This window comes from Ptychodera flava, chromosome 4, assembly GCF_041260155.1.
Source record: "Ptychodera flava strain L36383 chromosome 4, AS_Pfla_20210202, whole genome shotgun sequence".
Lineage (NCBI taxonomy): Eukaryota > Metazoa > Hemichordata > Enteropneusta > Ptychoderidae > Ptychodera > Ptychodera flava.
Genome location: NC_091931.1, coordinates 30,692,526 through 30,816,585, shown reverse-complemented (window position 1 = coordinate 30,816,585; position 124,060 = coordinate 30,692,526). Strand labels below are relative to the sequence as shown.

General features: G+C 37.6%; 8 protein-coding genes and 3 non-coding genes across 13 annotated transcripts in view; 10 read left to right on the top strand and 1 right to left on the bottom strand.

Annotated features, from left to right (window-relative positions):
* Window positions 1-4,412: 4,412 nt before the first annotated feature.
* Window positions 4,413-10,945, top strand: LOC139131464 (UDP-glucuronosyltransferase 2B15-like). Its single transcript, XM_070697517.1, has 4 exons — window positions 4,413-5,570; window positions 7,872-8,091; window positions 8,979-9,198; window positions 9,449-10,945. Exons 1-4 carry the CDS (start codon window positions 4,683-4,685, stop codon window positions 9,714-9,716), a joined length of 1,596 nt encoding a protein of 531 aa, XP_070553618.1. The 5' UTR covers window positions 4,413-4,682; the 3' UTR covers window positions 9,717-10,945.
* A 7,193-nt stretch (window positions 10,946-18,138) lies between these two features.
* Window positions 18,139-28,083, top strand: LOC139132231 (UDP-glucuronosyltransferase 2A3-like). Its single transcript, XM_070698620.1, has 3 exons — window positions 18,139-18,307; window positions 25,254-25,473; window positions 25,723-28,083. The coding sequence occupies exons 1-3, from the start codon at window positions 18,139-18,141 to the stop codon at window positions 25,988-25,990; spliced, it is 657 nt and encodes a 218-aa protein (XP_070554721.1). The 3' UTR covers window positions 25,991-28,083.
* A 2,109-nt stretch (window positions 28,084-30,192) lies between these two features.
* On the bottom strand, window positions 30,193-36,159 carry LOC139131463 (protein FAM47E-like). The gene is made up of 8 exons (XM_070697516.1): window positions 35,805-36,159; window positions 34,798-34,954; window positions 34,216-34,434; window positions 33,537-33,718; window positions 32,509-32,869; window positions 32,059-32,154; window positions 31,208-31,354; window positions 30,193-30,717 (listed from the first exon to the last, which is right to left on the bottom strand). Exons 1-8 carry the CDS (start codon window positions 35,873-35,875, stop codon window positions 30,595-30,597), a joined length of 1,356 nt encoding a protein of 451 aa, XP_070553617.1. The 5' UTR covers window positions 35,876-36,159; the 3' UTR covers window positions 30,193-30,594.
* A 25-nt stretch (window positions 36,160-36,184) lies between these two features.
* On the top strand, window positions 36,185-59,027 carry LOC139131461 (structure-specific endonuclease subunit SLX4-like). 2 transcript variants are annotated; one of them, XM_070697515.1, is made up of 22 exons: window positions 36,185-36,278; window positions 37,367-37,499; window positions 39,201-40,011; window positions 40,263-41,281; window positions 41,600-41,748; window positions 43,878-43,931; window positions 44,145-44,255; window positions 45,212-45,299; window positions 46,080-46,160; window positions 46,512-46,649; window positions 47,369-47,527; window positions 48,099-48,239; window positions 49,665-49,825; window positions 50,420-52,100; window positions 52,555-52,951; window positions 53,072-53,259; window positions 54,084-54,171; window positions 54,438-54,594; window positions 54,983-55,061; window positions 55,509-55,592; window positions 56,134-56,223; window positions 56,661-59,027. In XM_070697515.1, exons 3-22 carry the CDS (start codon window positions 39,429-39,431, stop codon window positions 56,748-56,750), a joined length of 5,538 nt encoding a protein of 1,845 aa, XP_070553616.1. In that variant the 5' UTR covers window positions 36,185-36,278; window positions 37,367-37,499; window positions 39,201-39,428; the 3' UTR covers window positions 56,751-59,027. The 2 variants fall into 2 exon arrangements, with proteins under 2 accessions (XP_070553616.1, XP_070553615.1); XM_070697514.1 differs by having other exon boundaries at window positions 37,364-37,499.
* Window positions 59,028-60,218: 1,191 nt separating this feature from the next.
* Window positions 60,219-68,603, top strand: LOC139131460 (sialin-like). 2 transcript variants are annotated; one of them, XM_070697512.1, is made up of 10 exons: window positions 60,219-60,688; window positions 61,149-61,352; window positions 61,926-62,159; window positions 62,455-62,542; window positions 62,874-62,960; window positions 63,158-63,288; window positions 63,912-64,061; window positions 64,463-64,595; window positions 66,631-66,875; window positions 67,304-68,603. In XM_070697512.1, exons 1-10 carry the CDS (start codon window positions 60,590-60,592, stop codon window positions 67,517-67,519), a joined length of 1,587 nt encoding a protein of 528 aa, XP_070553613.1. In that variant the 5' UTR covers window positions 60,219-60,589; the 3' UTR covers window positions 67,520-68,603. The 2 variants fall into 2 exon arrangements, with proteins under 2 accessions (XP_070553613.1, XP_070553614.1); XM_070697513.1 differs by lacking the exon at window positions 62,874-62,960 and having other exon boundaries at window positions 60,455-60,688.
* Trnas-uga (transfer RNA serine (anticodon UGA)) lies at window positions 65,434-65,515 on the top strand. Its single transcript has one exon. It is a non-coding gene; the product is annotated as a tRNA-Ser (tRNA).
* Window positions 68,604-70,175: 1,572 nt separating the features above from the next.
* On the top strand, window positions 70,176-82,207 carry LOC139132230 (sialin-like). Its single transcript, XM_070698619.1, has 11 exons — window positions 70,176-72,575; window positions 73,645-73,833; window positions 74,213-74,446; window positions 76,300-76,387; window positions 76,787-76,873; window positions 77,383-77,513; window positions 78,056-78,205; window positions 78,437-78,560; window positions 79,407-79,648; window positions 81,182-81,254; window positions 82,062-82,207. The coding sequence occupies exons 1-11, from the start codon at window positions 72,555-72,557 to the stop codon at window positions 82,205-82,207; spliced, it is 1,485 nt and encodes a 494-aa protein (XP_070554720.1). The 5' UTR covers window positions 70,176-72,554.
* Trnas-cga (transfer RNA serine (anticodon CGA)) lies at window positions 71,086-71,167 on the top strand. Its single transcript has one exon. It is a non-coding gene; the product is annotated as a tRNA-Ser (tRNA).
* Window positions 71,438-71,519, top strand: Trnas-uga (transfer RNA serine (anticodon UGA)). The gene has a single exon. It is a non-coding gene; the product is annotated as a tRNA-Ser (tRNA).
* LOC139131459 (sialin-like) lies at window positions 79,412-95,265 on the top strand. Its single transcript, XM_070697511.1, has 11 exons — window positions 79,412-79,648; window positions 81,995-85,530; window positions 88,991-89,179; window positions 89,885-90,118; window positions 90,428-90,515; window positions 91,487-91,573; window positions 91,689-91,819; window positions 92,336-92,485; window positions 92,793-92,925; window positions 93,694-93,935; window positions 94,437-95,265. Exons 2-11 carry the CDS (start codon window positions 85,510-85,512, stop codon window positions 94,647-94,649), a joined length of 1,488 nt encoding a protein of 495 aa, XP_070553612.1. The 5' UTR covers window positions 79,412-79,648; window positions 81,995-85,509; the 3' UTR covers window positions 94,650-95,265.
* A 20,940-nt stretch (window positions 95,266-116,205) lies between these two features.
* The window catches only part of LOC139131458 (histamine H2 receptor-like), a 20,356-nt gene continuing 12,501 nt past the window's right edge, over window positions 116,206-124,060 (top strand). Inside the window, exon 1 of the mRNA XM_070697508.1 lies at window positions 116,206-116,243. The gene's annotated coding sequence lies outside the window, so the exon portion shown is untranslated. The remainder of the gene's footprint in view (window positions 116,244-124,060) is intronic.

Genomic DNA, 124,060 nt, shown 5'->3' with positions numbered 1-124,060 from the left:
ATCACATTGAAATTTCCTGCAAATCTTTGATTGTTTCTTAGGATTCAACAAGATCATATCATGGACCCCGCTCTCAATTGTTCTCATCCAACTTTTACCAATAATTAATGACACGTATAACGTTATTTCCCATCTCCTTCTCGTGCGATCTTAAACCAACGTTCACACGTCTTGGCCACGTGAGGGACACTTCGAGATAAAATCTCTACAAGGGAGGGCGTTACAGTACACAATGTGTGTTCGAAGTTTCAATGTTTGGGACTGGTCAGTTTCTTCGGCCTGGGGGGGGGGGGGAGTGGATTATTTTTGCCGACGTCAAAAAGTGGCTGACCCCTCCCCTATTCCAATTTTCGAAAACAGGGTGATCCCCCCAGCGTGCGACAAAGGTAAAACAAAAGGTGGAATATCAATTCAATAATTCCATATATATATATATATATATATATATATATATATATATATATATATATATATATATATATATATATATATATATTATACTTTTTGGGGTATATTTTAAACATTCAGTCATGTGTGTTTTGCAAAACAGACTTTCAATTTACAGACATCAAGATATTTCTGACATATATCTCTATATATTAAAGTACTGCGCCTGAATGGCACCCCGAAATTAAACACCCAGATATCTCTGATATAAGTTTCGCACTTGGAGGGGGCTCTGAAAAATATGTCTTATTATTATTAAAGTTACGCCACCCGAATGGCGCGCAAAAAAATGAAACTGAATGATGAAATATGTGGCTGGCACGATGCATTTTAGGCAAGTATGAGTCCGTGTTAATATTCAAAAACACACTTAACCTCCTGTTTGGCATTTCAAAAACATGGTGTCCCCCTATCACCAAAGTCAAAAACAGGGTGACCCCCACGAATCCACCCCAGGCCGAAGAAACTGACCAGTCCCTTAATAGCCTTAAAATAAAACTTTTGAAGGTGTTTGTCTATGACATGTCTTAGCCTATACCTTATACATTGGGGTCCATGTAAAGGAAGAACATAATACCGAGAGAAATTAGTTTACTCCATGGTGGCGTTTCAAATAATACATGCAGTGCACTATTTTCATTAGAAGTTCCAATGTTAACAGCTTTCAAATAAACATTTGGGTAGTGCTTACCAATTGGATTTGGCTTAGCCTCCAACCTATACACGGGCCAACACTGTGCAAAACATACGATAGTAGACTCAAATTTCATCTACTCTATGTTGGCTATGTCTTACTAATAAAGTAAGGCATTTCAGTTATATTTACCATAATGTATTTGAAGTTTTTAATATCAACAGTCTCATACCAGATACTTGAAAACCAATAAAGCTAATTGGTGCAGGCTCATTACCAATTCAACACAAGATATATGATGTTCTTAAAGGTATACTGTCACCTGTTCCAATTTTGCCACAGTTACCATGGAAAGAGAAAATCTTAACCAATCACAGATTTTAAGCGGGTGGCCGCTTTTTAAAAACAGCGCCCTCACATGGGCATTTTGAATACCAAGGAACGTCCCTTTGACCATATATGGGAATATTTAGATTACAGGTGACTGTATACCTTTAATGTTCATGTCAATACATGTATATATAATGTACAGTAAGGGGTCAATATACTGATAGCGATGGAAATATACATGGCCAGACTGGTTGCTAAGAGTATGGCACTAACAGTGAGCATCATCACCTTAACAGAGGATTGGCTGTGCGTGTGAGGCAGTCGCAACTGTGACACGTGAAAAAAGGTAACCTTATCCATGATATTGGTTAGTCTTCTGATATTTGGCATTTTCTGACCGTTTTTAAACATCTTTCAATAAGTCGAACAACATCAGCAACTGCTCGTTTGCAACAATATTAGAACAAGTGTAAAAAGGGTCAAAAGATAGAATAAAGTCGGATATGTTAAGTATGATTATCATGATTACACACACACACACACACACACACACACACACACACACCACACACACACACACACACAACACACACACCACACACACACATATATATATATATATATATATATATATATATATATATTATATATATATATATATATATATATACACACACACAAAAAGCCATCAGTACTTTAAAGAACAGGAAAGCCCTGGGTATGGATAAAATAACAAATGAAATGATAAAAGCAAGTAGACATGTATTAATTAAACAAATCAAAACTCTATTCAACATAATCTTAGCTAGCGGTCACTTTCCTGATGCATGGAATACAGGCATTATTGTACCGATATATAAAAAAGGAGACAAAAATGACCCGAGAAATTACAGAGGGATAACATTGCTAAGTACAATTAGTAAACTTTTTACTTCAGTTCTAAAACAAAGACTAATTACTCATATTAAAAATGAAAACCTTATAATTAGGGAACAAATTGGCTTTATGCCAGAGTTTAGTACATGTGATCATATACTAAAACAATTACTAATTTAATAATAAAACAATTACTTACAAAGTATCTGAGTAAGGGGAAATATATTTTGGCTGTTTCATAGACTTTCAGAAAGCCTTTGATTGAATTGGCATGTGGAGCTTCTACACAAATTAATAAAGTATGGTATCACAGGGAAATTTTATAACATCATAAAGTCAATTTATTTAAATTCGAAGGGTTGCATTAGGGTGAAAGAGGGACTCACTGAACAGTTTCCCATGGAGAGAGGAATAAGGCAAGGTGATGGCTTAAGCCCACTGCTTTTTAACCTATACATTAATGACATAAAAGATTCGCTTAATTGTGTCACCAATGACCCACCAACTTTATTACGGAGTACTTTATCATGTCTACTTTATGCCGATGACTTACTTCTACTATCTGGGACATCTACGGGGCTATGGAATGCTATAAATTCAGTAGGGCATTATTGTGAAAAATGGCATTTAGGCATAAACATTCTCAAATCAAAAATCATGGTTTTCAACAAATCGGGGAAAATTTTCAACAAATTTAAATTTACTATACATGGTAATGAGTTGGAAAATGTGTCAACATATACTTACCTTGGCATAAAGTTAAATATTACAGGAAAACTAAACAGAGCACAAATTGATTTGAAAAACAGAGCTATGAAGGCATGTTTTAAATTGAGACAGTTACTCTTTGCAGAATCAAATATTCCAATTAAGGTCCATTTACAAATGTTTGATGCCATGATAAAACCTATTCTGCTATACTGTACAGAAGTATGGACTGCGGACATGTGCACAAATGCAAAAACCATACTCACAAACTTAACAAACACAATTGAAAAGTTGCTCATTAAATTTTGCAAGCACATACTTAAAGTGAATAACAAAGCATCCAACATAGCATGTTTAATGGAACTGGGTAGATATCCTCTAATTGTTTCAAGCATGACACAAATGGTCAAATATTGGTAAAAATAAGTAAGAAAGCAGATACAACACTGACTCGTGAGGCATATGATCTGGGTTGTCAACTGGACAATGCACATACAGATAATTGGGTGTCAGGAATTAAACAATCGTTGCTGCTCATAAATATTTGAGATGCCATGAATATAAAAATAGAAAATGACAAACAGTTTAAAAACGATTTCCAATGTAAAAGGTAAACAGCTATTTGAAAAATGTGCATTTGAATTGATTCATGATGATACCAGACAAGGGCACCATAAAAATAAACTTCGCACATACAGAGAGTTGAAAAAAGATTTCTCTCTCGAAAGCTACCTTCATGTCATAAAAAAACCCAGATCACAGATCAGCCCTGTGTAAGTTACGCATTAGTGCACACATACTACACATAGAAACAGGTAGATATAGAAACCTTGATGTCATAGACAGAGCATGCCCAATTTGCCAAAACAAACAAGTAGAAGATGAGATACATTTTCTTTTTCATTGCAAAGGCTACACAGACATTAGACATGATTTTTTCAGTAAACTAAACATTTGTAAAAACGCATTCAGAGGCACACAAGACCTTATAAGCATCTTTTCAAGGACAGATAAAGCATCACTATGTGAATTGGGAAAATACATACATACATGTTTTAAACTCAGACAAGACAAAATGAAAAAACAAAGTAAACTATTCATTGTTGTTTTTGCAAAACCTTTATTGTACTTTATGATCAAGATCCCAACTGGGATACGATTTCAATAAAGGCTTACTTTACTTTTTACTATATATATATATATATATATATATATTATATATATATATATATATATATATATATATAATATATATATATATATATGTATATATGTATATATGTATGTATAGAGGGTTCAGCAAAGGTTCGACAACATAGTTTACTGGACAATGGACTCGACCTTATGACCTTATTAGGGCTCAGCTGTCAGTGAACAGCGCCGCTAATTTTGCTAAGGTGAACTTTGAAACTGAATTGTTTATCGCTCTGCCTTTTGGACCGCGGCCTGCACACTTTGGGCAGTACTAGTCCATGCTCACAGGGTAACCGCTGCACCGTTACCTTACCCTGACCTATCCGTCGCTCTGCCATCGGGCAAAACACGCTTGTTCACTCTTACAGTCGTCTGAACGGCGACGGCGTGATTTTCTTTTCAGCTGTGAACTGTGACCTCGAACGTGACTTTAGGCTCACGGCGTACTCATACCACAAAGACCTTCCGTACGTATTCCACAAGATTAATCATCATGATGGTCTCCATTTTGCAACGACGTTCGGCGCCTTTAAGCAGCGTACTAATGCGCACAGTGGTTTGCATCATGTGTTTCCAAGTGTCGTCAAGTAGTAAAATCTTGATTCTGCCTGGGGTACCAGTCGGAAGTCACTACTTGTTCATGGCCAAGATCGGCAAACTACTGACCGAACGAGGACACAACATCACAATGGTCACCAATGAAGGTTTCAATGCCTTACACGGCAAGAGGCTTGAGCAGGATAAGTCAGTCTTCTCCTTTGAGGAATACCAGAGCATCTTCAATAGTGACTTTATACAATCGTACTTACGTGCTTCAAGAGGCGTCTTTGACGGTAGCGTAGATTTCTGGGATATATTTGCTAACATCAAGCAACTGTCAGTTGATTGCGAAATGCTACTTGAGGACAATGACCTTTTCTTGAGATTAGACGAATCTAATTACGATCTCATTGTGGCCAATTCCTTCCACCTTTGCCATGCATTGGTTGTGCACAAACTCAATATTCCATTCATCTCTGTCTCGACCCAAAGAATCATCCCAATGCTGGATGGTTCTTTCCATGGAATTCCTTCTTACCCATCCTATGTTACAGCATTGATGTCAGGACTGATGGACAAAATGACCTTCGTTCAGCGCTTGAGAAACTTTGGACATTACCTCTTATCGTACTTTGTATTTAACCACGTTATGCTGAAACCATACAAAAGTTTGAAGGACACGCACAACATACGGCCGGACGCAAGTCTACACGAACTGCTCGGGAGTTCAGAGATGGCATTTTTCTGCTTTGATTTTGCATTTGAGTTTCCACGCCCGTCCATGCCTCATGCAGTACACATCGGGGGACTGCTCGCAGGACCAGCGTCGCCATTAACTAAGGTCTGAAAGACATAGCAATTTGCAGTGTTTATTGCAAATATATTTTGTTTTACATTTACTGCTGTTAATATGGTGTTATTTTTGCCCTTCTGAGTGCTTGCAAAATTTTAAAGCAAGTTGAGAAAATCTACAACCAAAGTGATTGATGTATACCGATGATACAACAACAGCGATGTCTGGTACAACACCATTGTCAAATTTTCGCTTCCATGGTAGACTGGGACCCATCTCTTGGCTTTTCTCGGCAGCAGTGACTGCATGGCTGGCCTAGCTGTGGCCATCACGTTCACTCATCGATCTACAGAATAGCCTACCACACCACAAACACGACAGTCTACTGAATTTTATTCCTTCAATTTACTCTGTGTTGATATTACATGTATATGCCCACAGACTTGAAGCAAGTCTCCTTTCATGGCTGTATGACTTTCTACTAAAGTTGCTTTAGAGTGTGTATACAGTATAGTAGATATATCCAAAACGAGTCCTCGAGTCACGTAGGGGTGGGATTGGGTGGGAACTCGCAAATTTGAAACATGCAAATGCTATGACCATCGACAAAATTTGCAAAAACTATCAATTTTCATTGTATTTTTTTAGCTCCGCTGTCAGCGACGCGGAGCTTATCAAATAGGTTGATTTTCCGTCGTCGTCCGTCGTCGTCCGTCGTCCGTCGTCGTCGTCGTCGTCCGTCAACAATTGCCTTCTCCTCTGAAACTGCAAGTCCAATTGCTTTGAAATTTTATATGCAGTTCACTTGGGGTGACCACACTTAAGTTTGTTCAAATCGTGGTGAAATTTGCATATTTGTATTTTTGGGGCAATTTTTGGTGTTTTTGGTAAAAAATCTTCTTCTCTGAAACCGCTTGTCCGATTGCTTTGAAATTTGACATGCAGTTCACTTAGGGTGACTTCAGTCAGATTTGTTCAAATCGTGGTGAAATTTGCATATTTGTATTTTTAAGGCAATTTTTGTCATTTTTGGTAAAAAAATCTTTAAAAATCTTCTTCTTCAAAACTACCAGTCAGATAGCTTTGATATTTGGTACATATGTCCCTAGGGATGATCTATTTCAGATTTGTTCAAATTGTGCAGAAATATGCAAATTTGCATTTTTAAGGCAATTTTTTTTTGCCATTTTTGGCCAAAAAATGTATTTCTCAAAAAGTACTGGTCTAATAGTTTTGAAATTTGGTATACACGTTTCTATAGATGAACTGAGTAATATATATTGAATTTCTGATGAAATCTGAAATTTTGTATTTTTGGGGCAATTTTTGCCATTTTTGGTCAAAAAATGCGTATTTCCAAACTATTTATCTGATAGCTTTCAAATTTGGTATACAGGTTCCTACAGATAAAGTACATGATATTTATTGGAATTGTGATGAAATCTGCAATTTTGTATTTTTGGGGCAATTTTTGCCAATTTTGGTCAAAAAATGTGTATTTCCAAAACTACTCGTCTGATAGCTTTGCAATTTGGTATACAGGTTTTTACAGATCACCTTAATGATATTTGTTGAAATTATGATGAAATCTGCAATTTTGTAATTTTGGGGCAATTTTTGCCATTTTTGGTCAAAAAATGTGTTTCTCAAAAATTACAGGTCTGATAGCTTTGAAATTTGGTATACAGGTTTCTACAGATGAGCTAAGTAATATATATTGAATTTCTGATGAAATCTGTAATTTTGTATTTTTGGGGCAATTTTTGCCATTTTTGGTCAAAAAATGTATTTCCAAAACTACTCATCCGATAGCTTTGAAATTTGGTATACAGGTTTCTATAGATGAACTAAATGATATTTATTAAAAAATAATGATGAAATCTGCAATTTGAATTTTTGGGGCAATTTTTTCCCATTTTTGGTCAAAAAATGTGTTTCTCAAAAAAGTACTGGTCTAACAGCTTTGAAATTTGGTACACAGGTTTCTATAGATGAAGTTATGAACTAAATTTGATCTCTTGAAATAAGATGAAATCTGCAATTTCATTTTTTGGGGTAATTGTTGCCATTTATGGTCAGAAAATTTTATTCTCAAAAAACTACTCATCAGATAGCTTTGGTTGACATGTTCTTAGGGATGATCGGATGTCATATATTCAAAGTATGATGAAATCTTCAATTGTGTATTTTTGCAGCTTATTTTAGCCACTTTTTTTCTGGCCTCTGCATTGAGCTATCAAAGATTTCCACCTTCTTCATCAACATGTGTAAAAAATAGTTATTCTTTACATAAACACAGCGGAGCTATATCGGCCGCTAGGTCGCTTGTTTTTATAAAACGGCCTGTAGGATTGGGAAGAGTTTATTGGGTCAGCGGAGAACGGAGTTGTAGTGTTCTCGTTTGGATCGCATGCTAATATAGCGCTCAACCCTGGGAAAGCCGAACTATTTGTGAGAGCGTTTGCGAGACTTCCACAGAAAGTCATCATGCGGTACGACGGTCCTCCGCCACCAGGCGTCGGAGACAATACTAAACTTGCCAAATGGATTCCACAGAATGATCTTCTGGGTAGGTAAACACAATCTCTAAATCACTTACATTTTTCTAGAGAGCCTTTTATATAATCCTACCTGTTAAGGTAGTTCGCGCCTCGACAGTGAAAGACTTAAACTTTTGCTCAAACTTTCCTTTAGGAATCTTTCAACCATTCTCTTTCTAAATCAAGAATAAAAATCGGGGGTCATCGTGCAAATTTTGGCACTAGGGAAACAAATAACTCAAGATTTGCCAATATTTAAAATTCAAAATGGCTGCCATCACTGCGTTAACTGTATGGAGAAAAATAAAATTTTCGAATTTCGAGAAATATAAACCGGTGAAAAGTTTTCTTACAACAAGAGCTTTAAAATGAACCCCCACAAGTGCTATACCAGAAAAGAAATGTAAAACTTTGAGAGTCCAAATTTGTGTCCCCGACGCGCGTTCTACTTTAAAGTTGTGCTCCAATGGTCAACAGACCACGAGTAAATGTTAGAAAAATTCTCAGTTTTTTAAACAAGCAGCAACACTTGAAAAATCCAATTAAATATGTGTAAAGAAGTTGTTTAATTCATGTTTTAAGTAGGCCTAATCGAAAATTGACTTTCGTAAATTTGCACACTATGACTGAACGCGATAGCTTTCATAGCAGTGAACTGTCGCATGGAAGAGTTCAAACACGAGAAATACGTCACAACGTAATTGTTTCTCAATAGTGCTCTCTTCCTAGCTACAGATTAAATTCGTTCAGATTAGCATAATAAAGTATCAAAGACTGTAAAGTGATATCACAAGCGTAGTTTCAGTGATCCAAATGTTATGATAACAATCAAGGTCTTTACAGCCCCCTCCCCATCTTCAGTTGCATTCGAGTTAATGTCTAATTAGGCCTATATCTAAACCAACCGCACTTTCAGGTCACCCTAAAACGAAAGCCTTCGTCGCTCATGGGGGCATGAACAGTGTTTACGAGGCCATTTACCACGGCATACCGGTCGTAGGAGTACCTTTATTTGCGGACAACTCCGACAATTTCGCCAGACTGGTCGATCGGGGAATGGCATTGACAGTAGACATCGTGACCCTAACGGAGGATCAGTTATATAAAGCTGTCACGACTGTGGTACATGACAAAAGGTAGTTCCCATTTCATCCTTTCATTGTCTTTGTAAGTTATTGAATAGATAATGTACTAGAGAAAGAACCAGGCTACATTGCATAAATTATGTCAGGTTTCCGAGTGCATTCATTTAATAAATCTAAGCCACAAAAAGTATGTAATTCGGCGTAAATATTTTCATACAATGCTTGCTGTCAAATTTTAGTCACGATGTTGCTATTTATTCCAATGTCATGAAAATACTGTATCACTTCTTCTTTGTTTCAGTTTTAAGGAGAATGCTATGAGATTATCACGAATCCACCGAAACCAACCGATGACTGCCGGTGAGAGCGCTGTCTATTGGACTGAGTATGTGCTGAGACATGGTGGTCAACATCTTCGACCGGCGTCGTTTGATTTGAACATTTTCCAATACTTCCTCGTCGATGTTTTTGCGTTTTGTTTAGTTGTTTGCGGGATTGTTGTTTACATTGCTGCGAAAATATGTAAGCTGTGTTGTCATGTGTGTAGGAGAAAAGAGAAAATACAGTAAAAATCGGACGTGAAATGCCTCGAAGTAGACCTTACACCTTTTCCCGGCCAGTGATGAGTAGACGCACATACATATTCAAACACTCCAATGAGTCTTCTCTTTTTGTTGATCTATTGTGTTATCTACACGATACGTGTGTGCTGCTCAAAAAAGTAAATGAACATATATAGGCATCTGTACAACTTTGATGATCTTCCCTGTATAAGGAAATTAGAGAAGGTACTTCCTGACGACGACACTCACCTCACACACAAACACACAGATTGACCATAGTGTGACGTAGCCATATAAATGCTTAGAATTTAACCTTTGAATTTGACTGTAACGACCCACAGTAACCCTGCACGTTATCTCCCGTGTTCGTTTTCGTGACCTTTATTGTTTCAACTCCTGAAGTTATTATCAATGCCTGGACGACCTTTACCCCTGTTTGACATTCTACAAGAGCGATTTGACTTTCCGATTGTTCTTAGTTAATTATAGACCCATGACTTTGCAGTTTCTGAAACTCAATATAAACTGTGCATTTTGACTTGTTAGACGGACATTACCGACGACGCCCCGAGACGACGTTCAACCGTGACCCTGACGACTAGTGTAGGTCATAGAAGTTTACCGTGTAACTCGTGTTACTCAGCTGAATAAAGTACTACGACTTAGAGTATTTCTGTGTACCGTTGCCGTCTCTTATACGTCTACTGCCCGACGTTCCCTGCCACAGAGTGTACGTATCCGATAATAGCTACATCACAACCACGCTAAGTGACAATAGCGTGGGCACCATAGTACCCTATAAATCATCCAGGTGCTGAAAACAACGCCAACAGACTGCAGTTGACATTACATTCTTGACATAGCTCTACTTTCTACCTGACGTTTTACAAGTTGCTCTCTTTTGAACCGACTTTGCTAACTTTTCTATAAGCTTACCCTATGTTGATTGATTTGAGTTGTGAGCTGCCAAACACATGCAACAGGTTCGTTTGCAATACATGTCTGGGCCATACATTAATATAGAGCAATATCAGAGAAAAGAAATTAAAAGCAATTAAAAACTCACTTTTTGCCTGATACAGTTTTGTACGTACAGAGTAGGAAAAACCCAAAATAAATATTATTGCTGATTTGAAATAGTATGATGCCTAATTATTGTAAAACTATACATCTTGGATGCTGTGTTGATATGTAAAAATAACAGGTCAAATAAAATAGAAAAGTATATTTACTCCAAACGCTGACATGATCATTTCCTAGGAAAAATCTTTCGTTAAAGTTAACAGGGTTGATATTGTGTAGTTTTATATAATTATTCTACAGTAGACTCTGATGCACAAGGACACATGCATGAGAAGCACACTGTATTACATGACTATCACTGACAAAAAATAAAGAAAAGCCACAGGGTAACTTTTTACTTTCCTTTATTAATCAAAAATATCATACAAACAAGGATATTGTGTACATTGAGCTGCTGAGTACCTTGCACATGTGTGCATCATCTGTGTCACATGTGCGTTGTGTTTCCTGAGTCTCGACCAAATATGGAAAACAGGGAAAACGGCACGGCCTATGCGTGTGTAACTCCTCACCGATATCACCGAGTGTGACTAGCTGTTCTTGAGACCTTTGATATTGAAGTGACATTGAATCTGGCTGGTAGGTTTCCGAATCTGCAGTAGAGTTTGTACATGCAGCTGGCAATTACAATTGGCGGCTAAAATACTGGACCGTTATGTACCGGATGCAATAAAACAATATATTATCTTCCTCAATTCTGCCAAAGGAGAGCAGAGCCGACATAATTTGTTGTGCCATAAAAAGGGTGATAAATGTGTGGTTTATCACAGACGACGTTTAATTTGGTGCACCCGTTCTGATAAGGAAACCATTGTATCTCCTTTTGATGCTGGTTCAAAGAGTAACGATACATCCTGGTACAACTAGTAATGTATTAACTAAGAGTTAATTCTTTATCGTGCAACTATACATTTAATTTGCTTGATCAAAGAGCAATTAGGTAGGGCAACGGATTCGGAAAGGCGTGCCCGGCCTTTCTGACTGAAACTGCATATGTAATGACTCTTATGAATCCTCTTGTAAAAGTTTTGAGGAGTTTCTTTCGAGCGTGTCTTCATTCGCCGGGGGACAACAGGTTAGCTGTTAAGTATATCTCAACTATAGCAGAAGAGTTAAAACGCGCAACCCGTTGATAATCAACCCTTCAAAAAAGTAGACCATTCTATAAAAAGTAACCTTTGAACTAAGTTATGAGCTGGCACAGTCACTATCCTCAATTGAAACAGACAAAAAAACTTAGTCTTGTGGCAACAGTTAATCTGGTTCTTTGAGGTTTTGATTTGGCGCTCTCCGTAAAATTGCTCACAGCATTCCAGTTCACGTTTTGTAGCATATTTTAACACTTTGAAGGTAAGGCACGGTACAAGTTATGGATCTTAAAGGTTATCGAAGTTGATGAAATGTTTCGTTGTTGGATTTATATCATGAAATTTTGCCCCTTGATCTAGATAGAGTCTACGAGTGTAAGGCTGTGTTCTGCAACAAATACGACATAAGTAACTTTTGATGATTTAAAAAAAATGAAGGTGATCTGCAATTTGTTGCAATACAAATGGGCGCTGTAAAGCATAAAGTGCAGAATATCAATTATATTATTGGCGACGTCGACAGAACGAGTTAATTTGTAACCTTTTTAACATTGCAACTAAATACAGGATGTGAAATCCATATTCAAAACCACATAGAGTGCAACAGTTGATCGTTTTTCATAGATACATGATAATCTTGAACCTTACAATAACTTTCTTTCTAGAAAATAAAAGGTTTGGAGAAATTCTATGAGACCTAAAAAAATAAATTTATTGTCTTGGTTTTTTTACAGACACTGGTATGCATTCCTCACAGATGTCTCTGTCTGCCCACAGCTCTTACGAAAACTATGAAAGAAATCAAGAGACCGTAGGTGAGACGATAGTTGAAATTCAATTATTACTCCTGTTACGTATGATTGTCATGGCTGTAAAATAATCCGTGACAAATCGCGGCGAACCTGTTTACTACAATGAAATTTCAATAAAGGAACGTATAAGGATTTTTGTTGATTTTTCCGGTAAGCTTAACCATTTTCATTATCATTTTATCCTTTCAAAGGCGGACTATCGCTCTGTCCAATTTATCAGGCTGATGTAATTTACAAGGCCTAGAGAAAATGTTGCCTACTTCCTATTTTCACTTTGCTGCAGACATGCACAATGATAAAAAGAGTCCGAAAGTGCTTCTGCAGATGACAGCCAAAATGCTCTATCCGATTCATTTATCAGGCTAACGTGAAAGGAAAATAGAAAATGCAGTCCATTTCCTATTTTCAATTTTAGTGCAGACATGTGCAATGTCATGCAATGCCGCATACGCAGACATACCCAGACATATCAGAGTCAGATAAAATAACAATAACTACATTGTAACAAAAATGTACCAAAATTATTCTGCGAATGGAACAGACTTTGGCGTAAGATACGCTGACCATTGTTTAAAATGGCACATGCTGGCATAAGCTTGAAAACGAGAGAAGACAGATCCATCGTCCGCTCGCACGGCTCGTTAGCCAGACAGGAGTCTTCCACTAACCACGGGAAGCATCCAGCTGCCCGGAGCGGAGACCTTGGCAAGCGAAGATGAGACAGATCAAACATGTCATCTCCTATTCTAAGTCGAACGACTGGCGCATGTCATCTTTGCCCCTCCATGGCCCATCACAACTAAATTTGGTACGGGCATGGCATGACACGCAACAGTTATTTCGAAATGAAAATTTGATATCAAAAATTGAAAATAGAAATTTGGGTATATTTACATAATATGTAATAGATTGCAGCCTATTAGAAAAATCAACAAAAATGTAATTCCACATTCCCTTATTGAAATATCATTGTAGTAAACCGGTTAGCCGAGATTTGTCATTGATTACAATAATCTACATCATAGTCATAAGTTTCATAGTGACAAACTCTATATGACAAACACAAACAACAAAGAACAGACACACAACAAGTACCGGTACACACAACAAATCCGTAGCAGGATAATATATAGACCTCCGGTAAAGACAACGTACCGAGAAATATGTCAGGTGTTTCGAAAATAGTAAGTGCATTCTGCCCCACATGTGGCACCCGCCATTTATCAATCTGTAAGTAAAAAGGAAGTGATCGCAATACATCTACAGACAAATGTCGCCGATGCCATCAGTGATCATTTATTTCAGTGATACATCATACTTATCTACATCTATCTTAGAGACATTAGATAGGTGCCTTTTTCTTGAGTAACCCTAAGCTTGCAAGAGCGATAGCATTGTCTCTTCACAAAATCTCCACATGAATTACATGCACTAGCATAACGAATAAGCTTTGAAAAGTATATTAAAAATAGACAATAGAAATAGGAGTATATCGCAATTTTCAGTATATTTCAACATGATACAAGAAAAAGCAAACAAAATCTCTCTTTTCAAATTCCTCAGTTTACTTAACCTCTTTGCGGGAAATAGGTTGGCCGCGATTTGTCACGGACTTTGCTGGCTCCTCGCTGTACTCATAAAAGGTTGCTAAGGAGTGATGGCAACCATATAACTTCTTGATATTATCCTGAACTTCACAAAAGGGGTTGTGGTAGACTTTCAGAATGAACTATAAATACTGCAATATTAAAATGTCGACACAGAATTCCGTAATTTTAAAGACGTTTACATTAAAGTTTGGTACGACGGAACAGTATTTATGTTTTGTTAATCACACTTTTACCCAAACTCTTCGCTCGCTGTGTTAAAGCAAGGAGACAATGTTTCAATGTAAATTTCGAAGACCCCCTATCGTCTTGGGCAAAAGAGAAAATCGACATAAAAAACTTACGCAATAAAGTGGATCAGAATCCCACATTTTTCCTCTGACAAACACCTGCTGGTCTCCCCCTCCCGACGTTTCCTTTCGGTTCGTATCAAAGTTTCGATTTCCCCCCCCATGACAATTCTGACCGTTGGACCTGTCTGGCAGTCAGATGTCTGTAAGTGGGTCACAGCCTCTGATGCTGCATTCTCTACCCTTTCACGTTCGTACTTTGGCATAAAATTAGAGAGGTTTAGTTACACGTAATTATGCACAGTCCGGTCGTGATTCTATCCACGGCGATAACCGCTGTTTTATACATTGGAAACGTGCCAGAGAGTTTTGAAAATTTTCAAATTGAATAGAATACTCAATACCTTCACTCCTCATTCAGTTGACGCATCCGTATTTACTTCGTTCTTTTTCTTTTTCAACTGTTCAACCGCTACTTCATATACGTGGGGCGATTTCGGAAACATGTCCTTCTGTTGTACTCGTACCAGCGTCGTCTTCTGTATACTATCATATTTTTTACACCACTTCTTTGTCTTTCGCCCAGCATAACGATTTATTATTACTCTGATAAAGTTTGTGCGAGTGCTTCATGAACTCTACAGCCTGTGGAGGTATCGCCGTCAGAAAAATTGTAACGATAGCCCGGCTATTGAACCACCCTTTTAAGGTGGGGATTTTTGCTGAGCGGTTTTGACTATGATGTCTTCGCTAGGTGACTGGGGCCGTACGTTGTGATTTCGAATCCGATCGAAAATCTGATGAATTTCTTACAGTTTTCGCTTCAGTATCTATCAAAATTATAGCCTTAGCGATAGCGCTCCAAGTGGGGAATATAACAGGGTAGGCTGCTAGCAGAATGTTCATCGCTTTCATTGAGTAGTGCATCAAGCACGAGTCTCTCATTCAAATAGCTAATGCCTTATATATATAATTTGGTAAAGGTTGACATTGTTTGTGACTTCAATGTTATTTTTTCGTTCCCGGAAATATGTTAAAAACAGAAATATTATATTTATATTTTGTATAGCTGCATGGTGCAGTGATGACCCCTTTCCTTCATTGTCACAGAAGAGCCAGCACTTGTTAATACTATGTTCTTCAATAAGTTCAAAACTGTATTTCAGATCCTCTGGACGATGCAGCCAGCAAATGCGAGGACATGTACATGTACAATGTACAAGAAAGTACTGTCTCGCATACAGCCATTATCATGGTGGGAAAACTCCTTACAGCTTGATGATGTGTACACCGAACTTGAACTTGAAACCCGGAAGGGGAGTCGTTACTTTGAAAGAAATGAACTTTTCAATGCAAACATAGACTGCGATAACCCTAGACGTATACTTTTAGAAGGAGACCCGGGCTATGGAAAATCAACGTTTTGTTTAAAGCTTGCTTATGACTGGGCAAGAGACAGAGTTGAAACTTTTCGAGATTACAAACTGGTTTTTCTTTTGAATCTACGGCAATGTCAGGGTAAGCTAGAAGATTTTATTTTCCAAACATTACTACCAAATGACTGCCAAATAGATAGGGATAGTTTGATGGAGTTTGTGAGGAGAAACCAAGACAAAATAGTGTTGTTGTTAGATGGATGGGACGAGATGATATGGTCAGCAAACGATGATATCGGAAAGTTACTTGGGGGTCGAATTTTGCGGCACTGTAAAGTGCTGTTAACATCGAGAAAAGTTCATGCTGATGACAATAATGAAAAGGCTGCTACCTTTCGCGAAACTCGTGCACACTTTGATAGGCTTTTATCCATTCGCGGCTTCTCACCATCTTCGCTGAAAGACTTCATCCACAGGCATTTCGTTGCAACTGAACAGACGCAAGAAAATGCAGGGAAACTTATCCAACAAATTGAAATGTCTCAAAATAAACAAACAATCTTATCATTAATGGCATGTCCTATGAACGCCCTTCTCATCTGTGATGTCTGGACAGAGTCTGGTAGTATGCTGACAAAAATCATACCACTGTATGACAGAATATTACAATAATTTTTGATTGTGAAAAAGTACCGCGAAAGAAATGACGAACGTCAAATCACAACTGAGGACGTTGATAGGCAATTTATATTTCTTGGTAAACTCGCCGTCGATGTCTTACTTGGTAAAACGGTAAAAATTGACAAATCCGATCTTTATTTACAAGAAAACGAAGACATTCTGAGAATGGGATTTCTAACCAGATATCTGGATAGCAGACTACTGTCCTCGGATCCAAGAGCTTCGTTTGTAATCCACCACAAGACCTTTCAGGAATTCTTTGCCGCGAAGTACATAGCCTCTCTAAGCGAGACAGAACCTGAAAAAGTAGAGACGTTGGCGAAAAGTTTTTCTGTCCGTATGACGATCCAAGAGTGTCTGGCACTATTTCGATTTCTTGCAGGACAATTGAATCAAAAGTCCTATTTAATATTCAACTACTTTCAGTTTAATAATCTGGCTTTCGTATCGCAATGTCTCATGGAAACAGACGCCACTGAGAATCTGATAATTTCTGCAGTCAAGTTCATCAAGTGGAACAGGCGTATTACCGTTTCACTTGATGCAAAGCAGACTCTTATGAAGGATATAAGCGAAAGGCTATTGGCGATCTTACCTTTCAAGCCATTTGATTTTGATTTATCTTTGCAAGCTCAGCGGGGTGAATGTCTTGCCAATTTTAAGATTCTTTTGCAAATTTTGAAATCAAAAGAAATACCCCTTGACCTTGAAATTAATTTTAACAACACCTTTTTCTTTGGCAACTTTACTGACAGTGCACTCGAACCCACAAGGTGTACCCATAATGGGGAGAAAAATACCGGTCAAACATTGTCGGCAGCAAAAATGGATACTAACAGTTCAGAATGTGTCTCCACTATGAGATCGGAAGATGTTGCTCATATTTTTTCTTTAATTGACGAATGCGGTGTTGATAAAATAATTACAAGTTTAAGTATTACATGCTGCTTCGTAGAAGCATCAGTACTTCAGAACCTTCTTCGCGACCGGAAAAAAATAGGATCGCTTGAAATATTTGCCGTTCATGCGTATGATGTATGTCTGCCTGCGTTTATAAGCTGTTTTTGGCGAGAAAGTGTAGGAAATAATACGGTTGTTCATTTCTTATTTTCGAAGAATTTCGGTGTTCGCATAAGCAGCACTTACGATCCAGTCCAATATGAAGAAAGCCAATGCAAATTCAGATTTTATGATTCCGATATCAAGCCATACGAAGACTCCCTGGTGCAGTATGTAAAGCTCTCCGACATAGAAATGTATGTCGAAATCAGCCGCTGCAATATGACTCAATGCGATTACATTGATTTCTGTAAAGAGCTTAAGAATAGTAAAATAGTGAACCTACGTATGATTGATCCCATAGGAGATGATAATGACTACATAAGTTTGAATCGATTTCAAGAATTTGTGGATATTACTTGCAACATCAAACATTTAGATTCGCTATCTATTTCTGGATGGAGATTCCCAGGGAAACATGACCACTCTAACATGTGGGAAGCTGCATGGAAAAAGCTGTTCACAAAGCTTAAAACGGTTAGTGTGGGCAAGTGCGTACCCTCAGATCGTAGTACCCTTGATGTCGAGCCCCATCCAATGATCAAGGGGCTATGTTTGGCAAAGGCAGACTCCATCAGACTGCGAAAAGTGACATTAACAGGTAATACTTTGAACAATGGCGAGATATCAGAATTAGCTGAGGCAAAATTGATATACGATGATTTCGGAAACTTTGATCTTGACTTGAATAAATGTAGAGTCAGTACAGTAAGCGGTCATATTTTGAAAGCTCATTTCAGCAGACAGTTCATGGACATTGTCGATTAGACAATTAAGAGTATTATGAAGTAAGGTTCAACGAAAACGTGATCGTTGACAAGATGCTGCTGCTCTGATCATCATATTATTATAAAAAGGAGAGAAGATTATGTGATATAAATTCTACTAGAAATACTTATAGTCAGTATTATGGCTAAATCTCACGATAATGTTTTTACTTTTTTGCATTGTGGTATTCTCAAGCATGTCTTAAACTTATATGTGTATTTTACTTTGTCCGTTTGATATTTGTTTTTGGCAAAGTTTGGAAACCTATGACCATGACTAAGATTTTCAGATTGTAGATCGGTATCTTTGCTTCAGAATTGAACTGATGTAAATCTACAAGTTTTAAATGGATATTCTTATTTGATACATGTATTGGCAACGTTCACAGGAGGTAATGTGTACACGATATTGACGAAATAAAAGTGTGTATTGTTTCTTTACTTTACAGTGTGCCGCCTTTTCACATTTCAAAATTTGGGATGTTTGTTAAGACCTCAAAATGTCCCTGACCTCAAAGGTGTCCCCGTGTTCTCGGTTGAATTTGATTTCCTGCACTCTAATGAAATGTTACACCTTTGAGGTCTTAAAAGATGTTCTACGGATCTGCCTTTGTTTGATATACTGTCACTAATGGGCATCTATGTTCGATCACTAATCACCATACAATGCCAACCCTATCGTCCAGATGTATATGCCTGTCTTTGAGTCTCTGTATGTGTCTGTGAGCTTTGTGTTCGGAAAATTTAAATACAATTCGTTTATCTCTAAATCAATAGGCCAGGAAGAATAAATAAATTGTTCATCGGAATCGCCGCTTCTGCTGTAGCCAGTTTTGATTTTGTTTTTGTTTGAAATTGCGACAAATAAATACTTCCGCATATCAATTATTTCAGTATTGTAGGTGAATGCATCTCGCGTTTTCTTGTCTGCGGGATTCGAATGAGATTTCTGTATGGAGTTCGAGCGGGGCGACAATCAACAAGTTGGATATAGTTTCAGTAGTTTACGTGGTACATGCAAGTCTACTTTCACCAGTAATATCCAACCGTCCTTTCGCTCGGGTCGTAAATTCGACTAGAGTCTCTCACTATCTGATTTCAGGGAGCATCAAGCTACCCGGATAAGAGACCTTGCCAACCGAATATGGTAATATCGGTTATGTGCAGGTAATATCCCTGTTTCGTTTACATTAGTGAATCATGTGTATAAATTTGACCACCATGCAGTATTCGACGTGACGGCCGCCAACTAGTTCTAAAGACAATATTGCGTTAGTCCGGATGATACGTTCTGGGATTGTCCAACAAGTCACTGCCATGAAAGGTACATCGGTTTGAACGAAATGTCCATTGAAAGCATATTATCTCGATGGTTTGAGGTCTCCGTCTGTAGCCAATTCATCATGAAGTTTGTCATCTTCAACGTGTTTTATCTTGCGAAAGGCATTCGCCGGTTAATTTGACAAATGAAAAGGCGCAAATGTTAGACCCCAACTTGAGGACCTTGAACAGACAATACTTCAATTGTTTACTTTTTATGACATTTTGTTTTGCATTTTGTTTTCTCCTTGAAGCATGTGGACAAGATCAGAATTTCTTCTGCCAACACTGCCTGTATACGCATTTGCCTTTATATATGCTGGATGGGTTTATGTTGACACTGATGTGGGTTATATAATTTCGTTCAATTGTTCGACTTTTTTGTCTAACTAAAATTTTTCACAACCCAGGCATAAGATTTAGCCATTTTAACCGGCAATAAATCTGTAGCGGGCTAGAGCACTCTATAACGTGCGCGACTCTATTGCTACAAAGTACAATTTTGGCCCCGACTAGCTACAACGAAGAGATGTTAAGATATATATATATATATATATATATATATATATATATATATATATATATATATAATATATATATATATATATATATATATATCTGTGCTCAAGTTCAGAGGTTGCCATAAAGCCATTATGGTGATAACCGGGAGGGCACATTGTATACATTTTGTGTGTATATATAAATATATATATATGTATAGGATAAAGCCCGAGTACGAGGGCTCTTCTGGTATATAAAGTCCAACCCAACGATAAAATGTCGAGGACGCAGGCCGAGACATTTTATCGTAGGGTTGGACTTTATATAGCAGAAGAGCCCGAGTACAAGTGTTTTATCTGACTTAAAAACTATCGCCCCTAACTGATATATTTTCGTTTTCAATGTGTTTACGTCAACCATCCCCTTTGTCAATGTAACATGTTTAGGATATGAATTAAAACTTTATTTGTGAAATAGCCTTCCAATGTGATGGAACATCCTATAAATGCCCTAGGGCACATTATATAAATGCCCTAGGGCACAGAAGATTTTGTGGTGCAGCTGGTTTCCGCTGTGTTACCAAATTTGAATATTAAAACGTACCAGATGTCTACAGAATATGACATGTTCACTTTGATTGGACAGTACTTTACTACGGCGCTGTCATTCGTTTCTGGAATTTGGTGACCAGGGCTTTACGAGTAAATAAAACACTCTGAATTGAGGACTCTGATTGGTCAATCAACAGCAGATAGTTTTTAAATATATATATATATATATATATATATATATATATATATATATATATATATATATATATATATATATATATATATATATATATATATATATACAGGGTTCAGCAAAGGTTCGAGCAGCTCATGGGCACCTGTATAATCGTGGCATGAACGTATCCAATGGCCATCCACTGCACGGACCATTGACCGTGCATCGCCAGCAAACTACGGTTTTGGACGTCACGAGAGCATTTTTTCGCAGCCTGTGAGCGGTTGAGTGATTTGGGTAGGCTGCAAAGATCGGAATCGAAGTTAATTTCGGCCGAAAACGGAAAAGTAGTTTTTCGTGCTCCGTCCACATTGGATCCGCATGCTGCCGGTTTTGTCCATGGCAATCAGCAGAGCTGTGGTGGGAGGCCGTATAACGCCGGGAACACACGGCATCGTACGCATGGCTAGGCCACAACATACTTCCGAAAGAGATCAATCGTAAAACATCGTACTGCAGGTCAACATACACATCACCCATACATAGGCCTACAGGTACACAGATCAACAAACAAACAGGGAGAGGCAATCTGCTTGAAACCATGAAGTAGTCCGTTTGTGTCTGAACTCATCTGAGGCTCGTGTTCAGTAACAGTTGGTCAAGTATTTTGCCCAGTAGTAAGAATCGTTATTCAGTGTTGACGGCATAATCGATCCGATGGACACAACAAATGTTTGATCGTTTGCACCTTTGCGCGTCCCCTCGTGATTGGCAGCTGTTTGAATGCTTTCATCTATTGCTCTTTGGACGTTTCTAACACAGCATCGAAGCAGTTTTGGCATAAAAAATCAACTTAAAATGGAAAAGATGAGAGAATTTCGCCAACAAGGTGATGCCACAAGTATTCACAAAACGTAATATGTTGGAACAGTGCTTTAATTTACCCAATGGTTGTTGAAAGCTCCAAATTTTCGGGAGCATTCGTTGACGCTGTTACCATGTGCCACTCATGTTGGATTATGAATGCCCAGGGAGATAGGGGGTATTTATAGGCTCCCCTGCCTTTAATATCGAACAGTATTCAAAGAAACGGTCCTACTAATTACTGCCGTCCCTGCCCATCATTCTTCTAGCCTGCCCGTCACGAAATTGGCCTTTTCAATACAGTAATAGGTCGATATCTTAATATTCCACAACATTTACTTGTGATATAAACTTATAAAATCATAGTCCAGGGCCCCCAAACCGCCGATCGATTTACGACCCGATAGTTATGCTGCTGACGCTGATATTCACCGGTGGTTGCCTGTGTGTGCGTACATGGACAATCTGCATAGCCCTTGAATGTGGTCTCGGTTTTGATCAAACTTACAATTGATGAGTATAAATCAAAACTGATAAATGATTTATGTTTTCACATGGATTCACAAAAAGTTTCGCCCCGGTGTTCATTTTTGGCCCTTGAATTCCATCTACCCACCCTTTGCAGAGTAGTAAGCTTATGGGGCAAGTAAACATGGATGCGCCGGTGCGATTCAACGATCAACCTGTATATCGGATCGAAAGTCAACAATTTTAAGGCTCGGACTATGATTTTCAAGTTTATATAAAAAGTATAAGGCGCAGGGTATTATATATTGACTGATTACTGTAGCTATGATGGGCTACATTCAGGACGGGCAGCTACGGGCAGTAATTAGTAGGCAAAACAGGTGGTTTCACCGTGGGCAGAACTCGGTGCAATGATACTGAACATTAATAGTAAGCCTGTCACCTTGAAGGTAATGCTGTAGGTGAAACAAGGACTTCAACCGCACGATGATACAAACAACACCACAAGTGAAACGTACACATAGAAATACAAGCGTTCCTACGTTGTGCCCACCCGGGCCACGCGATTAAAATATGACTGATACTGCTGGATAGTGTTAATTGCGTCGGTAAACAGTCAAATAATAGTTTAATTGACTACCTGGGGTGATTGCAGGTCGTGTCCAACGACGCATATGCAAAGCAGGCCAAAAGACAAAAGCCCCAAAAGATATTGACAGCTGGCCAGGGGTCACCATGAATACGTAACGACGCTTCACTACGCAGAAACTGCGTAGTCAAGCCCTTCTTAACCGGTCAAATCCTCTTGGCATTTTCCCTCATTATATAATCCTACCTGTTTAAATTTGTGCTCTAATGGTCAACAGACCACGAGCAAATCCTCAGTTTTTTAAACAAGCAGCAACACTTAAAAAATCCAATTAAATATGTGTAAAGAAGTTGTTTAATTCATGTTTTAATTATTCGAAAATTTACTTTCGTGAATTTGCACCGTTGTGACACTATGACTGAACGCGTACTAGCATGTGCAGTATAGCTTTCATAGCAGTGAACTGTCGCATGATAAGAGTTCAAACACGAGAAATACGTCACAACGTAATTGTTTCTTCCTGGCAACAGATTAAATTCCTTCAGATTAGCATAATAAAATATCAAAGGCTGTAAGTGATACATGTAATTCAAAATATTAAGTTTATGATATATATGGGGGCCCGTTCTGGTCAAAATTATGTTTTATTAATAGTATGTTAGAATTAATTTTATGTAGACCGGAATTAATTTACTAGCACCTCGAATTAATTGTATGTTTCTTTTAATTAATTTTTATATGCTATAATTAATTTTGTGTAGTCATGCCGAATTAATTTTATTTGTTCCAATTAATTATTTCTGCTTATCTTTGCTGTAATTAATTTTATGTAGTCTAGAATTAATTTTGCTAACATTTCAAATTATTTATGTTTTTTATGTGCCGGAATTAATTTTATGTAGTCTTGATTTAATATATTAATTCCTTCAATTGATTTTTGGTTCAAAATGTTTTCATGTGCTGCAATTAATTTAATGTGTGCTAGAATTAATTTCTCGAAGCTTGATTACTGTCAAATGTCCCTAATTACAAATATGTCGTTCAGCAGTTTCACCTCTATCTGAAGATATATACAGATAGACACAGGCGCTGTCGCTACGCGAAGCTGTGTACACAAGAGGGAGAAAACAGGCCGGCTTCGCGTAGCGACAGTTTAAGCGCCTGTGTCTATCTGTATATGTATATACAGATAGAGGTGAAACTGCCGAATGCTATATTTGTAATTAGGGACATTTGACAGTAATCAAGCTTCGAGACATTTCCTGGTGGTCATTGTTAAGTTCTTTATTGGTTTTCATATTCGTAGATATCTGTTCGGCAGATTTCATTTTCGAATGCTGCGTACGCTTAAGGTACACACTACACTACACTACAGTACACGATGATTGGCAAAGCCGATAGAAAGGGTGAACGTTCGCATCTGACTTAAACACAAAATTGGTCGGCTTCGCTCTATGGGCAATCACATACACGATCCCTCAGACAGGAGACACTACAAAAGTTTTTGTGATCAGTTTATTGATTTCCATTTTCACAGATCACGGTTTGAGCGCCTGAATAATACCACTCCGGTCGGGAGCCACCATATTTATTTAAGAAAGCGTGCGCAAAGGACTGTGGGATCGGCCAAAAATAATTCGAGCAAACAAATATAATTAATTCGAGCAAACACATATAATTAATTCGAGTGAACACATATAATTAATTCGCTCAAATACATAATTGATTCAAGCGAACACACATAATTACTTCGACCAAACACAAAATTAATTCAAGACACTTGTAGAAATTAATTCTAGCACACATTCCCCTAATTGCAGCACGTGAAAACATTTTGAACCAAAAATCAATTGAAGGAATTATTAAATCAAGACTACATAAAAATAATTCCGGCACATAAAAAACATATAAATAATTTGAAATGTTAGCAAAATTAATTCTAGACTACATAAAATTAATTACAGCAAAGATAAGCAGAAATAATTAATTGGAACAAATAAAATTAATTCGGCACGACTACACAAAATTAATTAAAGCATATAAAAATTAATTAAAAGAAACATACAATTAATTCGAGGTGCTAGTAAATTAATTCCAGTCTACATAAAATTAATTCTAACATACTAAAATTAATAAAACATAATTTTGACCAGAATGGGCCCCTATAGATATACATGTATCACATAACTGAGGAGAACCATAGTTTCAGTGATTAGATCCAAATGTTATGATCAAGACGTTTACAGCCCCCTCCCCTCTTCAATTACTTTCGAGTTTATGTCTAATTATATCTAAACCAACCTCACTTTCAGGTCACCCTAAAACGAAAGCCTTCGTCGCTCATGGGGGCATGAACAGTGTTTACGAGGCCATTTACCACGGCATACCGGTCGTAGGAGTACCTTTACTTGGGGACCACTCCGACAATTTCGCCAGACTGGTTGATCGCGGAATGGCATTGACAGTTGACATCGTGACCCTAACGGAGGAGCAGTTATATAAAGCTGTAACGACTGTGGTACATGACAAAAGGTAGTTCCCATTTCATCCTTTCATTGTCTTTGTAGTTATTGAATAGATAATGTACTAGAGAAAGAACCAGGCTACATTGCATAAATTATGTCAGGTTTCCGCGTGTATTCATTTAATAAATCTAAGCCCACAAAAGTATCAAATACGGCGTAAATATTTTCATACAATTTGCTGTCTTATTTTACAGTCATGGTGTTGCTATTTATTCCAATGTCATGAAAATACTGTATCACTTTTTCTTTGTTTCAGTTTTAAGGAGAATGCTATGAGATTATCACGAATCCACCGAAACCAACCGATGACTGCCGGTGAGAGCGTTGTCTATTGGACTGAGTATGTGCTGAGACATGGTGGTCAACATTTCCGACCGGCGTCATTTGATTTGAATGTTTTCCAGTACTTCCTCGTCGATGTTATTGCGTTTTGTTTAGTCGTTTGCGGGATAGTTGTTTACATTGCTGCGAAAATGTGTAAGCTGTGTTGTCATGTTTGTAGGAGAAAAGAGAAAATACAGTAAAAATAGGACGTGGAATGCCTCAAAGTAAACCCGGGAGAAGTAAACCTTACATAGTTTTTAGCTCCTATAGCCATATGTATATATGGCAATGGAAGCTATTCTTATAGGCTAGGGAACTGTCTGTATCTATGTATGTCTGTATGTCTGTATGTCTGTATGTCTGTATGTCTGTATGTCTGTCCGTCAACATCAAAAACTCCAAAACCGCTGCACATTTCATCTTGATATTTGGTGTGTACATGGATGATGGGCTGTAGATGAGATTTTGTTCAAATGAAGTTGTCATTGCCAAAAATATGCAAATTAAGTGAAAAAATGTAAAAACAGTCAAAATTGAAAAAACTCAATAACCACTGAGCAGATTACATGAAAAATTAGCATGTAAGTACTTTGGGCTGACCTGAAATGATTGTGCACATCTTGGGTCAGTATCTTGGACTTGCTATTTTTCATGAATTTTTTTGTAATTTTCTCCCATTTTTGGTCAAAAAATCTTCTCTGAAACCACAAGTCTGATTGATTTGAAACTTGGTATAGAAGTGCATAGGAGTGACCTTTCCCAAATTTGGCCAAATCGTCGTGAAATTTGCATATTTTTAGTTTACACGTCCATAGACTCCCATGTATAAGGCAGATCTCCATAGACTCCCATGTATAAGGCCACGAAAAATAAAAATTTAGTTTCTCATCGTATTCATATTGAAAAAAGGATGCAGTGACACAGTTTTAGTCCCCACGGATGAAGTCCAGTGGGCTTATAGATTGGGTCATGTCCGTCTGTTCATCCATCCGTGAGTCCATCCGTTCACGCAGATATCTCGGATATTTTGACAAAATGTCATGTGACCTCGATATTCATATTTGTCCATAACTCAGTAACCACAAGTGCTAACACCCTTCATATATGGTATGATGGGACACCTTATGACGCCACATATTAAACCTCATTAATTATGTGCATATCTAATTTTGAGCGAGCCAATAGAGCTAGAGGTCTGATTATTGGTATATAGGGATAACTTAGCAATACAATTTTTTTGACAAAATGTCACATGACCTCGGTGACCTTTGACCTCAAATATACATATTTGTCCATAACTCAGTAACCACAAGTGCTACACCCTTCATATTTGGTATGATGGGACACCTTATGACACCACATACTGTACCTCATTAATTATGCACATATCTCATTCTGGGCAAGCCAATAGAGCTGGATGTCTGATTTTTGATATATAGGGATAACTATAGGAGAGAAATTTTTTGACCAAATGTCACGTGACCTCGATGACCTTTTACCTAAAATATATGTTTATGTCAATAAATAAAATAAGTAACCACAAGTGCTATGTCCTTTGTATTTAGTAGGATGGGAGACCTTATGACAACACATGCTTTATCTCATTAATTATACACACATCTAATTCTGGGCAAGCGAATGGAGCTAGAGGTCTGATTTTTTGGCATATAGGGATTAATTAGCAATATATTTTTTTTTTCAAAATGTCATGTGACCTCGATGACCTTTGACCTTGATTATACATATATATGCATATCTCAGTAACCACAAGTTCTATACCCTCCAATTTTGATAGGATATTAGACCTTAAGATGTCACATCTTGTACCTCATTTATTATGCGCATATGTATTTCTTGGTTGGCCAATACTGCTAGAGGTCTGATCTTTTTTCCCGATTTAGAACCACAACTTAGACATGCCTCATGTGTTTCAAATTGGGAACAACAACCTATGTGCCCATAGATCTCAACATATACACTCCAGTGATACTTCTTAATGACCACATTTCCTGCCCCATCAAGACTAATACTCCTATTACAAGTGGGGACTATGTCATTGTCAATGACTTGTTGAGTTAATGGTTGTATCACAGTATTCGATATTTCTAATTCTGTATTTTTTCCATTTTACATTCTGAATAAATACATTAAACATATTTCACTGTCTCCAGTACATTACATTTAAGTATTTTCACTTCATGCACTTTATCCCTTTCACACATGTTCAAATATCTGACCAGAGAACAAACACTAAATAGTCCAGGATGGGAGCTACAGTGTCATTGACGCTATTTTTTCGGGTCTGTGATGAGTAGACGCACACACATTCAAACACTCCGATGAGTCCGCTCTTTTTATCGATCTATTGTGTTATCTACACGACACATATGTGCTGCACAAAACAGTAAATGAACATATATAGGCAACTTTCCAACTTGGATGATATTCTTTCCCTGTATTAAGGAAATTAGAATGAAAAAATACACCCGAATACATACCACACACACACACACACACACATGCAGATTTGACCAAAACATTGGCACCACAGTCCCTATAAATCATCCAGGTGCTAAAAACAAGGCCGACAGACTGCTGATGACATTACATTTTTGGCATCGCTTTACTTTCTACCTGACGTTTCTCCTTTGAACCTCCTTTGCTAACTTTTCTATAGCCCATGCTTATTGATTTGAATTGAGCTGCCAAACACTTGCAAAAGGTTCCTTTGCCATACATGACTGGGGCTTACAGATACAGTATTGCACAACTAATGTTGGAAGGAAAACAACACATATATGCAGTTATGTGGAAATTGAACCTTTGCCACATGTTTGCAACTTCATTGAAAGTGTTATGATCAACATAGCGAATAATATTCACCACAGATTAATTCTAATCCAAGTATATATCCCCAATCAGGAAAGTTCATTAAAATATGCAAATAAGGAATTGACTGAAATGTTCTCATTAAATATGCAAATTAGGAATTGGCTGAAGTAAAAATGTTAAATGACTTTTAATAATATCGTATCATAGTATTTTTAATGTACAAAGCAATTTGTCAGCTTTGGTCTCGTCAAGACATATAAATATCCTTAATTAGGAAAGTTCATTAAATTTGCAAATAAGGAATTGGCTAAAGTAAAAATGCTTAATGACTTTCAATGTTGTATGATAGTATGTACATAGCAAGTTTCATCAAATTTGGTCTAGTAAATAAAGATAAATATCCCTAATTAGGATAGTTCATTAAATATGCAAATTAGGAATTGGCTGAAGTAAAAAAGTTTAATGACTTTAAATAATGTTGTTTTATAGTATCTTCAAAATATGTAGCAAGATTCATCAACTTCGGTCGAGTCAATTCAGATATATATCCCCAATTAGTGAAGTTCATGAAATATGTAAATAAGGAATTGGCTGAAGTAAAACTGCTTAATGATTTTCAATAATGTTATATCATAGTATCTTCAATGTACATATTGAGTTTCATCAACTTTGGTCAGGTCAATTCAGATATATATATATCTAATTAGGAAAGTTTGTTAAATATGCAAATAAGGAAGTGGCTGAAGTATAGATGTTTAATGACTTTCAACAATGTTATATCATAGTATCTTTAATGTACATAGCAAGTTTCATCATTTTTGGTCAAGTTGATTCAAATAAATATCCCTAACTTCAAAAGTTCATTAAATATGCAAATTAAGAGTTTAATGAAGTAAAAATGCTTTAATGACTTTCAATAATATTAAATCATAGTATCTTCAATATACATACCAAGTTTTGTCAATTTTGATCAAGTCATATCAGATATATTTCCCTGATAAGGAAAGTTCATTAAATATGCAAATTATCCATTACTGTTTATGTCACCACTTAATATCTTTCACAGCTGGTATATCTTGGTGTGATCAACATTTGTAGCAAATCTCATCAAATTGTGTGCAGTCGTTGTCAATATATATGTTTTTTCTAAAATCATTAATTATGCAAATGAGCAAAAAGTGAGCAAGCCAAACCCACCAAAAACTAATCAGCTCTTGCCATTTGCAAACTTAATCTATGTACCAGATTTGATTCTGTTCAGATGAGCTGTTTTTGAGATATCAAGCACACAGACAGACAGACGGACAGACACACAGACAGACAGACACAGACAGACAGACATCGCTGCAACATATGCTCACGTGTGTCAACACGTGATGTCTGGGATGCTGCATTAATACGAAAAATAACTTGTCAACTAAAAAGGGTAAATTTACTCCAAATGCTGATGTGATCATTACTTAGAAAACCCTATCGTAAGTTTAGAGGATTGATATTTTTGAGTTTTATGTAATGATTGTACAGTAGACTCTGATGCATAAGGTTGATAAAATAAAGAAAGGCCACAACATAACTTTTTACTTTACTTTATTAATTACAAATATCATACAAACAAGGATATTATGTACACTGAGCTGCTGAGTACCTAACACATGTATGCATCGTCTGTGTCACATGTGTGTCACATGATACACTGTATACCACTGAATCACCTTCACACAGGTAAGTGCATGTATCATACACTGTACAAGCAGTTGATAAATTTTCCTCTATTCTGGACGCTGAATGTACATCTGACATCCAACATGCATCATATACCTTTTCAGTCATGTTTATGTACAAAACTGTAGGAGTGACTTGCAAGGATCATTGAATCTCACTTTTCACGTCTTGCTATAAAGACAGCGCACTCTTTTATGAAGAGGATTTTCATGACTTGAATGTCTGCTGGGAGGGACAGCTTGGACGGAGATCATGACTGCTTTTCCCTTTCCTGTTTTGCTTTGAGTTTTTCCGCCTTCCTTGCTTCTTCCTCAGCTGCTGCCGCTGCCTCAGCTTCTGCCTTTTCCTGAAAATCTGCCACCCTGTTTAGGAACTGTTGGTGAAAGAAATGCAGAATGACAGAAGATATGACTTAAGACTCTGTTTAGCTAGTACGCACCTCAAGCATCAAAACTGAAAGACTTAAACTTTGGCACAAGAGAAACAAATTACCTAACATTTACCGATATTTGAAATTCAGCACGGCCGCTGTCCCCATGTTAACTTGATGGGGAAAAATATAATTTTCCATTTTCCAAAAACTAAGATGGTGAAAATGTTTCTTACTCCAAGAGCTTTAAAATGAGCCCCAACAATCAGTAGACCAGAAAAGTACGACTACTGAACAAATTTTACAGTCCAAATATCTGTCTCCAGGGACATTCTACCTTAACAGAGCACTGAGATGTTAAAATTGACAGCTGTTAAGAAATGTGAGATGAGGTAGAAACTGTAAATAACAGATAACCTGGTCCAGCAGGGAACACAGTGTTACATCTGATGTTATCTGAATATATTTCCAAGAATTTTCAAAACATACTGACCTCTGGCATTCTGTTGTTTTTCTTCTCTATGAAGTCTTTGAAGGCCTTTGCACCGTGTAACGGTGCTAGTTGTTCATCCATGGCAAAACTCTTCTTTTTGGATTCCGACATCTCCTTGTCCTTCAGCTCTTTTGGATCTTGCAGTGGCTGATCACCAAAATAGAAAGAAAGAAAAAGAAAGAAAAAGATGTAATGGTCTTCTTTACATATTATGTGAGATTTTGACAAAATCTCTTCACCTGCAACTCACGTAATTTTCACCACTTTGATAAGTATAGATCAAAGCTAACTTTTGATGATTTTTTGTCACTATTTTTGTTTTGTATGTCAATTGCAAGCTCTTGTTCTACTACTCAAGCCATGATGAAACTTCTCCTATTTAGTTTATTGATACAGTGTCTATATTTGTACACTAAACTGCACTCTTATTGTTTACATTTGAATTCTAGTCAGGACCGGAATTCATTTGTCAACAATAACACTGCATTTTACACATGTACAGGCTGAGTTGACAAGCTGTATACTCTGTATCTCAACGTGCTTTGGAGAGAAGAACAAGAAACTTTAGTTGACATTAAGAACAACAGTGAAATATCATCAAAAGTTGCAGCTACTGGCCCTTTAAATTCTTATGTGAAGTGAATAAATTGCATACTGATTCTAAGTTTCATGTGGTTTTTCAGCATAGACATAAGTTTGACATTGTCAAAGAATTACAATTTTTCACTTAAGTAATTGAAGCGTTCATTCATCATTCATATCATAGAACATTACATCAATTTACAGTATTTGTACTTGCAGAAAGTCAACATGTTCAAATATGCTTCGTAGTGTTAAAGAAAAACACTTACCTCATCGGCCGGCCTGAGTTTCCAGGTCTTTGGATTCAAATACCAAGCTCCATATTTAGTTTTTATCCAGCTAGGAATGTAGCCACTGCTAACTGCCTGCTCAGAAAAATGTTTTAAATGAAATTAGTTAAAACTATTGTAATTTCCATAAAATTAATTGATACTGTAGCCAAGACTTCACATCTTAATCAATACAAATTGTTGTCATTATTTGTAAAGAGGCCTGCCAAGCCTTACAGGTTTTATAAAATCAAGCTACCTTGCCGGTCAAATTTCTGTCTTTGAATTAGCTAATCATCTTTGCAAGTGTTTGACTAAAGAGTGTGTAGCATGTTTTTTTTATCTAGATCAAATAATTGACATCACAAAACAAATATGCATTTGTATAATACAATTAAAGACATAAATACAGAGGGTACTGCTGAAAAGTATCTACAAATTTCTTCCTACCTGACTCTTTTGATCATCTCCCCTCGTTGTGTGTGCTGAGCTCTGCGGCGTGACCTGGGCCGACATTCTCAGTTCTGGTGGTACATTGGTCAGCTCAACCACGTGTATAGGCACTGACAGAGCTGGTTTGGTTTCATATCCACTGGCAAACAAACTGTGTATTGTGGCCTCTTCAACATTGTTGCTCTCCCCTCCTAAACTCTCGACCCAGTTGCAGAACTCCTTTGTCACGTTCTTGATGTGTTCATCCTGTGTAGGTGAATCACTCCTCTTCTTGCCGTGTTTCTTGTCGTCTTTCTGTGTCTCTTCTTTCTTCGGCAGCCACATGTATGGGTTTCTTGTAGACCCAATGTCAGTAGTCCTGTACAGCAAAGTAAAGAACATGCTCTATCTTTAAATAATCTGCTTAAATCACAATGTCACGACACAGAGAAGTAACCATGACATAACCATACAATAAAATAAATATAACCAGGCCTGTAATTGGTTTGACACTAACATTTTAAAAAAGGTGCACAAGTAAAATATATTGAAAAGAGTTACAAAATCTGCGAAAAATGACAGCAATGATGGAGATTGACGTAATATTTTCATAGGTCATATTTCTCTTTGACCTGTGGTAAACATATTTCATCCTCATTCTATTCTGCCAAATTCATATGTCACCATCAGGTCAAGTTTGTCAAACCCAGTGAGGCATACTATGTCTTATACGTTGTATTTTCATTAAGATTCAACTGTTTGAGGGTCCCTGAAATAATTGACACTCTAAACAATTTTCCTGTCTCAACACGCAGGAATATACCATGTCAACTATTTAAAATATGTGTAGGTTTTATCTCAATACTGCTTTTTAAAGACTTGGTAGATGGGGCAGTGACAGGCCTGGTAGGATATGGCATATACATACTGGTATGTTTATTCTAAATCAATGAGAGTTTCTCAGTACAGGTACAGTATACTGTTAACAACATGTGCATGCATTTTTCTAAGGTAAAGTAGTATCATTCCATGGTTTGTTGACTTACTCTAGCATTTGCTCTGATGACTCTGTTTCCTCCTTGTCATGTGAGGAATCTTGTGTCTGCTGTTTTGGGGAAGTGGCGGCATCTTCAGGGAAAGAATCCTCCAACTCATCAAAGTCTTCGTCATCCGCTTCACTGCCAAGGTTCATTTCGGGATCAAGAATGTCCACAACGTCTTCGAAGACCTTGGAGAAAAATGAAGCGATGATAAAGAGTTAATCAAATGCAAGTCTGTAGTTGATATGATTTAAGAGTCTTGTGTCACATACATATCAAAAAACAAACAAACAAACAAACAAAGAACAATTTAAGGAATAAATACTGATAATCTCTGAGGAACGGTAAGTCAATCATATTTACAGATGATTGATAGAGGAAGTCAAAATAGAATGCAACAATTAGTCATTCATCAGTTAAAAACAATGTCAATGCACAAAACACAGAAACTAATAACCATGTCAATCCATGGACAGAAACTGAGAAATCAACCATGACATTGACACTATAAAGTTACACATGGAGTTGAGAGTGTTTTGTCAGCATTTACACTTATGGCGCAGGGGAAGATTAGTGAGTGCTAATGAATAGGGATTTTTCTAGAAACCACGAACTTCACCCTTTTCTGAAACGGGAAATCTACAGAAATTTACTTTTTGGAAATGCTATCATTACTCCAACTTACATCCGGTGGCATACATTCTTCAAGATGTGGGTACAAAGCGAGGGGATGCTGCGTCAACCCGTATTCCATTTCATCTATGTGATCCCTCCTCATCTGGTGTAATGGTAATGACTTGGAGAAAACTACTTGTTCTTTTGTAAATCTATGCCTATTGACAGTCTGTTTGGGATTTCGTTTGTCTGAGTCTCCCGTCACGTTGGGCTCTGGACCTTTGGTTCCCTGTAAGAAGAAGCAACAGATAATATGAAATATGTTTTGAATAGTATTGTACATGTATCTCACAAACGTACAGGAAGCATATGTTCCACAATCACAAAAAATGTCCAAATTATGTTGGACGTATAGTTGAAATGATACTTTTCATTATGTTTACTTCTTCCTTTCAGTATCTCATGTGATATGCAAACAATTATATTTCACCCTGTTGTCACCGACAGTGTCATGGTCAAGTTGTCTGAACCTTTTTCTAGTTCAACATGAATTGTTGAATATCGTGGTAACAATGTGAATGTGTTGTGTTAGCAGTGGATGAAAATTTCTACATCATAAATTTGTGATTAAAATCACTGTTTCAGTTCTTACCTTGATGAATATGGTTCCTTCTACTTGGGGAGGTAGTCCGTCTCTGAAGTCATCCAAACCTGTTTTCAAAAATGTCCATTGTGACCCTATAACAGTTTTCGATGCATCTGTCGGATTTCTTGATTTTATGTATTTTGTTTGAAGTCTTTCTTTATACCTGAAAAAATCAATCAAAAATATGAATGCGTAAAAAGCAGGTGTACATCTCTAATACTGTGAATATTGAGGTAGAATAATTTCCTCCTTGGAATTTTTGATTTAGGGTCATTCAGTTCCCTTATTTTACCAACCATTCCAGCTTTTATGAAAAATTAGTACAGTCACACCTGTTTATTTGTATATCATTCATAGACAACAACATGAATGTTACTTTGATACCAGACAATGGGAAAGCATCTTCTGCTTCAACTTCAAGGTGTCAGTGGTACACGCGTGTTAACGCCGAATTTGGTAACTTAAATAAATAGAGGTAGAAGTCTCCCTTGTATCTGTATGCTTATATTTACAACTTACACGCGCCAGCTTACGATTGTATATTATAAATCACTCGTGGAGGTTCTAAGGCTCATACATTAATAGACGAAGGGTGAATATTAGCTCCTGTACAGCAGTTCCGTTTTACCCAGGATCGTGGATTGGACCATTAACGTCGAAATGATTGGACCGTCTGCTTTTGCCGTCCGACCTTACACCTCGGCAAAACCTCATGCTTCTAATCCTAGAGTCTTTCTTTCTACCTCCATGATCTAGGTGTCTTTTAGCTGCAAAATTGTAGCGCTACGGTGATCGCCGACCGCCTCACCGTAGCGCTACAATTTTGCAGCTAGGTGTCTTTTGGTAGCTCCATGGTGTGAGCGTGTGATCGTGAGTCGTTGAAACTCTGACACGGATTACCTCAGTTTAATGCCAAATGTACGAAGACCAATGAAGTCCACGAGTCTTAATTTTGACTTGACATTCAGCATATTTACAATTAACTTATATGCAGGAAAAATCAGTATACTTACCAGGGCTGGTTTCTAATTTTCTTGTCTGTTTTTGTCTGCACCAGGAGTAGATCATACTTGTTCTCCGCCATGTTGGGCAAGTTTGACAACAACCTATTTACAACTAGAGGTTCATTCTGTAAATCTTTCGCGCATTAAAAGAGTACCAAAATCAAAACGAAATAAGACATACACATGACCCATTAGTGGTATCCGTTGTCCATATTTAATTATATTTTTTGTGCTCTAAAATTGAACCTCAGTATTTAGTAAAGGAAGATTGCGTTATTATCGAAATGTATTTTTTTTGCGAAATAATATTTTGTAAGTCCTGTCCGTTATTAGGCTGTTGCCAAGGCTCGGTGACGTAAACATTGTTCTCCATTTTCAGTCGCCTGTGGCGCCATAATACTGAAGTTCAAAGTGCAAAGGTCGTAATTCATATATTACTCAGGCCAGAGGAGCGTGACGTCGCGTCGAGCAAGTACTATGCAGGTGAGTGCATGTTTATCTACTCTCTACACAATAAATACGGCCAAAACAACCCATCATCCGTGTGTTTTAAGGAGCTTGAACCCTATAATTGTCAAAAAGTGCTGAAAGTTTTCCTGAGCTCGGAGAGATATGAACTAATGACAAGTTGAAATCAGTTTCGCTTAGTGTTGTGTAAACTTTGTCACGCAGCGCTGATCTGACGTCCGACGCTCATTAAATTATGGCATGCTGCCACTACAGACATAATTCAGGTCCGTTGTTTCAAACCAAAACATAACGACCGTTACCATTATATCATGCATATTGTGGCAATCGTTGTATCGAGCAATGGCGAACACCTCGAGTAGGATGGTCATCAAATCATACAATAACACGATATCGAGAAATACTTCCGTATACAACTCTGCGAGTCATCCAACAGCAAAAGCGTGGTCCGAGGCCATTATACACCCCTTGTGACAGGTATAATAAAAGTCTTGTTGGGCTTTTCCAGTAAATAGTCTTCTTGCTAAGGTTACGGGAAATTACTAAGATAAACGGTCCATGAGTAGTCCTTATGAGTCATAATGATCATAAGGTCATCGGACCATATGTCACAACAAAGGTTTCACTATATATATATATATATATATATATATATATATATATATATATATATATATATATATATATATATATATATATATATTATATATATATATACACAATCAAAGTATACAGGTGTCTTTGTATATATATATATATATATATATATATATATATATATATATATATAAATACATATACCATCAAAGTATACAGGTGTCTTTGTGGGAATATATATATGATTCCAAGGTATGCCATGAATTACAAATTCACAAAAACAATGTACATCATGTCTAAATAGATGATAACCATAAACTAAACATTATATGCTCCTATTGTGAAGTGGTATATGGTGAAAAGTTTCGTTTTACAACCATTCAACCATTTACTGTCCAAATATTTTGACCAGTTATGCCATTGTTTACTTATCCGGTACCATTATAACAAAGTCCTGTCCTATTAATGTGTAAAGTACACTAGTATGCCTATTTTTGTTTCAGAAGAAATACATGTAAGCACTGCCCCATGTACATGTACATTAGCAAGCATGTCTCTGGTATCGAAGATTAAACGTTGGAGGTTTCCCATTGTATTTGGAACCATTCTTGGAAGTTTTGTTGCAGCATTCAATTACAGGTAAAGCCCGAGTACGAGGGCTCTTCTGGTATATAAAGTCCAACCCAATGATAAAATGTCGAGGCCGCAGGCCGAGACATTTTATCGTAGGTTGGACTTTATATACAAGAAGAGCCCGAGTATGAGGGTTTTATCTGACTTAAAAACTATCGCCCCTAACTGATATATTTTCGTTTCAATGTGTCTACGTCAACCGTCCCCTTGTCAATGTAACGTGTTTAGGATATGAATTAAAACTTTTATTTGTGAAATAGCCTTCCAATGTAATGGAACATCCTATAAATGCCCTAGGGCACATTATATAAATGCCCTAGGGCACAGCAGATTTTGTGTTGCAGCTGGTTTTCGCTGTGTTACCAAATTTGAATATTAAAACGTACCAGATGTCTACAGAATATGACATGTTCACTTTTGATTGGACAGTACTTTGCTACAGCGCTGTCATTCGTTTCTGGAATTTGGTGACAAGGCTTTATGAGTAGATAAAACACCCTGAATTGAGCACTCTGATTGGTCAATCAACAGTAGATGGTTTTTTGCAGCATTCAATTACAGGTAAGGCCCTTCTGAAAACAATGCATTGTGTACACGTATTGAGATAGTGACATTTAACCCTTATTATGCCATTGCCAAGTTAATACATGTATGTCACCATCAGGTCAAGGTGGTTAGGACTAGTGAGTTATAACATTTGCCATAGGTGTATGTTGCTTTTTAACAATTTTTTTTTTAAAGCCCATGAAAACATAGATACTGTAGACGTCATGATTTTTACAGACCCAAGCTGCTGTAACATACATGTATACATGTATGTACCAAGCAAAGCGGTTGAAATATGTACATGTGTGGTGTTGGCTCAATACCGCTTTTCATTGACTCAGTACAGGGGGAATTGATACTGTCTGGCAGGAGAAGGGTTAACTTAAGTTTGTACTGCTTTATTCCAAGTATGCCATATGCTTAAAAGCTTACAATATAGATTAGTTTGTTCTTATTTGCTTCCAGATGTGACATCAATACATGCTATACGCTACCATTTTTATCTTATCATCGACATCTCAACTTTTTTTCCAAAATATTTTGATGCTTTCATTTTGTACACACTTTGTCATGATTTTGTTCACATCATGAGAACATGATCTGAGGCCATATGAGTTTTGCACTATCTGTACATATACTGATATATGTGTCTATTTATCTATATGATAAAAGATGCCAGATTTTTAAGATAAAAGATCACAAACAGTGTTGCAACCAGGAATTTTATACTAGGGGACACTCTGTGCCCCTATCGTTTATTTTTGGGGACATTTTGCACATTTTTGAGACAACACTCATCAGTTGTTTAATCAAATTTTGTATTATATTTTAATAAATTAGTTTCACAAAACAAAATTCAAGCTTTCGGGACCACCAAAACGAAGGTAAACGTCAGCATCAGATATTACTTACAGATTACAGAAAACCTTGTACACAGTCGACTCATGTGTGCGCCCTAACTGACCCGCAGTATGCGACAATGCGGGACAGTGGGTTTGATTTTTGGGACTTTGTCGCAAGGGCGCGTCCTGGCTGCAACACTGCACAAAGCATTTACGTCTTCTGGTTCTGCTGGCAAGTATGATGGACTGTTTAATGTAATCAGACAGCCACCTATGGCAGCCAAAGTTTTGATTATTATCACAAATAACTGTTTTTCAGACACTACTTTTGGCCGGAAGTTGAGGAGATCCGTTATCAGCAAGCTGTGGAATTCAGAGAAAAGAAACAGGAATTCAAGGAGAGTATGCAAAAAGCCAATGAAGAGAGAAGGAGAAAACTAGAGGCGAAGAAATCCGAAGCTTAGCAAAGACCATGTGATATAGACCAAAGTAGACATAGCAGTTGCCATTGAAACATTATTTTATATGCAAAACTTTTATAGACATCATGAATCGGGAGACAATGAGAGCACACATTGTGCTCAACAAACTTCCCATGATTATTAGTCCTGAGAAATCCTATACTTTAAAAGATGTAGAGAGCTTTAGGAGGCAGGGGAAAATTCCTGGTGGTGATTGTTGTAAACTTAATGTAGGTAGTAGCCCTGGGGAGCAAAGTCGGGAATCCAGAAAAAGTACCCCTAGTTCTGCAGAGATCTGTGCTAAGAGAGTGCTCAAGAGAGCCAAAAAGTCCAATCGGCAAATTCAGCTGGGGACATTTTTGAGTCCCGGAGATCAGGAGGACTTCAAAGATGATACCACAAAGAGGAGGAGGGGCCGTCCCAAAAAGTTGCAAACCAAGGCTAGTAAGTTAAGGCAGCGGAAGAATACTGAGGAAAAAAAGGAGAATGGACAGTTAGATGCCAGCAGAGTTCTAAATGAGATAAGCCTTACCTGCCCAACCTGTGGAGCAAAGTTTGAGAGTGCTAAAGACAAGCAAACCCATGTGGTAACTTGTTTGAAGGACAACTTCTCTGTACAGTTTGGCAAAATAAAAGGTCTGCCTGCAGCAAAAACAAACTTCGGTAAAGGTGAGTCTTGTCATTTTCACTTGTTTGCACCAAATGTTCAAATGTTTGTCCATAGCTTTAGCTTGTGCATACATGTATTTTGGAGGGTTTTCAATGCATTTGAGTACAGTGATATGGGAAATCATAAGTGTATGACTCTGTTTTGCGAGTTGATATGTTGCCAAAGGGAAGTGCACATCATGAACACGTTTCTTAACATTCCATCACAAATTTGTTATTACCTACCTTTACATGCCTTTCTCATGTGGCAGGACGTGGCTTTCCAACAGATGAGCAAAAGCAGCAGGAAAGTGACGAAGAATTTGCACGCCGGATTCTCGAAGAGGAGAAGCTGCAACAAGAGATTCAGGAGAAGCAAGACGCTGAGCTTGCTAGATTGCTTCAAGAAGTCAGTAGTGGATCTGGTCCTTCAGCTGACAGGAAATCACAAGACGCTGGTAGTCCTCAGGAATGTGTAAAGCGTGGCCCTGGGCGACCTCGAAAAACACCAGAAAAGGACAAAGGAGTTTCAGTGCGTGATGGAAAAGTAACGAAAAGATGTGGAGGACCATCAAAGACACCTTTAAAGGACAGAAGAGTTTCCACAGATGATGAAAAAGCGGCAGAAAAATACGTCTGTCAGTTTTGCCAGAAAGATCTAAGTTACATGACAACGGATAGGAAGGCACAGCACATGAACAGATGTCTTGACATGATCAATCCAAGTATAGATCTGGTTAAGATCACCAGTGGCAGTAGTCCCAGGGAAACTCAAAATGCCTCTGACAGACAGATTACCCAGGCCGTGCCGACATTGACATCATCATCTTCGCCTAAGCCAGCAACATCAGCTGATGGGAAACCACAACACGTGAACAAGTGCATGAATGTGGGTGTCGGCAGTACAGAAGAAACTACCAACTGTGAACAAGAGATTGCCGCAACAAGTCATCCAACTACCAAAGATGAACAACAGATTGCTGCAACAAGTCATCCAAAGAACACCAAAGATGAGACCACAAGCCAAACACTGCCCTCAACATCAGCAGAGCACATAACTTGTCAGTTTTGCAACAGAGATCTCACACACATGATCATGGAGAGAAGAGAACTGCATGTGAATAGGTGCATTGACTTAAACCTTGCTGGTGGAGCCAGCGTTATCACTGCTGTCTGCAGTGATGTCACTGAGCTTCCAGCTCCAGATACTAGCACCGCAATTACCGCAACTACCATAGATCAGAGTGCTGTGTTTTGCCCTGTATGCAAAAGGAACATCAAACTACTCAAGGTAACCTTGTCTGTTTGTAGCGTTATCCTTACATGTACATGTGGATCTGCAGTGCGTCTGAATTTATTACTTTCATGTAGCTTGCCATCGTTTTGACCTCAGAGGTAATCTTGTTCAAAAATCGGAAGCTGGCTGAACAGAGTGTTTCTCAAATCAGTCAGATTTTACTCTTGTACATGCCATATGTCAATGTCCTACGTAAAATTGTATGAAAAGCACATGAAGCCTTCGTCCTTTAGCATACATTCTGCTCTGATACTGCAAGGGCTCTAATACACACGTTAATGCCTTGATTGACAGTCCTTTGTTGACGATTAGATTCCACAGATACATATCAAGAAATGTGCCTTGAAGAACAAGGTTTCAACGATTGAGCTGATGAAGATGATGAAGGAACAGAAAGCAGCTATGCCGGAGATAGTAACAGCTCACCCTGGGACTGCTGACGTGAAAGCAGCAATACAGCCGTAAGTTGTGTTTGGTTTTTAGCTACTATAGACTATAGTCTATAGAAGCTATTGGGATGGGTATCCGTCCGGCGTCCGTCGTCAGTCTGTATGTATGTATGTATGTATGTATGTATGTATGTATGTATGTATGTATGTATGTCCGTTTGTGAGGCGTCCGTCCACTCAAATATCTTGAGAACCACAGTACTTACTGGTTTGATATTTGTTGTGTAGATGAAAAATATGATTTTGAGAAACTAGTTTTTTTAATTTTTTGATATTGTTGAAAATACTCAAATTAATGCCAAAAAAGGCGTTTTTGGTAAAAAATCTTCTTCTTCATAACTGCTGGTCAGACAGCTCTGTTATTTGGTAGACAGGTCCCTAGGGATAGCCCAACTTAGATTTGTTAAAATTGTGATGAAATATGCAAATATGTATTTTTAAGGAATTTTTTTGTCATTTTTGGTCAAAATTTGACTTACATTTTGTGTAATTTTTGTACTGTATAAACCCTATCAATTCACCCAGAAAAAAATAAGTAATATGATTTTAAATAATTGAATTAATTAGGAAATCATCAAAGCCAAAATAATTTTAGTGTGGAATTATCAGAAAGTTCAACTTTTTTTGACAGTTCATAGTGAAATGCTTACCATCTTGGAGGATTAAAACATGTAAAGGCAACTTTCCTGAATCCTAACTTTGACATATTCTGAACCGTCATTTATTGTGCCCTGTATGTTATCTAAAAGATATTGCTCATAATAGTGTCATGATAGGGTGGTCAAATAAATAGAGATAGAGAAAGTTCTAATTTCCATTTATGGTTGACTTGGTAAGGATAAAATAAAATTACTTTTTGAGGAAAAAATAGAGTGGTCAATTAAAAGAGTGGTCAAAGTGATAGGGTTTTTATGGTAAAGCTGGACTGTAAGATTCCTCATGTGCTATTTATAGCAATTATGCAATCTGTGTAAACAGTGCAATGAAAGTGTTACATGATGCTTTTGATGACCTTGAACTTCTTAAGTTTCAAACATTTGTCTCTTCAGTGTGCTTTCTCTGAGTATGTACAGTCTCAACTTATTCCACAGAACTTACTTACAATGTTAATTTGAAAGTTAAAATGTGCTTGGTTAATAGGATGGAAATACTGATAAAGATAACCAGCTTACGATTCTTTATAACCTGACAGATATGCTGTTTATTTATGATGAAAATCTTGATTTAAGCAAGTCTTGTTTACTTTAATTAGAATGTAATTAACTCTCGTTTATTAGCTACTATAGACTAATATAGTCTATAATAGCTATTGGGATGGGTATCTGTCCGGCGTGCACTGTCAGTATGTATGTATGTATGTATGTATGTTTGTACCGGTATGTATGTATGTCCGTTTGTGAGGCGTCCGTTCACTCAAATATCTTGAGAACTGCAGTACTTACTGATTTGATATTTGTTGTGTGGATAAAATATATGATTTTGAGAAACCCTTTTTAATAATTTTTGATATTGTTGAAAATATGCAAATTAGCACCAAAAAAGGTGTTTTTGGTAAAAAATCTTCTTCATAACCACTGGTCAGACAGCTTTGTTATTTGGTATACAGGTCCCTAGGGATAACCCAACTTAGATTTGTTAAAATTGTGATGAAATATGCAAATCTGTATTTTCACGGAATTTTTTTTTCCATTTTTGGTCAGGCCATCCTGAAATGAGCTATCAAAGATATCCACCTTCTTCATCAATACATGTGTCACAAAAGGCTATTCTCTACATAACACAGCAGAGCTCTGTCAACTGTTGAGTCGCTTGTTTTTTTAAAACCGCTGGTCAGACAGCTTTAATATTTGGTTTACAGGTCCCTAGGGTGACCTTAGTGAGATAATTTCATACAGTCAGGAAATACTTAATTTTGTATCCATGTCTATAGTAGGTTCAGGGACTTTGGCCCTATGTTTCATCACTCAGTTCATATGGTTGATACAAACTTGAACACTCACATATCTTTCCATGCAGTTTACAATTACATGTAACAGATACATGTAGTAAGGACACAGTTATGGCAATTCAGTCCATCAAAAAAGACATCAGACAGCATGTGTACCGTTAACATTCATCTGTTTATTCTGTTTCCATTGCAGCCAACAACCTGAACAGAAACCAAAGAAGGCTAGAAAACTTAAGCCCCCAGGGAGGTGAGTTTCTTTCATAGCGTAGTACCTTGGCACTCAGTCATGTTTATGCTCTGACAACCATTCATAAACACTGGTATTGAACATGGATGAAGGATTTAGATATTGTGTATTAAAATTATAGTAACAGGGCAGGAGGTATGTTATGCCAAGTAATATGGCTGTGTTAGAATTACTATGCAGTTTCTCTCATTATTTCAATAATATTTTCCCCAGTTTGCACGCTGAGCAAATGGCACTGGCGAAGGCAATGTCACTGTCAGTGAAGGACCAAGAAGAAGAACATGTGACTAGACCTAAGAGAGGAAGGCGAGGTGCTAAAAACAGGTAGGTCTGAGTAGATCATATCAGCTGATCATGAATAGCATGGCAAACTAATGCTGATGGTATGTTTACATTTATTACATGCCTCATACATGTATATCTCACATCGAAGGATTCGATGGTAACTCGTCGATGACGTCGCAGACTGCATAGTCATCATTGGACTGAAAGTGAACTGGAATTATTTTCAACTTGACAAATTTTTGATGTAAAAATGTTGAAAGTTCATGTTTTGCATAGGAGATCCAGTTTTTGGAAAATTTCGCCGAAAAAAATCGATGAAACGCATAACAGTGGTTTAAATATATCATTGTGCCATTTGATGAAGAAAATCATTCTATTTTTAACAGTTTTTCGCCTAAGATTGAAATAAAGCATTTGATTATAATTTGCCAATAAACCTAAATATTTTGAGTGAAAACTGTGTAAGAGAAGCATGTAATAAAAACATTATAGCCCAAACAAGGGACTATGTACCCTCAGGGCAGGAGACAATTTGCCCTCCTTGCGTCGGACAAATGGTCACCTACCCTCGCGCACATAGTTCCATGTTTGGGCAATAATATATAATATCATCAGATCTAGAGATAATCACTCTCCTGCCAAAGTTGCCAGAGCAAATGTAATGGCAACTGAAATACTTGGACCAAACCCAGCACACATTTATACTTGTTCAGTGTAAACCATCTGATTTCAGATTAAAGGCCAAATTCAGCTGAATATACCTACCAAGTACATTGACAGATGCTTGGATATTTACGTGTCAGTAAAGAAAACTGAAAAAAATAAGTATCAGCACTGTCACTATCAGCCTACTGATTCCTGTGATTTGAAATGTTGGTGCCGGCATTACCAGACTGTGTGCCATTACTTCAATCTCACTTTGCTCAGTGAAATCTTTGTTTCCCTTTGTGAAATGTTATCGTTGGCATAGTAAAAAAGTGTTCTTTCAATCTTAGGGGTCAAGCAGTGCCAATACTCTTGCAGAAAAGTCAGGAAGAGGTCCAGACAAGCTTAGCAGCAAGGTTGTCTGATATTGTATCAGAGGTAAGTTTGCTGTTAATGTACCTAACATCTATCAGGCTATCTGAACATTTTCAGCCATGGCCTCTGTATTTGTCTCACCGGGGTGCCCCGTCAAGCTATTTGAAAACAGTGATTCATCTTGAAAAATGAGCATAGCACTTTAAGCTTTATTACGACTTTACACTGACAAGTTCATGTATATCCTGAATGTCTGTATATCAACATAGGTGCAGATCATTGTGGCTAGAACTCACTTATTCTGATGGGTCAAAATGCCATGTGCTATCAGCTTAATATAATAAAACCATCACTCTGAAATCTGTGAAATGCCAGTAACTGTAACTTGTGCAATCTGCTTTAATGAAAAATGTCATGTCAACAGGACCTTTTGTCCTTTTGTCCTGTGATGTACAATAGATTAATTTGAATGGACCACAGTACAAATAAAACCACATGCACAAAGGCACACAGAAATATGTTTTTTTCCATAAGGTTTTGTTCATGTTGGTTTGTTTGTAATGCTATCATGTGATGTCCTAGGCATACTGAGTCTGTAGAACACATTGCATCCTTTTTATTCTGGAATAGAGCTGTTGAATCCTTGCCTTGTATTAAATTCAGCCATCAACAATGACAGTGCTGACTAGCTTTTTTAAGACAGTGCTGATCAGTGAAACACTGGGCTTTTCACATGTACTAGGTAGAAACCATCATTCATTGGAAAAAAACACTGAAGAAAGTTGTAGTTATTTGGAATTCAATTTCAAAATTGCTACATTTGCATGTTTTATTTACCAACAGAGTGCATTTGAAACTCATAACGTTTCCAGTACTCCACCGATGAAAGTCAGCAACTTGAAGAGAAAGAGCAGAGGACAGAAGGTAAATGCTGCAGTTTGTGAATTAATCTGAAGTACTCCTATGAGAACCTCAGCCATAGATGTAAAGACATTGAAAGGACTTTCAGCAGTGGCTCAGAAATCCATTTGTGTCGCGAATGGAACTTTTTAGCAAGACCACTCTTCCCTTATTGGCAGTGTTGTATTATGTATTCAAAAAAATCTTCCATAAATTTTATACAGAAGTATCAGCATCAACATCAATTCGTCTCTTGGTTGGTAGTTTTTTCTCGATACATATAGAGAAGCGATTCCCAGCTGTAAGACTTTGTGTCAGTTATCGTAAATGGGTGAAGCAGTGGTGCAAAATGAAAGTTCTTTTTTCTGGTTTCAGAACACTGGACAACTGTGGTCCCTGACCGGAAAGAATGACCCCATCAGAAGTAAACATGAAGAGTTTTATGTTCAAGACCTGCAACCAGTGATATCACTTCCAAGGTTGGATCCAGCCAAATTTAAGACACCAGTTAAGGTAAAGTTGATATACATGTATGTACATTTATTTTTCTAAGTAATTGGTAAATAAAAATTGATTTCAAAAGGCATACCATCATGGTCTATAGCAATATTACTTTTCAGTCTATCAATTTACAGCAATACAAAGTGCAACAGTTGCTTCAATACTTGAAAAAATATAGTCAAGATTTGGTGGAAATTATAAATGTTGGTTTACTTTGTCTGCTGATAACCACTTGTTGATAGCTGGCCATTTATAAAGAAAGATATGTATTCTCTATAAATCTATAACATTCAAAGTCCATTGACAAATGGCAAATACCCTTGTGTATTTAGAATTCTTGTCAAAAAAGTGATAGTGATAATCATGTTATGAATGAAAGATAAATCTTCCCAGGTACTCGTTTTAATGATATATTTAATATTGAATTGAACATATGGCTGTTTGTTTGACGCTGTGCCCCAAATGGCAGATGACCTTTAACCCCAACGACCATTCAGTAACATGATCATGGTCTTCAAAGAAATCTATGGTACTGTGAAATGACAGTTTTGCATTAAAACACCATCATAAACGTGTAATTTGCAAATGGAAAATGATACTATTTATACTCAAATATGTTGCTTTTATCAGTATGTTTTAATTGGTACATGTACCTCCAAACCAGCCCCAGACACCAAGTCTACATTCAATTGCACTGCTATTAGTCATTTGGTCTTTCATGTTATTTATAGGATGTTGTAGATGATTTCAGCACACAAGCACTGGGTAAAACCTGCCAGATATTGGCTGATCTAGCTGATGAAAATACCAGCAGCATCTCTCCATCTCAATCTAAAGCATCTGATACCAGTATTCAACAAACCAAGGCCACATCAACAAGCCAGTCACATGTAAGCATGAATGATCATATCTATATCTTCAAGTTTTCCTCCTGTCCTGTGAAAACGTTTCCATTTGGACTTTCATCAGCTTCAACTGGAATCAACATAACTATATTGCCTTTTGAACATAAAAAAATAAGAATATTTAAGGGTAAAAAACAGTTTACAGTCTTTAACTTGCTTTTACCAGTGGCTATGGAGTGTCTTCAATTCTGATAAATATGTGCTGTGATATTATTATCAATTCTCATTGTATAAAATTTAAACTGTGTTCAATTTTGATTTGAACCTGTACATGTCCAAAGCTACAGCAAGACACCTACACTTACACAAGTGTGCAAAACTTAACAAAGATTCTGAGATTAAATCTGGTGTTTCAATAGATCTCAAAGGAACATTCTATGTTTTTCCTATCATCAAAATGGTATGTGTTGTTCTTGAGTGATGCACACTTCTGCCTTGTAATATCCTATCATCCTTATATTCATAGTCATACATACACAGTTTGTCCCCACTATATTGATATTCCATGTAAGGTTTTCCATACCTTATGTCAACATCGTATCTTTTTTTACCACAGCATCAACAGGAGCTGGTGAGAGATTTATCCAACATGATCAACAATAGCAAGTACAGTGATGTCATCATTCATGTCAGTGAAGACCAGATCATCCATGGACATTCGTTCATGCTGGGGTCTCGATGCCCACATCTCGCCAAGGTAGCACAGAATATCACTGCAGATACTGATAGTATACGAAAACATGTTTGTCTCAGTCAACAGACCAACTTTTATCGTATATCGTTGGAATCATGATTTTCAGGATCTGGGCATGTAATTCAACGTGATAGTAATTGTAGGAAAAAGACTGCACATTGTACTTACAGCAGTGGTCTTAAAAGGCCAGAAGCTGTAACTTTTGATGATTTTTTTCACTATTATTGTTTTTTAGCTCATATTTGGTATGTATATAAATACCAAAAAGAGCTTATATGGTGAGTCGGTGGCGTCTGTATGTCTGTCTGTATGTATGTACATGTATTTTAATATCAACTAAAGTTTCTTGTTCTGCTCTCCAAGGCATGTTGAGATTCAGAGTATCCAGCTTGTCAACTCAGCCTGTACATGTGTACACCTCATTCAATTTGCTATTGTTGATAAGTGAATTCTTGTCCAGACTTGAATTCATATGTAATCAAAAACATTGCGTTTTTACATGTACTTGTATAGACGCTGTGTTGACAAGTTTAAAAGTAAGTGTTCAACATGTTTTGAGGGTCTGGAGTAGAATACAAAAATTGTGAAAATATTGTGAAAAGTTACTGCTACTGGCCCTTTGTACTTTGTGGTTTGCAAGATATCCTGATGAAGCAGATCATGCTTACATTAATTCTGCATAACAGTGATTTCTTGTTTGTTTGTCGACCAAATTTCAGTTTTTTGTTCTCAAATGCATGTGAATATACTGTACGCTGATGTTTTCAAATTTTATTGGTTATAATTCTGTTATTTCCTTTAACTGCTTCTTGCCAGCTTTGGCCAGACAGCCTCAAAAGTAATTGTGTCAATATAGTAAATACAGAATGGTGGATTTTTTTGTACTGACCTTTTTTCATTGTTATGCATAGTTTTTAAAATGTTAAAACCCTTTGAGCGCCAAAGTCAATTTTTGTCATCTTTATAAAATATACCCTAGTCAACTTTTTTTGCCAAAGTTTGATAAAAACCTGTAGCAAATGAAATGTGATGTCCATTGGGTCCAAAATCATCACATTTATTTATAGAGAAATTCATAAAAATTGGTAAAATGTTGTGCTAAAATTTTGGCGGACAAAATTACAGCACTCAAAGGGTTAAACAAATGAGCGTAATAGTTGGCATCTGTATTGACACACTTTATATGACAACTAATTTAATAAAGCAACACTGACTGTTTGCAGTAATTTTGGGGTTGTGTTTGCGTTCAAAAAAGATGCTGGTTTCACCGATGGAAGAATTGCTGTTCCACATAATTGACAAAGCAAACCACAGTTTATGTACCTCTAACCCATTGCATGTAAAGGTAAGTTTGCCATATGGCAATGCATGTACACATGTGTTCTTTCTCAGTGTTTTCCTGATCAAAATCTATCACATATCTTTCAGATGATTGATGAAATCAGAGGTCAAACCAAAAAGCAAAAAATCGACTTACAGTGGGGTGATATTCCGTTGGATGTTGCCATGTGTGTTCTGAAGTTTCTGTACTCTGCGGAAATTGATGTACCTGAAGCTTGCCTGCAGCCAGTAATGCAATTGGCAGAGAGGTAAGTCTCAATGAGGACAAAATTTATACATCTCTGAAAATTTCATTGCATGTTGCTTTTTTACTTTGATGATGTGTTGAATGAATGCACAGCATTGTTCTCTTTAAGGTAGCATGCACGCCCAAATTGAAAAAGTTAAATTTTTGCTTAATCTTTCAGTAAAGGAACTTTCAACCGTTCCTCTCCAAAATTGAGAATAACAATCATGGGTCTCTGTGCAAATTTCAGTACCAGAGAAATTTTACTGATGTGCGAAATTCAAAATGGCCACTATCAGTGTATTTCTGCTATACCCTGTCTTAATTCCATTTGCCATTCGGGATGAAATTTGTGAAATAAGAAAGAACAATACTATGAAGATTTTATTTTAATAAACTCCTAAGAGCTTTGATATGAGTCATTCCAACAGCAGACTAGCAAAATATTGTAAATATGTGAGAGTTTTGACATCTTTCTTTAAGGCACATTGACCCTTACATGTAAATCATCAGGTGTGATTCCATAATGCTACCAGTTAGGCAGTGTGACAGATAATGAGAGATTGTTGCGCATGGAATTACATTATTGACTTGAATCTTTGTGTTTTCTCATCAGATTCGAAATCCAAGCTCTGCAAGCAAGATGTTCTGAGATGTTGGACGCGCAAGGAACCATGGGCGGATGGGATCATGCTGAAGAGAAGGACAAATCAACGGAAGACAAAGAATTTGTCGAGAAAGACGTGGACGAGTTGTTGAACTCACTGTGGGGGGATGAGAACAGCTCCAGAGAAGGTTCCAGAAACGGCACATCAAGCAGTGAAAAGGACGATGAAAAATTTGAGAAAGAACTAGACACTGTGTATGAATATATGAGCACACAGCGGATAGTCAGCAGAAAGTCCAACGGTAAAGCAACAGCAAAGAGCCAGAAGGTTAGGGGTCGGAGAAGAAAAAGTCCAAGGTCAAAAGGTCCAAGGTCAAAGAATGGCGAGGTTGGAAGTACTCAAGATGAGAAGAAATCCAGGAGTAGAGAATCTCTGAAAGGATCAGGGACTGAAAGTTCAACTGATGTTTGTAGCAGTCCTGAGGTGCAAAAAGAGGAAAAGAGCTTGAAGAAAAATGGACAGACAGGAACGAGGAGGGAAGATTCAAGTGATGAAAGAAGGACAGGTTCACCTTCATCAGTGGCACCAGTAAGTGAGCATAGTTCTGCTGCTGTTTCAGACCCTGAGAGTGACTCAGGCTCGAAAGCAAAGCCGGATCAACCCATCTTGTTTGAAACTCCGGTTTCAAGAAATCAAGTGTCTTTGAAGAAGAGCTCATCGTCTGTGACCCCTGACCTGTTCGGTGGTGATGAGTCCAGTGAGGTGGGAAGTGTCATGCGAGACAACTCTGAAATCCGTGGAAATACTCTCACTGTCACTGCGATCACTCCAGATGTTTGTGCTGATGGTGCACCGGCGTTAAAGAAGAGAAGATGTGATGATATGTCTGCTGAAGTAGTCTTCAATATGCCAGACAGTGTGCAAGAGTTGCCTCACAAGATTTCAATGCATCAGAGAAGGGAAATATCTCCACCGGGCAAGCCTGTGTGGCCCTCTGAAGATGACGGGAGTTCCCCCGCTAAAGGTGAGGAAGATCCTGCCACCTGCTTTCCCTCATCGCCAGAAGATGTGGAAATGGAAGACCTGGAAAATAACAATGGAAATGGGAATGAGGCTGCTGGCGATGCTGAACAGGATGCTGAGCCTGAAACTGAACAGACTGAGGTCAAAGGTGATGGAGAACAAATCATCATCAGCAGTGATTCAGAGGAAGACAAAACTCAGTCTAAGGAAACATTTGAACCAGACTCGCCAATATTTGGTGACACTCTGACAAGCCGCGCCATTCATCACACCAGTGCAGAGCTACATTCCCCCTACAGTAGATCCACTGACAGGTCTCCGTCTCCAAGTCCATCTCCCAAATTTGGAGCCTCTCAGCCAGTGTCGTCCACTGCAAGGAGTGGTCTTGGTGGTCCAGTGATAGTGCTTGAAGACTGCATACTTGGCAACGCGCCGATGGAGAAGGAAGCCAGCAGCGGAGACGAGAAGGAGAGCAGTGATGAGCTCAAGGGAGGAGAGAATGAAGATGTGGCTGATGATGGAGTTCAGAAGACGACTGAAGGAGAGACTGCTGTGCTAGACATGACAAACCAAAGTGATGCAGTTATGCCAGATGACAGTTTGACGGATTTCATGGATGATGGTGGATATAACATGGACATGTTTGTCGTCCAGGATGTCAGTTTGGTAAGCTGTTTTCTTTTAATTTCAAACTAGTTCACAAATTTTACTTGCACTATTACTCACAAGCACAAAAAACAGCTGATCTCTAGAATTTATTGTTTGGAAGAAAACTCAAGTATGACTTGTCAAACATATAGGAAGACAAGCATGTGCAAGTTAATGTTTGTATTTTTGTAGAGTGGTAATGAAAACGATCAACTTAGGCTAATTAACTACGGAGGGAAAGTTCTGTAAAAGCGTTTGTGTAGCTAACACTGTCAGGTCAAACGAAAGGTTGTCTTCATTTTCTTTACACCAGTTAAATAAGAAGTGCCCATATTACCAAATTTATGTGACTGTATGCTTTATTATTTTGTCCCTAAAGCAGTATCAAAAGTTCACCCAGACTTACACAAGCACACATCCACCAGGCACTGTCATTAACAATACCAATGTGGTGATATTTTTTCGACTACAGCGCAACGAGGTCCTTCTTGACCATGTACCTGATGCTGAAGCCCTTGAAGTCAAGCAGAATGAAAACATAGTAGTCCTTGAATCTGACTCTGAAGTTTTGGAAGACAAGCAGAATGAAGGTGCCCCTATGATCCATGAATCTGATTCTGAAAATACAGTAGAAGAGGAGAAAGATGTGGCCTGTGCTGAAGCTGACATTGACAGTGAAGTCAGAATTGATAACAGTACTTCTAGTGAGGGGAATGAAGTCACTCAAGGTCATTACACTGAAGAAGATAATTTCATTCAAGGTCATGACAGCTGTGAAGACAAAGAGGTCACCCAAGGTCATAACAGTAGTTTGTTTGCACTTGATCTGGACAGTAGTCTGATAATGTGGACTGGAAATCCTGTTCTAGGTAAATTATCAAATGTTCGATGTTTCATCCCTTGTTCCATCATTTATGCTTACAACTTTCCAGGTACATTAATTTTCAGAGCTGAAAGACCTAAAACTTTTGTTTTTCTAACACAAACAGATGAAATGCAAAATGACAGTTTGTCAACTTCTGAGATACAGCTGGGCATGGCCGAAATGACCACCCCTAAAACAACTACTGCCAGCACAAGCAACTCATCAGCCACTCCGATTGCAGCCCAGGGAATACTGGACAGCCCCATAACTCCCATGCCTGATTATCAAGACATGACAACTCCAGCTCTCAAGGTATGCTAGATTCATCAAAGATATTTATGTTTACAGGATTGCGGGGGATATTGTGACCCTAGAATGCTAATAGAGATTATTGATGTGGATGGAGGTAGCATTTTAGAAGAAAATTATAATATAAACAATTGAAATTAATGGTGATGTTGTGTCATGTTAGACTTCTTGGGACTGTACCTTCGTGTTTCTGTGTGTTTGAATACAAGTCACCTCTCTGAAGCTTTGTGATTTGGAGGGAAAGATTCTGTGAAAATGTCCCAAAAGGACATTGTCAGCCACGAAAGTGAGTACTGCTTCCACATGGCTAGTAATGGCAAGGTGCAAACAGGAACTTCAATGATGCAATGAGAGTTTTACTAACTGAGCTTTTTGTTTTGAACCCACATGTAGCATATAGCACATGTTTTATATTTGTCATTCTGTGAACATCTCAGGAGAGTGGTATGACTCACAATGCGTTAGATAATTAGTACTGCCCTAGGATCTATTCATAAAGATCTCCTGCTGAAAACACCTACAAGATACATCATGCACCTGTTTTGCAACTTATGCAAGATCTGCCAGATTTTAAGGATAGACTACAGGGATCTTTTTCCTCGATACTATTGAGGACTTTGATAAACTTCCCCTGGACACTGTTACATCTGAATCACTTTGCATATTTGCATGTAAATCTAAGCTTGCAAAAGATTTGGACTGAAACTGTAAATCCGTTCACTGGCAAAATCATATGCGTATTGAAACATGTTAGTTTTGGAAAAAGAAGACACTTTAACTCCTTATTTACTGAATTAGGATGATATCTTTATGTTTATGTTTTCCAGGGAGAGCTCAACAAATTTGGTGTCCGGCCAGTGCCCAGGAAGAAAGCCGTGACATTGTTGAAAAATATATACGGTTACACTCATCAAGGTATTGTGTGCTTTATGAATCATTGGAAGTTTAGAGTGACTCTGCTAATTATCAGAAAATAACAGACAAAGCATTATCAATGAAACTCAACATGACTCGTGAGATATAAGAAATGGTTTGGTTGTCTCTCACAGCCATACAGAAGCAGGCATAATGATTGTCTAAGTTCATAAATAATTGGCTCATTTCACGTGTTTTGTCTTCCGTGACTTTTTCTGATCTTGGATATTCTGTGACATGTCCATTTCTCTTCAACTATTTCTCAGATAAGTTGGATAAGTTGAAGTCCAAGACTTCATCGGGCGACACTGCAACCAGAGGAGATGTTGAAACCTTTGAAGATCCAAGCGAAGATGCCCCGTCGCAGCAAATCATCACAGAGGACTCCGAAGTCTCAACTGATAGAAATACATCTGAAAACAGGTACATATCATAACATGCACTTGTCTCTAATACCTTGCCATTCTTCATATGTATTCCAAAGTAGCGCTTGATTTAACTTTCAAGTCCATCTGTAAACCCTGATATTTTAAACACAGAACTTGAACCAAAAATGTTCATCCAGCTTCTCAACCTGTTCACCCCTAATTCCCTGTATGTGAGTTCACAGTCAATGTTTATAATAATAGATTCAGGCCAAACTATGTTGGTGAAAGGGTAATTCAACTTGCAGTGGTGCACTTCATATCAGTAAGGTGGCTAAGACTAAGGACATGGCTTAGACTCAAGGCATCCATATTCAGTATATACAACGTACAGAGAAATTCAAATGATAGATAATTTTTCTTTTTTTGTAAATTTTAATGTGTAGTGACTCAGAGGCTGAAGACTTTGGTGAGAGTATTTTACATGGTGGTGCAGATGACGAAGTTTTGACTGCATCTCAACAGGTAGGCTGTGACGTCTCTCGTAAATTTTTACAGCTGTGCTTTGAAATCTGTGCTACATACCTCGTGTACATGTATTACATACTGTCAGTTGTCTTTTGATGCGTTTTGAATCAGTGCAGTGCTGTGCTTCCAAGCTGAATCCCTGATTGAAATCTATGCTATTGTGGACTTTAAAGTCTGCAGTCTGTTTCTGTGATGTGCTGTGCTTTGAAATTAGGAAATTAAGAAGGGGGCTTTTATCTAACAGTGAACATACAGCCTCAGTCTATATTTGATTGTAGCTGCCTTGACCTGTTCCCCCCATTCCCTGTGAAATAGGTCCACAATCTAACAAAGAATGTTGGCTAAAATTGTGGTTGTGAAATGGTTAAGGTTAATGTAGTAAAGAAAATGAAAAGAAGCCATATCGCTTTTACACCATGAGGACTGAATGTTTTGCCATTTCAGACATCTGATGAAGATAAAGAATTGCAGATCAAGAATTTTATGAAACGCAATGAGAAGTGGCACCATAGAATACTGCAGTATGAAGTGAGTTTACCTGGTATCTGTGGTACTTTGTTATTGTCCCAGCTCTCATCCATGGATATGTGTGTTCTGGCTCTCATCCATGGATATGTGTGTTTCCTGGTTCCCATCCATGGATATGTGTGTCCTGGCTCTCATCCATGGATATGTGTGTCCTGGCTCCCATCCATGGATATGTGTGTGTGTCCAGGTTCCCATCCATGGATATGTGTGTTTTCTAATAAAAACAAAATTACGACTGTCTTAACTTCATTTACTTCTCAAGGTTCGTAGTCAGTTCATACTAGCAGCATATTTGGAAAGTTTTGTTCAGTTTGAGAGAGCAAATCTCTGTTGCCGAGAGAAATTCGATAGAATTTAATACTCTAGTCTATATCAGCCAAGAGGAAGAGAATTCAACTGTACTGTGGGTGTCTGCTTGTTCCCTCAGAATTTATTGTTTTGCTTCAGAATTTATTGTTTTGCATATTCCAAATTAAAATAAGTATTTTTACCTGTTTTTGGGGGAGAATCAAAATGTAATGTTTCCTCCATTTCAATCTAGCCATTTGACCTCTCCGAGTTGACCTTTGAACTGAAAGAAGCTGGCATTTCCTGCAGTCAAGCCAAGTTAATGAACATCCTAGATGAACAGGTAATGTCATATGCCATTCTCTTAAGATTACGCTCGCTCACGTGAATTTCTGTCATGGGATAATTCTACATTTCTGTTGACAGGAAGTTAACTCAATTATTGATGTGTCAAACCACTTCGTAGTATCTTTATCATTCCATATTTTGGGACAAGTATTCTTTTCCATTGCCAAAATCCTCTCTCAAATAATACGCTGTCATTATAAGAATGTACTGCAGTAAAAAGTTGTATTCAGTGATCCGCATGTCAGGCGATATTACTTGTTATGTGTGTAGCAACAATTTCGAAGAGCAAACAACTTTCAGAGACGTGGGGGTTGATTTTATTTTGACCGGGTTTGAGAAGGAGTGATACATGTAGGTGGGACAAAAATGGGCCATGAAACTTTTGCATTTATTACACATGCTCATTTGTTTTTTGTTTTTTCACATCCATAGTGCATAACATTCAGAATTCAACAAGGAAACAAGGGAAGACACAAGAAAGCCAGGAAGAAGAAAGTGAAAAATGTAGAAGATGAAATCTAGCCTGTGATTTGCACCCTGAAGATGCTTCAGTGATTTACTATTACTCCAGAGAGGTTTTAAACAGAAACGGGTTGTAGTGTAGTATCAGCAAGGAGAGTTAAGTCAGTGTGGTTTAGGACAAGTAGTGTAGGTGGCACTTGAAGTGTCGTGATTGTTCAATGTCCCTTAACCCTTTGAGTGCTGTAATTTTTCCCGCCAAAATTTCAGCGCGACATTTTACCAATTTTTATGAATTTATCTGTAATTTTTTTGATAATTTTGGATCAAATGGACATCACATTTCATTTGCTACAGTTTTTCCCCAAAATTTTGGCAAAAATCTGAAAAAAATCTGACTGGGGCACATTTTATAATGGTGACAAAAATTGACTATTGCGCTCAAAGGGTTAAAAGTGTGTGAAATTTCAGTCCATAGACGGTGTGTTTCAATAAGATTTACCATACTCCAGAGTGAGCAGTGATCACCTGTATGCAAAAAAATAACTGTTGTAGTGTAGGCTCAACAAACAGAATGGATTTAATGTTTACATAGGAGAGATTTGTAGTGAAGATTAAATTTGAAGTCCTGTGATTTGTTAAATGTCTATACCGATTGTGTAAATTTCACTGTGTAGAGGATATGTTGAGTACCCTAAAAATGCACCACATGCTCTGCATTTTATGTACAGTGCAGTGCTTCGTAAAATGTCTTGTACATATGTATTCCGTTAGACAGGTGTTGACAACAGAATTAAGCACAACATATTTGTACATCTGTTTTTTGTCAAACAGGAATGAAATGTCTTGATCAGATTTTTCCTCTAGTGAAACCTGCAAACAAAGTGAAATATAAAAAAGACAAGTTCTTGTGTGTCAGTTTAGCATTATCACTAGCATCTGTTCTATGCATTGATGGAATACAGTTCTTACATCTTAGCCTGTACAATAAATATATAAATATTTGTATTTTTTGAACAGAAATTGTAAACATGAAAATGTGTCAATTTTGAAATTTCAATTTATTTTCCTGGTGCCATGAAATTGAATCCCAGATGGTGTGAGTAATTGTTTCCAAAGTTAAGTGGATTTTTAAGCAATTTTTCTGTAGAGTGGAATTTGTCTTGTGGGGCCATGGATGATAAACAAGAAATACAAATGAAAGTCACTGCGTTAATTGTGCAAGTTTGCACCATACGCTGCAGTTACGACATGAATACTGTGTATTCATGATACTTAATCACCTTAATGATCCTGTTTTGAAAGTTTTGTTTGCCATAAAGCTGTCAGATGTTTAAACGTCTACCAATTGAATTTCAAAAGCATCCTGTTTGAGAGAAGCTCAACTCAGTTGACTCTTCAGACAGTTTTAGGTTAAACGCAATGACTTTCATTGGCTATATGTGTATTTTCATAGGGCTGTGTGCAAATGATGTTACTGTTCTACCATGAATATGCAAAAAATAAGTATTCATCCAAAAACGTTTAGAGTACATTTATGGAAATTACACATGCCAAGAAGGACGAGAATAGAACTTACATGTAGCTTAACAGGCAGCTGCCAATGTGACAATGAACACTTCTACAAGTTCAAACAACATGTAACACTGACAAAATGTGTCCAAATTTCTAGCAGTAGTGTCTGATGTTGCACTGGTGCAGCTACATTCAGCAGCAAAACCTGCAACCGCGAACAGACCTAGTATTCACGGTCCCGACACAAGACGTTTTTTTTTTCCCTTTCTTTGAGTGACGAATATATTTTCATATCATGAAACTGCACTGGTGTAGGTTTTTATCCATAGTAATAGGTATTTAGGTTTTGGTCTACTATGTGTGAATAGTGTAACTCTTCATGAGCTTACGAGAATAAAATAACAAACCTTATTTATGTTAAAGGGCCAGCCAGTAGCTGAAACTTTTGATAATTTTTTCACGTTTTTGTTTTGAATGTCAATAGCAAGTTCATATTCCACTCCCACAAGCATGTTGAAACTCCCACTATTTAGCTTGTCAACAGAGAAGAGAATCTATAGGTGTAAAATGCACTGATGTTGTTTACAATGGAATTCTAGTCCAAACCAGAATTCACTTGTAGACAATAACAGTACAGGCTACACATGTACAGACTTAATGTGACATGCTTAGTACCGTGTATCTTAACATGCTTTTGGCAGTTGAACTGTAGTTTACGCTGAAAAGAAAATTTGTGAAAAAAATCATCAAAAGTTACACATACTGGCCCCATAACATCTAACCTAGTCTGGTTTAATTGAATAAAACATTCAATAGTAAACAGGATTTTGTGTGGCTTTGTTTTTATTACATAATAATTTGGGAAAATAAATGAGGTCATGTCTCACGATAAGGAGTCAGAAAAATAAAGCATTCAATAGTAAACAGATGTTTTTTGTTGCATTATATGTTATTAATTGATCTCCGCACCAAGTCTGTCAATAAATTAGATCTCGGGAAATTTATTATTAGACATTTCATCAACCAACTCGACCCAATGTTGGTTTTTTTCACAAACTGAAGTATCCCACCCCCCGGGGCTGTGGCTGGGGGATGGTACTCCCATAGGACGATGTACATGTGTGTGCAACCTGAATAGGTCATTTTTTCAAGAAAAAATCTTTAAAATGGATCGGCCTTTCATCCAGGCAAAACTGAAAACATGAGTCGATAACAGAGGATGATGTCTCCAAGCTGTATGAATACCTTCACATGCAATAGAATATCAGTTTGGCTTGAAGATATTTCCCTAATTTGTCAAGACCCGACACCTGACCGGTCATGATAAGTATGGCACCATTCACCTCTGGCCGACACTCAAGGTTGATGACCTGGTATGACCCCTTGCTTTTTAGTTTTGTTTCATAAGATTTGCATTATTGAAGTCACTAACTAGGTGTCTGAGTTTAACAAGGCGACTTTTTTTAGTATACATGAACAATGTTTTTCATAGGAGAAAAGTGCTTTCTGTGTTTTTTTTCCAGCTTAGTTGGTACACCCCCGGATTAGTGCAATAACTATAGTCCCTCCCAGTCCCCGAGCGAGTCAATCACTGATCATACAGAGTATGTCAATTTCCAGTTGTATGAAAGCCGGCATAAGTGGACAATAACATTGACTAATTTGTAGTCAATGTGTATGGTTGTTAGTTCAACTACATTGACAGGCACAACGGTACACAAAGTCGAACGTGAAGAATTAAAGATCGGAGCCCGGGAGGGGGATGTGGGTACTCCTCCAAATTATCATGGGATGGATTGATTGAAATGTTCCGAGGAAATTTGTAGAAATGTATCAATATCATATCACTACAATGTAGCAAGAAATGTAAAAAACCTTTGATACTCGCAATCCAATTGTGTTTGGAAATTAATTAAAAAGTACATCGCGACAAGCAGTGTCGGAAAGCGCATCTCGATGTTGAGCGCACAGTGTCGGCCGAGCATTCACTTCCATCAAACAGCGAGCGCCCTCTTCGCTCATTCCGACCCATTTCTCTTCCACATTAAACTGGACAGCTAAAAGTGCTGTCAACTACGGCGGTACCTGTGTTCCTGACCAATTTTCACGATGTGTCACACCACAGATATGGCGAGTTTTGCCTAAGGCGTTGTTTTTACTTGGCTCAAATCTATTGAAAGTAACAAATTATCGAAATCCATACGGTTTTCTCGCCTCTTGTGTTGACTGACCTGAAATGACCCATTTGACGTCATCGGTCAACACTGAACACACGTACGCCAGTAGTATATACGTACACTGACGACCAAGATGGCAAGTCTTCCAAACACGTAGTATTTGCCCCTAACAAAGTTATCCGAGATCGTATTGTGCGTTTGTCAGCTAGTATGGAGTCGCAAGCTGAGGCGAAGACGAGTCTCCTTGGCAGTGGCAGTGGAAGCCATTATGACAGCATTTCGAAAGACCATTGGACGGCCAGCAAAAAGGTACTGGCTCATTGACACTAGTTGTACGTCTGACCTTCAGTACTTCATTATTATGTGTGAATGTATATGTAATGTCTCAAGATTTGTGCAGGACCGCTGCCTTACAGAAGGAGGCCGCTTGATACAACTTACAAGTATGATAATCGGGGCAGTATTTTGAAAGTCACATTCTCTTCTCGTAGATGATTGGCCTTACTATGTACACTTCATTCCTTATATTAGGAAACGGAGATTTTGCATCGATTTTTTTGCAATGTGAAAAGTGCGAAAAGTCAATCTTTCTCTGTTGCCCAATTGAACACGTTAATGAATGACCTTGCCTTAACACCATGCTCATATTGTCTGCATACTGTGGGTGTTTACTATAGCATTGTGAAGAGTATATAGGCCTATATATAGTAACAGTCATATAATATATATATATATATATATATATATATATATACCGTTTTTATTCTAGGTGTCGTTTGATTGTATCCTAGCCCGTCACGTGTTGGCGTTGATGTTCTTCATGGGTTTTATGAATCTGTATAGTCTCAGAAATAATTTGAATGTTAGCATAGTGGCCATGGTGAACACGACAGGCCAACCCCGACAACTCTACAACGAGTCAGAATGTTTACACGAAGGAGAGGACTTCCAAGTTGCTGATCCACTTGAACAGGTAAAGAACTGACGTAAAGCTTATTCGTTGATAGATCTCCCAAAAATGAACTGGAAACAGATTTCAGTGTATCAGATTCGAAGCGAAATGGCCAGAGAGTTATACCGTTGAGTATAGTGATGATACTCTGGTGAGGATATAGAGATTGGAAGTCAGGTAACTCTTCATATAGACGGCAAATATTCTGCATGCCAGAAGTTGTACTACTGTTCAGAAAATGTGAATACTTTTATGGTTTTCATGCGTCAAAACCATTAAACATGCAGAGCGGTACCTTGGTAGTTTACTTTCTTATTCTTAGATGAAGATACTATAGGTGTAAGTCTTTGTTATATGCTATATTAATGAACAAGACCTTTGTGACACTGGCATCATCTTGTATTTTGATGATCTATAATAGTTTCATTCCTATCCACAAAGATTGAACTTCAATGCCAGCAGAAAGTGTGTTTGTATTACGTTTGAAATCTGACCTGTCAAAACAGCTGACATAAGTTTATTGAGAATACTCAGTTTCTCTCGAGAACTGTTGACAATCTTGGCATCGTCAAACGATTCCATTGCCCGTTTCAGGAAGGGGAGTTCTTCTGGGACAGTTATCACCAAGGTATCCTCCTGGGGGCGTACTACTACGGATACGCGCTGACACAGGTGGTAGGTGGGTGGATGGAGAAAAGAATCGGCGGGCGAATCATGATGGGTGGCAGCATGTCCATTTCATCCGTCCTGACCTTGCTGACCGTACCTGCTGCATATTTACATTTTTGGATGATATTTCTGTGTCGTCTGTTGATAGGAATGTGTCATGTAAGTGGGATCTTCAAACAATTTTATATTGTAAAGTTACAATCCATATAGTTCTTTCAATAATTTTGAAGCATTAGAATTTTCTTTTGAATAACGTTACCTATGTTACATCCGACTCGCAAAGATATACTACTGGTACTTTTTCTCGGAAAAAATCACGTGCGCTATTGACTCGCTGATCACTGCTGCCTCTGATGTCCTTTTTCTCACAATGTTTTTCTTTTGTCTACATTTCCATGCTATGGTACCTTCATCTGTATATTTCATTTATCGGGCTCGTCCAACTTGTGCTCAGGCCTTTGTATATCCAACACATCACGGAATGTGGGGGAAATGGGCGCCTCCTCTGGAGAGGAGCAAACTTCTTTCGTTTTCGACTTCAGGTACTGGCAATATCGTCTTACTGGCGATCGTACTGAGTATGTAACAAAAATCGCTAAATACGCATAGAACGATCACGAACGACAAGTTGACAAACATATGTATAACCGAGACATTTGGAGAGTGTGCTTGTCATCCTACCACATATCTGTACTGCGATTTATCAAACACTAAGCTTACGGAATATCCTTTTTTTCGCTTAATTCAGTCCGATATCTGGACAAAAATTGACCAACCCGACAAGAAATATTTTGACAACTGCATGTCTTGCATTTCTCGTGTTTCAACTACATTTAAATGCACTTACGAACGCACCTATCTCTATCGCTTTAGGTACAACCATTGGTACAGTCTTAATTAACGTTCTAGCAGGTTTCCTTGGTTACTATCTGGGTTGGCCATCTATCTTTTACCTCTCAGGTATAGTGAACAAAGTTAGATCTAAAGTAGATATTATTTGAAGGTATTTTACTGTAGTTTACACCTGTTACCTGGTATGTGCAGGAGTAACGTTTTTATTGTGTTGTGTTTAGGGGAAATATGGAGTGTTCGCTAAAAATATTTGATCGTTGTTTGATTAGTCATGCATGTCTTTGGTTCTCTCTTCGCACTTGCAGGCATCGTTTGCTTGGTGTGGTCGCTCTTTTGGTGCCTCCTAATACACGACACTCCTTCAAAACACCCGAGGATTACCGACGAGGAAAAACGGTGCATCATAGACTCTATAGGCCCCAGCTCAACTAACATGGTATGAACGTGTTTTTTTCTGTCCAAAAAGGGGCAGTTCTCAATCCCCGATTCTCGCATCTAGTACTTGTTGACATTGACTGATTACTTGATAGTCCTTTCTGCAGCCTTGAAAGTTGTGTCCTATTAATCCACTTATTTAATGAGAAAACTGATAAAAATCCCTGCCCGTTTTTACGAGCACAGAAGCTCCTACCATTAAGTGTGAATTGAAAGTATCTGACGCGCACACCATGAAAACAATGGTCTATTCAAACAGCCGTCTGGGTCTATATTTACGCAGACATTAAAATTCACGACTGAACACCTTGCCAATAAACCCCAATCGTCGATTTAACATTGACTAGTGAGATGTTGCTAGAATGGGAACATCGGAATAGTATGAGGTTACAGTTATGAATGGAAAGGATATGTCTAATTTTTTGGCGGGACCGTGGTCTAAATAAAAGACTTGCAACAAGCGAAGTTTTCACGAATCGAGTTAAACATAACAACAGTGTGCACGTGATAAAGTAATAGATACTGTAGATACACCTCAGTCGTTTCACGAGACCTAATTGTCTGTTCTCAGAACCAAAGGCGTTCAAAGACGTCAGAGGTAATCTATGCTCTGTTCATCTTTAGGATACCCGGGTGCCGTGGTTTTCAATATTTACATCTGTCCAGGTGTGGGGACTGATCATAGGTCATACTTTCAGTAACTGGGGGCTGTACACTCTGATGACGGGACTGCCGTCATTCAATGCACAGGTCCTGGCTTTCGACCTTGATGAGGTACGTATTAGTATATCAGGTATGAGGCTGTGGGAAGCTTTGGGAGAATTGTGTCCGATGAATACAAACGGGAGGAACTGCTTACGATCGGGAATTTGCCACGCACTGTAAATGCACGCATGTAAATTATTCCAAATGCGTATGTACGTATGGTTTAGATATATATCGAAATCGTGGTTCCCAAGCTGTTTAGCAGCATCGGACAACATACGTCTGGCCATTAATTATGTAAAAACAGCGATTGTAGAATCGTAGGACGATATCTTATCTTAAGAAGTTTGTTGACAAATTTAGTGAAAAACAAATCAGCATTGATATTATCGCTGTACATATTTGGGAGGAGTCACGTGTTGTATGTTCTTATCTTATTGCTGCTCCTAAATCTTTCATTATCGCGTCAGAACGGTGTGATATCGGCGTTACCATATGCTGGATCGTGGGTATTTACAGTTGGAGGTGCTTACATAGCTGACGAGCTGAGAAGAAGAAAGATCATGTCTACCCGCTCTGTCAGGAGACTGTTCACAGTCTTTGGTAAATATTCAAAACATTACATGCGTTAATTATACGAGAAGTCAGAAGGAAGTGTATCTCTGTGTTATATCATTATTCCGTAATCGGAAAACGTGACGGTCAGTCCATCATAGGAAGGCAGAACAAGAAAAGAATTATAAAAACCACCAGATTTGTTTGCACACAGAAGACCAATGGAAAAGTAATAAAGCACAAAGAAGGAAACAAAATATCAGTGCAATAGATATAGATACGTTTTGTATCATTAAAACCCCATTAAGCTGTATCTTTTAGCATTATTTTTATGATTTTACTTTCAAACTAAAATAAGTTTGTGCGAATGTACTAATTTAGATGTTTGTATACACTTATTGTTAACCATCAGCAGGGACTGTATGTGCAATTTTGAACATGATAAAGATCACTCCGCGATTAAATGGTTTTCCCGATCATTAGGTCGCAGCCCATGCGAAAAAGCAAAATCCGTGGATACTGTGAATATCTTCACTGAAATATTCACATAAACTGCACAGAGTAGTCCAATGTAATGCATGGGGGTGGGGGGGGGGAATGTTTTCAACTGTGACATTGTATGTTCTGTTTCTTTTGTAATATTTCCAATTTTCGAAAATGGCCGGAAATAAAAATGACTGTTAAAATTTGAATTGACTTGTCAATGTTTCACAAAAGAACGGTTTCCTAATGCAGGAAAAGCCCATATCCGTTAAACCATGGTTTACAAGAGCTACTGCAGCTGTTAGAAATATAGATGTATCTGGCCTTCATTATGCCATTATTGTCAGTGATAGCTCTGATAAACTTTTATAGTGTTTCAAAACTATCATACAGGGTATAGTGGGCTGTGATGGCCGAGTGGTTAAGGCGTTGGACTTGAAATCCAATGGGGTCTCCCCGCGCAGGTTCGAACCCTGCTCGCAGCGATAATTTTTTTGTGAATAAAAGTTATATTATAGTAGCAATTTAACTCGAAAAAATGTATCGTATACATTCGAGGACAGGAGATGTGGTGTTAAGGTGGTATGCGCCTCGAAAGTGAAAGACGTAAACTTTTACTCAAGCTTTCCTAAATGAAATTTTCAACCATTTTCTTACGTAATCATTGGAAGAATAAAAAATCAAGGGTCACGATTAAAAGTTTGGAACTGGAGGAACAAACTACCTAACATCATGGAGGTAGGAAGAGAAGGAGCCTGCATGCTAACATATACCGATATTTTAAATTCACAATGGCCGCCATCCCTGTGTAAACTAACTCTACGGGGAAAAATATTTTCGATTTTCAAAAAATAACTAAGAAGGTGAAAGTTTTCCTTACTCCAAGAGCTTTAAAAGTGAGCCCAAATCAGCGGAAAAGCATGGGAAACATTTGAGAGTCTGATATCTGTCCGCAGGCGCATTCGAACTTAAAATAACCGTGTCATCATAACAACCAAGCCAGGGAATTTCTTCAGAGTGGGTAGTCCAGTTTCTCTAATTCCGTTTTCCATACTTCTTCATTTTCGGCAGAAATCTGCAAACGTGTGCTACAATTTTACGAGACTAATTCTGATTTGGTAATTCTAATTTAGATCTGTGGTTCAAAAGTCAGTTTTTCGATTGTGAAATTCATCCAGTCAACCAGCAATTCCCGCATGATTCTCTGTTGAAGATCAACTTTCCAAAATGCTTGTTATCTGATATTTTCGCTACCTTTTCCCTACCTTGGTTAAGTTGTTTTCTAAATGTCTTCTCTGTTACAAACAAACATCGGGTTTTGCGAATGTCTACACTTTGAAGTTTAGAAGTTCAACAATATGTTTCCATTTGGTTCTGTGATGGAGTTCCCAAAATTATCAAGAGTCACATATTTCCGCCCAATTGTAGTAAAAAAGTTAGCCTCTACGTCGATTTGAAAACAAAAGAGCTTCTTTAAATTTAAAAAATAGTTTTCATGCATTTATCAGCAATATGAAACATTTGCAAAAATTTATCAGGTCATAAATATTTCAATTTGATGAGATTTGGTTATATTAATTATACTGTACCTTTTCCCCAGGGATGTACTTCCCGGCGTTCTTTCTTCTATCCAATGCATACGTCGGCTGCAATCGAGCTATGGCTGTCTCTTTCCTCGTTCTTGCCAACTCCTTCGCATCGACGTCATACCCTGGTTTTAAGGTTAACCACGTGGAGATAGCGCCTCGTTTTGGCGGCATTCTGTACGGCATCACTAACACAGCTGCTGCTATACCAGGATTTGCCGCACCGTATGTCAATGGGATTATTCTACAAGAAAGAGGTGTAAGTTGCACGTCTGTTTACAGAAAAGACAATCCACAGAAACCAGGGTTTTCTTAGGGTGCGGGTAGGGCTCAGAGACTGTTCAAGTGAAACATTTAAGAAATGTGGTTTCGAATAAATGTCGCTTGTGCATGTGAGAGAGAGAGAGAGAGAGAGAGAGAGAGAGAGAGAGAGAGAGAGAGAGAGAGAGAGAGAGAGAGAGAGAGAGAGAGAGAGAGAGAGAGAGAGAGTGTGTGTGTGTCTCGGGGGAAGTAGATTGTAAATATTTCTAAACATTGTCTCAGGCTAGAGTTTGTTTCATATTTTCATATTTCATATTATCATATTTTCACTGACATCAGAAACACATTTCTGCCTGGTTTTCTTTTTTGTTGTCAATTGCTTTTCTGATAACCAAATGTACATTGCTTTATTATTCACAACTCCAGACGAACGCTGATTCTTGGCTACTCATCTTTATCATCACCGCTTGCTTTTATCTTGTCGGCGGTACCGTTGTCTTGGTTACAATCAGGACGGAAGAGCAGGAGTGGGCAAAATCTGGTGGCGACGTTTCGAGTGACCCTGAGGCAGACCTTGACAAGGACAGCGTGGAACTCTCCCCGGCCAAAGTAGGAGTGGACAATGTGGTTAAGAAACTTTGATATTTTAACTTCTTGGTGAATTTCGCTACTCACTCGACGAAATGTTTTGCCCGCGCTTGTCGATGACTTACTTTTGGAATTAGAGTTCGTGCGGATGCCGAGCGGTTCCGTCTGTTGCTTCTCCGCTGGGTGACTGGATGCCGTATATTGTGGGTTCGAACCCCGAATGAAGACACTGTATTTGCAAGTGTTGCGCCGCGCCTGGGGATTCGCGCCTTTGCCGGCTGAACCATGCATCAAATAAGCTGTATTCACAGTCCCTCCATCCACAGTATGCTAGCATTGTAAATTATATATCTCTATATCGAAGCGGTCAGACAAAGGTATCCAGTAGATTTGTCAGTGTGAATTCTGTATGCCGGTTGCTGTAACATGTAATATGTCCGACGAGATCGCATAAGGAGAACGCCCGGCCCAACTGGATGACTTTGTTGGGCATTTTGTGAGAAACAGCGTACCCGTTGATATGCAATATATCGTGACGTTTTCCTCTTTCGGATAAATAATGTGCCACGCAGGCGGGCCTCTCACTGCTTTGGGTACTGACACTATTGAAAATTACGAACTATTAGAAAATGACGAATGTCGGAATACACGTTTTCTCCAATTTCCACACTGGTAAGGTGTTGGAAACACAACTTGGTTCAAGTAAAAGCGCCAGCACACTGGTTTCCTTTGCTGCTACTGGGTGACCAAAAAGCTCAGTCGTGAAGAGCCGTATACTTATGTGAGGCTGAATGTCAAACCGGGCAACGAAAAGACAAGTACTTTAAATAATAGATCACTCATAGTTGCGAATGCTGCTCACCGTCTCCCTTCGGGGAATATCGAGCGAGAGGACGTCGGGATACAGAAACAGAGTAGAGGCCCAAAGTTTTCAAAGTTAACACCGTTTATTTCCTGTAAAAAGATGTTACATCCTTCCAGGTGTTGTCCCTTCTATCGAATGCTTGTGTTCTTGAATGACCGCTGTAACAATACAATTTGAAAACCAACGGAAAGTTCATGTGATTTTGAAAGTTTATGTTATTAAAATATTCAAACATCTAAATAAATTCAGTAAATTTGTCGCTATCATCAAAAACAGGGACACGCTATTTTTTTTATAATAGCAAAGGGTCATTGCTACATGTTCACTTTTCTCTGTTTTCATATTATCAAAATATTTTAATTAAAGGGACAAAGTCGCTCTTTTTGAGCCTTTTTCATGAACTTGTTTTTGATATGAAAGGTAGTTTGTGTTGACTTCTTATTAAAAATGCTGAAATACTGGTCAACCATGTGACTGTGCACAATAAACCTCAACTCTGCTTGCAGCTGAACAAAATTACACATTCAGAGAAACATTTTACAGTCTGCATCAAAAATGAAGTTCCGTGCACTACTCTCGCCATGTATGGCTGAACCTACACTGTTACGTAGAATTTGGACCTCATGTAGGCTAAGCCTATTATAGAGATAAGGATAACAAACACGATTGGAACTAATTTGGGATCTTAATATTTTTCAAATTTCTCAAAAGTGTTAGGTGCCCTATGTCTTAATGTTGCAATATAACAAATTACTCATAAAAACAAGTGTATAACTTAAAAAGAAAAGCAGATGAGCTTACATTTGTAGATTAAACCGACATAACATCTTTCCCTTTCTAGATGTCACAAACGAAATCATTTGTTTGCATTCAGCAAAGCAGTAATTGTTTACACTTTTGATTTATGTACCGTCGCCATTTTCAAGTTGTACAGTGATTTTACACAAGTGTTCCATGTTTTCTTGATAGGCCTAATCTCAAAAAGGTCAATAAAAGAGCGACTTTTGCCCTTTTTACTGAAAATGACAGTTTAGATATCAATTTTAACTTCCCACCGTTGCAAATATTCTTAAAAACTTGGCAAAATTTCAATCAAATAGAGTAACTGAAACTGTTTTCCTGCGGGTGGGGGGGGGGGGGTTACGTTTAATCAGTCGTGTAACACGTTACAGTTCTCTCATCAGTAATGGATGCCGTGGTAGGACTGTCAGATTATTAATTGGTAAATTTGGTTTCAATGACACATGGCCTAACCGTTTCCGTGTTTCCTGCTAACTAGTACCCTCAATCTACTGCATAATATACAAGGACAGGGTTAATTGACTTTGTTATGTAAAAGAAAGTGAACGAAAGAGTTAATTTCATTGAGTAATTTAACAAAGTGTATTAAAGAAAATAAAAACATTACATGCATAGGCCTACATACATGAAAGCTTTTCTCAACTACCCCGCTTTAATTTCAAAACATCCCCCTACATACCATGTTTCCTCTCTCCGCATTTCCTACCTTTACACGGTACCGCACGGCTTCCCCTCTCGCTATATGACATATTCTCCCACATTTCACTGTTAACTATGATTGAAGTCTTGATTTCACCTACAGTCCACACTAATAGTGGCGTTACAAATACTGGCAGTGATGTGTTGGCTGAACAAATTCTGAGCATTTCCACTTAGGTCTACTCAAGAAAAAAAACTGTGAAAATATGCAGAACGAAAATGCCCTATGTTTGGTGCAATTTTAGCAGCGATTTCGAGGAGCAATTTGATCAGTCTTGAACACAGTTGCGAGTGGAGTGATACGTACCGGCCGCCGCGTATTATTCTATGCATAGTACGCGGCGGCCGGTACGTATCGCTCCACTCACAACTGTGGTCTTAAATTTAAAACCACATGACTACCAGAAAGTGGACTTGGTTTTAATAAACCGCAGCGCAAAAGAATAACATTTTCTTGCCTAGAATTGCCTGAGCATAATGCGTTTAAAAAAAACAGTGATGTCATCAACGTATACAGCGTATGACGTCAGTGATCACATAAACCTTTGTTCAGGCTGCATCAAACAGACGCTGGACGTACACAGAGCAGGAGAACCCGGAAGTACAAAACGAAGCCATAAAAGTGTCGCTTGCTCGGCCTTTCGCGTAGACATAATAATACTAATCCACAAACTACGATGTGAAATCAAACCAAAACTCCCTCTCCTACATTGTCTCAATATGCAGAGTGCAAGAACGTTTGTAATTTCGTTTATGCATTTAGGAATGCGCGACCACGACCGCGACCGTAGCGTGAACAGAACAGACGCGTCCGGCGATCGTTGAGGCGTTGCTCAGTGGCAGTGAAGTACCGCAAACGGTGGTGTGATTGCGTAGATTCACGAGGCATAGCAAACGATTATATGGCATTTTAGGTTTAAGTGGTATATACCATAGGTGACGGACACTGTGTAACCGACCAGGATACTTAACTGGTTATATTTACTCGCCGTGGTTGTTGTTGTGATGACGTGAACACTATCGGATTCGGAGTGCCCAAGCCCTGTGTAACTCGCAATGAAAACATGGCCGCTCATGCGGATTCCGCCAAGTCGCACCGGACTGTATTTTCCCCACTGTCTCCAAAATAACAATCTGATAAAATAAACCTCCATACTGTAATATTTATTGAAGAAAATAGCGATTTCTATGTGACACATTTTCTCAATGTTGGTTTAGGATTATTATACTGCAATGGCGCCCAATTTTTTTGACAGCTGTGATGGCCGAGTGGTTAAGGCGTTGGACTCGAAATCCAATGGGGTTTCCCCGCGCAGGTTCGAACCCTGCTCGCAGCGATAAAATTTTTGGTGGTCGATTCAAGCTTGTTTTCTCTATTGTATAACAGAATATGTACTCCTTTCCGATAATTCTACCATTTGAATCTGCTTTTGTCCATCCTATCGCAATACACGTGTAACCATTAAACGGGTACAATTCCAGACGCGCTTGCCCTTTGTCGGTGACGACCGGCGTCTATACAAGTAAGACAAATTTGCGTATTTTAACAATACGTGCTACGCCGGGTTAAAAAAATAATGAAATAACATACACCTACGTAAGCACAAGCTGTGATGGCCGAGTGGTTAAGGCGTTGGACTTGAAATCCAATGGGGTCTCCCCGCGCAGGTTCGAACCCTGCTCGCAGCGATACATTTTGCTGACCATGATAATTTATTCCAAGTCATTTAGGCCTAAGGTGAGCAAAAACGTTTCGCAAGAAAATCGTAATACAATGTAGATTTTGAGATGTATAGATGAGATATTTATGCTATATTGCGATCTATCTGATTTGTTAGGAGAGGCGGAGTCATAACAATGAATTTTCAATCCAATGAGTGTTGATATTTTCCTATCAACATTTATGAGATCAACTCGTACTTCGACAGATCCAGTTACTGATTCATGGAGTTGGTGATTTCAGTGAGATTAACGTGAATATTTGAGTGTCCGTATCGCTGAATTCGCATCGAAAAGTGTATCCGTCTTCGTTTATGTTAGTCTCTTTAACCTGGACAAGAAATTGACTGCTGGTATTCCCTGTGCACCGAGAACATGCCCGTTGTTCATGATGTTTACAGGACCGGTGCTCCAGTGTACAAAAAAAGTAAAGTTACAGCGGACGCCCCTCGCTGAAAGTACAAAAGTCGCTAAGTAATCTTCTTGTTGTTGAGCACTTAGGTGTACTCGTGTAATGTAACAATATACCATTAATATAATGACGTGTACACTTTCCAGTTTGTGACCATAAAACCAATTTCTGTGAAAAGTAACGCACTTCGGAGCAATTTCCAGTAGGTATAGAACAACAATGACCCGAGTCTAATCCTTATTACTTGTAGCTACTGACGGCTCCTCTACACGCATTCCAATAACAAATATTACGATTCATCTTCTCTTCCTATATTTTACCGATGGGATTAGTGATAGTAGCTACCTGTTCTGATAATTCGAATATTTCTGATCCTAGATGTAAAATGCCCATTTGTGTCGTAGTCCCTTTTCTTTAACCTCGTTAAAAGTTTTGATGTTTACGATGACTGGTTAAATTTTAACCATACCGTCATGGTCACATTAATCGTACCCATCTCTGAGCATTGTTCGTAAGACTGCCGGTCAACTGGCTTTCCGTCTGTACTGGGAAGAGCATTTCACGTTATTGTTGCACCAAAGACACGGGATACGATGAGCAATTCTTGCAGAAAGGTAACTATTAACAGTTAAGGGAGGATATATCTGTTTTGCTCTTCTCAAAGGACGTTACGTATAATTAATTCAAAGGGGCGTTTTCAAGGGAACGATCGATAAAGTTAACGCCCACAAACGATCGCTCACTGCTATTTAAGTTCACATTATTCGAAACAAAATCTCTTAACTTAGTGAGAAAAGGATGTGCACTCTTTATCCTTTTCAGCAGTCATGATGACGTCATACATATTCATTTTTTTAATGTTTACCTAATATTAATTGAATGAGGTTGTTTAATATTAATTGAATAAGGACTAACAGTTTTTTGTACCCACTTTCGGCATTGCTTACCTCAGGTAAGTACTTCAAAGCTAGTACTCTGTCCGTGAAACATAAAAATATAAACAAATGTTCAGCCCTATACTAGTGTATACGCAAGTCAGCTATTTGGTTGTGTTGTGTTTTTGCCTCCGAACACATTTCTTATGTAACGAGTCTAATGATTACAACTAGACTTACGCGATATTGATTACACACGATTACAAAAAGGAGAAATCTCAGGGTCGACAATAAGATCCATGGAGGAGTGGTCAAAATTTGGGGCCAACCAGTATGTGAGGACTATTTTTTGTAAACATTGCCACTGCTGCCAGCAGATTGTTTTTAAGACGTCCTATGCGTGGATGCTTTCAGCTGACAACGGTTGTTGAGTTGACGACTTACACCCAATTAATATGGACAAACTCGCCGCAATTTTGCGTAATTGTAGACTTTACCGTGTGCGATGTTGCATCAACGCCGCACCTGTGAAATTAATTGGCACTCCGTTCTAAAATAGCAGACCTTACGTTTTTGATAAACTGCAGAACAAGGGAGTCTTCGCTTGAGTCCACGGATCCAAGAATACAACAGCACATCTTTCGTCGAATTTCTCCATGCACGAGATCAAAATCTAATCTCTGTGAAGCAACCAATTTTTTTCGTGCCGGCTTACATTCAAACAAAACGTGTCGTCAGCAAAATATTTCCATAATGCAAATCGTTAAAACAACACAAACATATTCTGACGGAAAACGTTTACTTGCAGTGTTTAGATCACATACCAACCCGCTATGTACTCGCACTATGGATGTTTCTGGGGATGGTCAATGTGTATATTCTCAGAAACAACATCAGTGTCACCATCGTTGCCATGGTAAACTCAACAGGAGAAGTCGCGGACAGGTATGACGACGAGTGCACTGACGGTAATACCACAGTTGAACTGGTAGACCAGGTTAGCCTTTTAATTTCTCCAAGTACTTTGCACGTATCTTATGACATTATTCTTGTATATATCTTGCGTTGATCCCGCAAAGGATAGTCCACATAGCTATAGGAATAGAAAGAAATAGATAGATAGAAAGAAAGACAGACAGACAAAGAGATAGATAGATAGATAGATATTAGATACATAGATATATGGATAAATACACCGACAGGAATAATAGATGTACGTTTGAAAGTTTGTACTCACAAGTACATACATACATACATACATACATACATACATACATACATACATACATACATACCATACATACATACATACTATAGTTACGAGCACATAAGAAACACAAATTGCACAAGTCATATCCGTGTTTTCATTTCTGCAGAAAGGTGAATTTTTCTGGAGCTCTTCATTGCAAGGTATCCTCCTGGGGGCGTACTACTATGGGTACGCCCTCACACAGATTATCGGGGGTTGGATGGAAAAGCGGATAGGAGGACGGCTGATGTTTGGAACTAGCGTGTTTCTAGCATCTTTGTTTACGATCTTTAACCCTCCAGCGGCCTATCTGGACTTTTGGGTTCTGTTCACGCTTCGTTTTCTCACGGGTTTCGTACAGGTGAGATAGATTAACTCGACTTCCACTTTAAAGAGGCACTCCCACTTGGTAACATTTTTAAAACACAATTTTTTAATGCCAACGGTCGATATTTGACGGGGCGATTGAGCGCGGATCGCGAGATATCGATAAAAACATGTCATTTCCCGAGCGTATTTTTCACATCCCGAAGTTTTACGATCGTTTCTGATTTTGACCCGAAATCCCCCGAAGCTTTGTTGTTGTGCTGATTGACGATATTCTAGGGAGTCAACAATAAGTTCGAACGACGCAATTAATTTACTTCCCACTGCAAAGACTTTATATACAGCATTATGCCATTACCTCAGGTAAGTTTTGTAAAACTTCTCCTTAGTTTTTGTCGTTTTCATTATTCTAAATCAGTTGTACTATATTTTAACCAATACCACATAAACATCAGTGTTTACGTGTCAAATATTAGCCGCCTCCGATGACTACATTTTGTCGTCTGCCACACAGTACGCCGCGCGCGCGGTATGCGTCTATGCATACCACTCGGCGGCCGCTATGTATCAACCGCACGTAACTGTGCTAGTCACCTATGCGAATTCTGGTGGAATCAAACTTTGTTTTCCGTTTTTTCTCAGAGTCAGTAAGACTCGGCTTTCCCCAGGGGGCATGACCGATCACCGACGCGAGTGGTACTGTGGCATACAGCAGCGTCACCGTAGACTCGTACTCCATAGCTTAGTTGACAATGGCCCCAGTGCCGAACATTCGATGTTCGGAAGCTGAATTTAGGTGGGCCACCGGAATTCAAACTTTTACTTTTTTGAGGACATGTTTTTATCGATATCTCGTGATCCGCGCGCAGTCGCCACGTCAAATATCGCCCGTTGGCATTAAAAAAATGTGCTTTAAAAATGTTACCAAGTGGGAGTGCCACTTTAAAACTCCATTTCAATTTTGGAAAGTTAAAGCTCCATAAGCTGTATCTTTTGGCTATTTTTTCAGAACTCTGTTTTGTGGTTTCCCTGCACTTTCTGCATTAAATCCCTTAACTGTAATTTAATGCCAAGTATTTAGCATATCAACACAACTTATATCAGTATAATCTTCATTGTTATTTTTGAAAATTGTATTTAAGTCCGGACTAGAATTCATTTGTAAACAATAAACAATGATCACTACACACATAAAGCTGTGTTGACAAAAAGAATACTTGAAATTTCAGCATGACAAACGGATCAGGCAGAATACTGAAAAACTTGCCACAAGTTACAGCTTATGTCCCTATAAGAGCCAGTAACTCTATCTTTCGATATTTTGTCAAATTTTTATTTTGTATGTCAATTGCAAGGTTTTATTCTACTCCAAAAAGAATGCTGAAACACCAACTATTTAGCTTGTAAACATAGCGTCTATATATGTACATCGTAAACTGCACTGTTATTGTTTACATTTGAATTCTAGTCCGGACCAGAATTCACATGTCAACAATAACGACGCAGTTTATACATGTACAGGCTGAGATGACAATATGAATGCTGTGAATATTAACATGCTTTTTGGAGAAGAACAATACATTATTGTTGACATTAAGAACAACCAAAATGAAAAACTCAGCAAAAGTTTGCATTACTGGCCCTTGAAACGATAGTGGTAAGCAAAAACGCTTAGCTGGAAGACATCACATCATGCAGGCGTAATCATCGTCTTTCTGCCATCAAAGAAGCTTGGTTCTGAAGGTGATGAAGCGATGCGTTTCAAAACTCAGGATGAAGTAATATCTAAGTCCATTTATTTTCAAGTAATATACATAGTCCTTTGCAACACTTTCTTGACAACATTTGCATAACGAGTAATTCTACACATTTACATTCCCAACTCAGGGTGTGGTTTTTCCTGTTCATCATGGAATGTGGGGGAAATGGGCGCCTCCTCTAGAACGTAGTGAGCTCATGTCCTTCTCTTGTTCAGGTAGGTTCCATCTAGGTACATTTCTTCCGATGAGCAGTAATTTCAATACCAGTGAACATAACAACATCTGATAAATGTAAGTTCAGCGATTTGTAAGTGTAATTGTACATAGCAATGCCAATGAGTGTAGGGGTAATTTCTTCCCGTGCCTTGCTAGAATTTGTAAATTTGGACGGTACAATTCTGCCAGCGATACACAGCTATGTTCTGTGTTAGTTAGTTAGCGTGTGCTTTTCTTGGACAGCCACAAGGATAATGATTTCAGATCGTAAAGGGAAAGTAAAGAGTTTGACGTGCTCTTTGGCCTATCAAATCATTGCAATGCCCCAAAAACATATCACTATAAAAATATTCAAGAAATTAATAGACACTCATGTATGTGTACTCCGTGGTGATCAGGTACGAATATTGGCTCCGTCCTGGCGAGCGCCCTCTCTGGTATAATAGCAGATACACTAGGTTGGCAATACGTCTTCTATATAACAGGTATGCGTTTTGACTTTTATGATAATTCCGGTATGGAAGTTTTATTTCGTCAAAAGGGATCACGAATGAATTTTATCTCCTGATTTTTTTTTGAATCGCATCTAACACTTCTCGTTCAATGCGTAATATGTATTTCAAACCTCGTTTACATAATTCTGCATTTATCGACCCGGCCGAGTTCCATACGTACCTTGCATTGGTAGGCAGTGAAAATGTGTTTGAATATGAATTTTGGACACCTTGTAGGGCATAGAATCAAATAAACCTTAAAATCGGGTTAAAACACGTCCTCGCCGTGAAAAAACGCCGCTATGTAATATTTTTTCATATTTCAACTTAATGCATCGTCAGCTAATGCAAATTATTTACGAATATACGTGTGGGATGTAAGTTTGAAAAGATGTTAATGCGACCTATAATATCTCGGTGGAACGTATTCTCGGCCTGCTGAGCATGCCATCCTCTCGCATATTTTTTTTTCATTTTTCAACGATGCATTGTTTTGCCAGGTTGCTTTGGAGTCGCGTGGGTGATTTGCTGGGTTTTGATTATCCATAATACACCAGACACTCATCCTAGAATAACTGAAAAAGAGAAGATTTATATTAAAAGCTCCATTGGCCCAAGTTCGGATGAGTCGGTAAATATTGACGTTTGCGTAGTTGTGTGTGTGTGTGTGTGTGTGTGAGAGAGAGAGAGAGAGAGAGAGAGAGAGAGAGAGAGAGAGAGAGAGAGAGAGAGAGAGAGAGAGAGAGAGAGAGAGAGAGAGAGAGAGACTTTCAAATTACAGTAGACAGACAAGGAGTATGTAAATAGAAGTAAACATCAAACAGATACCCCATGTTCGTATCATTGGAGAGATCTTATAACTGGCGCACTGCTTGTTTCGTGTGTTAGAGAAACACTAGGCACCGTTCTATCCAGATTTAAAAATCTAGCAATATTCTGAGTCTTTGTATCGTATATCAATTGTACAATAATATGGTTTCTATCATAAAGCTTTCCTCTGACAGACTTTGAATTCACTTTTTTTTTCAAGGATGTGTTTCGAGTTCCTGGCGCAATATCTATACAATGCAATAATTCAATTTTGAAGGCACAGTAGCGATAACAGACAGCTGTCTAAGATCAGTAATTGTGCTGAAGCTCAAGTTTGAGATAAATTTCACTTTTATATTCCAGGATAAGCGAACTCCATGGAAGTGCATCTTTCGCTCAGCACCATTGTGGGGTTTGTTAATCGGTCATTTCTGCAGCAATTGGGGAAACTACACGCTTCTGACCAGCCTGCCAATTTACATCGACCAAGTTCTTGGATTTGATCTGTCTACGGTTAGTACATATGTTATTGACTGGAGCAATCAAATTACTCGAATGAACACATTTTCCCTATATTAAATTACACAGACGGTTTCGATTCTTCGTTTTACGAATCACTATAATTTCAAAAGAGAACAAAGAACATGCGAGAACCAGGGGTTGAGGACTGCTCCTTTTTACCCTTCTGTAACTTACCGATTGTACATGCACTTTACGGCTTTTCACTTTTATTTCGATCGACAGACTGGTTTTATCGCGGCCCTACCAAACCTGGGCATATGGGCGTTCACTATTCTGTCGGGTTGGTTTGCAGATTTGTTAAGAAGGCACAAAATCCTGTCGACCATTGCTGTCAGAAGAATGTTCAGTATAGGCATATTAGTTGAAAAAAGTGCTGATGAAGTTAAGAAAATTTATTTGTCACTTGAAAGAGGCATATTCCCTTTGATATTACACAAAAATCAAATCACAAACAATTTCATCGAGTAAAATTCAATGGAAAGAAATACTCTACTGGCGACCATTAGCCATATAAGCACGCAAGTCATGCAAGTAGACAAATGTGCGTACAACTTTAGAGAATATGCCCCGAAAACACGGGAAGATGTCATGTAGGAAATGATGGACTTGGACAGCCTAATAAAAGATAGCTGAGAAGAGTTGGTTTGATCAATTGATGTCATAACAATGGTATCTTAGATTCCAAACTCCTATAATGTAAACCGATAAAGTTGGTTGACCCCTCAATTATCAACTTATACGCTGAGGGCACTGACAAAATAACTGATAATATTACCAGCGTAGAATTACCGTGTACTTCAGGTAGAATGCGCCTCGGGGACAGATATTCGGACACTCAAGCTTTTTCAATTCTTTTCTGATCTACCACTTGTGGGGGTTCATTTTAAAGCTCTTGGGAAAAGAAAAACTTTTGTTGTCTTAGTTTTTCGATAATCCAAAATTTAATTTTTATCTATAGAGTTAACACAGCTGGGATGGCGGCCATTTTGAATTTCAAATATCGCAAAAATATTTGGTAATTTGTTTCGCTTGTTCCAAACGGTGACTGCAGATTTTTATTGTTGATTTGGTAAGAAAATGGTTCAAAGTTTCTTTTAGGAAAGTTTCAGCAAATGTTTAAATCTTTCATTTACGAGGTGCATACTACCTTAATTCCTAGTAAAGACATACATCCCATCTTTTCTTGCACCAGGTATGTACCTTCCGGGAATCTTCCTGGTCGCTGCTGGGTTCATAGGCTGCAACGAAGCTCTGGCTATCTCTCTCATTGTGATATCGGCCTCATTCAGTGGGTGTTCTGTTTCCGGATTTAAAGTAAATCACGTGGAAATCGCCCCGAGATTTGGTGGAATTCTCTTCGGCATAACCAACACAGTCGCATCCATACCAGGTTTCGTATCACCCTATGTCGTTGGAGTTCTAACAGAAGACGAGGTAAGTTATTAAAAATAAATCAATAAATAAATAAATAAATAAATAAATAAATAAATAAATTAGAAATAAAACAATCAATGAATCAAATAAGTTGTAAGTTTTATTGTTTCTTTATTTTCATTGCATTACTATCAGTTACTACATGATTCCTTTTAAATTATAAGATAAACTTTAAAAATAAAATTAAGTAAAAATATATGCAAACAAAAACAGACGAACGGGTCATAAGAACACAATGGGTCGTAGACGAGGAAGTTAACCCATACAACTTAGAAAATAATTTTCTGATAAGAAAAAACCGAGACAATAATGCTCACAAGGCCGCATCATAATAGTGTCCCTCGGTTTGTCTTGGCAAGACAATATAGTCGACAAGCAGTATAGCTTCTTTATTTTTCATATTGTCTTTACCAATGAAATTCAACCGAAGGATTTATCTTGAGTTAGCGATTGGCCATGATTTCCTTAGAATTATATTACATTAGACAGTTTCTAGAAAGCACGTGAGAGTTAGGGAACGAATATTATGAACGGCAGGAGAAGGAACAGAAAATATTTCATTTTTTTTTTAATTTTCGATCTCCCCCACGCCGACGTTAACTTAACTTTTCAGAGCCCCGTCTGTAGCAAGAAATTTTTTATGTCTCCTCCCGCCAACAAAAATTTGGAGCCAACCTGCACCAGCTTATTCCACAAGTTCCTACTGTCATGGTGTGCGTATTTCTATCTCATGAATGTAATATATATATATAATATAATATAATATATATATATATAAATTTATATATATATATATATCAGTGGCTTGGTGTCAATTCAGGCAATGTATAGTGCTCGATGCGTTTCCGCAGGGCATAGGTATTGCTAGACGTGGAACTTGTCGTGATTACTCTACAGACTGTTTCATGCGCTTGGCAATCGTCAGGAGTGATGTTGGCGGGCTTGTAGCTACCTATATATAGGGTCAGGTGTATATGCAAACGAGGCGGTTTTTCTGGCGCGTTCAAGTGTTAATAGAGAGGTTCGGCTACACGTTTTACGCGAACGTGAACGCGTAACGTCACGAATTTCTGCGATGTTGTCATCGACTTGTGCGTACGTTCTTCACGTACACGGAGCTGGCGTCGCGTATTTACGTGGAGACAGCTGTTTTCACGTAATTTGTAAACGTGTAAATTTATTCTCATCTTTAGGTTTCAAAACATGATTTAAACTGTGAATCATTCATGCAGTTGTTAGTTGGATATATGAGAGTGACATCCTCAAAGATATTCATGAATTTTCGTTATTTTTATGTGCAATTTCTTCGACGATTTGCGGCATACGGGCAAACCATTGAGCTATCCCTGTGATGCGGAAACAGACTACGCGGACCCAAGCCGGGCCGAATCATTTCTTGCGCGTGCCACGAGAACGGTTGGCGTAATGCGTAGCCAAACGGACTTTTGCACGCGAACGTGTACGCCAACGCCAACGTGGATTCTACGCGTTCACGTTCACGTAAAACGTGTAGCCGAACCTCTCTATTGACAGAGCCCAGCCTTACTCAACCAAGACAAAACGCTGCAACCTCTGTATCACGGAGAAATTTCACATATCAACTCAGGCAAGTCAACACTGCTAAACAAACGTACAGAATTTCTTTCGAAATAGAGACACAGAAGCAAATTTCTTCTCATTAACACTTGAACGCGCCAGAACAACCGCCTCGTTTGCATAAACACCTGACCCTATATATAGGTAGCTACAAGCCCGCCAACATCACTCCTGACGATTGCCAAGCGCATGAAACAGTCTGTAGAGTAATCACGACAAGTTCCACGTCTAGCAATATATATATATATATATATATATATATATATATATATATATATATATATATATAATATATATATATATATGTCAATTTTCAATATAAATTGAATCCCGGATATAATTGAATTGAGACAAACACTATAAACAGTGTTTCCCACTAATAGTTACAATGAACTTGAAGTAACAACAAGTGGTCATTAAATCATTAAATCATGCAATGATTAGTAAGTGGAAGTCATTTTGAGTATCATCGAGAAATATCCTACCTCGGGAACAGTAGAGACGACGATTCTGAAGAACATTCTTGCCTGGCATTACCAAGTTATGGACATCAAATATTTGCCTTTGCAAAAATAGTTAAATTCTCACAGCTGCAAACAATTCACTCAGTCAAGGGTCTACGTTATGTTGTCTCAAGGTTATTGTTTTTTTTTCTCTCTCTCTCTGTCTCTCTCTCTCTCTCTCTCTCTCCCTCTCTCTCTCTCTTTATCTCTCTCTCTCTTTATCTCTCTCTCCCCCCTCTCTCTCAAGAACACTCGTGAGCGATGGCTCATTGTTTTCTCCATAAGTGCGGTGATATACGTCATCGGCGGAACAGTTGTCCTGGCTACCTTAAGAACAGAAGAACAAGACTGGGCGAAGGAAGAAGATAAGATCTTAGTTACATCCGATGCGAATAAAAATGTTGATGATAAAGGAATTGATAACACGGAGGACATTGAACTCGTAGAAAAAGTGAACTAGTCCTTGAATAACCAGAAATCAAGGTTAACTAGATTAATGTTGTTGATATTTTCCAAACAAAGATTTACATGATGTGTCTGAATATGTTTCACTTCATCGAGAAGGGCTTTTGTAAGATAAAAACACGTCACATTTTGCACAACTTTTGATATCGGAGCATGTGATGAGTTAATATATCTGTTGAGCAATTATTTTGATCACTTGTTGATTAACACTTGGAATGAAATTTTGTAGAAAGTTGCGCTACAGTTTAAAGATAAGGTCAATATTTAGTCTTGCGTAGATGCAATAATAAGCATAATTTCCGGCTATTTGAAGAGATCATGTTTATTCCCAGGAGTCTAAATCTGTTACTCTTCGTCATCAGCTTTACAAAAAATATGAAGGTGATAATTTCTGCTATTGCGTATATCTTATAACACAATTTTATAACGACAATTATTGGTCTCAATTTGTTACACTACAAGATAAGCCTAGGGCAAAAGTTTCAATATAAATTCATTCATATAGAGTTCACTCCGTAAGTTATCAGGCTTTGCATCAAGTAGATAGATTCCTTTCGCACGTGAAGAATTCTTGAGGCACTTTCACCCACTTTCATTGGCAAACTAAGATATTTGCATTCAAAAGACGTCACTTGCTGCCCATTATCAATTTTAGTCAACGAAAATAACACAGTCTCAGAAGTAAGATAAGATAAGCTGCAAACGCGACAGGCAGCGCACGTTCACAGCAGCACACATGTGGTTAAGGTGATGGGATAAGTAGGTCGTACATTGTACGTACAACGTTCCGCCGATCAAATGTATATAATGTGATTTTTACGACTTAGGACTACATGCAATATTCGGTATGATCCATTCGAAAATCAATGTACAACATACTGGGCATCGCATACTTGATATTGATATTCGTTGGCATTGTACGTCTATATAGTTTTACTTAAATGTAGAATTGGTATGGTCAGACCTTCAGACATTACCGTTTGTTTTTTTACCGTTTGTTTTAAGATAAGTCTCTGACACCTTCAAGACCTGCTATAGCAAAATTTTCACCAAAATTTCTAAATCAATGGGTTAGGTTAACTTAAATATATGGTACCTAATATGTAAATCGAATCCAAAGAATACCATCAAATGATTTGTCAATAATTGAAACACCATAATCATTTTAAACTGACAATTTCACAAAGTTTTTGATAGTTTTTTCAGGACACGGTCTTTGTGCAGCTAAGGCCATTACGCCCTCTACCTTCCCATTGTGTTTGAAGACTACCCACTCGTACGGCGTAAAAGTAAGGAACAATCCTCGCAACGTTTACGGTATTGATTTTCACATGGCTTGCTATGTAAAGTGTATGTTACTATAGAAATAATGGGCGAGCGTAAAGCCAAAACTATTCATGGGCATGTAAACAAACCATTACTGTATATTTGTGTCAGTCACGTGGTTCAGCTCGACCAATTAAAATGGGACAGGGCATGGTAATAAAATGTTGGTTATAAGGGTAAATGAAACGTATATTGTCATTTTCATAACATTACATATGTGGTGAGTAGGCCAGAAATATATTGAGAAAAAGCAATGTTTTCGTCTCACTTACACCATACTATTTGGTTTTGTGCAGTTCACACAACTTTATGAAACACTTCACTCCTAAAATTAAACATGCATTCAGCTAAGTAAACTGAAGTACAGTCGCTACCCTACCCACTACCTTTAGATTGTAAAGTAACACATGTGTTGCTGATACTGCAATTTAGGTAAACAATGATTAAACCCGATTCAATCAGAGTAAATTTGCCAGTGCTTGGCCGAGCGAATCTGTCTGTCCGGTAGGCTACCGCAGGTTGTGATTTCGAACACTATTGAAAACACCGTATTTTATACAGAAAAAATCTTCCCAATTTCATTTGAAATACATCACGATCGAATATATTTTTCAAATCAACGTCTCTCTTCTCAGTAAAGTTTAAGAAATGGACAAAATAACTGTGGGCATCACAACAAGTGATATTACTTGGTATCGCACCAACCATGGATGGTCACCTACATTAAATCTTCTTGACTGCTGGATTACTCTACCGTTGAAAGACTGTGGAGCGACGAAAGTGAAATGCAGCGCCCTCTCTGGCGGACAGCAGGATCTGTGATTCCACGAGACGTATATTCGCGAGATAAGGAAACTTATGCCAAGTTTTCCCCGAATTTTCGAATTTATCGTCATGTTATCAAGTAGACGCTATTTCCATGTTATTTTCGGTGTTTTCGAGGTTGTTTGAGTATTCCCTTTGGGGTCGACTTCCAAGATTTTAGAAGAAGGAACTTTGTAACGGACTTCCATGCAGAACGAACGGTAAACTGTATCGTTTGTTTTGCATCGATCACATGTGCGATCAGTTGTATTCGACGTAACCAAAATTTGTGTTACTAATAAATACAGTCTTTTGAAAATTATTGTGTCATCCTAACACAATGGCCGAGGCAATTTTAAGAAGAATTTTCTGTAAATATTTCCAAATACACAAGGTCTATCACATCATATGTCAAACAGGTAATGTTCAAAAAACCTTTAGCAAATGTTGATTTAGGCCATTGCATGACCAATATGGAGGGGTTGTCAAACTGGATCCAGCATACTCACCTTGTTTGTCATTGTCATAGCTCGGAGTCATCTTCTTGCCTTTAGGTCTGCAGGATATTAGAAGTCTGGTTTTGCATGGTGAATTTCAGGAAATTCAGTGTAGGTAAAATTAAGATCGTATCATTCTCAAAGGTCGGTCTGGTTCTTTCCGAATATGGAGACTAAACAGCTTGACCTTGTCCAGATTCAGGCCACGAAATGAGTTCTGCACGCACTCAAGACAAAAATGCCCATGGTCCTGCCTATAAAGGCCTGTTTACCCTCTTGTGAATATCAAATGTTACGATTCTTCTACCCTTCATATTCCCATATTTTCAGGACGGATTAATGATCTAGGCTACCTGTCCTGGTACTTGATGTGCAGAGCCTAGACAGAAAATTTGCCTCGTGTGCGTCAAACCACATCGTTTTTATTTAACCAACTGTTATACACATTGGCTTTACAATGGCCCCTTAAATTTTAACCTTTCATGTCATGTCACGATTGTAATCTTAGCCGTGTCGTGTGATGATGATGATAAAATAGCAGGTACGTCCTGCCGTGGTGATAATCGCAGCCATATCTGAACATTGTTCATAAGCCTGACGACCGACTCGCTTTCCGTCTGTACAGGGGAGAGAACTCCACTAATCGCTACATCAAAGGCACGGGAGGACCATGGGGAGTTCTTGCAGAAAGGTAATTATCGATAGTTATGGCTGGACGCATCGCTTTAACTCTGCTCAAGATAAGTTATAGAATATTTTGTGGGGGCTTTTACGGGGCAAGTTCGATAAAGTGAACGCCCACAAAATGTCATTTACTGCCACTTTAAGCGAATTCGCAGTTGTCAAAAGCTTGCGAACAGGTATAAACTGATTACGTTACTTTGACGTCACGACTACGCCATGACAGCTCTTTCCGTTATTTCCACATTTATGTTTACTCAGTATTGACGGAACAAGGACTGACTGTTTTCGTCAAATTGTTAATCCCAATCTTTCAGCTGTAAATCTGTCGACCCTAGTCAATGTGTAGGCTCTATTTCGGTGTATTGTTCAGTTGCAGTTTAGGTTTCTTATCTGATGTGTTCACTGATAGTATTCGAGTCATGGTATTGGTCTTACCTGGCTTTTGAGCTGACCGTAAAAAAATGTTAGGTAAGGTTCAAAACGGTACAAAACATTTATGAGAAAGTATCGCTAAAAGTCGTAGCTATGCGGATCGGAAAAAATCAATCCTCAAATAAGATAAGCCAACAAAGGAAAACAAGAGGGAAATAAAACGCGTACCATGCAAAACTAAAAAGAGTAGTAAAATTAAATAGAACTCGAAAAGTGCATGTTGGCTTTCTTACCAAATTTCTTGTGAACGTGTCCCTTACATAAGAGCATAATAAAGAAGTTTTCAAAATGAGGGAAGCAAACAATAATCTTGATGGTCTGTGGCACAAAATAATCATTAATAGAAAGCTATAATAAGATAATTTCGGGTGATAAAAGGTGAAAACATTGCTCAATTTAATGTTCCTTAGCTTGTTTTTTATCTTATCATATCTTGTTCTCTTACAATTGCAGAAAATATCACTTTCATAGATTATGAAGTCGCGACTTTTCTCCGCAAAAAACCTATTCTATACAAACAAAAATAATATGTGTAAACTAAGCATTGTGCTCGATATTTTAAATGGTTTAGAAAATGTATCTGCTATCTTTCCAAAATAGTGGAACACATACATCACAAGATCGTCGTATACAATAAAACTCATTTTGTAAGCGTACCCTCACTATATCATTTAAATATCTTGAAAACAATATTTTATCAAGATCAAGCAGCCATTAAGTGCACTGAGCAAAATTTACTTGTGTTAATGTGCCTGCGGGACTATACGTCAGGACTGTACGTGACCCTAATGGCGGGTTGAACTTCCAGGCGATACCCTTGTTGGCAACACTATCAACAATTTTGAGTTGAATAATGGCACGAATCAGCTCACTAAGTTTTCCGCTCGCACCAACGAGCTTGTGCCACTATCGGAGATAACTTCTTAAGGTTTCCCACATCTTGACACCATTCTTGAAAAGGCATTGAAAAAACTGTCAGTGTCCATATTCATATTCAGTCCATCAACTCTTTGTACGGTTTTCGACAAACTTTGAGACAGCATTTGGTCAATCGGAAACAAGTGATTCATTTTTATTTGCATAAATGTGTACATGTATATATTTTGTGATATTCTCAGAGAACCAGCCCTTTCCTAAATGAATTGTCTGTAATTTGTTTTTACTAAAGCGAGCCCTCTTTCCTTACTTTGATATCCCCACAAGTTATCACGGCGGGGATTAGTCTAGACTATAGGTGTCAGCTATTTCTCAACTCCCAATTATACCCCTTTCTTTCATAGTGTTATTCATTCTTATCTTGACATGAAACATATCATACATGGGTAACTAAAAAAACAAGAGTAAACAACATTATTTCGACATTTCCGCTTTTTACAATCTATAAGTAGCAATTTGTTGTCGTTATGCCAGGATTGAAGGCTATCGGTCCAGAAATATCGTACTTCAATAACAAGTGTGACCTGACCTGCATATCACCCCTCAAAATTAATGTACTGTAACGAAAAGACAATTCGTAATTCATAGAATAACCATTACCTTGATACGTCTGCTTGACAATTTCTTTTGTTGTACAATCCAATATGGTTGCCTGGTATCCAGTTTGTCTTTATTTTTTATACGCGTGTACTCTCAATGAAATACCTGTTGTTGATTTTCGATAAGAATCAAATATACTAAAAGCATGTGACCTCAGGTAAAACGCCTTCCATCAGACTGTAATATTTTCTGCACATTAGGGATGACCTTTCACCAACTAATACTTTCCCGAATCTCGACCACTAGACAGGTACACTTTTCGTATGATATGATTCGTTCCACCATTTTATATTTATCATGTTAAACGGTAACCTTTACTTTAGTTTTAGATGATATTTTCACTAATTTGTATTTTCAATAGCAAGTTCCTGTCCTATTCCCAAAAGAACCGTAACACTCACTATTGGCTTGTCAATCAATGCAGTCTATACTTGCACTAGCAAGTTAGATACTATATAGCCCTATATACTTATTGGAGTAGCGAAAGAAACTGCAGTTGATACACAACAAACATTCGAAACAAGATTCGAAAATCATCAAACATTATAGCTACTGGCCCTGTTAGACGACCTTCATAATTTATGCGCATAATCCATTGTAGTCAAATGGCTGTATTGTCAGTAATTGATACACTCGCACGGGTGCAACATTTTCGCCCCAAGGTTTGCTTGACCTTTTACTTATGTTTACATATCTCAGCAATATGAGATAGAACCTTTGTGTGCAGTTGCAGTCTGATTCTTGTGTAGACATGTTGTCTCAGACGTTCCTGTATAGACTTTCCTCACTTTATCTGATGTTAAACTGATTCTTGACCTATTTTAATATATCTTGATATCTGTCATGAGCATAACCCGATATTACCACACAGAGTTTCTTCACTTCCGAGACTCCTGTAAGCAAATGATGGATGCTTGACGTTGTAATGCTGCTTCCTCAGTGCCTCCATGGTTACATGTTGTGAATTGCTTTTTTATCCCAAAATTGCTTGCATCAGACACTGCGTTCTAACGGCATATTCTGCTATATATTGATGTCAGTTAATTTCTCTTACTTGTTCTCAGCGAGAAGTGTTTCATCAACTATAACTTGGAATATTTCGAAAGCACAACAACTTGACCATTAGCCTCTTTTACATCGTTGTTTTTCTCAAAGAATCCTGAATGTCAGATATTTAGAAAACTTGTCAAGTGTTTATAGGGTATGTTGTGTTGGACTTTGCATAGGCAATAAAATATGACAGTTTATTTACATAAACCGTGAAATACGAGACCTCGCTGTAGAGTGTCCACGGATTATCAATACAATACACGCTAATATCTTCATCTTTAGCACCCGAATCCATATTATTTTCTGACAGTAACCAAATTTGCAATATTCACGCAGAAAAGGTCAGCTTGCATTCAAAGGGTATATTTTTCTGCAAGGAACATCATAATGTTCAGAACATACCTGACCGGACAAACAAATATATTCTTTTGGAAAACGTTTGCTTGCAGTGTTTAGATCACATACCAGCCCGCTATGTACTGGCACTATGGATGTTCCTTGGCATGGTCAATGTGTATGTGCTCCGAAACAATATCAGTGTAGCTATCGTTGCCATGGTAAACACAACAGGAGAAGTCGCGGACAGGTATGACGATGAGTGTACTGACGGTAATACCACGGTTGAACTGGTAGACCAGGTTGGTGTTTTAGTTTCTATCAGTACTTTGTGAATTTCCCCGATCCACGAAGTTACGTTAGCATAGCAGTGAATCACCTCGTTTAATATGTTAACATAACCCATAATAGTTTGCACGGAAATAAATATACACGTCAACGTTCACACATATATCGATAGCCGGAGAGACAGAAAGATCTACGATAGACAGGCACATAGCTATAGAGAGCTAGCTAGCTAGAGGGATAGATATTGTCACATAAGTCACATACGTCGCATACATACATACATACATACATACATACATACATACATACATACATACATACATACATACATACATACATACATATACATACATACATACATACATACATACATACATACAATCAATATGTATGATCACTTAAACGGACGGAAACAGAGTTATATGTGACGGAAATGTTTTATTTTGAGACACCGTGAAATGTGCTGTATCACAAGATGCACATCACATATCAGTGAAAATATTATCAGACAAGAAAGACGAAGGGTAGTTTACAATAAAATGATCATTTTAACTTTTACATACATACATACATACATACATACATACATACATACATACATACATACATACATACATACATACATACATACATACATACATACATACATACTAAATGTCTCATTCAACTTCATTTGAATGGCAAAAACATACAACTCATTCAAGTTTTCGTGTTTGCAGAAGGGTGAATTCTTTTGGAGCTCTTCATTGCGAGGTGTCCTTTTAGGGGCTTACTACTATGGGTACGCCGTCCCACAGATTATCGGAGGTTGGATGGAAAAGCGGATTGGAGGACGCGTGATGTTCGGAACTAGCGTGTTTCTAGCATCTTTGTTTGCAATCGTTACCCCTCCAGCTGCCTATCTGGACTTTTGGGTTCTGTTCACGCTTCGTTTTCTCACGGGTTTTGTGCAGGTGAGATGTGAACTTGCCTGACTTCAATCTAAAAATTCTGTTTAAATGTAAAAGTTGCACATTTACAGTTTGAGCTAAGCGAAAATACAAACATGGAAAACATCACATGTCGCAATGGGAAATCACCCTCTCTCTGTTACTATTAATGTCGGTTCTAACACTATGAGGCCATGGCTTTCCAATCTATGATGAAGCAATTTCTTATACAACCATTTTTTCAAGTCATGTATGTCCCTTATCATTACGTTCTTGATAAGAGTTTGCATTACACCAATATCTAAACATTTTATTCCCATCCTGCGTACGCAGGGTGTTGTTTTTCCTGTTCATCATGGAATGTGGGGGATGTGGGCGCCGCCTCTGGAACGTAGTGAGCTAATGTCCTTCTCGGGTTCAGGTATGCCCCAGTTCAGTTCACTTCTTTCGAATGAATGTTACGTTATTTTATCAAGACAGCCACCAATGAGCATGATAACATGTGCCAGAAGAGGAATTTGGATGTAGTTTTAGTACACACTGATGTCGAACAGTTTTGATAATATCTGTTTATCGCGTCAATTTTTGTGCCACAATAAATAATTCGTAACTTTTGTGTGTGCAGTCTGTCAATTATAGGGGCACTGAGTAGTCCAAAAAGATTTTCAACGGGTGTTTTCTTTGACCATCTTACGCGTTCAGTTTTTAGAGTTTAAATTTACAGTGAATTTCAAAATAGCTTTGAATTACAACGTGCTAGGGTGATTAGAAAAACATTCTCTGGCGATAGAAAATAACTCCAACTGCATCCATTGCAAACGTTCTCCTTTGATAGATTTTGCATCAATTTAACCCAATACGACGTCCACTGTTCTCACTCACAGAACACGTTGAGTGTAGAAAACACCAATCGTTGTACCGACCCGTACACTCTGTACCGAGAAAAAACCTACCGTTAGAGTTCTTTGCAGTTTCATCGACGGGAAATGTGATAAAGGCAATACAAGAATGTTCAAACAGTGTGTACGGGTGGGTTTTTCCATTGAAGCGCGGCAACACTGACGATGTTGACTGCGGCACAGTGAACGTCGTATCGGATAAAATTGTTGCAAACTTTGTCGAAGTAAAACGTTTGTAATGGAAGCAGGTGGCGTCATTTTCTATAGCCAGAAACGTTTTTCTTATCGTCCTAGCACGTTGTAATTCCAAGCTATTTTGAAATTGACTGTAAGTCTTCTGTTTTTATTCTTTGGACGGGCACTAAGAAAGGTTAGTTTGTAAGGCAAGCTAAGGGCTTTCCGTGCTCTTCTGCTTATGTAAACAAGACACAACATCTGAAAAGATGATTAATGATGATATCAAACCGATTAACGAATACTACTTTGTGATCAGGCACAAGTGTCGGCTCTATCTTGGTGAGCGCCATATCAGGCATAATAGCAGATACACTCGGCTGGCCATACATCTTCTACATAACAGGTATGTGATCGAATTCTGCCATCGTTCGAGTGTAGTACATTTTATTTCATCGATTGGGATTATAAAATACTATCGCTTCATATTCTAATTGGTATAGTAACATTCTTTTTGCCAGGCAGCTTTGGAATCGCATGGTCGATTTGCTGGGTTTTGATCATCCACAATACGCCAGACACACATCCGAGAATAACCGAGAAAGAGAAACTATATATAAAGAGTTCCATTGGGCCAAGTTCAGATGAGACGGTAAATATTTGACACGTGGAGAGAGAGAGAGAGAGAGAGAGAGAGAGAGAGAGAGAGAGAGAGAGAGAATTTTGAGTCACTACCAGAACAGTGTGAAGTACGATATTTTGTGAAACGTCGAACTTATACCTCTTCATTAGCAACATTCAGTAATTGCTTGTTTCGTATAATTGTGCAACATTCGGCACTGGTCTCTGCAGACTGACAAGACAACCAAGATTCTTTGTCTTTTGATTCTAAACCATAAGTACAATGAGAAGGTCACTTTGTCGGAAGGCTTTTTCTCGCACCCATATTTTATTTGGCTGTTTTTCATGTATCTTTGAAGATCTGGCAACCACTTGTCAAAATATTATAAAAATATATGTTTTAGCATAGACCCTCGAGAAAATCCCGTTTTTCTCGAGGGTCTATGGTTGTAGTGATCTCTTTTTAGGTAAAGTGCCGCAATATAAATTGAATTCAAAAATCGCTTTGGTTCTCAGCTCTGAGATAATATTTACTTTGTTGTCACAGGATAAACGAACTCCGTGGAAAGCCATATGGTTGTCAGTACCGTTGTGGGGTTTGGTGATAGGTCATTTCTGCAGTAATTGGGGATTCTACACGCTACTGACCAGCTTGCCAATTTACATCGATCAAATCCTTGGATTTGATCTGTCCGCGGTTAGTACATAATGCTTTTGACTAATGGGATCAACCAAGTAGGACTCGCATACTATTTCCCTTTATTTTAGGGTAACCAAAGAAATGCGCTGAGAACTACTGTTTTAAATCCACTTGCTCAGTATGCACATGAATTTTATTGGTTTACAATTCTCCTATTTAATTTGGTAATTTAACGTAAGGTCATAGCTACATATCAAACATATACTGAAATTATACTAAAACATGATTTCTCTGAAACTCTTTCGTAATGTGCAATACATGGTGCCAGGACGTTATGGCTTTTCCCTTTTATTTTGATGGACAGACTGGCTTCATTGCTGCCCTACCAAACCTGGGCATATTGGTGTTCACTATTCTGTCAGGTTGGGTTGCAGATTTGTTAAGAAGGCACAAAATCATGTCTACAATTGCTGTCAGACGAATGCTCACTGTTTTCGGTAAGTTACCACAGAATCAGCTTAATTGGTTGAAAACAGTGCTACTGAAGTCAAGAAAATGTACAGGTCACTTGAAACGATTAAAAATCAATGGAATACACAGGCTTGCACAATACTTATTACCTTGATATGCTCACAAGTAGAAACATATGTGCACTACTTTATTATATACTGTTCACCTCTTGACAATGAAAGGGCGCTATTCGTAGCATTTTACAGTAATGTGAAGAATTTGACGTACAACAGTAAAAGGCAGATGTTAATTGGCTTTCCATCGTTGTCGTAACAATAATATCGTAGGTATCAAATTGAAACAATAAAACGATAACGTTCTTGTTTAATTAAGCAATAAACCACACCAAACGACGGTATACCACGAGATTTTGACCAGTTCACGACATATATGCAATAGCGATAGCGAGTGCATATATGTAGTGAACTGGTTAAAATCGAGTGGTGTACCTTCGCTTGGTGTAATTTATTGCTATTATCATAACAGTATATTGAAATTCTGGCGTGGAATGTCAACAACGGATTTTTCCTAAAGCTGAGAGCTCGCGCGTGTGCTATCTGTGGTATATCGGCAATGTACCACGGTTCTTTTCGCGTCTCGACCAATCGGATCGCTGTATTTACACCATTAATATACTGGTATGATATAGTTCGTCATATCATACATATTAACTAAAGGTAGGAAATAATTTGTAAACACATTTCTATGGCTAGTAACTAACGCATAGGGCATATATGATACCATTCCGACATCAGGTATGCATTTTCCTGCTGCTTTCCTGGTCGCTGCTGGGTTCATTGGCTGCAACCAAGCTCTGGCTATCTTCCTCATCGTGATATCAGCCGCATTCGGGGCGTGTGCAACGCCCGGGTTTAAAGTAAGCCACGTGGAAATCGCACCGAGATTTGCAGGAATTCTCTACGGCATTACCAACACAGTCGGCTCCATACCAGGTTTCGTTTCACCTTATATCGTTGGAGTGCTGACGGAAGATGAGGTAAGCCTGGGAGTGTAAATAGTGGACACGTGAATTATCTTGTTCGTTAAAATTGCCATCGAATAAATATTATCACTTTCAAACATTACAAAGAAACAGAAACAGAAAATCATGTAAAAAAGTAGACGAACAGCATCATCAGTACACGATTGATCTTTACAAAGGAAGCAAATCGATTTCAGAAGAAACATCAGCTAATTACATAGGCATAAGCATATAACACGATTGGAACTATTTTGCGATAATTTAATGGTGAAGTAATGTGGGTTTAATCTGCAAATGTAGGCTCATCTGCAACAAATAACAAATAACAATGTTCGCAATGCAAAAATGTTCAAATTATCATAATTGTAAACCCAACTCGCTCAATGCGGAGGGTACGCTTTGCTGATTAATATTATCGCTCTCTCTCTGTCTGTCTGTCTGTCTCTGTCTGTCTCTGTCTCTGTCTCTCTCTCTCTCTCTCTCTCTCTCTCTCTCTCTCTCTCTCTCTCTCTCAAGAACACTCGTGAACGATGGCTCATCGTATTCGTAATAAGTGCGGTGATATATGTCATCGGAGGAACAGTTGTCCTGTTTACATTGAAAACAGAAGAACAAGACTGGGCGAAGGAAGAAAAGAAGATCATAGATACGTCCGATGTCAATAAAAATGTCGATGACAAAGGAATTGACAATACAGAGGCAATTGAACTCGAGGAAAAGGTTAACTAGACCATGAACTTATGAAAATTAAGCAATTTTTAGATTTTCCTTTGTTGATATTTTCCCACCATGATTTAGATGATTTAACTGTATTATTATACGTCGTAAGCATGTGTGGATTTTGTTAAATTAGGAAAAAAACCAAAAAACCAAACAAGAACTACTACATTGCTGTTTTGATATTTTTCAAGAAAATATTTACATGATGTACGTGATTTTGTTAGTTTTATTATCATTAAGGGATGTTGAAAACTAAGTGCGTTATAATTATAATATATGCATAAATATTATAATATTACTAAGGATTGCTTTGTCACTTGTACGGATGTAAATGAATTCTCGTAGAAATTCTTGCCACATTTCAGAAATAAGTTACATATTTAGGTGGTTATTTTCGACTAAGCTTCTAATTCAACGTTACGTGGATTAAATTTTCATATACTCTTTAGCCAAATAAACTCCTTAGTTACATATAATGCTGTTTGCTGGGATGATATGTATTCCTAAGGAGTCTAAAATTGTTACCTTATTGATAAAGTAACGCCATTGTCAATGTCCCGTCCTGGATTGCTATAGTGCAACATGGCTGACAGTAACTGAATGACGTCACGGTGCATTATCCTCGACAAACCTGGCCATAGTCAGTTTCTTCACGAACAAGGTTGAAGGTATACTGTCGCCTGTAATCTAAATATGCCGATATATGGTCAAAGGGCGTTCCTTGGTATTGAAAATGCCCATGTGAGGGCGCTGTTTTTAAAAAGCGGTCACCCGCTTAAAATCTGTGATTGGTTAGATTTACTCTTTCCATGGCATCTGTGGCAAAATTGGAACTGGTGACGGTATATCTTTACAGTAATGATATGACATACATGAAGGATAGTGTCCTTGTACCAGTTTTGAAACAAATTAGATCAGACAATGTTGTGTTATACACTGTACATGAAACAATTCAGTCCTTTATCCCTTCAAGGATGTCATGGTTTCGGAATTTCTAATGGCACATCTTAGTAAAAGACCAGGATATACCCACTGTGTAGCTATACTAACTGTGGTACTTATATGAGAAGTGTTTCTTGGCTGTCTCTTCCATTCGATTTGAAAGTTTGGGATTCTGAAACTCGCTTATATGCACATTCCTTTGAAGCGTAAGTTCATTTCGTTATGATAAATTCAAATTTGGCATAGATTAAGTATATTCTTACAGTCAATTTCAAAATAGCTTGGAATTACAACGTGCTAGGACGATAAGAAAAACGTTTCTGGCGATAGAAAATGGCGCTTCCTGCTTTCATTACAAACGTTCTACTTCAACAAAGCGGCTGCTTATTACATCACGGTTAACTATCATCGAGCGGTATTTCCTTCTATGGGTTAAATTGTTGCAAAATCTATTTAAGGAGAACGTTTGCAATGGATGCAGTTGGAGTTATTTTCTATCGCCAGAAATGTTTTTCTAATCACCCTAGCACGTTGTAATTCCAAGCTATTTTGAAATTTACTGTATTGTTTTGAAATAAGCCTCTTATCATCGGAGGCCGCTTCAAGACCTGCGTTGCATGTATGTAGCAAAATTGCAGTTATAGATTTTTAAGGCAATCGGTTAGGTACAACATAAATTATCTACAATATTTTTCTCGATAATATGCACCTTCACTTTAAACCCATATGACAACTTTTAGTTTAATTAATTAGTCATACATCTATGCATTAAGTCTTATTCCTAGCGATATCGTAACTGTAGTGACTGTCACCTTCGGCGCTTTGTTAGTGTTACACTAACGTATAGCTGTGTGAGTTCTGCCTTCTCCGTACGGGAAATGCTCTCAATTATCCTGGGAGAATTGAAATTCTCACCGGTCACTACTGCTGGGCTTCAGTCTTGAGTGTCACCAGTGACAGTTCGATTTTCAAGCCTCATGAGGGAACAGTTAGGACATTCAGTATCACAGGCGAGAATCCGGCTGCCATGCAGTTCTCACCATATGTCAGAAAGAACTAGAATTTCTCCCCTTGTAGCGGTGATAATGTAGAAGAGGTTTTAGCTGAGAAAGTAGCTTTCTCATCCCAATTACATATTTGTTGTCCATTGTGACGATCACTTCCATTGTCAAGAATGTTCCATCATAGGTTACCTGTGAAAATATTGTCGTAGTTTGAAATCATATTCTTGCCTGAAACTGGATATCGTCGATAATCAGTTTACATGTAAGTGTCTTAGACTTTTGCATAACATGGGCAAAGTTTAGGTGGTATCTTTCTCTACTCAAATACATTGTTTTGAGTAAGTTGCATGCATTTTCATAAAAGTATGGCACCGGTTTAATAAAGCAAACTTTCCTGAACTCTCCAGACCACAAATTAGTTTCAGTAAAATGTGCATGTGGCGCTCTCCAAAACACCTTTTCAATACGTATTTAACAATGCAATAGTTCTGTCTATTAATTACGAAAGGCTCATTCACTCTCGTTTGATTGACAAACGTTACAGTAAATCTTCTCTTCACATTCCAATATTTTCATGCAGGGTTAGCGATCGCAGTAACATATTATGTAACTTCGTCTAAATGCAGATATGCCTCTTTAGGTCGACGTCTCATTGTTTACTGAAAATTCACCATAAAACTGTGAGTTTACAATAACAAGCTGAATTTTAACTTTCTCTGTCGTGTGATGGTGACTATCTTAACCAGGTCGTGTCATAGCGATACCCTTAACCATGTGGTGTCATGCTGGTAATCGCAGCCATCTCTATAAGCATTGTTCTTCAGCCCAATGACCGACTAACTTCCCGTCTGTTCCATTCATCGCCCATCAAAGACACTGGAAAAGCATGAGCAGTGCTTGCCGACGTCTAATTATCAATTGCTAGCGCGTGGCTCATAGATTGTGCTCTTCTAAAATAAGGTATTGACAGTTCAATAATAATATTTGCTCATTTTGGAATAACAAGGACACAACCAATGCCCACAAAATATATGCGATTTCAATCAAATTCGAAACTGTATATAGCCGTGGAGATCGCTGTCGACTTTTCACATTGTTTCATCTGTAACGCTGACGCTATGCCAGGTATTTCAGTAAATCATAAATTAACGCTAACATGATATTAATGGAACAAGACCTAACTGGTTTGTTAAATGTATATCTCGACATTTCCGAGCTAAACCCTTTCACCTCTATAAATAAGTAGTGTATTTTACCCACTGATTTGTTCACTGATTAATAGTAGAGTTATGTAGACCTATGCTCGTAACTCATAACAAGACTTCCGAGTCAGAACAGCCAATTAGCTCAGCAGCTGGTGAGGCAGTAATTCTCAGAAAGTAGATTACAGAAATCATTTCAGAGGCAATTGCCACTTAGAGTCAAGCTCGAAGGGTGTAGAGTGCCAAAATGTACGCTTACCCATTTCCGGACACCTGGTACCACCACTAATTAGTGGTTAAAGATGACCCCATTCTTATTGTCATTTTCTATTTGTCCCTCTGGCCTGGTAAATTATTTATTAACCTTGAATGATACGATTATTGCTCCTGTTTTGATGTCTATTGTGTTATCGATAACATATGATATCAAATCAGGGCATGTTAGGGTTGGCCATTCGATGTTTAAATGTATGGTCAAAACGGGGAAGGGAGAAGCTGCAGAGAAAGCACTGCTAAAATAATAGCCATGGTATTTTTCAAAGACACAATCGTCAAACAAAGATTTACAGAAAAAAGTTAAACCCTGACATTGTAATAGTATGCATGTGTAGCAAAACAAGAAAGTTGTCAAAATGTGGAGTGCGGAAAATGCACGTTGACTTACTTGCCAAAGATTATCAGTCCTTTACACAATTGAGAGAATATCGCCTACATTTTGGAAATGGTTGAAGAAGACATCATGTTTGATGAAAGAAGGACACAGTGAGAGAACTATTTTAGGATAAGTTTTGAGTAAAAAGCAAAATAAATGTCCAACAAAATTATTTTTCAGCTTTCTCATCATACACATTTGCAGTAAAACCACAATTATGACCGCCAGCCAACCATTTTGTTCTGATATTTATAATCTAAAGCGTTACTTATAAACACGCCAGCACCATTGCATCAAAACAGACAAATGGACATTGCATTACTACACACAAAATGCAGGTGCATTTATTTATCGAGACGATGCATTGTGTTTGCCAGGTGACCATTTTACTTTTATTTTCCACGTCAACAGCCAATACTCCAATAAAATTTAGTTTTTCCCTGAAGTTTGCACGTTTCCACACTACTCGTTTTCGTGACAATGCGTCACCTCTTTTGCCAGGCGTATTGCAAAACGTACGTAAGTTTTATGGAAAAAAGCAACTCAATAATCCATGTACCATGTTTTGGTCACACACACAATAGATTATACATAAATGAATGCGTGTATATTTAAGCTGATAGATAGATAGATAGATAGATAGATAGATAGATAGATAGATAGATAGATAGATAGATAGATAGATAGATAGATAGATAGATATTATGTAGATAGAGCAAACAAGAATCTTGGACAAATAGTTAAAATATCTCTAATTCATTTGTCTTGTATACAAACACAATCTGTATACAATTCATATTTACTTGTCTGTTTTCGCAGAATAGGGAATTCTTATTGAGCAGATCATTGCAAGGTATTCTCCTGGGGGCGTACTACTATGGGTACGCCCTCACACAGATTATCGGAGGTTGGATGGAAAAGCGGATAGGAGGATGGGTGATGTTTGGAACTAGTCTGTTTCTAGCGTCTCTGTTTGTGATCTGTAACGTAAAGCGGCCTAACGATATCTTGATTTTTAGGTTGTATGATTAAAGCAAAACTCCGCAAGTATAGAATCAAATAGAGTAAAGTATCACAAAAAAGCCTAAAGTAAGTGTTAAATAAAATAAAATTACTGACAAGAAATTTGGGGTAACATACAAACATTCCACCTTTCTATTTACTCTGCGTATTCACTTCATAGATATTCCCCATCCCTTTTCATTTCATGCAAGTAATCATTCTTAAAATTCAAAACAAACCAACATAAAATTCATCGCTGAGAAGTCACAGCAAACGATTCTCCCTTCGGATTCATACCTCAGAAGAATATCACACTTTTTCATTCATACCAAAGATTGAATCGCCCCATCCTTTAATTATGTAAACCTATGATCTACCAATAAAGTCAAATGGATAAGTTGCAACACGTATGGATATTGGCACAGATACAACCAACAAGGGATTTGCTATCATGTATTCAGTTGCTTGGTAAGCTTTGTGCTAATCCAACAACAGAGAACTATCGTGTTGATTCACCAGCTCTTATGCTGCCCCATTCAACCGTGATTTGCCCTTTGAACTCTAACTGGAGGAAACCGAAGAAAGAGCACCTTGAGAACTCCTATTGAATTCTGCCTATGTCTCTGTCAATTATGACGACTTTGTGCATTTATGAGAAGAAAAGAAGAGAAGATTGATTACCCTTAAGGACGAAGGACAATGATTCTGGCCTTATACCTCAAAGTACATAAATTAAAATAATTTTCCTTTTTCACCTTTCAATAGTGCAAAGTCAGCGAAGCATCTGCTTGCTGAAGTGAGGGGCCTAACACTTAGGGCAAGAATTTCAGGTCGTCACGCTAGTAAGGCTAAGATGTGAAATAGAAGCATACAGAGGGGGGACGTTGCATTAGGACAGATAGCTGATCAACTGGTCTACTTCCTCTTTATAAATCTCCCTTCCTCTTATAGCTATCTCTCTCTCTCTGAAAAAAAAATAATCCGCTGCTCACTAGATGCTTTATCATTCTATCATAAAATTACATACGGGTCTTTTACTTAATACCAGATGATTAGAACCATGTTTCGGACAAATGTAAGCAAAGGAAATGGAAGAAACAAGACACATTTTATCCAAATTTCTATGACAACAGGAAACTCTTTAATAGGTAAATGTTTTTTCATCTTATTATAAATATACTGAAGAGATTTTTTTTTAGAAACGTGACTGAAATAAATTGTTTTATACTTTCTCTGTCGGTGCATTCTTCAAATTATACCAATAACACTCTCTTCTAACCCTACAAAATGTGTATCAGTTTGATTGATAAACTCCCTTCAATCTGAACAATGTGTTTCCAACAGATGTAAACAATGACGATTCTCTGGCATGAAATCTGAGCCTTGTAACTTCTACAATTCAGACAATGGAAATGCGCTGCTTTTTCGCTTAATTGTCATTGCAAGTAGTATTTTGGCAATAAGAACACACCAGAATTGGTTTAATCATATATGTAAAATGTTATTGTTATTGTTTGCTCTTGTTTTACCGTGTCTAATAAAGAAAAGTGAACTGAATTAAAAGGCAAGTAGCCTAAACGTTTGAAAAATTGTCCACAATGCTTGATTTGTATATCAATATCAAGTTCTTGTTCTACTCCTAAAAGCATACTGAAACTACAACTGCTTAAGGGCCGTGGATAATTAAAACATTCGCACGCTAAACGAAACTAAGTTCGTTTGTCTTCAATCCCCTCCCCCACCCCTAAACGAAAGTTCGAAATTGTGAAAATCCAACCAAGTCTCATTCTGTCTCTGCATCCAACAATCGGTGATTACGTCGCCATGAAATCAAGCATACACTACTGACGGCCCCCCTCCCCAGCATACCCCTCTAAAATTAATCTCTGTTCAGTGCCTACTCAATAATAACGCAACCAACAGAATGAAATGAAACAGTGTATCCAAAAAGATTGTTGTGTTATCTTACTCGTGCACTGATTAACATGTATGTCAAAAGAATGGCGGTGTAGCGCAGGTGCCGTACTGGTCTGGTACACGCCAAACAGTGTGTAGCGCAATATTTTGCAATTCAGAAAAATGTGTGGCGAGATGTTGTAATAGGAAAACTCGAAGTGCGATTTTTGCACACGGTAATCAAAACATAGCCAATCCCCCACAAAACAGAAAAGTCTCGTTTACCGTACGCATGTTTTAATTATCTACGGCCCAATAGTTTGTCAACGAAGCGTCTATATGACTGTGAAATGCAAAATATAGTCTGGCAAGAATTTGCTTGTCAACAATATCGATGCAGTCTACACACGTACTGGCTGAGCTGACAAGCTAATCACTATGTATCTCAACATCATTGCTTTTAGGAGTATATGAGAAACTGCAGTTGACATTAACCAAAACCAAATACTGAAGAAAGAATCCATCAACAGTTACAGCTCCTGCCCATTTAAATGGAAATTATCTTCAGCGGACATGGTTTATATAAGTTTCTGTATATGTGAAACTGTATATTAATGTGCATGGCCCTTTTGTTCCAGAGGAAAAAATGGACCCTCCTGCCCAAGGGGCCACATTAAAAGAGTTCTTTCGCCATTGAATTGGATCACACTTTGTTTTCGTGCAGTCCCTGTAGGATTCTACAAAGGCCCCTTTGCCCCTCGGTCTTTTATTTCTCTTGTGTGTCCCTCAGCTAAAAAAATTCGATCATTTGATAAAATTATTTGCCTCTATAAAAACTCAAACAATGTTTCAAACAGACACTTATTTAACTTATGGAATGGGTCTCATTCTGCCAACATTATTAAGAAAAAAATCTTGTTTTATCCTGATAATTACAGATTTTGCCTATACTCCACGAGTAGGGAAATGTGTTTCAATTAGAATCAGGCGCTACAGAAAAGATGATACATGAGGTAGCCGATGACAAAGCTGTCAAAATTAATGTTCATGTTTTGACACTTTAGACTCAGTTGTAATAAATAAATAAATAAATAAATAAATAAATAAAAAAATAAATAAATAAATAAATAAATAAATAAACAAACAAACAAACAAACAAACAAACAAATAAATAATGAATAAATAAATAAATATATACATAAATAAATAAATAAATAAATAAATATTCTTGTCTTGCATATTCAACTGTTCACATTGAAAGGAGTTTATGAATCGACTGATGTACGTTTTGCAGAGTTAGAAGAGTCTGGTATTGGTTTAAGTTTTTAACAAATGCACCAACAGAGAAAGTGAAGAGCAATTTATTTCCGTCACGCTTCACTAGTCGGAATATCGGGGAAGGCATAATACAAAAACCATAATGGCATATTTATATTGAGATGGGAAAACAGTTACTCATTATAGAGTTTTCTTGTTATCATAGGATTTTGGATGTGTCTTTTTTCCAAATCCTTTGCTTACATTTGTCCAAAACATATTTTTAATCATCTTGATATTCAGTAAAAGACCTGAACATAAATGTGTGACAGAATGATAAAGCAACAAGTAAGCGGCGGATTAAGTTTTTTATTTCTATGAGAGAGAGAGAGAGAGAGAGAGAGAGAGAGAGAGAGAGAGAGAGAGAGAGAGAGAGAGAGAGAGAGAGAGAGAGAGAGAGAGCTGTAAGAGGAAGGGAGATGTATAAACAGAAAGTAGACCAGTTGATCAGCTACCTGTCCTAATGCAACGTCCCCATCTGTATGCCTCTATTTCACATCTTAGCCTTACTAGTGTGACGACCTGAAATTTTTGCCCTAAGTGTAAGTCTCCTCACTTCTGCAATCAGATGCTTCACTGAATTTGCTTGACAGAGGCATCGGCAGGATTCAAATCAGTAGTTCTCAAGGTGCTCTGTCTTTGCTTTTATCGAGTTAAAGTTCAAAGGACACATCACAGTTGAAAGGGGTAGCATAAGAGCTGGTGAATCAACAAACTAGTTCTTTATTGTTGCCGGGTATATTATCACATCGCTTACCATGCAGCTGAATACATGAGAGCAAATCCCTGTCTGTTGCATCTGTGCCATTATCCATAAATGTTGCAACTTGTCCATTTAATTTTATGGGTAAATTATGGGATTGCACAATCAAGGGAAGGGGATTCAATCTTTGGTATGAATGCAAAAGTGGGATATTCTTTTGAAGTATAAATCTGAAGGGAGAATCCTTTGCTGTGAATTCTCAGGGATGAATTTAATGTTGGTTTGTTTTGGATTCTAAGAACTATTCCTTGAATAATGAAATGAAAAGGGATACTTCAAGGAGGGGAATATCTTTGAATTGAATACAGAGAGTAAATAGAAAGGTGGAAAGGTTTGTATATTAGCGCCAATTTCTTGTCAGTAAAAGATGTTATTCATTAACAACAGGACAATTGCTAATTTTGTCCCTTTATTTAATAGTTATGAACAGTGAATACAACGCGAAAATACAAAGATCTATTTTTGAAATTTGGATAGCTACGGCAATCGAATCGACACTAGTATTTAGAAAGATGGAAGCTATGATTTGAGTCAAACCCTACCTAGATACACAATCCCCCCCATCGGAACCGAAACTGAACCATTGAAGTTTTCACGCGATATTAAGCTTTTGAGGGCTCCCTTCAGTGACCGAGTCTAAGGAGTGACATAGTTAAGGTGGAGCTGCATGTTGCCAATACAGTGATTTTTCAAAGCAATATTTCTCATCAAAGATGACAAGGAAACCCCCTCATACTATATATTTTCGGAAAGCAGAGACTCTAAAGTTTAGAATGGTTGCAGTAGTTGACTCGAGGGATAAAGTTGGTGTATATTTTGGGTAAAAAACCTCAATTTTGATATTAATGATAAAAATTAATTTAAGTCAAAAACTTGACGCTATTTTCTGAAATGTAATATTTCACTTGAAAGAAAAGTATATGTAGAGAAAAACGACTATTTTATTTTCCATTAGCTATCCTCACTCTAAAATGGCAAGGGTCGAAAGGCTGACACTCAAAAAAAAATGATAAAAATCATGATTAGCAAAATTAAAATGCCTCTTATTCAAAACGTGAAAAATTTGATGCCAAACAAAATAGTTGTTTTGTATATAGCATTTAAAGAATATAACGTGAAAATTTCAGAAAATTTGACCCAGCCAGAGTGGAGTTAAATTCTTTGGAAATTTTGAAATTGGGAGCAGAAGCCAGGAAATCGGGTGATTTCCATACATGTGCATAAATTAACACTTTTTTATCACGCAACTTTCGACTGCTTGACAAGCTAAAAGGTGAACCCAGCCAATATTTTAATCTTGGGTTGACAAATTAATTAAAATTGAATGAATATTTGCAAAAAGGTGATTTTTGAGGAAAATACGCTGTGTTTTTGGGTGCAGCGCCCCCTTAAATCAACTATTCGGGTGAACTTTTGCAAATGCAGTTGTACTGTATGCTGCAATGCTTACAAATCCTTGACAAACAGTAAATGTCTTCGTTTGGTTCTGTAGAATTATTCAAAGTTCAAATCTCTAACACGTCAGGTTTGAAAGAAATAATAATACCACAGAATTCGCAGTCACCCTTCACTTATCCTCATGATAACAAACTCATTTTCTTTGCAGGCTTGATAACTAGGATAAAGGGTCCTCGCTTCCTTAAAATTGTTTTATCCGTAGGCTTTTTAGAACCAACCACTATAGATGAGTGGGCGTACGTATGCTCTCTGAGAAGTGCGATTAACGTTCTTCACTACGAATTTCGAGAATAGTGAGATCTTCTTTCCATCTGTCAGAACTACTAATATTTTCGTCTGCTCGCTCTTTAGAATCCAGATTCGTTGTAAATTTGACAGGTGCTGTAAATATGTCATTTGATTGCGTTGTCCTGGCTACTATTGAGAACTTTGAGCGGTACTAGGAGAACAACAAACACACTTGCAGTATTAGCATTATTACGCGGGAAAAGGGAGGATAATTGTTCGGCTTCTGGTTTCACATCAGTAGATATAGGCCCGCGAGGATGAGGTATACATGGACATAACAAATGGAGGCTTGTAAAGACTTAAATCAATTTGAGCTATATATAGATTTTATGGAAAAGTGAGGACTACAGACGCCATTCTTAAAACAAGCTCCTAAGCCATCCATCGCCTCTATATCACTCATGTCTTCAGGTAGAATGCGGCTTGGAGACAGATACCTCTATCGTCCAGCACTTGTGGGAGCTAATTGTGAAGTTCTTGGCGGAAGTAAAGTTTTCATTGGTTTTTGTGGAAATCGAAATCATAATTTTCCCTATTAGACAGGAGGGTTGGTGGCCATTTTGAATTTCAAATATCGGTAAATGTTAACATTACGTTATTTGTTTCATTAAAATCCAAAATTTACACGATAACCTCTGATTTTCATTTTTGATTTTGTAAGAGTACGGTTGTACGTTTCATTGAAAAAAGTTTAAAAATAAAAAATGTAGTCTTTCACTTTCGAGGCGCACACTACTTTAAGCCTTTAGTCCCGGACGATGTACAGTTTTCTGTCCATATTTTCGAAACACTGTGAACTGTTCTTTCAAGTTGTCATGGTTTCAATCATACGATGAGATTCAGTTTGAGTTAAAATAATAGTAATCTAACGAATCAAAAGCAAAAATACATAATTATCTGGCGTAAATATCATGATCATATCGGCGAGTTACATTTCAAAAGTATTATGAAATCACGTTTCAAGACAACGACATAATTGAGTAGACCGTATATGTCGCCCCTAGTTGACTTCAATGAACATCTGCCATGTGGAAATATTATGTCCAAATTAACTTGTAATTGACCGGAACAGGAACGCCAGAAATGTAACAAACATACTACAAATTAATTCATTAACGTACCAATAGAACAGTATTACGACAGCCCATCTACATCGAAAAAGGTCGATAGCATTGAATTTACAGCTTCCTACCGAGCTACATTGCAATCGGTATTGAACAAGAAGTCTGTGATGACTGGTATCAACAGTTAATTCAGGTCTAGCTGCTTTTTATGTTCACAGCTCTGTACTTTTCCTATGCCATTGTATGTGAATGTGTGTATGCTTGCGCCTATCATGTTGATATACTAAGTTCAGTAAAAATAGAGTAAAGCCTTCAGTCATTTCACGAAGCAATATTGAGGCAAAAAGCATGACAACCGACTAATCAATATGTTTTGCAATGATAGATATATCAACACGTAGGCACGCTTGTATTTACGTATGTATATATATATATATATATATATATATATATATATATATATATATATATATATATATATATATATTATATATATATATACGTACATACAACGATACATAGATACATATATACATAGATAGACACATACATACATACATACATACATACATACATCATACATACATACATACATACATACATACATACATACATACATACATACATACATACATACATACATACATACATACATACATACAGACAGACAGACAGATAGACAGACAGACAGACAAACAGACAGACAAACAAACAAACAAACAAACAAACAAACAAACAGACAAACAAACAAACAACCAAACAAACAAACAAACAAACAAACAAACTATGACTTTTACATTTATGCCTTTCGGATTCATGCATACACTGCGTGACAAATATGACGCCAATTATTTAGTAGCTGCCAGCTTGATGACCCGCTATATTGGAGATGGAACTGACCTCTCAATAATATAGTGGGTTTCGGTTGACTGGGGAAGCAGTTTTAATCAGTTGACATTTTTTTGACCAAAATTGGTTTGTATCCGTAGGGAGCAAACTGTACTAACGAGAACTATCAGAGTTTCTACCAGATGCTGCATGCAGAGTTATAAAATTAGGTGCTTGTCATTTCTCATCTTTTGTGATCCCTGACGAAGAAATACCAGTTTGTACATAAGCACTCTTGCAGAAGATCATCCTTCCACAGGTGAGTAGAACATTATTTGTCATGCTTACATCAATCTTGACACAGGCATTCAGTGACTACATCACGGGAGTTACACACTTTATGTACATGTAACAAGTACACTGAAATGATAAAGATACAACAACGATATTACGATAGAATTACACATCTTGTAAAATAGCTTAGATATAAAGTACATCGATTGTCAGATGCCTGATAAGAACTGAATTTTCATCTTTTTTTCTCCCTGTTTCCATCTTGTTATTTTGAAATGACTTTTGAGTAACACGTAATTTTTTTCAAAGACAAGCTTCATCGTCTATACGCTATCCCCATGAGAAAATAGAGAGGGGAAGAGAGACGGGCATGCAGTGATAGAGACAGCAGAACAGGGAAAGGCATAGCGGAAAAGACAGCGACAGACAGATAGACAGACCGACAACAGAGTCGGAGACATAAAGAGAGACAAATACAAAGGGAGAAAGACACAGTAATGCACCAACCAACACATCATGTGTGTAATGTATGACTGTTGTATTCGGTTTTTACGTATCTAACAAACAGTCAAAGTTTACCAATTAATTTGTTCCTTAATACTCTTCCCACAGTCTCTCTCTGCGCTGTGTATTGTTCTTGTAACTTTAATATCGGCAAGGTAAATGGACAAACGGCAATGTTATAACCCTCCTAATGAAATTTTAATGAAGGAATGAGAATGTTCATTTGCATTTTTTATTAATTTAATAATAAATGCACAGATAACATAATAATGAAGTACACGACAGAATTGTATAGATTCTGTCTACCTTCAAAGCAAATGATGAAAAGAAGGGCCGTAACAAGAGAAAATTTTTTTGTTTTATAGTGTGTTCCTGGTGAGTTCTTGTTGTTTTTTCTATAACAAGGTCCGTATTAATATTTTCAGCAATACCAGCTTAAATGCGTGTCTTTCCAACCCTTAACTCTACACGAATTGTAGCTTGACACTCAACGTCCTCACATCATACGAATATACAAATTACCAGCGCACGCGACATCACTTCTTGGCCAACCTTTTTGATGTATTTGATTGTTTATTCACGTTATTTTATGAGTGTCACGGTGTTCATTGACAAATGAACGTGCGATCGATTAACACAAAATATGCGAAAGTGAACTTGATTTTTTTTACGTTTTTAAATATATTTGGCCGCTGAAAGCTGGATGAAGTTTTTTTGTAGAAATAGTAACGTGTTGGGTGCGACTTTTGGCCTTTTTATTATCATTCATTAATCAATTTGACATGTTTGAGTTACTCCTTTGAAGACATGTTATGAAATACGGGGCGAATATCGAGTACATCGTATGTCGCCATTCTTGAACTTTTTGCCTTTTATGTTGTCTTTGGAGCATCATATCAACTGTTAACACCACTTTGACCTATATGGCAATGTAACCTAGGTAAATGACCTTGTTTATCTTCGTTAATAGGTAGATTTACTCAACAGCATTTAATAGTTCGTGTGTTCCTTACAGGCATCCAAGAGAGAAAGAGACAAAAATCATGACAAAACACACTTATTTCGCCCGAAGAAAGCATGTCTAATTGGCACACGTGCGTTGTGAGTCGTTGAAGCATTTTCATTTTAATAAGTACAGGTATTCAACACAAAACGACTTTTCTGTCTTCCGTATCTATGAAAAACCTTATGCAGTCACCTGCCCATAGGTCTGAAAAATAAACATTCGATGTGATTTGATTATCTGGCAGTTCACACAAACTAGTATCATTATGATGTGATGACCCAAGAGAGAGGTTTTATGGTTGCCAAAACTCTCAATATTACAGGCCAAGTTTCAACAGACATTAAAGACAAAAATGTAAATGTTCTACTGAAGGACAATTTTCAACCGTATTTGGCGACTGGCGACCCCTTTTTGCAAGACGTTCACGAAGGATTTCATTGAGAAATATTAAAAGCATTACCTTGTATTGTTTTCACATATTTTAATTTATTACTAAAACAGTCTCTTTGATTTCCTGATCAGTTTGTTTTTGAGTGATTCAACTCTTTCTCTCTTTATTTCGTGATACTGTCAAATTTGAGTGCTAAAAATCGCTTGCTGCAGTTCAGAGCGCATGCACTTCTTAACTCCGAACATGCCTTGCTATTCTTGGTTACAAATTTCCCGGGCATCGTTGATTGTTGCCGACTTTTTCCCTGATAATGAACGTAGCTGCAATCATCTGCAATCTTCCAGAAAGTAATGTATTCCCCAGGTAAGATATAATGGCATCGTCATCTGTTGAATTATCTACCAGTACAAGAGCAGGAGGCTCCAATCAGATTCCAAATAAATTGTCGAAGGAATTCGCATGCAAATTTCGCTGCCCCTAGTTAATAGAGTTTCAATCTCCCCTTTCAAGGAAAACGAAGTCCTCTAAAACTACAATACGCAGTTGTAGTTCCGCTTGCAAAAATAGTTATCCCACAACTCTTGATGATTTCTGGCAAATTTCGATCCCCAAACCATGGCAAAAGAGAATGACAGTCTTATTGAATAATGTATAAAACAAGAAGTGAAGATAACTTACCTAAAAAACTTAAAAAAATTAAAGCTGCAAAGTAGCTAGGCCAAAGCACTTGCAAACACTAGGAAAAGGTACCAAAATGATAACCATTTACCCTCTCATGCCGTTAGGTGCTTCATCTCATCACTTTTAGAGGATGTAGCACTTTGGTTACCGATTAATAGGCAAATAGATGAAATCGAGGTCAAAGGTCATCTGGGTCTCTTGAACATTTTGGCACAAAGAATTACATATGTGCATATTTAATGTTAGGTACAGGATATAGTGCCTTTTGGTGGTTCATCCCATCAAATATGGAGGCAGTAGCATTTGTGGTTACTGATGTATAGGCGTAATCGAGAAATTGAGGTCAAAGGTCAACTGGGTCACATGACATTTTAGCAAAAGCTTTGCTCCCATATTTATCCCTCTATACCAAAAATTAGACCTCCTCTAGCTTTATTGGCTAGCCAAGAATTAGGTATGCGCATAATTAATGATGTGCAGGATGTTGCGCCATAAGGTCCCCAACATACCGAATATGAAGGATGTAGCGCTTAATTGTGGTTGTTACTGATTTATAGGCATATATGCATATTTATGGCCAAAGGTCATCGAGATCACATTACATTCTATCAAAAACATTTCCTCCCATAGTTATCCCTAAGTACCAAAAATCAGACCTCAAGCTCAATTGGACAGAATTAGATATGCGTATAATTAAGGAGGTACAGGACGTGGCACCATAAGGGCCCCATCCTAATACAATTACGTAAACATTTTCTCCTCCAAAACGACAAGGTCAATGACCTTGAAATTTAGTATGCAGCATCTAGATAGTACTGCCTGCAATGTTTGCGAAAACATTTTTGATTGATCAAGTTTTATGCAAATAAGATTGAATACAATATTTGAATACAAGATGGCAGCTAGGTCACATGACCCATCGCAACTTCAAGGGTAAGGTGCTCTGGAACTTAGAAGGTCCAATAAGACCGGCAAAGTTTGAAAATGCGACGGTTTCGGAGATCTACTTCATAAAAATGACGGAAGAAGAAGAAGAGAAAGAATAAGAAGAAGAAAGTTGAACCCTAGTAAATACAATAGGTGCCAAGCCCGCATAGGGCTTTGAACCTAAAGACAGTCTGCATTAGGAAAAAGTTATCAACTGCTATCTTATTGGATATAATACAGATATATATTCAAAACCTAGAGAGTCAAGACAATATGGTTCGAGACACTCAACAAGAATGCAAGCAAACCTATGCCGTTCTCTATAAAATTATCGGTCCACGACAATGTGATAACCTACGTGATAATAATTTCACTTCATGGCATCGTAGTTTAACAAACACATCGTAATTTTTTTCCTTTTTGTTGAACTGAAGATTACGTGGTGAAGCCTTTTAAAAGTTGGGTGGTGAGTACACATCACAGAGACCAATCAAAGTTACAATACTCACAGGGGTCCTAGAGTGATTGTACTTCAAAAATTAGTCAAACAGATTACATATCAACATGTGTCACTGTAACGGATACTGTGTCTTGTATCCATTGTAACGTAAGCTAGTGAATTATGCGACTTTCATGAAATCAGACCGATTCAGCTGGTGATTTTGTAATTTTTTTTCCTATAGAGATAGCTACCTTTCAAACACGTGACAGTAAAATGGGTTACATTGTTGATCACGGCAAAGGCATGATGTACGGAAACTACGGTTATTACCTTATTATTCCACAATGACAACTTTGTAGAAGAAAATATGTTGGCATAGAAACGCATGACATGAAGCAGATATGGTTTACACTTTTACAGACTCGGATTTCCCCTTTGCATCGTCGCTGTTGGAGAACTGGTCAATTTTAACCATAATTTGATGTAAGATTTTATAATTCAAACTCCGTCAAAGAACCGTGATTCTTAGTCATTCCGGAATGTCTACGATTATAATAGCTTGTCTCACCAATGCGGTCACAAATATTCAATATTTATTCTTACATGGAGAGGCGATAAAAGAAAGGAGCCAGACGCTATAGTCAACTTTCGGTGAGGAACATCAAAGTCTGAGGGCGCTTGCTATACATTGATGCCAAATATGACTTGCAGTGTCTGATATGAATTTTAGCCAATGTCCGTAATACCTTATTTCTAATTTCTTGTGTTCAAAATCTCAAAATATGGCTAATAGACAGTACATGTCAATTTTGTGATAATGAAATTCCAATTAATAAACAGGGTGCTTGAAGAAGAATCGTAAGAAACGCTTCGCTTACAGACCAGCGTGTTACAATCTACTCGATCATTCATGAACAGCTTGGCAACGAGTCTTTTAAATAAGTCTTTTTTTTAAGTCTTTTAAGTACTGTTTTATAGCAGATATCGTTACCTTCAGTAACAAATGTAACTTCAGAGAACACTGTGTGTGTCTCTATGCAACATATAGCGCACCCTCTCCCACGATTTTACAAAGCTGAACATAGTCACACACTTACACCTTACGGGTTGCGCCCAAACAGTTTTCCCGTAAATCCCGTTTTAAAAGATGATTTGATGTTTACTTTTTCTCTATCAGAAGACAGCAAAGGGCATGGTAAGCTAGGTCACCACCTTCAATAGTTTGAGCCGTCATAAATTTCCTTTCCATAGGAGTGTCAGGTTCAAATGCAACCATTGTAATACTGTCAACCATATCACAAAGGAAATTGTTCAAATCGATAATTTAAACCCCATAGGGCAATTTTACTGACTCAATAAGTCCATCCTTTGTTCGATCATACTCCTGGGGTTCGCAATGTCATTTAAATTTTCCATGAACTAAAGAAGGAAAGTAGATTAACACGAGGTTAATTCGTCATTTTCTCGCCACGAAACAAAGGGAAAGGATATTTCGAAAATATTCAAAAATCTAACTATAGAATCTCTAAGCAGTCTAGAATGTTTAACCTAATTTATTGCAGAAAATTATAGAGTGGGTACAGTAGGTACAGGTAATGTTCTCTGCAAACGAGTGGTAAATTATTTGTCAGTTATTTATATGGCGATGTTTACCTGACTTGGCCACAATCTGTAAGATAGAAGTCCAGTTGGTACTGACGCTAAACCCATTGGAGGAAACAGCTATACTTTTTCAGGTGATTTCTCCTTTCAAAGTAACTAGTGCAATGTCAGTATTCATGTCCTATTACCATAGTTGATTTACGTGTTATTTGTCATGAATTTTAACTTTTATTCCACTTTTTTTTTGCAAAAATTAAACCATATTTGCGTGTGGCGACAACTAACTTGTTTCCTGTTGATTATTTTGACAGCAAATGTCTAGACAAGCTGATCTTATCAGTTACAAAAGGGTTCTTGTGTTGAATTTTATTTGGACACCCTGACAATGAAAACTGATAAGTGCCGGAGTTTAATGACGTTCAAATCAATCGTTCGGCGGTCCAAAGCCAATAATTGTTGTACGAGGAAATAATAAAGACGATTATGTCTGCTATATTTATCGAAAAAAGGTAACGTATAGAGCCCTTCATTCAGCGCTGCCTATACAAGCTTCGTACATGAATGTATATTGAGAAACAAGATTATTATTTCATATCATATATGCATCGTGGAACACAAATTCTCGTTGCCATACCTGCTGACTTTATCACATTTGCCGACAGGGTCATCATGTGCGATCAGGTACATGACGGCAAGATAAAAACCCTCTCTCTTTAAATTTTAGTCACGTTCTTAATAATGTATTTACGTTTCTCAAAAGTCTGACCGACCTTTTTGCACAAAATGTAAACTTGTTCTGTGTAAACTTGGAAAAGTCGATACAATTGTGGAAACATGACGGCTGCTATGTTTAGACATTCTGATATTGGATTCGAATTCTCGGCACATCACTCATGTGTGTGGATAATTGGTTGAAAGCCTGAAATATGATAGATATACCAATACATTCGATCACATGCTATTTCAGCTTATAAGTTTGACATGGGAACAAACTGCATAGTTGGGCTCGAAGAGCTAAAAGCTCAGAAAAAAATTGAAACTTAAAAAAGCAAAATTTAAAAGGAACGTATGTTGATCGTCTGTCGGTGAAGATAAATAAATTGGCAATTAGAATTGTTATCGCTAAAAATAGTTTTTAAAACTTACAAATTATTCATTCTCAACCCTCTACTATTACCGAGTTCTAACTTCTCTTAGTTATTAATTATTTCCCCAATAAATATATAATGAAGATAAGATGCAATGAATATACGTGAGATGTCAGGCTTCTTAAATTCAAAAGTCACCGTGGCTTTTACACCTCGGATGAAAAAGAAACCTGTAATTTTGAATATATCGCAAGTATTGAAGTAGATCTATCACATGACAAATAAAAGAATCGTACGCTCCATCACAGACAAACATAGACTGTCTATATTTGTCTGTGGCTCCAAGAACTAGCCCAATGTGGCTATCTTTTTGTCTGGCATATATATATTTATCATATGAACTGGCCCGAATCGCCACCTGTGTGACGTAGAACAGGACGGATAAGAAATCCGAATTACCCCTGTTCTACGTCATCAACTGGAACTTTTTTCCTGCATGGTACCGTTCATACATGCAGGTCGCGACACAGACCGATTTGTCGTGATCGATGCCGTGCTAGCTCTCATGACATTTTACAAAAAGGTGACCCGATAAATCCAGACATGGAAACATAGAAGGCATATTTGTCCAACGAAATTTCGAGTCGCTAAAACTATAGCTTTTCCCGAGAATCGAATGGGGATACCGTCGATCGTTTTATTTTGGCTCAGTAACGTCGCGGCTCCAGTCGAGTCGTAAGGCTCAATGTGGCGATCCCAGTTGGCGATAAACTACAAACCTACATCTCAACGTAAGTTCATCTGAATAAATAAGTACAGTATACATGTAATCTTCGGGAAAGCGACATAGGAGGCAAGGATAAAGTCATTCGACTAACAACGATAAATTTCCTTCATCACACAAACAATTCCGTAAATTCTCGCTTGGAATCAAACCTGAAGCGCGGCGTAAGGCTGTAGCCAAGACATAAGCTGTCGAGCTGTATCTGCACTGCAGTGCAGCGCTGTGGAATCCGATATACTTCGAAAGTTGACTCAGGCAGCACTCAAAAGAGTTTCCGCCAAGTAACAAAATTAGGATGAATCCATGGGCGAGATATGTGTCACTGCAAACATCAAAGTCCGTAAGACGAAAACATTGACGACCGAGATCGGGATTGACGAGTTGACACCAGCAGAGACCGATAACATGACAACAGCGCTGTATGTGGGCACAAACATGCAATGAGGTACACACTGTGTGTGTCATCCAACGGAATCTTTCGCGCTCGCCAAGGTCGTAAACTTTTGTGATATTTTCAAAAGCCACGGCATCTCTGAGAATGAAAAATTAATGTTTCGATGTGTCGTTGCATTTATTCATAAATCTATTTGTAAATAACTCTGAATACTATACTAAATTCTAAATAACTCTGAATACTATCGCTATCCGTCGCCAGCACGGTGAAATCTATGTCCGCCGATGGCTGACTTGCCTTGGCATCGCTACAGCGCGAGACAATGATTGACACGTTGACGTGACCGAATCCGTACATCTGGTTGGTGGAGATACCATCTGATGTATCAAAATTTCAGCTTAATGGGATTTATGAATGAAAGTATCTCCTGGGTGACGGACCGCTTTACTCATGAAATGAAAGTAACGTGCGTAAGTAAAACACAAATCGCGAAGAAATTCATGCAATTTGTTACAATAATTTTGATCCATCTACGTCAAAAGAAAAATAAGATGACTGTTCATGTGATAAATATATAACCCCATGGTATTCGGATCGAAGTTGTGCGGCTCCGCGCAAAACACTCGTATACGATGACGTCAAACAGAGAAAAATACCATGGGTGTATATATATATATATATATATATATATATATATATATATATATATATATATATATATATATATATATATATATATATATATATATATATATATATATATTATATATATATAATAGTTTAATCGTTTCGCTACGAGAACCTACTTGATATTTAGCGCCATGGCACAATCGGAATACTCAAAGAAGACTTAAACAATGGCTTATTTTTGTAAGTTTCCTTCAAAAGGAAATTATCACGGAAGTGTGTATTTCACAATCTCAGAGGACAAATTAAAGCGATAATAAAGAAAATAGATTTACCCTTCAACCCTCTGACGTGTCCTATTTTAGTGCGCAACAACTTATAAAGAGGGGTGAGCATAACAAGTATCATACGTGTCGTCTGCACTTCTGTGTACGTCGCAGTGACGAGGTAAGCACATTTTGCGCTTAAAGATTGAATGTTTCCCCCGAAAGCCTTTTTAGCAAACGCGTCCATGATTTAGTCATGATGACTGTACATGTTCGAGAAGTATTTTGCTTCGGTGTTGTATGGTGTCTTATACTTAAGTACATACTTTGATGTAGATACTCAAAAATGAATAGTTTTATTGTGTGATGGGATCATGTATAAGTCTTGACCAGTATGGCATCTGCGTTGATCCTAAATCAGATCGGTAAGATAGACTATTCTGAGATTTTCACTGTGAATACACATTTTTTTTCTATGCCAGTATATTAACTAACGGTTCGACATATATAGGAAGAGATTGTAATGCACAAAACAAAACACTCCACTAAAACATAGAATTCCGCCTCGTTCGAAATGCTTTCTAGTCAAAATTAAGACCTGAACTTGAAAGAAAGAAAACATCGTCAAGAAAAGACAAATATCCTACGAAAAATTCTCAACTTGAACAGATTTGAACCTTATATGTTATATCAGTCACCTTGTTTTTTTTTTTCTGAGAAGACATACCCATATATATATATATATATATATATATATATATATATATATATATATATATATATATAATATATATATATATATATATATATATATATATATATATATATATATATATATATATATATATATTATATATATATATATATATAATATCGCTCAGTTGCAAACCAACTTCATCAGTTATGAGAAATTACAAGGAAATGAGCAGAGCAATATCAGAAGCTCGTTGTCGGTAAATATCAACGCCTGTCAAATCGATCAGTTTTACGTTTTACAAAAACACATTTTTAATATTTCCCTCTGAGTAGCCTGCATTACCAAAGTACATTAAACGCCACACGGCTGAGATTCACTGAGACCCGATAACATTGAAATTAAGGCGCATTTACGACGGACAATTATCACCATTTCAAAGAATATTATAGCCATGAAAGCCTTCATTGTCCCTTACAAACCATGAAAATCATTAAAATCCTTACTGATTAAATTCATATAAAAAATCTATCTACGATTACTCTAAAAATGAGTCAAGGGGTTACAGCCACCCAATAATATCGTTATCGAATATAAATTCGAAACTCATGAGTATATCACATTCACTTGATATCAAAGATTTGCCGAAAGCTGATGGCAAATCCACTTTTTGTATGACACCGTTAAGGTATAAGATGTACTATGATCTCGTCAGTGTTACACATCTTATGAAATCTCTTGACGAATCTCATACGCATCTTTTCAGTCAATTTTTGCATCATCATTGTCAACATTGCTAAGGATAACTACGCTGGGGTTGAATAGAATTCAATCCGGATTTTTGAGCACTAGAGTACAGGAAACAACTCGGAGGTATTGAACATCTACAAGCTAGAAATTCTTTGTCGCATGCATCAATGGGCAGATATCTGTTATAAATCATGCCGTTCACATGGAACCACAAATTATGTAGGGCAATTCTCGCTCATGTGATCTCTATATTGTTACGTCTCCCAATAAGCTGATTAAGTGTATAGACTAGTATTGGACGACATAACCTTATGATAGACTGAATCGCGTCCGTACATGCAAATGATAGTTCACGTCCTGCCCAACAAATTTGTATTTGTCTCTCATAATTCTGAACTTCAACAATTAAAAATAAATTTCTTCTCTGTTTTCTTTTTTTAATAACATAAGTTTCACATAACATTACTATTGAGAGAAAAAAGGAAAACAAAACAAACAAACACAAGATGAAACACTGACTTGTGCAAAAAAACGCATTCACTAAAGTATCCGTAAATCCGTATGACGAAATCTTTAGAAAAAGTACACCGTTCGTAGTGAAGCATCAGTCGTGGCCATAGTGACAACTATTACCGACTTATTGCTTTGAATGGCGTAATAGTATAGGTAACAGCGATCACGCATACGTGTATCTCAAAAGTAAGTCTTAACGATCATACATACCTCAGTCCTATTTCAGAGAAAATGTCGCACGTTACCTTTTTCTATATTGTACTGTCAACTTTCTGGTCTTTTTACGTAGTATACTGAGTGATTTTTACTTAGTGTTCTGAGTGATTTTGCCATCCTCAGCATCGATAAAACATGCGAAGAAGGAAAGTGTGTTAAAAAGTATGTTATTGGCCAAATTTCGAATGTCCCAGATCCTTGTAAACTGGTTACTGCAGGGCTTGGGCAAAATTGACAGTGCCCCAATATTTGATAAATAATAGTGTAGTCTATGTAACATCTACCTTCACAAATCTCCAGGTAGTATGTGCCCTAGGCACTGATGTTCAAGCTGCCACAATCTTACATTTTGCTAAGATAGTGTATAGCTTTTGTGAGCACGTTTCGATAGCTGTTAAGAAAATTCACCGGCAAGTTCTCGCCACATAACTTTAAGAAAGAAGAAAACGTCTTGTTTTCCATAGAGGTACTCAGATTTTGACATTCACTTTAAATTCCAGATTGCCGTCGAAATTGAGGTAATTTTCTTCTCTTGCTCAACGTGTTTCATAAGGACGCAAGATGACTTGTATTCTGAAAGAGAATGGTTCAAATACGCCCTGAGCAAAGTATCAACAACCGTTTAAAACTGCCATTTCGGTTGCATATTGCCTCATCAATGAACGCGTCAATGTCTGTAATATAATAACTGGTACTCTCGAATAACCATGTCGTACTGAAAGAACCATACAATAACATTTTATTCAAGGCTGAAAAATAATCTAATTTGGTCACGATGTTTTTGAATGACTCTCCTGTCATGGAGGAGACCAAAGGGTTCAAGCCATGTAGACATTTAGAAATTTGCTATCATGGAATCAGACTACAAATTCTTTTATTGAAATCTCGCAAAGATTGAACCAAAACTTTGTCTTTTCTCTCGTCACGCACATAGGACTCGTGAAGAGCAATTACGACAAATCATAAGAGTTACTTTACAAAATTGGCTGAAAGCACTTGGACATTTTTAAACATGTCTGCTTTCTTCCCCCCACTCGGAAAGCCTCATATTTCGTGTACCCATAAAGAAACTGACGTTAGCTCACAGCTGCATGACGTGAATTTGATCTCTAATAAATGTCAATCGGAGTTAAATGCCGATTTATCCCGAATTCCAGGGTGCAGGAAGCCAGACATAGCTAACTCTTTTGGGTTTTATCAATGCAAATGGAAAACGAGCCTATTATCTTTCGGGGGTCTGTGAGGTAGACTACGAGTCTTTGTATTTAGTTGATTCGGTTACCTCATTATTCTGCGGTTGAGCTCTTAAGATGATAACGACAAGTATCCATATCGGACGACTTAGGGCAAAACCCGAGCCTTAAAGATACTATCGTAAAAGGACTAAAGAATGGGTTTCTTTCGAATGTGAACACAGTCGAGACCTATGGTCTGGTTAGGAGGTTACCGGTCGGGAGTGCAGCGCTCCAACACCTATGGTCTGGTTATATTGACCGCGATTTTCCCCGTTCAGTGACTTTTTACCGATACAATGAACTGGTTTTTCAAAGCAAAATTTGATCATTTGCCTTTAAGGGACGGTGGACGACAGTGCTGAAAGTTTCTTGTGCTTTCACTTATGCCCTCATTTACTCCTCTGTGGACTTTTAAAATGCAGTGACCTTACATTCCTGACAAACGTAAAAATAATTCGTAACGTATCTTTCACTAGGGCTTCAAATAATCGCCAATGTTTTGGGAAAAAAGACACACATTGTAAGCGCACTTTTTACAAGAGAAACATACTTGAAAATTTGAAAATCATTTTTGTTCAACAACGCTTTGAAGTTATAGGTCATTTGAACTGACTTACGATCCTTAATAAACCTACTTGCTTTTTTTAAATATCTTCTTGAATAAGCCGGATTGGAGTACACAATTTATATTATTATGTTTTTCGGGTTTTTAGGGACAGGAAAGAAGTGTTTCAAAGCATGACAATTCCTTCCTCCTTGATCACATGCCGGGGAAAATCATTCAGGTTCTGAGGTTTGAAATAAGCGTATATCAGGTCACCTGGAAACACGTAACTTTTTTCCTTTCCTCGGTTGGTCTGTAAATAATAATTTCTTTCAGCAGACGCTTTGCACTTTTTCAATTGTGTAAAACTGTATCATCCGTATTACGTTCGTACAATAATCGTACGCCTCGACTCGTATATTGATCAATGATAACAACTTTGAATTGCTTAACCATAGAACTTTCGAATGGGGCGCCCTTCAGTAACAATGGCGATAGACTGATAATATAAGAATGTCTCTAGAAAACTCCACTTTTTGTTAGAATCTCATGTCATTCGATTATAGTTAAGGCGAAGAGTAAGCTGATGTATGTCAAGAGATGTTTTGCAAAATTACACTTTTTTACGCTTTGCACAGTAAATGCGCTCATGAAAGAATGATGAAACACTGATTCTTGCCTTGGATGGGGCAGACACCGAAGCGGGTAGAAATCCGATTGTGTTCCGCATTTAAATTCTGATATTTTGTGCCAAATGCGCCCAAAGACATTTCGAAAACAGCTTTGAGAGATTTCAAAAAAGCAGGATCTCTGTTGTGATATATGTTACACTCTAACTTTTCGCTTAACTTATTAACCGAATCACTGATTAACTGCACTCCGCCGTCAAAATTTCTGTTATAAATGTGCTTTCTGAAATACAGACAAGTGAAAGAGAAAGTTGGTTTGCATAATTCACAAAATGCGTACATTATATATATATATATATATATATATATATATATATTTATCACATGAACTGGCCCGTATCTCCACCTGTGTGACGTACACCAGCACAGATAAGAAATCCATATTACCGCTGTTGTACGTCATCAACCGGAACTTTTTTTCTGCAATGGTACCGTTGACGTTCGTACATGCACGTTGCGACACAGACTGATTTGTGGTTATCGATGCCGTGCTCTCATGACATTTTGACAAAATGGTGAAATCAAGATATGGAAATATAGAAGGCATGTCCAACGATATTTCGAGTCGCTAAAGCTTTAGCTATTCCAAAGAATCGAATGAGGATACCGTCGGTCGTTATAATGGCTTAGTAACGTCAAGGTTCCAGTCGTAAGGCTCAAAGTGGACGTCGTCGTACCTGACGATCGCCAAGCGACGTCGTACCGGGCGATCGAGGTTGGCGATAAACCCGAAATATACACCTCAACGAAAGTTCAACTTAATAAATGAGTACCGTATAATCTTCGGGAAAGCGACATAGAAGGCACAAGCATAAAGTCATTTTACGAACAACGATAAATTTCCTTCATCACACAAATTATTCCGTGGTTTCTCGATCGGAATCAAACCTGCAGCGTAACTTAGGCTAATAGTGAAAACATAAGCTGTTGACCTACAGTGCAGCGCCGTAGAATCCGATGTATTTCGAAAGTTGACTCGGACAACACTCAAAACAGAACAGAGTTCCCGTCAAGTAACAAAACTGGGAGGTAACTACGGGCGATATATGTGTCACAGCAAATATCAAAGTCCGTAAGACGAAAAATTGACGACCGAGATGGCCACTGGCGTAGACCGGTGACGGCAGTGCCCACTATTAGCTTTACAACTTACAAGCGTACATTGTGTGTGTCATCAATCTGAAACTTTCGGGCTCGCCAAGGTCGTAAAATTGTGATATTTTAATATCCACAGCATCTCTAAGAATGGTAACTACTGTTTCGATCGTGTCGTTGCATTAGTTTCATAAATATAAATGTAAATATTCTGAATAACTCAAAATACTAAGGTTATCCGTCGCTAGCGCGGTGAAAGTCATGTCCGCAGATGGTAGACTTGCCTTGGCATCGGTCCAGCGCGAGACAATGATTGACATGCGCACGTGACCGAATCCGTATGTCTGATTGGTGGAGATACCATTTCATGTATCAAAAGTTCAGCTTAATCGGATTTATGAATGAAAGTATGCCTGTGAACGTTCGCACATCTCCTGGGTGACGGGCCGCTTTACCCAATAAATGAAAGTAATCCGCGTAAGGAAAAACACAAAATCGCGATAAAAACCATGCAATTTGTTACAATAATTTTGATCCATCCACATCAAAGAAAAATAAGAAGACTGTTCATGTGATAAATATATAATCCCATGGAATTTTTCTCTGTTTGACGTCATCGTATACTCGTGTTTTTCGCGGAGCCGCACAACTTCTCGCCTTCGGCTCGAAGTTGTACGGCTCCGCGAAAACACTCGTATACGATGACGTCAAACAGAGAAAAATACCATGGGATTATATATAAATATATTATATGTGTGTGTATATATATATATATATATATATATATATATATATATATTATATATATAATATATATACATATTATATATATATATATATATATATATATATATACTATACATATATATATATATATATATATATATATATATATATATATAATATTATATATATATACATATACATACATATATGTATGTATGTATCGGCCTAACTGACAACACATTTAAGACACGCTATGAAAATCATGTCCAATCTTTGCGACGCAAGGCATATGCTAACAGCACGAAGGACAAACCATGTAAGATATCAGGGTCAGTCCTATCGACACCAAGTACTTACTCAAATGTGTCAAAGAAATGCAATCTTTAAATTTTTCTAACAAAGAAACAATTCATTATCAATGCGAATAAGTCCTAAAACAAGCGTTCTGAGTTGGACACGGAAAAATCTTACTTGTCAAATTTCCATCCAACCCACCACGACAAATGGTTAGACCAATGCGATTTGATTATACTAGCCATATTTTTCATACAGCTGTAAAAAAATATGGTTAGAATAATCAAATAACCTAATACGAAGGTAATCACCGGAGATCAGCGTGGTGATCGAAAAGCTGATTGTAATTGCCGGGACGAGTCCGCATGCCCCTTGAAGGGTAACTGTCAAGTCAAAGGTGTCGTTTAAAAGGCCAAGGTATCAACGAGGGGACAGCACAGATAACAAATATCATTTATCAAATTTCAACACCACCTAGAAATAGAATGGTACGTCCCAATCATGTAAATGAGAATGTAGAACTAAGAATCCTTTCATTTCTGCCTGAAGATTGCTGGATGCATGAAACTCAAGTAATAGAGATTAATGCTCGATGCTAAGGCAGAGTGTCATAAATAATTGCACAAATTTAGTTCAAGTACAAAGTAATGATATCTGTTACTTAAGTTTCATGCATCCTGCAATCATCAGACAGAAGAAGTTTTCTTTTGTCTGATGATTGCAGGATGCAAGAAACTTAAGTACATATCATTACTTCGTACTTGAAGTAATTTTAAATTAGTTTATATATAGATATATATATATATATATATATATATATATATATATATATATATATATATATATAACTTTAACTACTTTTGAATATATATATATATATATATATATATATATATATATATATATAATATATATATATATATATATATATATTATGTAAAGGGTTGGGATTTCTTAAGAGGCCCTCCAATAGCTTTATGAACCAACCGGACCCCCTAGGATTACATTGATTTTTAAAACTGTTCAGTGTTGGTCCATTTTCTTTGGTCTTGTCTTCGTTAGGTTTCTGAGGGAAGAGCATTCTAGGAGAAGGAATCGGGCTAGACAAGGAAATTCATTATGTATGCAGGAGGTATTGATTGTTCTCAGAAAAATTCTGTCACGAATACGTCATAGCATATATTTTCAAAGGATTAATGAGATTGTCTTAATGTATTTATTAAAAGTTTAGTTCTATGTTTA

Bases quoted from the DNA above. Each gene is read 5' to 3' on its own strand.
- LOC139131463 (XM_070697516.1), bottom strand. From the start codon at position 35,875: ATGGCGGAGAACAAGTATGATCTACTCCTGGTGCAGACAAAAACAGAC. The intron at 34,435-34,797 runs GTAAGAACTGAA...TTCTTCTTACAG, and splicing joins AAGGAACCATATTCATCAAG to GGAACCAAAGGTCCAGAGCC. The intron at 33,719-34,215 runs GTAAGTTGGAGT...TTTTTCTCCAAG, and splicing joins AAGAATGTATGCCACCGGAT to GTCTTCGAAGACGTTGTGGA.
- LOC139131461 (XM_070697515.1), top strand. From the start codon at position 39,429: ATGAATCGGGAGACAATGAGAGCACACATTGTGCTCAACAAACTTCCC. The intron at 48,240-49,664 runs GTAGCACAGAAT...CATATCTTTCAG, and splicing joins GATGCCCACATCTCGCCAAG to ATGATTGATGAAATCAGAGG. The intron at 52,101-52,554 runs GTAAGCTGTTTT...TTTCGACTACAG, and splicing joins TCGTCCAGGATGTCAGTTTG to CGCAACGAGGTCCTTCTTGA.
- LOC139131459 (XM_070697511.1), top strand. From the start codon at position 85,510: ATGGGGAGTTCTTGCAGAAAG. The intron at 89,180-89,884 runs GTTGGTGTTTTA...TCGTGTTTGCAG, and splicing joins CGGTTGAACTGGTAGACCAG to AAGGGTGAATTCTTTTGGAG. The intron at 90,516-91,486 runs GTATGCCCCAGT...CTTTGTGATCAG, and splicing joins AATGTCCTTCTCGGGTTCAG to GCACAAGTGTCGGCTCTATC.
- LOC139132230 (XM_070698619.1), top strand. From the start codon at position 72,555: ATGAGCAATTCTTGCAGAAAG. The intron at 76,874-77,382 runs GTATGCGTTTTG...TTGTTTTGCCAG, and splicing joins ATACGTCTTCTATATAACAG to GTTGCTTTGGAGTCGCGTGG. The intron at 78,561-79,406 runs GTATAGGCATAT...TTCTTGCACCAG, and splicing joins TGCTGTCAGAAGAATGTTCA to GTATGTACCTTCCGGGAATC.
- LOC139131460 (XM_070697512.1), top strand. From the start codon at position 60,590: ATGGAGTCGCAAGCTGAGGCGAAGACGAGTCTCCTTGGCAGTGGCAGT. The intron at 63,289-63,911 runs GTATGAACGTGT...GTTCATCTTTAG, and splicing joins GCCCCAGCTCAACTAACATG to GATACCCGGGTGCCGTGGTT. The intron at 64,062-64,462 runs GTACGTATTAGT...TTATCGCGTCAG, and splicing joins TGGCTTTCGACCTTGATGAG to AACGGTGTGATATCGGCGTT.
- LOC139132231 (XM_070698620.1), top strand. From the start codon at position 18,139: ATGTGGGAAGCTGCATGGAAAAAGCTGTTCACAAAGCTTAAAACGGTT. The intron at 18,308-25,253 runs GTAATACTTTGA...CCTCACTTTCAG, and splicing joins GCGAAAAGTGACATTAACAG to GTCACCCTAAAACGAAAGCC. The intron at 25,474-25,722 runs GTAGTTCCCATT...TCTTTGTTTCAG, and splicing joins ACTGTGGTACATGACAAAAG to TTTTAAGGAGAATGCTATGA.
- LOC139131464 (XM_070697517.1), top strand. From the start codon at position 4,683: ATGATGGTCTCCATTTTGCAACGACGTTCGGCGCCTTTAAGCAGCGTA. The intron at 8,092-8,978 runs GTAGGTAAACAC...CCGCACTTTCAG, and splicing joins TCCACAGAATGATCTTCTGG to GTCACCCTAAAACGAAAGCC. The intron at 9,199-9,448 runs GTAGTTCCCATT...TCTTTGTTTCAG, and splicing joins ACTGTGGTACATGACAAAAG to TTTTAAGGAGAATGCTATGA.